At 44.2% G+C, this 144,179-nt stretch overlaps 5 protein-coding genes and 2 long non-coding RNA genes across 9 annotated transcripts; 5 read left to right on the top strand and 2 right to left on the bottom strand.

Moving 5' to 3' along the window:
• Positions 1–48,381: 48,381 nt before the first annotated feature.
• On the bottom strand, positions 48,382–53,604 carry LOC109754293 (uncharacterized). 2 transcript variants are annotated; one of them, XR_005754515.2, is made up of 5 exons: positions 53,329–53,588; positions 52,355–52,435; positions 50,827–50,928; positions 48,766–48,977; positions 48,382–48,688 (listed from the first exon to the last, which is right to left on the bottom strand). It is a non-coding gene; the product is annotated as an uncharacterized lncRNA (long non-coding RNA). The 2 variants fall into 2 exon arrangements; XR_002230648.3 differs by lacking the exon at positions 52,355–52,435 and having other exon boundaries at positions 53,329–53,604.
• Positions 49,272–51,979, top strand: LOC109754283 (INCREASED PETAL GROWTH ANISOTROPY 1-like protein 1). The gene is made up of 5 exons (XM_020313190.4): positions 49,272–50,149; positions 50,698–51,014; positions 51,102–51,213; positions 51,434–51,565; positions 51,664–51,979. The coding sequence occupies exons 1-5, from the start codon at positions 49,529–49,531 to the stop codon at positions 51,736–51,738; spliced, it is 1,257 nt and encodes a 418-aa protein (XP_020168779.1). The 5' UTR covers positions 49,272–49,528; the 3' UTR covers positions 51,739–51,979.
• Positions 53,594–64,067, top strand: LOC109754274 (6-phosphofructo-2-kinase/fructose-2,6-bisphosphatase). Of its 2 annotated transcripts, XM_020313181.4 has the most exons (23): positions 53,594–53,859; positions 53,947–54,010; positions 54,415–54,710; positions 55,799–55,990; positions 56,979–57,122; positions 57,460–57,552; positions 57,782–57,880; positions 57,972–58,001; positions 58,264–58,317; positions 58,750–58,803; positions 58,869–58,946; positions 59,600–59,691; positions 59,771–59,828; positions 59,917–59,991; positions 60,279–60,326; positions 61,327–61,424; positions 62,182–62,257; positions 62,331–62,393; positions 62,489–62,580; positions 63,114–63,182; positions 63,285–63,348; positions 63,438–63,503; positions 63,586–64,067. In XM_020313181.4, the coding sequence occupies exons 1-23, from the start codon at positions 53,713–53,715 to the stop codon at positions 63,685–63,687; spliced, it is 2,154 nt and encodes a 717-aa protein (XP_020168770.1). In that variant the 5' UTR covers positions 53,594–53,712; the 3' UTR covers positions 63,688–64,067. The 2 variants fall into 2 exon arrangements, with proteins under 2 accessions (XP_020168770.1, XP_073352806.1); XM_073496705.1 differs by lacking the exon at positions 55,799–55,990.
• A 3,820-nt stretch (positions 64,068–67,887) lies between these two features.
• LOC109754301 (uncharacterized) lies at positions 67,888–75,929 on the top strand. The gene is made up of 10 exons (XR_002230652.4): positions 67,888–68,256; positions 69,024–69,346; positions 69,453–69,545; positions 69,660–69,743; positions 70,606–70,986; positions 73,325–73,364; positions 73,586–73,710; positions 73,859–73,900; positions 74,169–74,262; positions 75,326–75,929. It is a non-coding gene; the product is annotated as an uncharacterized lncRNA (long non-coding RNA).
• A 1,155-nt stretch (positions 75,930–77,084) lies between these two features.
• Positions 77,085–78,658, top strand: LOC109754263 (uncharacterized). The gene is made up of 2 exons (XM_020313173.3): positions 77,085–78,292; positions 78,394–78,658. Exon 1 carries the CDS (start codon positions 77,590–77,592, stop codon positions 78,283–78,285), a length of 696 nt encoding a protein of 231 aa, XP_020168762.1. The 5' UTR covers positions 77,085–77,589; the 3' UTR covers positions 78,286–78,292; positions 78,394–78,658.
• A 93-nt stretch (positions 78,659–78,751) lies between these two features.
• On the top strand, positions 78,752–80,652 carry LOC109754313 (trihelix transcription factor ENAP2). The gene is made up of 2 exons (XM_020313222.3): positions 78,752–79,780; positions 80,275–80,652. The coding sequence occupies exons 1-2, from the start codon at positions 79,000–79,002 to the stop codon at positions 80,289–80,291; spliced, it is 798 nt and encodes a 265-aa protein (XP_020168811.1). The 5' UTR covers positions 78,752–78,999; the 3' UTR covers positions 80,292–80,652.
• A 56,042-nt stretch (positions 80,653–136,694) lies between these two features.
• On the bottom strand, positions 136,695–141,260 carry LOC109776038 (importin subunit beta-1). Its single transcript, XM_020334725.4, has 3 exons — positions 140,956–141,260; positions 137,500–139,919; positions 136,695–137,236 (listed from the first exon to the last, which is right to left on the bottom strand). Exons 2-3 carry the CDS (start codon positions 139,908–139,910, stop codon positions 137,038–137,040), a joined length of 2,610 nt encoding a protein of 869 aa, XP_020190314.1. The 5' UTR covers positions 139,911–139,919; positions 140,956–141,260; the 3' UTR covers positions 136,695–137,037.
• Between the last annotated feature and the right edge of the window lie 2,919 nt (positions 141,261–144,179).

The following is a 144,179-nucleotide window of genomic DNA, read 5'->3' as shown; positions in this document are numbered from 1 at the left end:
AATGTGGCATATGCAACATTCCTTTTGCCTCATGATATTTGTTGTCGAGCTCAAGGCGAGTACTTGTCACCCTTGTGTTAGCTCGACCTCTCTTCTCGAAACCATGATACAGATTCCCGAACTGGGTTAACACTTAACCCAAGTCGCATGGCCATGCTTTCCGAATCTGATCACTCGAGAGGGCCCAGAAAATATCTCTCCAAATAGGAGGGGCAAATTCCATCTTGGTCAACCATGTCTCGCGGCATGTCTCACGACTCACCTGAAAGCTACCTTTATAACTACCCAGTTACGGAGTAGCGTTTGATAGACCCTAAGTGAGTCGATCCTCATCCCGAGAACATGCGAGGACCTCAGGTCTAGGACATGGCATAGACATTGCACTTGAGACTAACATATGACTATATCTCACTGCGTCTCAAAGTGGGTCTGTCCGGCTCGGTGATCTCCATCCCCGAGCCCATACTATCGGTTTAGCATCTCCATGCACATGACTTGTGAAACATAGTAATCAACCGAGTCGTATACTAGTCAAGGATATGTGTCCGCATAACCTTATCAACTAGGGACCATTAAAACAATCATCATACAATACATAGTTCCACAAACAAGTCACATACTTATTGATACATATCATTGATGATGTTCAAGGACAATACAAAGGACTCATGAATACATATGGAAATATCATCATCACATGATTGCCTCTAGGGCATATCTCCAACAGTCTCCCACTTGCACTAGAGTCAATCATTTAGGCATCGTATGCCCATGGAGCTCATGTGCGCCTCATGCTTCGGACGTGGGAGAGGCTTCGTCAATGGATCAGCAACATTTGCATCCGTGTGTACCTTGCATATGTTTACATCACCTCTTTCGACAATGTCACGAATAAGGTTAAAACGCCTGAGTATGTGTTGGGTTTTATGATGGTTCCGTGGTTCCTTGACTTGCGCAATGGCACCACTATTATCGCAATAGAGGTCCAATGGATTAGACGCGCCCTCAACCACACCAAGATCAGAAATAAAATTCTTCACCCAAACACCTTCTTTTGCAGCTTCAGAAGGCGCAATGTACTCGGCCTATGTTGTAGAATCAGCTACCGTATCTTGCTTGGAGCTCCTCCAGCTCACTGCTCCTCCGTTCAGAATGAACACAAACCCAGATTGCGATCGACTATCATCCCTATCTGTTTGGAAACTAGCATCGGTGTAACTATTTACAACGAGCTCATCCTCACCTCCATAAACCAGGAACATATCCTTAGTCCTTCTCAAGTACTTAAGGATATTCTTAACCGCTGTCCAGTGACTCTCCCCTGGATCAGCCTGATATCTGCCCACCATGCTAAGAGCAAAACTAACATCAGGACGAGTACGTACCATAGCATACATGATGGACCCAACAGCCGAAGCATATGGAATCCCATCCATGCGTCTTCGCTCATCAGGAGTCGTAGGACTCTGAGTCTTGCTAAGACTAATGCCATGTGACATGGGCAAAAAACCTTTCTTGGCATCTTGCATGTTGAACCGCTTCAACACCTTGTCAATATACGCACTCTGGCTTAATCCAATAAGCCTTCTCGATCTATCTCTATAGATCTTGATTCCCAAAATGTAAGCTGCTTCTCCCAAGTCCTTCATAGAAAAACTATTTTTCAATGAGTCCTTGACAGATTCAAGCATTTGAACATCATTTCCAATCAATAATATGTCATCCACATATAAGATTAGAAATGCAACTGAGCTCCCACTGACCTTCTTGAATACACAATGATCATAATCATTCTTGATGAAGCCAAACTCTTTGACAGCTTCATTAAAACGAATGTTCCAATTCCGAGATGCTTGCCTTAATCCATAAATGGATCTCTGAAGCTTGCATACCATGCTAGACTTCTTTGGATCGACAAAACCCTCGGGCTATGTCATATACACATCCTCGGTTAAATTTCCATTAAGGAAAGCCGTTTTGACATCCATCTGCCATATTTCATAGTCGAAATATGCCGCTATAGCAAGAATGATCCGAATTGATTTAGGCATCGCTACTGGTGAGTAAGTCTCATTGTAGTCAAGTCCTTGAACTTGTCGATAACCTTTAGCAACAAGTCGAGCCTTATGGACTGTGACATTTCCGTCCATATCAGTTTTCTTCTTAAAGATCCACTTGCACTCAATGGCTCGAACGCCATCTGGCAGACCAACCAAGTTCCAAACTTGATTGTCATCCGTGGACTTTAATTCGGATCTCATGGCCTCAAGCCATAACTCGGAATCAGGGCTCTCCATCGCTTCCGCATACGTAGTCGGCTCGTTGTTCTCCAAGAACAACACATTTCAATCATGCAAATTGCGTAACCTTTCCGACCTCCGTGGAACCGGTGTCGACTCCACTACGGGTTCCCTGACTAACTCCGGTGTGACAGTATCACCTACCGGAACGTCCCCGTGTGGTTCTCGAATTTCTTCTAGTCGGACCGTCCTCCCACTAGCCTTCCGATTGAGAAACTCTTTCTCAAGGAAAACTCCATGTCGAGCGACAAACACTCTGCCCTCTTCACGGTTGTAGAAGTAATATCCCAAGGTTTCCCTTGGATATCCCACGAATATGCACTTGTCCGATTTGGGTGTGAGCTTATCCGACTGGAGTCCCTTGACATATGCTTCACATCCCCAAATTTTCAGAAAAGACAAATGTGACTCTTCGCAGTCCATATCTCATATGGTGTCTTATCTATGGACTTAGATGGTACCCTGTTTAGTGTGAAAGCTGCAGTTTCTAGAGCGTATCCCCAAAATGACAAGGGTAAATCCGACTGACTCATCATCGATCGGACCATGTCCAACAGGTCCGATTCCTCCGTTCTGACACACCATTTCTCTGTGGCGTACCCGGAGGAGTCAGTTGTGGAACTATTCCACGATTCTTCAGATGATCATCAAACTCCTGGCTCATATACTCACCGCCACGATCAGATCGTAGAAATTTGATTTTCTTGCCGAGTTGATTTTCCACTTCGTTCTAAAACTCCTTGAACTTTTCAAAAGTTTCTGACTTGTGCCTCATCAAGTAGACATATCCATATCTACTCAAGTCATCGGTGAAAGTCACGAAGTATTGGAAACCACCTCTGGCTGCCGTGCTCATTGGTCCACATACATCACTATGTATAAGTTCCAACAACTCGGACGCCCTCTCGCAACTCTTTGCAAAAGGAGTCTTAGTCATCTTACCTAGTAGGCAAGACTCGCATGTCTCGAATGATTCAAACTCAAATGAAGTTAGAATTCCATCATCATGGAGCTTCTTCATGCGCTTTTGACTAATGTGTCCTAGTCGACAATGCCAGATGTAAGTCGGATTTATCTCATTAGGCTTATGCCTCTTGACATTTATGTTATAGACTGATTCACCTTCAAGATCTAGGATAAATAACCATATTATTCAAGTAAATAGAACAACCATTGTCCTTAATACTGAATTCATAACCTTGTCTCATCAAACTTGAGGCAGAAATAATGTTTCGACTCAAAGCAGGAACATAATAACAATTATCAAGTTCCATTACAAATCCTGAAGGTAAATTAAGTTGCATAGTGCCGACGGCCAATGCAGCAACTCTTGCTTTATTCCCGACGCGAATGTCAACTTCTCCTCTTGCGACATTCCTAGTTCTGCTTAGCCCCTGCATCGAGTTGCATATGTGAACAACTGATCCGGTATCATATACCCAAGAGCTACTAGAAACATCAGCAAGATAAATGTCTATAACATATACAACAAGTGTACCTGAAGAAGAAGTCATACTTCCAGTCTTCTTGCCCTTCTCGGTAAGCCACTTGCTACAGTTCCTTTTCCAGTGTCCGGGTTCCTTGCAATGAAAGCAAATACTCCCTGAAGCCGTCCCTGACTTAGGCGCAGCGGCTGTAGTTGGAGTTGCCTCCTTCTCTTTGCTCTTTGACTTAGCCTTTTTCTTGGACCAGCTCTTCTTGAACTTAGCCGAGTTCTGCACCATCAACACTTGACGATGTGTACCTTTCTTAATATCCTGCTCTGCCACTTTGAGCATCCCATGCAATTCAGTGAGCTTCTTTTCCATCCCATGCATATGGTAGTTCGAGATGAACGGCCCATAGCTGTCCGGAAGAGAACCCAGAATTGTATCTGTGGACAACTCATCCCCAAGTGGGAAGCCCAACCTATCCAGAGCTTGCATGTACCCGATCATCTTGATCACATGTGGGCTCAGTGGATCACCCTCTTTCAGCTTACAATCCATCAAGGATCGCCAGACGTTGAACCTTTCGGTCCTAGCCTGCATTTGAAACATGCTCTTAAGGTTCTCGATCATATCGAAAGCCTCAATATTTTCGAACTGCTGCTGTAGATCGGGCTCCATAGAAGCCAGCATGAGACAACTGATCTCGTTTGATTCATCAACGAGTTTCTGGTAGGCATTTCTGGCTGTGGCATTAGCATTATCGGCAGGTTCCTCTGGAAGCGGATTCTCTAGAACTTGTTCCTTTTTCTCATGCCTAAGAACAATTCTCAGGTTCTATACCAGGTGGTAAAGTTTGTTCCATTCAGTTTATCCTTTTCCAGGATTGATTTCAACGCAAAAGGGGTAACTTGAGTAGGTGGTGCCATTGATCTAGAACAGAAATATGCAAAAAACTAAGACATGTATTCATGAAGAGTAATTCATATTAAACATTTTAATAAGATCATTACTCCCACTAAAATCAACATCCCTCGGTTGATACTTAGTGATTCAAGATCCAAGATCAACATGTCAACTAGTGAGCTTTTGCATCACCGCTAGAGGACAAGATCACTCGGTAAGCAACTCTTGCTAATCGTATCTCCATACGACTCTTGTTGTTGGGGACATCTCATGCCTCGCCAACTCCTATGCCTCGTAGCCCAAAACTGTTTTGATAGCCACGACAAGTCAACCAATGCTCCGCGTGTAAGTGTCCGACACAAACCCATCACTTCAAGGAGATCTAGTGGCACCCTAATTTCATAGGCCCGCCACTAAATATACTTGACATGTGAAGGTGCAGCAATTGGGGAGGCATTTGTACTTGACATTCTTTGAGGGATCACCCTATTTAAAACATCTACCATGCAAAAGGAAGGGTGCATAAAAGGGATAAACTTTCACAGGAAGTTTAAGTATGCGTGATATGGTATAGCCCCTTTATATAGCGCGTGGTGATCTCCATCTCCACGTGCGCGGTCTGCCCATGCATGGTTGTCCTCGTGGTGATCTCCATCTCCACGCCATGGTGTCAACTGCCAAGTGTTACATAAGATACTATGCTATTAAAAACTAATAGCTACTGAAAGTAAATTACATTACATGGCTTCTCATGTTGACACGCAGGTCATTAATACAATAATGGGACAACCATAAGGCTCCTGCCGGTTGCCGCACTCATGACACGCAGGTCATGAAACAATAATATACAAGCAACATACATGGGCTATACCAAATCACAGTCATTCCCTGCAAAAACGAGTCAGACGTTCTACCGCCGAAGATAAAACCTCCTGAAACTCTATCTTCCAAGCGGATTTTGGCCTAGCCAGAAGCATCGCTAATCCAACTTTTCGTTAGCTTCAGTTTGACAGGTTATGGAGCAAAATCGGAGTTCGTATGCAAAAGTTACAGCCGTTTTACCGAGACCGCTCCAACAGATTTCAGCACCGCGGAAATCACATTTCCAAGGTGTTGATCTATGTTCCGATTCGATCAATCTCATTGATCTTCGCGTGCTGCATCCGGATTTACGTTCCACTGTCTACCCTGATGGCGGACAACCGACCGGTAGGGGTAAGTCGTGTCACGACCTCTGCATCACGATCACGGAAACAAGATCACGAAACCAACCTTCAACACTGAAATGCGCGACCGATCTCATCGACCCGCACCTGAACCGATCTACATATCTCATATGCATATCATCGAATCTATTACCACACAGTGGAGGCTCTGATACCACTGTTGAAACAGGCGGTACGCTACGCTAGCGCCAAATAAAATTTTCTACCGCGCACCCAAGATCATGCTGCTGAAAATAGATCACGGGATCGGGTTTACCACTAGACGCGCAGTCACCACAGCGGAAGTAGAGTTGGTGATGCGTGTAGCCGATATCCCGGGCCGTCTCCTCCTCGCGTTGCCGATCTCCCGCGAACAGCGAAGACCCGTGAATGGTGATCTCCCGCGAACGGCACCTCACGGTTCCCTCGAACGGTTCGTCCAAGCACTGCAGATGCGATGCCTCGAAGGTATCCACACGTACGGGGAGCAGCGTCGAGCGGCGGACTGCTAGGTCCGGTCACGCGGCATGGGCGTGGGGAGTGGCGGTGGCTAACCAGGGTTCAATCCGATCCACCCTAAGTGGTGTGCCCACTCCCCTTTATATAGACCTCTGAGGTGGGCTCAACACTTGAGCCCACTAGGAGTCCACATCCATTTTCCACTCAGATCCAATCCGAATGGGCTGCAGCCCCTTAAGTGTGCGACCCTATAGGTTCACGTACACATGGACACGACCAGAGTCGATAGTTGGTAGCGGCTCCTAGCAGAACGTGCCAACTCCCATGTGGGCGTAAAGTCAACAATGTGGCATATGCAACATTCCTTTTGCCTCACGATATTTGTTGTCGAGCTCAAGGCGAGTACTTGTCACCCTTGTGTTAGCTCGACCTCTCTTCTCGAAACCATGATACAGATTCCCGAACTGGGTTAACACTTAACCCAAGTCGCATGGCCATGCTTTCCGAATCTGATCACTCGAGAGGGCCCAGAGAATATCTCTCCAAATAGGAGGGGCAAATTCCATCTTGGTCAACCATGTCTCGTGGCATGTCTCATGACTCACCTGAAAGCTACCTTTATAACTACCCAGTTACGGAGTAGCGTTTGATAGACCCTAAGTGAGTCGATCCTCATCCCGAGAACATGTGAGGACCTCAGGTCTAGGACATGGCATAGACATTGCACTTGAGACTAACAGATGACTATATCTCGCTGTGTCTCAAAGTGGGTCTGTCCGGCTCGGTGATCTCCATCCCCGAGCCCATACTATCGGTTTAGCATCTCCATGCACATGACTTGTGAAACATAGTCATCAACCGAGTCATATACTAGTCAAGGATATGTGTCCGCATAACCTTATCAACTAGGGACCATTAAAACAATCATCATACAATACATAGTTCCACAAACAAGTCACATACTTATTGATACATATCATTGATGATGTTCAAGGACAATACAAAGGACTCATGAATATATATGGAAATATCATCATCACATGATTGCCTCTAGGGCATATCTCCAACAATAAGTATAAGGGTTCCTTTTAATTACACTTGGTTTCTTTTACCTAGGTCGGTTTTCCAATTCAAAGGTTTTTTTTTCTCTCCTATTTTTTTTTTCTGTCATATTTTTTTTCCGGCATGGGCTACATGAGCTCCAAGCAGTTTACCGGACAAATTGATAAGTCTGGCATTCCCAGCCCACCAAGCAAAGCCGGTGGTTTCTTGGTCATGGAGAAACAAAAAATCTCTCATTTCCGACGCGAATAGATTTTTTTTTTATTTCGAAATAAAGGTTCTTGTCTTGTGGGGAACGATGCACAAATTTTTGGAATCCGGTAAACAATGTCGTAAAGTTCAAATATATGCTCAAGAATTCTAAAAAAACTTCACAAACAAAGAATGTTCAAGAATTTAAATGTTCAAAATTTTATGAATTCAAAAAGCGTCCACAAATTCGAAAAAAATCACGAATTCAACGAAGTTTGTGAAGTACAAAATCATTCACAGATTTAAAAAAAAGTTCATGAGTTCAAAAATTACTCACGAAATCAAATAAAGTTCATGAATTCAATTGTCGAAAAAGTTCATGAATTCTAATAATGTCCATGAAATTAAAATAAGTTCACGAATTCAAAACATGTTCACAAATTTGGAAAACGATCACAAGTTCAAGCAATGTTTGTGAATTCGAAATGGTATAAAAAGTTTTAAAAAGTCACGAATTTGACAAATAGTCATTAATTAAAAAATCAAGAACTAGAAAATTAGGAATGAAACTAGAAAAAGAATAAAAACATGAACATAAAACTGGAAAGCGAAGAAAAAACACAGAAGAAACCATGCAGGAAAAATTAAAAATTAAAAGTAAAAGGAAAAACAAACGTGAAAATGGGAAAACTAAACAAAACACAAAACTAAACGCGCTCCCATCCTGGGTCGGCCCATGTAACGCTCCAGCGAGCTCCGGTTAAGCTGCTTGTACGGGTTTTTTCCTACATTTTTCTGATGAGATGAGACTTTTCTACTAGTTTTTGTTCGTTTTTCCCTTTTTTCTCCATTATTGTTTTCTTTTTTTGAACTTTTTATAAATTAGTGAACTTTTTTATCAAATATGTGACCTTTCATCAAATTTGTGATTTTTTTTTCAAATTCATGTACCCTTTTTATTTCAAATGTACGAGGGCTTGCTATGCGTCGGCCGGCGGATCTTTTTAAAAGATCTGCCGCCTCGGCAACTGTTAGATCTGACGACATCCGACCCAACCTCGTCCTCACTATTACAACATAGGCAGTGTTGCAGAACCTTTCCCTCCGAAGGATAACACTTTGTGTTCCTCACTATTGCAACAGAGGTTGCGTTTCAGATTTTTTTCAAGCTTTTAGACATAGATGATGTCGCAGAAAAGGCTTTTGCAACACGAAGGATGTTGCAGAATTTTTTTGCAATAAGAGATGTTGATGCAGCAATACTAGCGTCGTTGTCGTCATCGTTTTGCAACTTCGTCATTGTTGCAGAAATTCATCGGCGTGCAGCTGCACGGCCTGGCGGGCACACGGCTTTCACTGCGGGAGGCTGAGCCGACGGTGTTGCGACACTGGTCCTACACCCGCTTTGCCTGCCGCCGACGGAAACCACCTGCCGGGCTCGCACCGCGGCGGAGGTGGCAGGGGGATGCGCGTAGTCCGCCAAAGATGGTTGCGTCGTTGTCGTAGTCCCTCTTGGGTTCGTTGGATGAGGTTCTTCTCTGCTGAGCGGCATCGACGGCAACCGCTCGGGCCCGGCCACCCTGGTCAGGGAGGCCACCGCCGACAGAGTTACCTTCTAGTCGGTCTCCAACATATCATTTGTTGTGGTTTGCTTTCTGAAACGGGTGACCAGTTACAGGAATGGAAGTAGGCTACATATACGCTTTTGTGGCGAGCGTTCCACGAAGATAAGGATGAAGGAGAGATGCGGTGTGTGGGTCCAATCAAGACGCGTGGCACGGGCGGACGTAAGAGAAAAGATTGGACGGTTGAATGCACAAACTTTTCCAAATCCACAAACTTTTTAAAAGTTCACGAACTTTTCTAAAATACGTAAACTTTTTCAAATTCTCGAACTTTGCTCTTTAGATTGATGAACTTTTAAAAATTTCGTGAACATTTTTTGAATTAAAAAAAATCAAGTTCAAGATTATTTTACCAAAAGTCAATGGTCAACCAGTGAACGGTCAAGCCTTCAACCGTCAACAAGAGGGCAACACGCTTATTGGGTCTGCCCAAGGAAGTGGGGCGTGTGTGCGCTAGGTTGTGAGTTGGGTGCCCAAGGCGGCTAACAGGAGGTCTTGATCTCCACGCATAGGTCCATGCTGGATATACATGTGCACAAGATGGCCCGAGCCCTTCGTAATGTTCCCCGTAAGCGGTCCAGAACTCCAATGGTTTCTTTTTTCAAACTCGAGTTAAGACATATTCAATGCTTTCACGTTTACGGAGACGCTTACGGAGAAAAAAATTCCAAACCACGAAGAGTTCACGTTACATTGCGCGGAGAGTACAGGTTGTGTCGAGGAGTACAAGTTGTACTATGCGGCAAGTAGAAGTTGTAATGTGCGGGAAGTACAAGTTGTATTGTGCAGGAAGCACAAGTTGCGCTACATATGATGCACAACCTATACTGCGTGGGAGTACACTGTACATGGGGAGTACACCTTTGTTAGTGCATGAAGCACAAGTTGCCGTGGGAAGCACAAGTCAGTTCTTGATGGAAGCACAAGTTACTTTCGAGAAAAAGTTCGTCGAAATCCATCAACATGGGATCTAACTGGAAGGCCTGTGTGAGAGAACACAACTGCAAAAATGATTTGTAATCTAGACGCTTGGTTCAAAAGATGCTTCAGTTTGAAAATCCTATGCCACAAAAAAGTCAAGTACTCTTCCATCCTCCCATGGTGGGAAAAACACACCAGAACTCCTTGGTAGTAACAGGCGGTACATACGCACAATGCCACATGTCATCACTAGAGGAGTTTACGGAGCAACTCTTACAAGGTGTACCCCTTAATTAATGATTTCATCTTTATTTATACATAATCATTATACAACTATTTTTCTGAGAAACACTATATTACGGTTATGCCTTTTAAAGGTTAGACTACTATAGATTCGAACAACACTGGCCGGCCAGATTGTATCATCACAGACGAGTTCTCGACCAGTTAGTGCCTCGGGGTCAGTGATGACTGCTAGTATATCATAGACCGGCCAGTCGACCGGTTAGTGATAAATATTTTCACAAACGAGTTCTCCATTCAGTGATAACTAGAACAATGAAGGCAAAGATATAGACCATCACTGGCTGTCGTCATTATGTGGCCGTTCAATGATGTTCATATTAAAGTCGGAAGCTTGGGACTCTTCACTATTAGCAGCATAGGAGTCTAGCTGGTTGCTAGCAATGCAGCCCCATGCTTCACAACTATACAAATACCAGCATCACAAACAAATATTTTCAATAATCCATTTCATAAGTACAAATACACAATCTTTTACATTATATTTCATTTCATGTCATATACACATACATTGAACTAGGAAGCTTAACATACAAATAATTACATATAAAGTACCTTGGCCGCTACATCATGCTTCTTCCATTCTCAATCCAGCAAACTTATATTCCATCATCCTTGTTTCAGACTGCTTTTGCACCTCCTCTGTGTCATGTACTCATTGAAGAAAATATGCCCTAGAGGCAATAATAAAATTGTTATTTATATTTCCTTATATCATGATAAATGTTTATTATTCATGCTAGAATTGTATTAACCGGAAACTTGATGCATGTGTGAATACATAGACAAAACAGAGTGTCCCTAGTATGCCTCTACTTGACTAGCTCGTTAATCAAAGATGGTTAAGTTTCCTAACCATAGACATGTGTTGTCATTTGATGAACGAGATCACATCATTAGGAGAATGATGTGATGGACAAGACCCATCCGTTAGCTTAGCATAATGTTCGTTAAGTTTTATTGCTATTGCTTTCTTCATGACTTATACATATTTCTCTGACTATGAGATTATGCAACTCCCGAATACCGGAGGAACACCTTGTGTGCTATCAAACGTCACACCGTAACTGGGTGATTATAAAGATGCTCTACAGGTGTCTCGGAAGGTGTTTGTTGGGTTGGCATAGATCGAGATTAGGATTTGTTACTCCGAGTATCGGAGAGGTATCTCTGGGCCCTCTCAGTAATGCACATCACTATAAGCCGTACAAGCAATGTGACTAATGAGTTAGTTGTGGGATGATGCATTACGGAACGAGTAAAGAGACTTGCCGGTAATGAGATTGAACTAGGTATGATGATACTGATGATCGAATCTCGGGCAAGTAACATACCGATGACAAAGGGAATAATGTATGTTGTCATTGCGGTTTGACCGATAAAGATCTTCATAGAATATGTAGGAACCAATATCAACATCCAGGTTCCGCTGTTGGTTATTGACCGGAGATGTGTCTCGGTCATGTCTACATAGTTCTCGAACCCGTAGGGTCCACACGCTTAACGTTCGATAACGATTTGTATTATGAGTTATGTGTTTTGGTGACCGAAGATTGTTCGAAGTCCCGGATGAGATCACGGACATGACGAGGAGTCTCAAAATGGTCGAGAGGTAAAGACTAATATATTGGAAGATGGTATTTATACAACGGAATGGTTTCGGAGTGATTCGGGTATTTTTCGGAGTACCGAGGGGTTACCGGAACCCCCCGGGGAAGTAATGGTCCTACATGGGCCATAGGGGAGAGGGGAGGCAGCCCACAAGGGGTGGTCACGCCCCCCTCCCATGGGGAGTCCGAATTGGACTAGGGGAGGGGGCGGGCCCCCCCTTTCCTTCTCCTCTTCCCTCTTCTTCCCCCTTTCCCCCTCCATGAGAAGGAATAAGAGGGGGGCCGAATCCCCTCTTGGCGCGCCCCCTAGGGCCGGCCTCCTCCCTCTCCCTCCTTTATATACGTGGGCAGGGCACCCCTTGGAGACACACCAATTGTTCCAAGCCGCATGCGGCGTCTCCCTCCATGGTTTACTCCTCCGGTCATAGTGTTGTAGTGCTTAGGCGAAGCCCTGCGCGGATCACATCACCATCACCGTCACCACGCCGTCGTGCTGACGAAACTCTCCTCGACCCTCTGCTAGATCAAGAGTTCAAGGGACGTCATTGAGCTGAACGTGTGCTGAACTCGGAGGTGTCGTACGTTCGTAATTGATCGGTTGGATCGCGAAGACGTTCGACTACATCAACCGCGTTAAACTAACGCTTCCGCTTTTGGTCTACGAGGGTACGTGGACACACTCTTCCCCTCTCGTTGCTATGCATCTCCTAGATAGATCTTGCGTGAGCGTAGGAATTTTTTTGAAGTTGCATGCTACGTTCCCCAACAGTGGCATCCGAGCCAGGTCTATGCATAGATGATATGCACGAGTAGAACACAAAGAGTTGTGGGCGATAATAGTCATATTACTTACCACCAATGTCTTATTTTGATTCGGCGGTATTGTTGGATAAAGCGGCTCGGACCAACCTTACATGACCACGTTCATGAGACCAAATCCACCGACAGACATGCAACTTGTTTTGCATAAAGGTGGCTGGCGGGTGTCTGTTTCTCCAACTTTAGTTGAATCGAATTTGACTACGGTCGGTCCTTGTTGAAGGTTAAAACAACACACTTGACAAAAATCGTTGTGGTTTTGATGCGTAGGTAAGAACGGTTCTTGCTAGAAGCCCGTAGCAGCCACATAAAACTTGCAACAACAAAGTAGAGGACGTCTAACTTGTTTTTGCAGGGCATGTTGTGATGTGATATGGTCAACACATGATGTGATATAAGTTACTGTATGAGATGATCATGTTTTGTAAAAGTTATCGGCAACTGGCAGGAGCCTTATGGTTGTCGCTTTATTGTATGAAATGCAATAGCCATGTAATTGCTTTACTTTATCACTATGCGGGAGCGATAGTTGTAGAAGCAATAGTTGGCGAGACGACAACGACGCTACGATGGAGATCAAGGTGTCAAGCTGTTGACGATGGAGATCATGACGGTGCTTTGGAGATGGAGATCAAAGGCACAAGATGATGATGGCCATATCATGTCACATATTTTGATTGCATGTGATGTTTATCTTTTATGCATCTTATTTTGCTTAGTACGGCGGTAGCATTATGAGATGATCCGTCACTAAATTTCAAGGTATAAGTGTTCTCCTGATTATGCACCGTTGCGACAGTTCATCGTGCCGAGACACCACATGATGATCGGGTGTGATAAGCTCTATGTTCACATACAACGGGTGCAAGACAGTTTTGCACGTGCGGAATACTCAGGTTAAACTTGACGAGCCCAGCATGTACAGACATGGGCTCGGAACACCGAGACCGAAAGGTCGAACGTGAATCATATAGTAGATATGATCAACATAGAGATGTTCACCATAGAAAACTACTTCATCTCACGTGATGATCTGATACGTCTCCAACGTATCTACTTTTCCCAATGCTTTTCCTCTTGTTTTGGACTCTAATTTGCATGATTTGAATGAAACTAACCCCGGACTGACGATGTTTTCAGCAGAACTACCATGCTGTTGTTTTGTGCAGAAATAAAAGTTCTCGGAATGGAACGAAGCTTTGCGAGGAATTTTTATATAATAAATAAGAATTTCTGGAGCCAAGACCTACCGGAGAGGGGCCCCTGGGTGGGCACAACCCACCAGGGTGCGCCCCCCTCTCCTGGCGCGCCCAGGTGGGTTGTCCCCACCTGGTGGCCCCGCAAACCCTGAAACCGACGCTATAAAATCCTTTTTTCTAGAAAAAATCAGGGAGAAAGAATTATCACGAACCATGAGACGGAGCCGCCGTTGATAACCCACAAGTATAGGGGATCAATTGTAGCCTCTTTCGATAAGTAAGAGTGTCGAACCCCAACGAGGAGCTAAAGGTAGAACAAATATTCCCTCAAGTTCTATCGACCACCGATACAACTCTACGCACGCTTAACGTTCGCTTTACCTAGAACAAGTATGAAACTAGAAGTACTTTGTAGGTGTTGTTGGGTAGGTTTGCAAGATAATAAAGAGCACGTAAATAAAAGCTAGGGGCCGTTTAGGTAAAGAAGCAATAAAGTTAGTATAGCGAGTGTAGAAAAGTGGTGGCAGGAGTTGCGAAATTGTCCCTAAGCAATTGACTACTTTACTAGACCGATAGCAAGTTTTATGTGGGAGAGGCCACAGTTAGCATGTCATCCCTGACTTGGAATTCTATGCACTTATGATTGGAACTATTAGCAAGTATCCGCAACTACTAACGTTCATTAAGGTAAAACCCAACCATAGCATTAAGATATATTGGTCCCCCTTCAATCCCGTATGCATCAATTTCTATGCTAGGTTGAAGCTTTTGTCACTCTTTCCCTCCAATACATAGTCCTATCAACATACAACTAACCCTATGGTGTGATCCACGCGCGCGCTCATATGATGGGCACCAAAGGACAGCAACATAACCACAAGCAAATTAAACCAATCATAGCAATTCACCAATTACTGATAGGACAACGAAAATCTACTCAGACATCATAGGATGGCAACACATCATTGGATAATAATATGAAGCATAAAGCACCATGTTCAAGTAGAGGGTACAGCGGGTTGCGGGAGAGTGGACCGCTGTAGATAGATGGGGGAAGGTGATGGAGATGTTGGTGAAGATGACGGAGGTGTTGGTATAGATTGCGGTGATGATGATGGCCCCGGCGGCGTTCCGGCGCCACCGGAAGCGAGGGGGAGAGAGCCCCCCTTCTTCTTCTTCTTCTTCTTCTTCTTCCTTGACCTTCTCCCGAGATGGGAGAAGGGTTTCCCCTCTGGTCCATGGTCTCCATGGCGTGGGAGGGGCGAGAGCCCCTCCGAGATTGGATCCGTCTCTCTGTCTCTCTTTGTTTCTGCGTTTTTGGATTCTGCCCTTTCACCGTTTCTTTTATAAGCGGAGATCCGTAACTCCGATTGGATTGAAATTTGAACACGATTTTTATCCGGATATTAGCTTTCTTGCGGCGAAAGAAGGGCTCCAACCGCCTTACAGGGTGTCCACGAGGGTCAGGGGCGCACCTGCCCCCCTCGGGCGTGCCCCCCTGCCTCGTGGCCCCCTCCGGCATCGTCTCGCGATGATTCCACTTCCCGAAAATCAGATATATTCCAAAAAAAAATCTCCGTCAGTTTTTATTCCGTTTGGACTCCGTTTGATATTGATTTTCTGCGAAACAAAAAACATGCAACAAACAGGAACTGGCACTGGATCAATATGTTAGTCCCAAAAATAGTATAAAAAGTTGCCAAAAGTATATGAAAGTTGTATAATATTGGCATGGAACAATAAAAAATTATAGATACGACGGAGACGTATCAGCCGTCACCTCCTGTTCTTCATCGGGAGGCCAGATCTGGAGTCCGTTTGGGGCTCCGAAGAGGGGGGTCTTCGTTCTTCGTTATCACCAACCCTTCTCCATCGCCAATTCCATGATGCTCCACATCGGGAGTGAGTAATTCCTTCGTAGTCTCGTGGTGAGGAGTTGGATGAGATTCATCATGTAATCAAGTTAGTTTTGTTAGGGCTTGATCCCTAGTATCCACTATGTTCTTAGATTGATGTTGCTATGACTTTGCCATGCTTAATGCTTGTCAGTTTGGGCCCGGGTGCCATGAACTCAGATCTGAACCGTTTATGTTATCATCATTATATCCATGTTTTAGATCCGATCTTGCAAGTTATAGTCACCTACTATGTGTTATGATCCGGCAACCCCGGAGTGACAATAGTCGGGACCACTCCCGGTGATGACCGTAGTTTGAGGAGTTCATGTATTCACTATGTGTTAATGCTTTGTTCCAGTTCTCTATTAAAAGGAGGCCATAATATCCCTTAGTTTCCAATATGGACCCGTTGCCACGGGAGGGTAGGACAAAAGATGTCATGCAAGTTCTTTCCATAAGCACGTATGACTATTTACGGAATACATGCCTACATTATATTGACGAACTGGAGGTAGTGCCGTACCGCCCTAGGTTATAACTGTCTCATGATGAATATCATCCAACAAGTCACCGATCCAATGCCTACAAATTTATCCTATATTGTTTCTGCTAAGTTACTATTGCTATCATCACTGTTACACTTGCTACAAGATTACTGCTATCACTGTTACCGTTACCGTTACTACTGTTACTATTATCAAAACTATCAAACTACTTTGCTACTGATCACTTTGCTGCAGATAATTAATCTCCAGGTGTGGTTGAATTGACAAATCAACTGCTAATACCTTCAAATATTCTTTGGCTCCCCTTGTGTCGAATCTATAAATTTGGGTTGAATACTCTACCCTCGAAAACTATTGCGACCCCCTATACTTGTGGGTCATCAAGATGATCGGACATGGTTTAGTTGATATGGATCATGTGATCATTTAGATGACTCGAGGGATGTCTATCTAAGTGGGATTTCTTTAGTAATATGATTAATTGAACGTAGATTTATCATGAACTTAGTCCTGATAGTTTTTGCATATCTATGTTGTTGTAGATCAATGGCCCGTGCTACCGTTCCCTTGAATTTTAATGCGTTCCTAGAGAAAACTAAGTTGAAAGATGATAGTAGCAACTACACGGACTGGGTCCATAACTTCAGGATTATCCTCATTGCTGCATAGAAGGATCACGTCCTTGAAGCACCGCTAGGTGCAAGCCCTGCTGCAGTAGCAACTCCAGACGTTATGAATGCCTGGCAAGCTAAATCTGATGACTACTTGATAGTTCAGTGTGCCATGCTTTACGGCTTAGAATCGAGACTTCAAAGACATTTTTGACGTCATGGAGCATATGAGATGTTCCAGGAGTTGAAGTTAATATTTCAAGCAAACGCCCGAGTTGAGAGATATGAAGTCTCCAACAAGTTCTATAGCTGCAAGATGGAGGAGAACAGTTCTATCAATGAACATATACTCAAAATGTCTGGGTATCATAATCACTTGACTCAGCTAGGAGTTAATCTTCCGGATGATAGTGTCATTGACAGAGTTCTTCAATCACTGCCACCAAGCTATAAAGGCTTCGTGATGAACTATAATATGCAAGGGATGGAAAAGAAAATTCCCAAGCTCTTCGCGATGCTTAAGGCTGTGGAGGTAGAAATCAAGAAGGAGCGTCAAGTCTTGATGGTTAACAAGACCACTAGTTTCAAGAAAAAGGGCAAAGGTAAGAAGGGGAACTTCAAAAAGAATAGCAAGCAAGTTGCTGCTCCCGGGAAGAAGCCCAAGTCCGGACCTAAGCCTGAAACTGAGTGCTTCTACTGCAAAGGGACTGGTCACTGGAAGCGGAACTGCCCCAAGTATTTGGCGGATAAGAAGGATGGCAAAGTGAAGGTATATTTGATATGCATGTTATTGATGTGTACCTTAATAATGCTCGTAGTAGTGCCTGGGTATTTGATACTGGTTTTGTTGCTCATATTTGCAACTCGAAACAGGGGCTACAGATTAAACGAAGATTGGCTAAGGACGAGGTGACGATGCGCGTCGGAAATGGTTCCAAGGTCGATGTGATCACCGTCGGCACGCTACCTCTACATCTACCTTCGGGATTAGTTTTAGACCTAAATAATTGTTATTTGGTGCCAGCGTTGAGCATGAACATTATATTTGGATCTTGTCTGATATGATACAGTTATTCATTTAAATCAGAGAATAATGATTGTTCTATTTATATGAGTAATATCTTTTATGGTCATGCACCCTCGATGAGTGGTCTATTTTTGTTGAATCTCGATCGTAGTGATACACATATTCATAATATTAAAGCCAAAAGATGCAAAGTTAATAATGATAGTGCAACATATTTGTGGCACTGCCGTTTAGGTCATATTGGTGTAAAGCGCATGAAGAAACTCCATGTTGATGGGCTTTTGGAATCACCTGATGCTTGCGAACCATGCCTCATGGGCAAGATGACTAAGATCCGTTCTCCGGAACAATGGAGCGAGCCACAGACTTATTAGAAATAATACATACTGATGTATGTGGTGCGATGAGTGTTGAAGCTCGCGGTGGGTATCATTATTTTTTGACCTTCGCAGATGATTTGAGCATATATGGGTATATCTACTTAATGAAATATAAGTCTGAAACATTTGAAAAGTTCAAAGAATTTCAGAGTGAAGTGGAAAATCATCGTCACAAGAAAATAAAGTTTCTACGATCTGATTGCGGAGGCGAATATTTGACTTACGAGTTTGGTCTTCATTTAAAACAATGTGGAATAGTTTCGCAACTCACGCCACCTGGAACACGACAGCGTAATGGTGTGTCCGAACGTCGTAACCGTACTTTATTAGATATGGTGCGATCTATGATGTCTCTTACCGATTTACCTCTATCATTTTGGGGTTATGCTTTAGAGATGGCTGCATTCACGTTAAATAGGGCACCATCTAAATCCGTTGAGACGACACCATATGAACTATGGTTTGGCAAGAAACTTAAGCTGTCATTTCTTAAAGTTTGGGGTTGCGATGCTTATGTGCAAAACTTCAACCTGATAAGCTCGAACCCAAATAGGATAAATGCGTCTTCATAGGATACCCAAAAGAAACTGTTGGGTACACCTTCTATCACAGATCCGAAGGCAAGATGTTTGTTGCTAAGAATGGATCCTTTCTAGAGAAGGAGTTTCTCTCGAAAGAAGTGGGTGGGAGGAAAGTAGAACTTGATGAGGTAGTTGTACCTTCTCTCGAATTGGAAAGTTGTTCATGATACATCTCCATCGTATCTACTTTTCCAAACACTTTTGCCCTTGTTTTGGACTCTAACTCGCATGATTTGAATGGAACTAACCCGGACTGACGCTGTTTTCAGCAGAATTGCCATGGTGTTATTTTTGTGCAGAAATAAAAGTTCTCGGAATGACCTGAAACTTCACGGAGAATATTTTTGAAATAAATAAAAAATACTGGCGAAAGAATCAAGACAAGGGGGGCCACACCCTGTCCACAAGGGTGGGGGGGCGCCTACCCCCCTGGGCGCGCCCCCTGCCTCGTGGGCCCCCTGGTGCTCCACCGACCTCAACTCCAACTCTATATATTCATGATCGGGGAGAAAAAAATCAGAGAGAAGGATTCATCGCGTTTTACGATACGGAGCCGCCGCCAAGCCTTAATCTCTCTCGGGAGGGCTGATCTGGAGTCTGTTCGGGGCTCCGGAGAGGGGAATCCGTCGCCGTCGTCATCATCAACCTTCCTCCATCACCAATTTCATGACGCTCACTGTCGTGCGTGAGTAATTCCATCGTAGGCTTGCTAGACGGTGATGGATTGGATGAGATTTATCATGTAATCGAGTTAGTTTTGTTAGGGTTTGATCCCTAGTATCCATTATGTTCTGAGATTGATGTTGATATGACTTTGCTATGCTTAATGCTTGTCACTAGGGCCCGAGTGCCATGATTTCAGATCTGAACCTATTATGTTTTCATGAATATATGTGAGTTCTTGATCCTATCTTGAAGGTCATTAGTCACCTACTATGTGTTATGATCCGGTAACCCCGAAGTGACAATAATCGGAACCACTCCCGGTGATGACCGTAGTTTGAGGAGTTCGTGTATTCACTAAGTGTTAATGCTTTGGTCCGGTACTCTATTAACAGGAGGCCTTAATATCCCTTAGTTTCCAATAGGACCCCGCCGCCACGGGAGGGTAGGACAAAAGATGTCATGCAAGTTCTTTTCCATAAGCACGTATGACTATATTCGGAATACATGCCTACGTTACATTGATGAACTAGAGCTAGTTCTGTGTCACCCTATGTTATAACTATTGCATGAGGAATCGCATCCGACATAATTATCCATCACTGATCCAATGCCTACGAGCTTTTCACATATTGATCTTTGCTTAGTTACTTTACCGTTGCTACTGTTACAATTACTACAAAACTGCTACTGTTACTTTTGCCACCGTTACCGTTACTTCCATACTACTTTGCTACTAAATACTTTGTTGCAGATATTAAGTTATCCAGGTGTGGTTGAATTGACAACTCAACTGCTAATACTTGAGAATATTCTTTGGCTCCCCTTGTGTCGAATCAATAAATTTGGGTTGAATACTCTACCCACGAAAACTGTTGCGATCCCCTATACTTATGGGTTATCAGTTCATCACAGAAATAAGTTCCAGTGATGCCTACACCAATTAGTGAGGAAGCTAATGATGATGATCATGAAACTTCAGATCAAATCACTACCGAACCTCATAGGTCAACCAGAGTACGTTCCGCACCAGAGTGGTATGGTAATCCTGTTCTAGAAGTCATGTTACTAGACCATGACGAACCTACGAACTATGAGGAAGCGATGATGAGCCCATATTTCACGATATGGCTTGAGGCCATGAAATCTGAGATGGGATCCATGTATATGCGAATAAAGTATGGACTTTAGTTGACTTGCCCGATGATCGGTAAGCCATAGAAAATAAATGGATCTTCAAGACGACGACTGACGCTGACGGTAATGTTACTATCTACAAAGCTCGACTTGTTGCGGAAGGTTTTCGACAAGTTCAAGGAGTTGACTACGATGAGACTTTCTCACCCGTAGCGATGCTTAAGTCTGTCCAAATCATGTTAGCAATTGCCGCATTTTATGATTATGAAATTTGGCAAATGGATGTCAAAACTACTTTCCTTAATGGATTTCTTAAAGAAGAGTTGTATATGATGCAACCAGAAGGTTTTGTCGATCCTAAAGGTGCTAACAAAGTGTGCAAGCTCCAGTGATCCATTTATGGACTGGTGCAAGCCTCTCGGAGTTGGAATATACGCTTTGATAGTGTGATCAAAGCATATTTTTTTATACAGACTTTTGGATAAGCATGTATTTACAAGAAAGTGAGTGGGATCTCTATAGCACTTCTAATATTATATGTGGATGACATATTGTTGATTGGAAATTATATAGAATTTCTGGATATCATAAAAGGATACTTGAATAACAATTTTTCAATGAAAGACCTCGCTGAAGCTACTTATATATTGGGCATCAAGGTCTATAGAGATAGATCAAGACGCTTAATTGGACTTTCACAAAGCACATACCTTGATCAAATTTTGAAGAAGTTCAAAATTGATTAGTCAAAAAAGGGTTCTTGCCTGTGTTACAAGGTGTGAAGTTGAGTCAGACTCAATGCCCGACCACTGCAGAAGATAGAGAGAAAATGAAAGTCATTCCCTATGCCTCAACTATAGGTTCTATCATGTATGCAATGCTGTGTACTAGACCTGATGTGTGTCTTGCTATAAGTTTAGCAGGGAGGTACCAAAGTAATCCAGGAGTGGATCACTGGACAGCGGTCAAGAACATCCTGAAATACCTGAAAAGGACTAAGGATATGTTTCTCGTTTATGGAGGTGACAAAGAGCTTGTCGCAAATGGTTACGTCGATGCTAGCTTTGACACTCGTCTGGATGACTCTAAGTCGCAAACCGGATATGTATTTATATTGAATGGTGGAGCTGTCAGTTGGTGCAGTTCCAAGCAGAGTGTCGTGGCGGGATCTACGTGTGAAGCGGAGTACATAACTGCTTCGGAAGCAGCAAATGAAGGAGTCTGGATGAAGGAGTTCATATCCGATCTAGGTGTAATACCTAGTGTTGGGTCCAATGAAAATCTTTTGTGACAATACTGGAGCAATTGCCTTAACGAAGGAATCCAGATTCACAAGAGAACCAAACACATCAAGAGATGCTTCAACTCCATCCGCGATCAAGTCCAGAAGGGAGACCTAGAGATTTACAAAATACATACGGATCTGAATGTTGCAGACCCGTTGACTAAGCCTCTTCCACAAGCAAAACATGATCAGCACCAAGACTCCATGGGTGTTAGAATCATTCCTATGTAATCTAGATTATTGACTCTAGTGCAAGTAGGAGACTGAAGGAAATATGCCCTAGAGGCAATAATAAAGTTGTTATTTATATTTCCTTATATCATGATAAATGTTTATTATTCATGCTAGAATTGTTTTAACCAGAAACTTGATGCATGTGTGAATACATAGACAAAACAGAGTGTCCCTAGTATGCCTCTACTTGACTAGCTCGTTAATCAAAGATGGTTAAGTTTCCTAACCATAGACATGTGTTTTCATTTGATGAACGGGATCACATCATTAGGAGAATGATGTGATGGACAAGACCCATCCGTTAGCTTAGCATAATGATCATTAAGTTTTATTGCTATTGCTTTCTTCATGACATATACATATTCCTCTGACTATGAGATTATGCAACTCCTGAATACCGGAGGAACACCTTGTGTGCTATCAAACGTCACACCGTAACTGGGTGGTTATAAAGATGCTCTATAGGTGTCTCTGAAGGTGTTTGTTGGGTTGGCATAGATCGAGATTAGGATTTGTCATTCCAAGTATCGGAGAGGTATCTCTGGGCCCTCTCGGTAATGCACATCACTAGAAGCCTTGCAAGCAATGTGACTAATGAGTTAGTTGCAGGATGATGCATTACGGAACGAGTAAAGAGACTTGCCGGTAATGAGATTGAACTAGGTATGATGATACCGACGATCGAATCTCGGGCAAGTAACATACCGATGACAAAGGGAATAACGTATGTTGTCATTGCAATTTGACCGATAAAGATCTTCGTAGAATATGTAGGAACCAATATGAGCATCCAGGTTCCGTTGTTGGTTATTGACCGGAGATGTGTCTCGGTCATGTCTACATAGTCTCGAACCCGTAGGGTCCGTACGCTTAACGTTCGATAACGATTTGTATTATGAGTTATGTGTTTTGGTGACCGAAGATTGTTCGGAGTCCCGGATGAGATCATGGACATGACGAGGAGTCTCGAAATTGTCGATAGGTAAAGATTGATATATTGGAAGATAGTATTTGGACACCGGAATGGTTTCGGAGTGATTCAAGTATTTTTCAGAGTATCGAGGCGTTACCGGAACCCCCCGGGGAAGTAATGGGCCTACATGGGCCATAGGGGAGAGGGGAGGAAGCCCACAAGGGGTGATCGTGCCCCCTCCCATGGGGAGTCTGAATTGGACTAGGGGAGGGGGCGGGCCCCCATTTCCTTCTCCTCTTCCCTCTCCTTCCCCCTTTTCCCCCTCCATGAGAAGGAATAAGAGGGGGGGGGGGCAAATCCTACTAGGACTCCCCCTCTTGGCGCGCCCCTAGGGCCGGCCTCCTCCCTCTCCCTCCTTTATATACATAGGCAGGGCACCCCTTGGAGACACACCAATTGTTCCAAGCCGTGTGCGGTGTCTCCCTCCACGGTTTACTCCTCCGGTCATAGTGTCGTAGTGCTTAGGCGAAGCCCTGCGCGGATCACATCACCATCACCGTCACCACGCCGTCGTGCTGACGAAACTCTCCCTCAACCCTCCGCTGGATCAAGAGTTCGAGGGACGTCATCGAGCTGAACGTGTGCTAAACTCGGAGGCGTCGTACGTTCAGTACTTGATCGGTTGGATCGTGAAGACGTTCGACTACATCAACCGCGTTAAACTAACGCTTCCGCTTTCGGTCTACGAGGGTACATGGACACACTCTTCCCCTCTCGTTGCTATGCATCTCCTAGATAGATCTTGCGTGAGCGTAGGAATTTTTTTGAAATTGCATGCTACGTTCCCCAACAGTCATGTTGAAGCTTTTGTGCTGCTTCAGTAGCTTGTACTGCCCCGGCTTAACACACTAGTTCTTTTGGGGCTTATGACTAGCTGTGCAAATAAGCTACCCCCTCCCGAGCTTACTCTAGAATTGTTGGAAATATGCCCTAGAGGCAATAATAAAATGGTTATTATTATATTTCCTTGTTCATGATAATTGTCTATTGTTCATGCTATAATTGTGTTATCCAGAAATCGTAATACATGTGTGAATACATAGACCACAACATGTCCTTAGTGAGCCTCTAGTTGACTAGCTCGTTGATCAACAGATAGTCATGGTTTCCTGACTATGGACATTGGATGTCATTGATAACGGGATCACATCATTAGGAGAATGATGTGATGGACAAGACCCAATCCTAAGCATAGCACAAGATCGTGTAGTTCGTTTGCTAGAGTTTTTCCAAATGTCAAGTATCATTTCCTTAGACCATGAGATTGTGCAACTCCCGGATACCATAGGAGTGCTTTGGGTGTGCCAAATGTCACAACGTAACTGGGTGGCTATAAAGGTGCAGTACGGGTATCTCCGAAAGTGTCTGTTGGGTTGGCACGAATCGAGACTGGGATTTGTCACTCCGTATGACGGAGAGGTATCTCTGGGCCCACTCGGTAATGCATCATCATAATGAGCTCAATGTGATCAAGTGTTTGGTCACGGGATCATGCATTACGGTACGAGTAAAGTGACTTGCCGGTAACGAGATTGAACAAGGTATTGGGATACCGACGATCGAATCTCGGGCAAGTAACGTACCGATTGACAAAGGGAATTGTATACGGGATTGATTGAATCCTCGACATCGTGGTTCATCCGATGAGATCATCGTGGAACATGTGGGAGCCAACATGGGTATCCAGATTCCGCTGTTGGTTATCGACCGGAGAGTCGTCTCGGTCATGTCTGCATGTCTCCCGAACCCGTAGGGTCTACACACTTAAGGTTCGGTGACGCTAGGGTTGTAGAGATATTAGTATGTGGAAATCTGAAAGTTGTTCGGAGTCCCGGATGAGATCCCGGACGTCACGAGTTCCGGAATGGTCCGGAGGTGAAGAATTGTATATAGGAAGTCCAGTTTCGGCCACCGGGAAAGTTTCGGGGGTCACCGGTATTGTACCGGGACCACCGAAAGGGTCCCGGGGGGTCCACCGGGTGGGGCCACCTATCCCGGAGGGCCCCATGGGCTGAAGTGGGAGGGGAACCAGCCGCTGGTGGGCTGGTGCGCCCCCCTTGGGCCTCCCCCTGCGCCTAGGGTTGGAAACCCTAGGGGTGGGGGCGCCCCACTTGGCTTGGGGGGAAGCCACCCCCTTGGCCGCCTCCCCCCTTGGAGATTGGATCTCCTAGGGCCGGCGCCCCCCAGGGGCCCTATATAAAGAGGGGGGAGGGAGGGCAGCCGCAACCCCAAGCCCCTGGCGCCTCCCTCTCCCTCCCGTGACACCTCTCCCTCTCGCTGAGCTTGGCGAAGCCCTGCCGAGATCCCCGCTGCTTCCACCACCACGCCGTCGTGCTGCTGGATCTCCATCAACCTCTCCCTCCCCCTTGCTGGATCAAGAAGGAGGAGACGTCTTCCCCAACCGTACGTGTGTTGAACGCGGAGGTGCCGTCCGTTCGGCGCTCGGTCATCGGTGATTTGGATCACGACGAGTACGACTCCATCAACCCCGTTCACTTGAACGCTTCCGCTCGCGATCTACAAGGGTATGTAGATGCACTCTTTTCCCTCTCGTTGCTAGAAGACTCCATAGATTGTTCTTGGTGATGCGTAGAATTTTTTTTAAAATTTCTGCAACGATCTCCAACAGTGGCATCATGAGCCAGGTCTATGCGTAGTTTCTATGCACGAGTAGAACACAAAGCAGTTGTGGGCGTCGATATTGTCAATTTACTTGCCGTTACTAGTCTTATCTTGATTCGGAGGCATCGTGGGATGAAGCGGCCCGGACCGACCTTACACGTACGCTTACGTGAGACAGGTTCCACCGACTGACATGCACTAGTTGCATAAGGTGGCTAGCGGGTGTCTGTCTCTCCCACTTTAGTCGGATTGGATTCGATGAAAAGGGTCCTTATGAAGGGTAAATAGAAATTGGCATATCACGTTGTGGTATTGGCGTAGGTAAGAAACGTTCTTGCTAAGAAACCTATAGCAGCCACGTAAAAAATTTGCAACAACAATTAGAGGACGTCTAACTTGTTTTTGCAGCATATGCCGTGTGATGTGATATGGCCAAAAGGATGTGATGAATGATATATGTGATGTATGAGATTGATCATGTTCTTGTAATAGGAATCACGACTTGCATGTCGATGAGTATGACAACCGGCAGGAGCCATAGGAGTTGTCTTAATTTATTTATGACCTGCGTGTCAACATATAACGTCATGTAATTACTTTACTTTATTGCTAAACTGTTAGCCATAGTAGTAGAAGTAATAAATGACGAGACAACTTCATGAAGACACGATGATGGAGATCATGGTGTCATGCCGGTGACGACGATGATCATGGCGCCCCGAAGATGGAGATCAAAAGGAGCAAAATGATATTGGCCATATCATGTCACTATTTGATTGCATGTGATGTTTATCATGTTTTACATCTTATTTGCTTAGAACGACGGTAGCTTAAATAAGATGATCCCTCGCAATAATTTCAAGAAAGTGTCCCCCCTAACTGTGCACCGTTGCAAAGGTTCGTTGTTTCGAAGCACCACGTGATGATCCGGTGTGATAGATTCTAACGTTCGAATACAACGGGTGTAAGCCAGATTTACACACGCAATACACTTAGGTTGACTTGACGAGCCTAGCATGTACAGACATGGCCTTAGAACACGAAAGACCGAAAGGTCGAGCATGAGTCGTATAGAAGATACGATCAACATGAAGATGTTCACCGATGTTGACTAGTCCGTCTCACGTGATGATCAGACACGGCCTAGTTGACTCGGATCATGTTTCACTTAGATGACTAGAGGGATGTCTATCTGAGTGGGAGTTCATTGAATAATTTGATTAGATGAACTTAATTATCATGAACTTAGTCTAAAACCTTTACAATATGTCTTGTAGATCAAATGGCCCACGCTAATGTTGCCCTCAACTTCAACGCATTCCTAGAGAAAACCAAGCTGAAAGATGATGGTAGCAACTATACGGACTGGGTCCGGAACCTGAGGATCATCCTCATAGCTGCCAAGAAAGATTACGTCCTAGAAGCACCGTAGGTGACGCACCCATCCCAGAGAACCAAGACGTTATGAACGCTTGGCAGCAGCGTGCTGATGATTACTCCCTCGTTCAGTGCGGCATGCTTTACAGCTTAGAACCGGGGCTCCAAAAGCATTTTGAGCAACACCGAGCATATGAGATGTTCGAAGAGCTGAAAATGGTTTTCCAGGCTCATGCCCGGGTCGAGAGATATGAAGTCTCCGACAAGTTCTTCAGTTGTAAGATGGAGGAAAATAGTTCTGTCAGTGAGCACATACTCAAAATGTCTGGGTTACACAACCGCTTGACTCAGCTGGGAGTTAATCTCCCGGATGACGCGGTCATTGACAAAACCCTTCAGTCGCTTCCACCGAGCTACAAGAGCTTTGTGATGAACTTCAATATGCAGGGGATGGAAAAGACCATTCCTGAGGTATATTCAATGCTGAAATCAGCGGAGGTGGAGATCAAAAAGGAACATCAAGTGTTGATGGTGAATAAAACCACTAAGTTCAAGAAAGGCAAGGGTAAGAAGAACTTCAAGAAGGACGGCAAGGGAGTTGCCGCGCCCGGTAAGCCAGTTGCCGGGAAGAAGCCAAAGAATGGACCCAAGCCTGAGACTGAGTACTTTTATTGCAAGGGAAGTGGTCACTGGAAGCGGAACTGCCCCAAGTACTTGGCGGACAAGAAGGCCAGCAATACCAAAGGTATATGTGATATACATGTTATTGATGTGTACCTTACCAGCACTCGTAGTAGCTCCTGGGTATTTGATACCGGTGCGGTTGCTCATATTTGTAACTCAAAGCAGGAGCTGCGGAATAAACGGAGACTGGCAAAGGACGAGGTGACGATGCGCGTCGGGAATGGTTCCAAGGTCGATGTGATCGCCGTCGGCACGCTACCTCTACATTTACCTATGGGATTAGTTTTAAACCTCAATAATTGTTATTTAGTGCCAGCTTTGAGCATGAACATTGTATCAGGATCTCGTTTAATTCGAGATGGCTACTCATTTAAATCCGAGAATAATGGTTGTTCTATTTATATGAGAGATATGTTTTATGGTCATGCCCCGCTGGTTAATGGTTTATTCTTAATGAATCTCGAACGTAGTGTTACACATATTCATAGTGTGAATACCAAAAGATGTAAGGTTGATAATGATAGTCCCACATACTTGTGGCACTGCCGTCTTGGTCACATTGGTGTCAAACATATGAAGAAGCTCCATGCAGATGGACTTTTGGAGTCTCTGGATTACGAATCATTTGACACGTGCGAACCATGCCTCATGGGTAAGATGACCAAGACTCCGTTCTCCGGAACAATGGAGCGAGCAACCAACTTATTGGAAATCATACATACTGATGTGTGCGGTCCAATGAGTGTTGAGGCTCGCGGTGGTTATCGTTATGTTCTCACTCTCACTGATGACTTGAGTAGATATGGGTATGTCTACCTAATGAAACACAAGTCTGAGACCTTTGAAAAGTTCAAGCAATTTTAGAGTGAGGTTGAGAATCAACGTGACAGGAAAATAAAGTTCTTACGATCAGATCGTGGAGGGGAATATTTGAGTCACGAATTTGGCACACACTTAAGGAGATGTGGAATAGTTTCACAACTCACGCCGCCTGGAACACCTCAGCGAAATGGTGTGTCCGAACGTCGTAATCGCACTCTATTGGATATGGTGCGATCTATGATGTCTCTTACAGATCTACCGCTCTCATTTTGGGGCTATGCTTTAGAGACTGCCGCATTCACTTTAAATAGGGCTTCGTCGAAATCCGTTGAGACGACACCGTATGAATTATGGTTTCGGAAGAAACCTAAGCTGTTGTTTCTAAAAGTTTGGGGATGCGATGCTTATGTCAAGAAACTTCAACCTGAAAAGCTCGAACCCAAGTCGGAGAAATGCGTCTTCATATGATACCCTAAGGAAACCATTGGGTATACCTTCTACCTCAGATCCGAAGGCAAGATCTTTGTTGCTAAGATCGGATCCTTTCTGGAGAAAGAGTTTCTCTCGAAAGAAGTAAGTGGGAGGAAGGTAGAGCTTGATGAAGTACTGCCTCTTGAAGCGGAAAGTAGCGCAGCTCAGGAAAATGTTCCTATGGTGCATGCACCGACTAGAGAGGAACTTAATGATGATGATGATCAAGGAACTTCGGATCAAGCTCCTACTGAACTTCGTAGGTCCACAAGGACACGTTCCGCGCCAGAGTGGTACAGCAACCCTGTCTTGGAAATCATGTTGTTAGACAACGGTGAACCTTCGAACTATGAAGAAGCAATGGCGGGCCCAGATTCCGACAAATGGCTAGAAGCCATGAAATCCGAGATAGGATCCATGTATGAAAACGAAGTATGGACTTTGACTGACTTGCCCGATGATCGGCGAGCCATAGAAAATAAATGGATCTTTAAGAAGAAGAGAGACGCGGATGGTAATGTGACCATCTATAAGGCTCGACTTGTCGCTAAGGGTTATCGACAAGTTCAAGGGGTTGACTACGATGAGACTTTCTCACCCGTAGCGAAGCTGAAGTCCGTCTGAATCATGTTAGCAATTGCCGCATTCTATGATTATGAGATATGGCAAATGGACGTCAAAACGGCATTCCTTAACGGCTTTCTTAAGGAAGAATTGTATATGATGCAGCCGGAAGGTTTTGTCGATCCTAAGAATGCTAACAAGGTATGCAAGCTCCAGCGCTCCATCTATGGGCTGGTGCAAGCATCTCGGAGTTGGAACATTCGATTTGATGAGATGATCAAAGCGTTTGGGTTTACACAGACTTATGGAGAGGCCTGTGTTTACAAGAAAGTGAGTGGGAGCTCTGTAGCATTTCTCATATTATATGTGGACGGCATACTGTTGATGAGAAATGATATAGAATTCTTGGGAAGAATAAAGGCCTACTTGAACAAGTGTTTTTCAATGAAGGACCTTGGAGAAGCTGCTTATATATTAGGCATCAAGATCTATAGAGATAGATCAAGACGCCTCATTGGTCTTTCACAAAGTACGTACCTTGACAAGATATTGAAGAAGTTCAATATGGATCAGTCCAAGAAGGGGTTCTTGCCTGTATTGCAAGGTGTGCAATTGAGCACGGCTCAATGCCCGACCACGGCAGAAGATAGAGAAAAGATGAGTGTCATCCCCTATGCCTCGGCCATAGGGTCTATTATGTATGCCATGCTGTGTACCAGACCTGATGTAAACCTTGCCGTAAGTTTGGTAGGAAGGTACCAAAGTAATCCCGGCATGGAACACTGGACAGCGGTCAAGAATATCCTGAAGTACCTGAAGAGGACTAAGGATATGTTTCTCGTTTATGGAGGTGACGAAGAGCTCGTCGTAAAGGGTTACGTCGATGCTAGCTTCGACATAGATCTGGATGACTCTAAGTCACAAACCGGATACGTGTATATTTTGAATGGTGGGGCAGTAAGCTGGTGCAGTTGCAAGCAAAGCGTTGTGGCGGGATCTACATGTGAAGCGGAATGGCGGCCTCAGAGGCAGCACAAGAAGCAATCTGGGTGAAGGAATTCATTACCGACCTAGGAGTTATTCCCAATGCGTCGGGCCCGATGACTCTCTTCTGTGACAACACTAGAGCTATTGCCCTTGCCAAGGAGCCCAAGTTTCACAGGAAGACCAGGCATATCAAGCGTCGCTTCAACTCCATTTGTGAAAATGTTTAAAATGGAGACATAGATATTTGTAAAGTACACACGGACCTGAATGTAGCAGATCCGTTGACTAAACCTCTCCCTAGAGCAAAACATGATCAACACCAGAACTCTATGGGTGTTCGATTCATCACAATGTAACTAGATTATTGACTCTAGTGCAAGTGGGAGACTGTTGGAAATATGCCCTAGAGGCAATAATAAAATGGTTATTATTATATTTCCTTGTTCATGATAATTGTCTATTGTTCATGCTATAATTGTGTTATCCGAAAATCGTAATACATGTGTGAATACATAGACCACAACATGTCCCTAGTGAGCCTCTAGTTGACTAGCTCGTTGATAAACAGATAGTCATGGTTTCCTGACTATGGACATTGGATGTCATTGATAACGGGATCACATCATTAGGAGAATGATGTGATGGACAAGACCCAATCCTAAGCATAGCACAAGATCGTGTAGTTCGTTTGCTAGAGTTTTTCCAAATGTCAAGTATCATTTCCTTAGACCATGAGATTGTGCAACTCCCGGATACCATAGGAGTGCTTTGGGTGTGCCAAATGTCACAACGTAACTGGGTGGCTATAAAGGTGCAGTACGGGTATCTCCGAAAGTGTCTGTTGGGTTGGCACGAATCGAGACTGGGATTTGTCACTCCGTATGACGGAGAGGTATCTCTGGGCCCACTCGGTAATGCATCATCATAATGAGCTCAATGTGATCAAGTGTTTGGTCACGGGATCATGCATTACGGTACGAGTAAAGTGACTTGCCGGTAACGAGATTGAACAAGGTATTGGGATACCGACGATCGAATCTCGGGCAAGTAACGTACCGATTGACAAAGGGAATTGTATACAGGATTGATTGAATCCTCGACATCGTGGTTCATCCGATGAGATCATCGTAGAACATGTGGGAGCTAACATGGGTATCCAGATCCCGCTGTTGGTTATTGACCGGAGAGTCGTCTCGGTCATGTCAGCATGTCTCCCGAACCCGTAGGGTCTACACACTTAAGGTTCGGTGACGCTAGGGTTGTAGAGATATTAGTATGCAGAAATCCGAAAGTTGTTTGGAGTCCCAGATGAGATCCCGGACGTCACGAGGAGTTCCGGAATGGTCCGGAGGTGAAGAATTGTATATAGGAAGTCCAGTTTCGGCCACCGGAAAAGTTTCGGGGGTCACCGGTATTGTACCGGGACCACGGGAAGGGTCCCGGGGGGTCCACCGGGTGGGGCCACCTATCCCGGAGGGCCCCATGGGCTGAAGTGGGAGGGGAACCAGCCCCTGGTGGGCTGGTGCGCCCCCCTTGGTACTCCCCCTGCGCCTAGGGTTGAAAACCCTAGGGGTGGGGGCGCCCCACTTGGCTTGGGGGGGAAGCCACCCCCTTGGCCGCCGCCCCCCCTTGGAGATTGGATCTCCTAGGGCCGGCGCCCCCCCAGGGGCCCTATATAAAGAGGGGGGAGGGAGGGCAGCCGCAACCCCAAGCCCCTGGCGCCTCCCTCTCCCTCCCGTGACACCTCTCCCTCTCGCTGAGCTTGGCGAAGCCCTGCCGAGATCCCCGCTGCTTCCACCACCACGCCGTCGTGCTGATGGATCTCCATCAACCTCTCCCTCCCCCTTGCTGGATCAAGAAGGAGGAGACGTCTTCCCCAACCGTACGTGTGTTGAACGCGGAGGTGCCGTCCGTTCGGCGCTCGGTCATCGGTGATTTGGATCACGACGAGTACGACTCCATCAACCCCGTTCACTTGAACGCTTCCGCTCGCGATCTACAAGGGTATGTAGATGCACTCTTTTCCCTCTCGTTGCTAGAAGACTCCATAGATTGTTCTTGGTGATGCGTAGAATTTTTTTTAATTTCTGCAACGATCTCCAACAAGAATCTCAACCTAAAATTTTATTTTAGAAGTCTACTAGTTAATCCTTAATCAATAGGCTTCTATTTTTTTTAGGTTGGGCTTTTAGAATAAGTTGGGGAGAGGATATCTCATTTCCACAACCACTCACGAGCCCCAAAAGAATCGGCTCAAAATCTAATTGGATTATTGAAGGAATTACCACATGCTGCATTTCATAGCCAGTTATCCGCTTAGCGGGAAGACTCCGTATATTTGTACAGTGCAACAAAAATGTCACAATAATATCTCCCTGTATGCAAAAAAAGAACAAATGGCATTATGACATAGGAATTGGCATACCAAGAAGAACATTCTTAGTTTTTAACTCACATCAGAATGACACATATACCAAACTGTAAGGATCTAGACGACTACATTATATCAAACCTATAATACACATATATCTATAATACCTAAATAGTTGATCCCCACTACTTCTAATTCTCTCAACATGCAAGCCATCCACCTCACCAAGTGTGCCACGTCAGCATCCACTAACAATATTTTTCAGCCCATGCAAACCTTATTCCATTATCACTAATTCTCTCAACATGCAAGCATCCCACCTCACAATACACTACATTTTTTTTCAGCCCATGCAAACCATACCAATATGTTTATTTTTGTCACTGGGCATATGTAGTAGAATAGATAATTATTTAATTTATTTACTTCCTAAAGATTGCGAAATGCCCTGATTTACACAAAATGCAAGTATGGAATATTTATATGTTAAAATTAGTGGCTTTTTGATTTAGATATTTTCCTTCATATATAAGTCATTTGTAATTAATCATTATATTCCCGCAGCAACGCGCGGGGAAATTACCTAGTTTGTATAAGGATGTAGTACGTAAGGAAATGTAACTGAACACATTGATAGCTTACGGATGTCACATCACAGATAAGATACTGCATGTCCTACGTCTACTTCGCCTTGCTCCTCATCCTTAGAAGAAATATTAGCAAGTTGGATAAGATCCAGTGGCAATCTTTTTTTTGTGTGTGTGTGTGTGTGCGCAGTGCAACTAAAATGTGTATTTGATTGAAAAGACTACATGTTATTTAGCCTTCATGAAGGTAAATCAATTGGAAGAACTTGATATTTGGGTATTAGACATCAATATAAAACTAGCAACACTTCTAGCTAATGCTCTTACGAAGAAGACTGCTAAGGATATTTTTTTACTGGAACTGCTAAGGATATTATCATGCATACTAACATGGATAACATAATCTTTGGTACATTGTCACATACAACCATGCATACTATATGATACTAGTAAGCTACAGATGCCTCACACGTGACAGTTTAGATAACGAAAGTACGAGTGAGTATTGATATACCATATTAGAATAAGCTAAGGTGTATATTAAGAGTCACATTTGCATTAAGAATAAGATGTAGATTTGATTCTTGTCGTCCCTCTCATCTAAAATTGAATTGTAGCTATAGAATAAGACTTCTTTTTTTAGAATAAAAGAATAAGACTCTTCATTTTAAGGTTCATAAGAGCATCTCTAGCAGATCCCTCAAACCGGGCCATCCACCAAAATAACCGTTAGTTTACGGGACGGAGGCTAATATGCCAGCCGGAACAGATCCTGTATATTCGTCCATCCATGATTTTTTTGAGGGACCCTCCAAACCGCGGCTCATTTCCTCGATATCTACGGGATTCGAGCTCTTATTTACAGGGGCCTGCAAAACATAGAAACGGTTGGCGGGAGGGAAGTTCCAGCTCCCGCCATGGTCTTCCCCAAGCACGACCTCGGCGGAACGCCTCGACGCCGGTGATCACCGGACCCTAGTTGCCACCACCCCGCTTACTAGCGCCGCTGCTCGAGCTGCGAGCTACGCGAGCTAGCTAGCTGCTGCCGCTGCCAGCACCACCGCTAGCTAGCTACTGTTGCCTGCTCCTCGTGGCCGTGGCGCCCAGTCCCCGCATAGCGCCACCATGTTGCCGCTGCTGCCGCATAGCGCGTTGGCCACGACTGCCGAGCCCGTTCGCCCAAGCGCGGAGGGGATACAACGAGGAAGATGGACCCAATTGTAATTCAGCGGGCTTTTCGGGGGGGGGGGGGGGGGTGGGGGGTTGTGCGATTTTGCCGAGACCATGAAGTATTTTTACGGGATTTGTTCTGCAGGAGCAAAAGTCATAAAAAAAATGTTTTACGGTATTCGGTAAACCGATTTTTGCGGAGCGGTGTATACCAGATCTGCTAGAGATGCTCTAATGGCATGGAATCTTCTAGATATCACACATGGCACAATGCGGTGTACTGAAGAGAATATCCAACAACCAACACCACTCGGATTTGCCATTTCACAACCATAGGATCGGCTTTATCCAACGGACAATATTAAAAGTTATTCGTACATTGTATATAGGTAGGTATATATAGATATAGATCAATTTTCTACAAAACATTCAATTCAAAAGACTAAATTGTAAAGCTCATAACGTAATTCTAACTGGATCATCCATAATATGCATAGCTTTAACGAAAATTCCTATTTTATTTAAAGGAATGGAGCTCACCACCATGGCCGGTGTCCCGACCGAAGAACAAGGCAGGGTGTACAACCACCCATGGAAGCGTGGGATACAACCCTGCAGGGTTGATCAACCTCATCACCACTGTAACCACGATGGTGCAGGACAACACTGGTGCAGCCGCTTGAGGTGGACACGGGGCCCGTCAGGACAATGCGGGTTCGATGCACGTGTAGGGGCGGCGCATCTGCGTCGGCGCCATGCGTCCGCATCGGGTGACGACGACACCGTCCACATGGATCAGTGTCGGGAGGGAGGGCGGAGGGTCTGAGTGAGGCTCACCGGATGGAAATGCGCGGAAGTGCTGGGTCGAAGGGAGTGAAACCTAAAGGGAGAGGAGCTTGGCAGCATCATTGCGAGTGTTTGAAATGGAGATGGGAAAGTGTACTTGGATTATAACGCGCGTACATCACAACGCTAGCCGACGGGAAATTTAGGGGTCATGTTTAAATGATTAACAAAGACAGGTGAAGTATAGCAACCAGTCAGTGAAAAGTTTCAGTCCATTCTTCTTATAACGTAGAACCATCACTGACCATAAAAAATTGAAATGTGTGTTTGAAGAACTTGCCATAAAAAAATCTTCGCAAATGCCATCCTCCTTGCTGGCTATTGCGGTCATTTTTTAATGAATGAAGATCCTCTTGAGCGGAATTCAAGAAAAAAAAGTAGCTTCCCTTTGAATTGGAGCACATGCAATATCTTACCGAGATCTTTGAGAACACTAGGAGTTCAATTTTTAACAGATTATAGTGAAGCAATTTCTTCCTCATCTAAGAGCATATAGACATGGCAAATTTGGGCCCCTAAACATCTCCGGACGCGCCTGGACACAACCGCGGACAGCGCCGAATGACCCCTCATATGTCCTACCGGACAGCCACACTCCTCATATCTAAACCCTCAAATCCATGCATATCCATGAATATCACAAGATCATTGAGTAGTTCACAATTCAAACATAGTTCAAACATAAAATTTATTTGAAGTGCACAATTAAAACATTAAACTCCTTGTGAAAGGATCGAGAAGAGGTGTCTAGAGGTGGGTGAATAGACCCTTAGCAAGGAAAAGTTGCAGTTTTTCATTTCTTCAAGTTAAGGTGGAGTTTTAACACAAGTTTAAACATTCACAATACATATGAAGCAAGCATAACAAGAGTATATGAGCAGCGGAAAGTAAAGCATGCTATTTGCAAGAATGTAAGGGGATGGGATTGGAGTGTGCAAACACAATTGGAGACACGAATATTTTTTCCGTGGTTCCGATAGGTGGTGCTATCGTACATCCACGTTGACGGAGACTTCAACCCACGAAGGGTAATAGTCCACGGAGGGCTCCACCCACGAAGGGTCCACGAAGAAGCAACCTTGTCTATCCCACCATGGCCATCGCCCACGAAGGACTTGCCTCACTAGGGTAGATCTTCACGACGTAGGCGATCTCCTTGCCCGTACAAACTCCTTGGTTCAACTCCACAATCTTGACGGAGGCTCCCAAGTGACACCTAACCAATCTAGGAGACACCACTCTCCAAAAGGTAATAGATGGTGTGTTGATGATGAACTCCTTGCTCTTGTGCTTCACATGATAGTCTCCCCAACACTCAACTCTCTCTCACAGATTTGGATTTGGTGGAAAGATGATTTGAGTGGAAAGCAAGTTGGAGAAGGCTAGAGATCAAGATTTATGTGGTTGGAATGGAATATCTTGACCTCAACACATGAGTAGGTGGTTCTCTCTCAGAAAATGTATGATGGAAGTGTAGGCATGTTCTGATGTCTCTCCTCACGAATGAAGAGTGGGTGGAGGGGTATATATAGCCTCCACACAAAATCTAACCGTTACACACAATTCACCAAACTCGGTGGGGCCGAATCAGAAAACTTGGTCAGAACGATTTAGTTCATAATGTGACCGTTAGGCATTTCGGTGGGACCGACGTGATCAACTCGGTAGGACCGATGTGCTAGGGTTAGGGTAAAACCTCATCTCGGTTTGACCGATTACACAAACTTGGTGGGACCGATTTTGGTAATGAGCTAACCAGAGAGTTGGTTAAGCAAACTCGGTGAGACCGATTACAAATCTTGGTTGGGCCGAAATTGTGGCAACAGGAACCAGAGAGTTTGCAAGCCCATCTCGGTGAGACCGGGATCCCATCGGTGAGACCGAATTGATTAGGGTTTCTGGCAGTGGCTATGTCAAGTAAACTCGGTGGCGCCAGATAGATCAAATCGGTGGGGCCGAGTTTGACTTTTGGTTTGGGACATATGTGGATATGAGAAAGTGGTTGAGGGATTTGGAGAATATCACTAAGCACTTTGAGCAAGCAAGCCATTAAGCAACACCTCATCCCCTTTTAATAGTATTGTCTTTCCTAAGGACTCAATGTGATCTTGGATCACTAAAATGAAAGAGTAGAGTCTTGAGCTTTTGAGCTTGAGCCAATCCTTTGTCCTTAGCATCTTGAAGGGGTTCCACATCCTCTTGTCCACGCCACTCCATCTGTCGGACTTATCTGAAATATACTAGATAAAAACATTAGTTCAACAAGAGATATGTTGACATTAATTACCAAACCACCCAGGGAGCACTTGTGCTTTCAATCTCCCCCTTTTTGGTAATTGATGACAACATACATCAAAGCTTTAGATAGAGATATAGAAAATAGCAAGTAAAGCTTTGGAAAGACATCTAACATGCATAGGCTCCCCCTACATGTATGCAATCATGTAAATAAAGAATGTAAGAGCATGTGAAGGCATAAACATGACAGAGCAAGCAATGTGTTACATGTATCTTGGCTATATGCATCAGAGCAAATGATATGAATATATGAAGTAGTAACTTCATGTTCATGATTCCTTCTTGCAAACAATATGTGCATCAGCAAGAAATCATCATGCACATGAGTGTGATGCATATACTTACCTCATGGTCTTGAGCTGGCTTAGGAAGAGATGAACCTGAGTAAACAAGGTTAGATAACATAGATACATCTACTAGACAGAGCAAACAAAAAGAGCCACAAGAGTACCAAGACGGGGATGACATGTAGAGACTAGAGAGTGAGTACTAGGTACTCTATTGGATATAGACATGTCCCCAAAGATAAAAGATATGCAATGAATTCAAGGATTTCCTTCCCTAGAAGTCTTTCTCCCCTGAATCTTATATTGGATAATGGGAGAAAATAGGGAAACAAAATCAGAGCAAACCAGATCAGAGCACAGAACATAACACAAACAAACATGTCTTTCCCCTCTTAAAGACATGTGACTTCTCTCCTCTTGAAAACCAAGCATCTGGGGCCTTTGATGATTATCTCTCTCTCTTTTATCTCTCTCCCCCTTTTTAAGTGATTAAGCTTTGATGTGACCTCTCTCTCCCCCTTTGACATCAATTTCCAAGAAGGGATCTTCTGGATTGTGAGTCAGAATAGGTTTGGTCCTTGAGTCACAGAGCAAAACAGCATATAGAATGTGATGCTGGTAGAGGACAAGAATCATTGAGTGGAGCTGGAACAAGAATGCATGATGCAAGTGGCAAATTGTCTTCTCTGCAGGGAAATCGGTAACACCGAGTTATATACTTTGGTGGCACCGAATTGGTTCGGTTTGACCGAAAGCAACAGACCGGTGTGACCGAGTTCTACACAGAGAGAACGTTTGTCACCTCATCTCACTAGGCAAATAAGATCTCACAAAGACTTACAAGGAACCAAATGAAGGATTTGCAATGAATTGGATGCAGGAAATGCAGAACAAAAACAGAAAAGAAAAAGAAATCTAGATGAGTTTTTTTGATTAAAAGGAAAGGGGACAAATATGCAAGGAACAAATGCAGGAACTAGAGAACTTCATCTAGAATTGGGTGGCGACAAAGTCACCTATGTTAGAGTATATTGACTGAGGAGTCAAGTGAGAACACTTGATGTAAGTCATACTCATCATTTAAGCTCAAAATGGGGTTACCATTTTTCGTTTAAGCATCTTGATGTATTCGCATCTTGTTGAGCTGCTTTGACCCATGACTTGGGATAAAGCTTCTCTAAGATGGAATATCATACCCTTGGTGGTGGTGTTGTACTTGATCATGTAGTCGAACTTGTGTGGGATGCTCAAGGTTGATGTAGCACATCATTGGCTTGGAGCACCTCTTGTAGTTTGAGTTCATCCACCTACATGGGTTAGTCTTGCAAGAAATAGCACTTGTGCATCCAAAATGACAATCATGAAATTGATACCAAATAAAATTTGATTAGTCAAAGGATATGTTGAAGCTTCCTTGTTTTCAACAACCTTGGTGTAGAGACTTGGTGATGTAGAGATTGCTCAAGATGTGAGTGAGTTGCAATCCCATGGATTTAGATTCACCCAAGTACCTATCAATGGTTAGCATGCAAGGGTACAAATATATCTAAGACACATGATCATTATCATAAGAGAAGAGTCAAGGATTAGTCATAGGCTCATGCCTTGCATGTATCCACATGGAGTTCCTTCTCCAAGTTTGAAGCATCAATGATGTTCAATTCACCTCTCAAACGGCAAAATACTTTCTCATCAAGCGATTTGGTGAATATATCCGCCAATTTCTTCTCGGTGCGAACATGCTTAAGATCAATATCACCTTTAGCAACATGATCTCGAACGAAATGATGACGAACTTCAATATGCTTAGTTCGAGAATGTTGCACGGGATTATGAGCCATCTTAATAGCACTCTCATTGTCACAAAGCAATGGAACATGTTTCACATTGATCCCATAATCCTTAAGAGTTTGGGTCATCCAAAGTAATTGAGCACGACATGAATCGGCGGCAATGTACTCCGCTTCGGCGGTGGATAAGGATACCGAGTTTAGTTTCTTGGAGGACCAATACACAAGAGATCTACCAAGGAATTGACAAGTACCCGAAGTGGACTTTCTATCAACCTTGTCACCGGCATAGTCCGAGTCGGAATAGCCAACAAGATCAAAAGAAGACCTCTTAGAATACCAAATGCCAAAATTTGGTGTGTGAATTAAGTATCTCACTATCCTTTTCACAGCCTTAAGATGTCATTCTTTGGGGGCCGCTTGATAACGTGCACACATGCACACACTTAGCATAATATCGGGACGGGAGGCACATAGATATAACAAAGAACCAATCATAGAGCGGTAAACCTTTTGGTCAACCGATTTGCCATCTTTGGTCAAGTCAAGATGTCCACTCGTAGGCATTGGAGTTTTCATACCTTTGCTTTCTTGCATGTTGAACTTCTTGAATAAGTCCTTGGTGTACTTTGTTTGAGAAACAAAGGTGCCTTCCTTAGTTTGCTTGATTTGCAAACCAAGAAAGAACTTGAGTTCACTCATCATAGACATCTCAAACTTCTTCGACATTAGCTTCCCAAACTTTTCACTAAAATGAGGGTTAGTCAAACCAAATATGATATCATCAACATAAATTTGGCACACAAATAATTCACCATGAACCCTTTTAGTAAAAAGAGTAGAATCAATCTTTCCAATCTCAAAGCCCTTTTCAATGAGAAACTTGGTCAAGCATTTATACCACGCTCTAGGAGCTTGTTTAAGACCATAAAGAGCTTTATGAAGTTTGTAAACATGGTCGGGTTTCTTAGGATTGACAAAACTGGGAGGTTGTTTAACATAAACTTCCTCCTCTATTTCACCATTTAGAAAAGCACTTTTAATGTCCATTTGGTACAAAGTGATATCATGGTGATTAGCATAGGCAAGTAAGATGCGGATGGACTCAAGTCTAGCAACGGGGGCATATGTCTCACCATAGTCCATACCTTTGACTTGAGTGTAGCCTTAGGCGACGAGACATGCTTTGTTGCGAACGACTTGTCCATCTTCGTCTTGCTTGTTGCGAAACACCCATTTGGTACCGATGATGTTGTGGTTGTTGTCGGGCTTCTCGACCAATGTCCACACTTGGTTTCTCTCAAAGTTGTGTAGCTCTTCATGCATGGCATTTATCCAATCTAGATCCTCCAATGTTTCTTCAACCTTTATAGGTGCAATGCTAGAGATGAATGAATAATGCTCACAAAAATTAGCCAAACGAGTTTTAGAGCGAGTGATTCTCCCAGTTTGAATATCATTGAAGATTTGCTCGACGGGATGGTCTCTTGAGACTCTTGCTCGAACTCGTGAGAGCTTTTGCTTAGGTCGGGGTGGAACATCTTCTTCATCATCTTGTCCTTCTTCTTTGCCTTCTTCATTGCTGATGTTGTCGTTCTCTTGTCGTGGTGGAGAAGGAGGTTGATGAGGTTCATCTTGGTGTGCTTCCTTATTTTCTTCATCTTGGTGTGTCCCACTTGTGGATGCTTCCATGTCAGCTCTTGGTTCACCTTGTCGTGAGGTAGAAGCTTCCACTTGGACGGACGAGGTACTCTCCTTTACCTCCGTTGGACGAATCTTGCCAATAGACAAGTCTTGGATGGCTTCCGAAGGGTCTTTGTCTCCTACATCAATTGGCAATTTCTCTACTTGCGAGCCGTTAGATTCATCAAACTTCACATCTACCGTCTCTTCAACCTTTCGGGTGAAATTATTGTAGACACGGTAGGTGTGAGAGTTTGAGCCATAACCAAGTAGGAAACCCTCATGAGATTTAGGAGCAAATTTAGAACGACGATGCTTATCAAGAATGTAACACTTTGAGCCAAATACTCGAAAGTATCCAACTTGGGGTTTGTTACCGGTGAGAAGCTCGTATGCCGTCTTGCCGAGTAGCTTGTGAAGATACAAGCGATTTGTTGCATGACAAGCTGTCTCAACCGCTTCCACCCAAAAGTGTTTTGGCGTCTTGTACTCATCAAGCATCGTTCTCGCCATCTCAATAAGAGTCCGGTTCTTCCTCTCAACAACTCCATTTTGTTGAGGCGTGTACGTAGCCGAGAACTCATGTGAAATCCCTTCTTCGTCAAGAAAGGTATCCACATTTGCGTTCTTGAACTCCGTTCCGTTGTCGCTTCGAACCTTCTTGATCTCAACTTCAAATTGATTTTGGGCCTTCCTAGCGAAGTTCTTGAATATCTTTTGGACCTGCCATTTATCATCAAGAAAGAACACCCACGTAAATCTTGAAAAATCATCGACTATGACTAGACCAAAAGAGTTACCACCAAGACTTTTGTAGGCATTGGGACCAAAGAGATCCATATGAAGTAGCTCGAGCGGTCTTCTCGTGGTCATATTGTTCTTCGCGAGGTGACTTCCTCCAACCTGTTTTCCTGCTTGACAAGCACTACACAATCTATCCTTGTCAAATATAACATCTTTCACTCCAAGGATATGATTACCTTTAATAAGCTTATCAAGATTTTGCATGCCCACATGACCTAACCTTCTATGCCACAACCAGCCTTTAGAAGATTTAGCAATAAAGCAAGTTCTAGGTTGAGCCATTTTAGTGAATTCAACAATGTAAAGATCACCTCTACGTATACCGGTAAAAACCATATTGTGGTTATCTCTACGAAACACTTGGCAATCTACTTCAGTGAATAGGACATTGAAACCAAAGTCAGCAAGTCTAGATACGGAAAGTAGATTGTAGCCAAGAGATTCAACGGGCATAACATTTTGTATGGAGCTATCATGTGAGATGGCCACCTTACCAAGGCCAACCACCTTACCCTCTGAGTTATCACCAAAAGTGACATACTTTCGGGGACCGTCGTTTTCAGCAAGCTCACGGAACATATCCTTATCTCCGGTCATGTGATCGGTACATCCACTATCAAGGACCCATTCCTTTCCTCCAGCCATGTAGTCGCGAAGATTGGCCATAAGACCAAAGTGTCTCATAGACTCAGAAGTCACTATCATCATCCTCATCATAGTATCCATGTTCAACATCGTCTTGTGATGGGTCAATTCCTACAGAGAGTGATTCATTAGATTTATGACCATGACAATGTGCATCTTTATGGATTCTAATGACTTCGGAGATGGTACTGCTAATGATTCCAAGATCTCCTTTGGCACGCATAAGGTTAGTAAGCTCAAATAGACAATCACCGAACTTAGGATCATTGGAATCCATCTTACTCAAAGCAATAGACTTATGGAGAATATCATCTAAGTTTTTCAAGGAATAGTTTGGAAATCGTTCCTCAAGAAATCTCCATATGGTGTAGGCACAATCAAGAGTAGGCAAGCTAGTAATCAAGTTTCTAGGTAAACCTCTAGTGATAAGATTGACAGCTCTAAGATTGCGAATCATGTCAAGATCCTCATCGGGAGTAGGATGCAAGGGATCACTAAGACGCGCACAAGGGGTAGTAATGTACTTGCTCAATTGATATTCATTGAAAATCACAAGCATCTCATTTTTCCACTCATGAAAGTACTCTCCATCAAGAATAGGCACTCTATGTCTAAGACTCCCCAACGTAGACTCATCCATCTTCCTCCAAAGGTGTTTAACCAAAGCAATGGAGACCAATGCTCTGATACCAATTGAAAAGATCGAGAAGAGGTGTCTAGAGGGGGTGAATAGACCCTTAGCAAGGAAAGGTTGCAGTTTTTAATTTCTTCAAGTTAAGGTGGATTTTTAACACAAGTTTAAACATTCACAATACATATCAAGCAAGCATGACAAGAGTATATGAGCAGCGGAAAGTAAAGCATGCAATTTGCAAGAATGTAAGGGGATGGGATTGGAGTGTGCAAACGTGATTAGAGACACGAAGATTTTTTCCGTGGTTCCGATAGGTGGTGCTATCGTACATCCACGTTGATGGAGACTTCAATCCATGAAGGGTAACGGTTGCGCGAGTCCACGGAGGGCTCCACCCACGAAGGGTCCACGAAGAAGCAACCTTGTCTATCCCACCATGGCCATCACCCACGAAGGACTTGCCTCACTAGGGTAGATCTTCACGAAGTAGGCGATCTCCTTGCCCGTACAAACTCCTTGGTTCAACTCCACAATCTTGACGGAGGCTCCCAAGTGACACCTAACCAATCTAGGAGACACCACTCTCCAAAAGGTAATAGATGGTGTGTTGATGATGAACTCCTTGCTCTTGTGCTTCAAACGATAGTCTCCCCAACACTCAACTCTCTCTCACAGATTTGGATTTGGTGGAAAGATGATTTGAGTGGAAAGCAAGTTGGAGAAGGCTATAGATCAATATTTATGTGGTTGGAATGGAATATCCTGACCTCAACACATGAGTAGGTGGTTCTCTCTCAGAAAATGTATGCTGGAAGTGTAGGCATGTTCTGATGTCTCTCCTCACGAATGAAGAGTGGGTGGAGGGGTATATATAGCCTCCACACAAAATCTAACTGTTACACACAATTCACCAAACTCGGTGGGACCGAATCAGAAAACTCGGTCAAACCGATTTAGTTCATAATGTGACCGTTAGGCATTTCGGTGGGACCGACATGATCAACTCGGTAGGACCGATGTGCTAGGGTTAGGGTAAAACCTCATCTCGGTTTTACTGATTACACAAACTTGGTGGGACCGATTTTGGTATTGAGCTAACCAGAGAGTTGGTCAAGCAAAATCGGTGAGACCGATTACAAATCTCGGTTGGGCCGAAATTATTGCAACAGGAACCAGAGAGTTTGCAAGCCCATCTCGCTGAGAGCGGGATCCCATCCGTGAGACCGAATTGATTAGGGTTTCTGGCAGTGGCTATGTCAAGTAAACTCGGTGGCGCCGGATAGATCAAATCGACGGGGCCGAGTTTGACTTTTGGTTTGGGACATATGTGGATATGAGAAAGTGGTTGAGGGCTTTGGAGCATATCACTAAGCACTTTAAGCAAGCAAGCCATTAAGCAACACCTCATCCCCTTTTAATAGTATTGGCTTTCCTAAGGACTCAATGTGATCTTGGATCACTAAAATGAAAGAGTAGAGTCTTGAGCTTTTGAGCTTGAGCCAATCCTTTGTCCTTGGCATCTTGAAGGGGTTCCACATCCTCTTGTCCACGCCACTCCATCTGTTGGACTTATCTGAAATATAATAGATAAAAACATTAGTCCAACAAGAGATATGTTGACATTAATTACGAAAACCACCCAGGGAGCACTTGTGCTTTCACCTTGGTTCCTCGTTGGTTTTCATTGTGGATCCACATATGCTCCACAAGATTATTGAGTAGTTGCAAGTGCACCTGTTGATCTCAAAGATTCTGATGCATCTACAGAAACTTCGTAATATGTTTGCATCTTGTTTCAGGATGTGGACTTGTTCTCCAGGCTTCTCAAAATCATGGGTTCGGTCTACCCTTCACCCTCGTTCCACACAATCATATTGTGCAAATGACACAACATGTCATCAGCTGCCACAAAGTCTCTGATTCACACATCATTGCAGCTTTGTGAACAATTTCCTAACGAGCTTGGAGCACTCCCAATGCTCTCTCCACATCCTTCCTAGCCGAGTGGCCTTTTTTGTTGCCATGGGGATCGGATATGGTCTTCACAAACACTGCCCACTGAGGATAAATACCATCGGCACCACATGTTGTAGCCGTGCCCATTAACAATGTAGCTGCATGGCGGCACTTCCCCATTACAAAGTTTCCTGAACAGAGGAGATCGCTAGAGCACATTGATGTCGTTGTGATAATCAGGCATGCCAAATCCAAGTCCTTCGATGCCACTGCTTCGAGTATGATGGTGACCTCTTTGATGTGACCTTGGTACACCCCGCGCAAATCTTTGGGGGAGTTCTTCCATTGTCAGTGCATGTAATTAGCAGAACCGAGCATATCTGAAAAACCTCTTGCCTCTTCAATAGCCATGAACCTTTCTGTATCTTGCACATTTGGTTCTCTCAAATACTTTGCTCCAAAAACCTGCACCATGGCACGGACAAATCTCACAGTTGCCTCTAGGCATGTGCTCCCACCATCCGAACCATCTCACCAATGACATCGGTGACAGTACCTAGTGCAAGCATCCTCATAGCAACCGTGCATTTCTGCTTAGCAGAGAAAGAGAGTTGTCCTTAACAATCCCTGGTGAGCCTGAAGTACGGATCATGTGCCTGCACTCCCTCCACCACGCGCAAGAAGAAGGGTTTGCACATGCCGAAGCGTCGACGAAACCATCTATCAGGGAGTGTTGGCCCGAATTGGAGTAGTCCTTGTAGAGCAGCCATGCTCCAGTGACCCTATCTCGGTTCAAAACTTCCCCCCTTTGACTAAACCCTTGAAGCTCGGAATGTGCTCCACCTCCCTGTCCATTTCCTTCTGGACGCTCATGATCATCATCATCTCGGCATCTTTGTCCGACTACAGGGAATTGAAGAACTCCTTTTGCACTAATTTATCAAGCTTTATGTTTCCATACTCCTCATCCTATGAACCATCAGAATCCATCGTTTTGCCTACAAAAGATTCACAAAAAATTGCACAGATAATTTGTCGAACACATAGAGTGCAGGGTGCAGTTTGAGAATAGCCGGGCATACCGTGGCGGCGTCCGAGGCGGCGAGACAGTCGTGGATGAGTTTTGTGGCGGTGGTGGCGGCGTTGAGGGGTCGGTACGACGCCGAAGCTAGGGTGGCGCGGAGCTAGGGGAGGGTCAGGTGGACGAGGGAGAAGAGAGGAGAAGAAAATGACTGGTTCGGCAAGATCAGGCTCATTTGGTGGAATTTGTGGTGGGTCTTGTCTGTTGGATCCGACACGGTGGACACGCCCGAGCACGTCCTAGCCTACTCATATCCGCCCTAGATATGAGTTGGATATGGAGGGTGTCGGTCAACCCAGAGCATATGACCGGTTTGAGAAACCTGACTAGGTCATGATTTTGTGATCAGTCACTGACCGGACCGTCCGCCCAGACATATAGGGGACGTTTGAGAAGTCTGGCTATAGATGCTCTAAACCATTTTCTTAATCAAGTTTGGGTTGCTTACCCCATGTACCACGTGGTACCTAAACCATTTTCTTCAACTTCCTAGTCGAGTGATGGAAAGGATAACTACGATCTCTCGTGATCAGTTGTAAAAAAAAAACACTCCCGTGAGCTGAAATCGTGTGATGGGATGACTCACCGGGACAAGCAGGTGCGCCGACACCATCCAGATTCAAGGCCGTCAGTTTCCGTGAAGAAATCTGGTCTATTTTCTGTACTCTGACAACGATCCACTGTCCAGTAGGGCAGTAGTCTAGTACAAACGTCGGGTCAGGCAAGCACCGCCCAAACTTCACCAGAAAAAGCCTGACGCCGATGGCTGCACTGCCAAGATTTCTTTCTTTCTTTCTACACGCCCGCTATACCAAGACCCAAGTACTCGTACTACTACAATCCAACAGGCAACGCCAAACGGCTGGAGTGGGACTCACTTTCACCCTAGCAACCGGCGAGTATCAAGTTGCCTTTCACTGATACTGTAATAACTACTTCCTCCGTAAAGAAATATAAGAACGTTTAAAGCACTAAAGTAGTGGTTAGGAAAAAATACATTTGTTGATTTCAGATGAACTTAACAGAGGGTATGTGAATCATTAAGTATCAATGCCTTTTAGGTTGGCATTGCACATTAGCACAGCTTACCTGGGGATTATCCGGCATATATGATCTCCATATTTGCCAAGTTTGTCGTCCACCTTCTGTAGCTTATACAGTATGAATAATTGAAAATAATCACTACTCAGTCCCAGACACTCCTTACATTTATGAGTGCAATTGTTGGTACATCATTAGGCGTAACGAGTCACAGGGGGTCCATGCAAAGCATCTCTCGCAGTTGATGCACCGCACTGCATATATGTATGCAGTACTTCCACCAACCAGGTACTGAGATCGCATTCTACACAAATCGCACCCAATCCGAGCATGGAAACTGACGCAGCGACATCAATGAACTCCTTAAACATGGCCTCAGTTCCCTACGGATCAGGGACGTTACAATGGTACCTGTATCTCAGAGTACACAGAGTAACCTTTGATGCCAGCTTAATCTGCTGTCATCCTGTAACAGTTTATTTCTACATTTTCTTTATAACATTGCCAGAATCTTTCTTTGTAGGGACTCCTTTTTCTAAACCTACTGATATGTCGTTTTTGGGGTTCTGCTACCGCCTATATTTGGTGGCATAAACAGATGCCCAATGCTGTTCAGATACAGGTAGGAAAGGCTTCACCAGAAACCTTCAGCAATCAAAACACATGGGTGAGGAATAGGATTGTTACAGTAGGAGCTACAGTTCCAAGGAGAGTAACAATACCTGTGTGTTTTGAAAGATAAACACATTCAGATCTGCTTTTCCCCTTCTTTTGCTTGGCTTTATTTTGTTTCTTCTTGTCCCTCTACTTTTCAAAATATTCACTTGGTCTTATTAGCCAAAGGTGTCCAGGGCTGGTAAAGGAGTTCCATCTGAGTTCCTTTTACACAGCTTGAGGCAGAAGAAAGCTTGTATTCAGGCTTTTGCTGTCACAACTTCACAAAAAGGACAAAAGCGCAATCAGAAGAAACCAAGCATGAAGGAAAATGACATATTTTTCAGAGAAAGAAGAATGATAAAAAACCTTTACCTCTTGGTTGGTGTAAAATAGCACACCGACAGCTCAAGGTAAATCTAAAAAATATACCAGCCAAGTGAACTGAACATAGACGGCGGTAAATTATGTGTGATAGAATTGGAAAATAGTCGTACACAAAAGGAAAAGAGAAACACGTAAGCTTGTACGACTGAATTTCTTTAGTGAAGTTACACAAAGAAGATAGGTACTGCATAGCAATCACTTGAAGGACAAGTAATTAGCCTAGCAGCAGCACCTATCCTACCTAACTTTATGTTCCACCAGTTCTTCCCTGCACATATGTAAGTTCCTCTTGGCTAGACACAACAGAATTGTACAGAAGCTCACTTACATCTCCTTTAGTGCTCCACAGAATTATATGAGTGATGAAGTAGGAGACAAATATAGATTATACGAGAGGAATCAGTACAACCATACAGAGAGATCATCTCCTCTGGCAAAGAAGAGATGATGAGGGAGGGTGATGCATGTGTTGCACTTCTGAGAAGCAAGCTCCATGGCCTGATCGAGAGGAACCACACTCTGGAAGAGGAGAACAAGCAACTGAAGCATCAAGTCAGCCGTCTAAAAGGCCAAGTCTCCTCACTTGAAGGGCAGGATACTGATAGAAAGATAATCTGGAAGAAGCCGGAGAATTCTGCCACCAGCAACAACTACTTCAAGGAAAAACAGTTTGTTCACAACAATGATGATGTGAAGGAAGCCATGGATCTCAACAGCTCGGCATGTTACAACAGGCAGCAATTTTCTAGGACACCGTCAGTGAAATCAAGAGCACCAAGGGTTCCAAATCCACCACCAAGTCCGACGTGCATCCAACCGATCATCAAGGCAAAAAAGGAAGGATCCATGGGTCCTCCTCCTCCACCGCCACCTCCCCTACCTTCCAAATTACTGAAGAGCACCAAGGGAGTCCAAAGGGTGCCAGAGGTAGTTGAGTTGTACCGGTTGTTAGTAAGAAGAGAAGGCAAAAGCGATGCGAAGTCTGGATCTGTGGGAATTCCAGTAGCTACTAACAGCCGAGACATGATCGGGGAGATAGAGAACAGATCAGCTTATGTTATAGCTGTAAGTACATATGATTTTCTATCTAATTTTAGATGTGCATATGATATATAGTTTACTTAGCTGCCAATTCCTTTCTTAGTTCAATTTTTCTTTTCTTTTTGAACCAACATAAGCAACAAGAGTATGAGTACTATGTCAATTGCACAATATTTCCTCCCGCATGACAGTTACCAGTTCGTTGTTGTATTAAAGACAATATCTCAACAGATAGACTATTCTTTAAACATCTCTCCCATTTCATAAATAGTAACTTTTTATTGTGTAAATTTTCCACTCATCTTTAAAACCTTACGAATACACCACAATATAGTATATCTTTTCTTTATGCATCAAAAAGCAATGCCATGTGTTAGTTTAAGAGCATGCGACATGTTCTTCTGATTTTTCTGTTTCCCTCCTGCAGTTGATAATGTTATATAACTCTTTTTTTTATAGTACGAATAATCTTTTAATGTACATCCGAGCCATGTTTTCTCCCTATTATTCTGTACAGATCAATAATTCCCTCACCAATCCAAAAAAATTCCCTTATGATTGTGTTCCAACAGATTAAATCAGATGTAGAAAATCAGGGTGAATTCATTAGCTTCCTGGCAAGGGAAGTTCAGAATGCAGCATACAAGGAAATAGCTGATGTTGAAGAGTTTGTGAAGTGGCTAGATGGGGAACTATCATACCTGATAGACGAACGGGCAGTGCTCAAGCACTTCCCTAACTGGCCTGAGAAGAAAGCAGATGCCATGAGAGAAGCAGCATTCACCTACCGGGATCTGAAGAACCTGGAAGCAGAAGCATCATCATTTCACGACGACAGGAGAGTGGCTACACCTATGGCTTTGAAGCGCATGCAAGCTCTACAGGATAAGTGAGTAGACGAACTGCATGCATTTAGTAAGGCTGTTGCATTGTCAAACTTTCAACAATATGACATGATTCATACTTCCCCTTGTAGAATTGAACAAGGTATTCACAATACTGAAAAAATAAGGGACAGTGCAAGTGGAAGATACAAGGATCTCATGATCCCATGGGATTGGATGCTTGATTCTGGAATCATAAGCCAAGTATGTACCATGTACTCCCAAACTTCTAATATCCATCTTTTTCATCAGTTTGATATAGTAGAGAAGAGATAGTTAAGTGCATTTTACAAACTCGTCTTCAACTCCAAACCAACTTATGAGTTATGTGGTACAAATTGGAATAATCTCACTACCCTTTTAGCTATAAATTCATGTCTAATAGACATATAATATATGAAGTATCCTCTTGCTGCCTTAACAGCTAAAGGCCGCTTCATTGAAGCTTGCAAAAGAATACATGAACCGCATTATGAATGCACTGAAGTCAGATCCATTTGTAAATGATGAGGAACTGCTCCTGCAAGGTGTCCGCTTTGCCTTCCGAATACATCAGGTAATTCTACCACAATCATGAATTACTTTTGGATGGCATTATGAGTTGCTACCTACAAACTAACTAACCAAGGTAACTGCAACAAACCAAATTTGCAGCTCGCGGGTGGCTTTGATGAAGGTTGCCGGAAAGCGTTCCAAGAACTCAAGACGTACGCAAGCAAGTCAGAGTGATCTGATGGATCATATATGGGTTCAAATAAGCATCATCGGATGCAACGGACATAATTAAGTTTTGCCGAGGTTGGCTCCAGGTCGACTCCACTAGTCTCCAGGATAATTCCATGAACAATTTTCTTAACTTATTATTTTGCATCTAAGATGCGGACCTCTGGGATGCAATTTGAAGCCTGAGAATCTAAGTACATCCACTCACAACTCTTAATTTAAGTACACCTTTTGGGAACATTCTAAAATTTCATTAGAGGCTTGTAAATAAAAGAAAACAAGAGCCAACCCTTTGATTCTTAGGTGGTCGTACCATGAAGTATGAAGTAAGAATCTGGAAATGGCATAATTTACGGATACAGACAGGACGACAGTATGTGCCCTTCATTCCTAAGGAGTGAGGTTCACATTTGTTAGGGCACACTGAATACGATTTTTTCTTGTTAGAATTTGTCTGAGGTTTGCTAAAGAGCAAATTGGCTGTAAATGCTCAAAAAACTAGATGAGTGCTCCAAGTATTCAAACCTGCACAGCATTTATGCGACAACTGACAAGAGTATCAGATACATCCAGTTTACCCATAAAAAAAGCAGACAAGTCCACTTTTACCTAGGGCGCTTACCTTTTCAGATTCCGCTGTTAGAGGGTGTTCAAGTGCACGTTGAATCAACAACATCCTCTACTTCTCAGGAGCTCTAATTGTCTGTAGCAATAAAAATACCACCTAAGCACCATAAGTCCGACATTTCCCACAATCCACCAATGCTGGATAGCCCTATTATACAGAGGACGGCAGTATAATCCTATTATACAGATAGGACGACAGTATAATCCTACTATACAGATAGGACGACAGTATGTGCCCTAAAATTCATAAAGAGTAAGATCCACAACTGTTAGTGCACACAAGGTTTTTATTGTTAGAATTTGTCTGAGGTTTGCTCAAGAGCAAATTGGCTGTAAATGCTTCCCATTAAGTAATAACTGCCAAACCACACCTCTCCTTTGGCTTCAGATTAAGCATAAATGTGACGCGGATGGTCTAACAATAAGCTACAGAAAATCTTAAGAAGTACTATATTCTCAAATCGTGTTTTGGATCGAAGGCAGCAGGATCATGCGGTTTGGCAAAATGTGCAAGTGTTCCCGGTGCCAAAGATCCACAAACCAGAGGAAATCTACAAGGTTGCTGTCAAAAAAAGAAAAAAAAAAACACAGGCACCAATCAACTTCGCTCTACGGCGCCTACCATTTCAGATTCTGCTGTTAACTGCTGCATTGTTTCGCTCAAAATGTGTTCAAGTGTATGTTGAATCAACAACGTCATTTACTTCTTTAGCAGCTAATATTGTCCGTAAGCAATAAGAATACCACCTATATATAACCCTCAAAAAGAAAAACCACCTAAGCACCATAAGCCAAAATATTTTGCACAATCCACCAATGGTGGAAAGAATTTGCGAGATTACTCAACTACCCAAACAGAGATGCGCGAGCAAGCCAAGCACGAATGCATGGAGCTGGCAGGCTGCTGCAAAATCTACAAGAGCATCACACAGACGGGAAAGGAAGGAATCAGGCACCCCCCAAAAATACCTGGATCGTGTAGCCCTTGCTGGTGCGGCGGAAACAACCGGCGGCGGCGGGCCGGTCCATATGACGGCGTCTCCCCGCCGCACCGCCTACTTCCCGCGTATCTCTCTCCCTCTCTCTAGGCTGCTCGCCCCCTTTCTCCGCGCTGAGACGCTTCGTCCGCCGTCGCCGGCCGGCGGTAGCGCTGTTGCCATCGGACATTCTTAGGCTGGCTGGTGGGCCAGGTACGTTTCCGGCCCCACCTGCTGTTGCGGATTACGAAGGGATCTACCACCATCGCACCTCCCCTCGTGGCCCCACTTGACAGTAGCACGAAAAGACGATACCGACGCGCTCGCTTTTCTTCCTTCCGGCACCTTCCAAGTCCCCCTTCTGGCCTCCCCGGCGATGGCGACGGCGGCGAGCTCCGGCGGACCATCGGACCATCAGTATGTCTCGGTGAAGTTGGAGAGCCCCCGCCTGGCGGCGCTCGACCTCGCCCCTCACCTCTTCGGCTCCCACCCCGCCGCTGGCTCGTGGGACCCTTCCAAAGCCGTAAGCGTCGCATCCATCCCCTCTTGTTCGCGAGTGTGTTTCCCGTGCGGAGATTGATCGAATTTTTTTTCCTGGTGGTGTTCGCAGCTGCCGATGGAGCGGGCGGCGGCCGCCATTTGGGAGCTCAGCTGCGTCCTCCCTTCTCGACACGGTGAGTTGGTTCATTTTATCATGCTGTTCAACAACTCCATGTGGGTTTGAGATCCCTTCTGAGGAGATTTGCGCTATGATGAGCTATCTTGCTGTGTCATGCTGCTGGGATGCTCTGGTTTGAGTTGTTGGCTTGGGCTTTAATTGTTTATTGGGGCTGTCTCCTGTCTGTTTAATGTGTGTACATATTTTGTCATGAACTAGTGATTTGTCATTGCTGAGTATAACAATGTAGTACATGAAGTTGGGCCTTCGAAATGAAATAAAGTGATTCTTGAGCTGATCATTTGCTATGCTCTGGTTAACTGAGTTGTTTACTTACTACATATACAGGGAGTTATATTTTCTTCAGTTTTTTTAGCATCCTGACTAGTTTTATGCTTTCTATTTGCTATGTTTTGTTAGAAACACTGGATTTCAAGTTACTATTGAAGCCAAAAGCCGATAGCTCAGAGTGCATTGTTGAGGAGGGACCGAACCGACCGCTAGGTTGCGGGAGCAATCAAGTGGAAATGACGGATGCAGTCTTTAAACTCGCTGAGAAAGATTCACTTGAGTGTAAGGTTTGGGTTGAGACAGAGATGTTGTCCCCATTTGACCTAGCCGCAAGCTGGAAGGCTCATCAGGAGAATCTTCAGCCTTCAAGGGTGCGAGGGACCTATGATGTCGTTATGAACACTGAGACTGAAGCCAGGGACGAGGTTTGACTTCTTTTAAATGCTTTATCTTACTTCTGTATTATGGTGCTGCCGAATGTAATTAGGAAATTGTAAACCTAACCCTCCAATAATCTTTTAATGGATAGTATATATGCTTATTTTGCAAAAACCTGGTTTCTTTTAAAGTAGTGTTTGACTGTTTGTAGCATCTAGTTTCCAGCCAATGCTTTGTTGTTAACAGTCCGATACCTTAGAGGGTGCTATGTGATAGGTTGACTGTTTGAGGCAGCTTGCCACTCGGTTGTGGACCTGGACCTCATGTCTGGTTCCTAGCAAAACCCACTTGTTTCAACACGTTCCCATTTCCCTGCTATTAATTGGTGTAATGAAGTGATGTGTTCACTCAAGAGGGTGTGAAACTGACCAAGTACCCAGCAGATTTCAGAACCATGACTGACAGTACATCTTACATATTACTTTGATGTTTCAGCTCTTGTGTTCTTGTGAATGTAACCTACTCTCTCCGGTCATCATGGTGTTTGAGATGCTTGGCCATTAGTTTCCGTCACAGATATTTAAAGTTCGTAATATTATGGAAGTATTTCACAATGAGTTGCCGTTTTACTCTAGTGGTCAAATGTCAAAAAGTTCAGTGGCATGCTTCCAATGGTCACAAGAAGTTGTGACCAGTGGAAGTATTGGAGTAATGCCTTTAAAACCCCAGAATGGTGACAGATTTTACCTTTAGGAGAACTGCAAGCATTTAAAATATATCAAACCAAGCAGAAAATCAAATGGTAAAAAACGTCCCAGTGTAGGACTGCGGGAAAAGACCAAATTGCATTTAACATAAGGTACTTATGTAACCTAAAAGTTAGTTGCCCTAACTAATTTAGACAGCCCCACTCATGTCCAAAGCTGTCTTTATGCGAAGTGTGACACCCAGATTTGGCAAAATATATTAGTGTAAAGAAGTAGGTTCAAGGGTCTTTCCGAAAGCAGGAGCAGTGTTTGTTACTGTGTACTTAAAAAAAAAGTTCTTCCCACAAAGCTGTTGCCTGTGTTTCTATTGCACTATAGGTGGTGCTTCCTTTTCTGTTCTGCCAATTTTGTCTTTTTCCTTCAAGCAGAATGACTTCGCTTCTGGTTTGGAGCTTGATTTAGAGAAGTATGTAGTTCCAACAACACCCAACATGGGCTCAGGTGTTGTTTATGCAGCTAACTTGACTGAGAATCCCCGCTCTTTATTGGACACCGGTATCTCACCAAACAATTTGATCAAAGGTGACGCACCCCTGAATCATTATGCTAACACAAAGAAGGTATGACTTAGTTTTCTCTGCTCTATTCAGAATTGACTGTTAGCTTTAAATCATGTAGCATCGACATTTATTCATTTATACAATCCATTATAGAATGGTAGTTGCTGCCCTTTTTAGTAAACTATGTGCAAATTTGGGCAGCTTTAATAGAAGCCACTTTGTTCAATAGTGTCATCTGTTCGTTCTTTAGATATCCAAACAAATGAGCTACTTTCTCCTATGTCTTTTGTTCATTCAGTAAAGAAAGGAGAGGTTGAATTGATTTAAGTGAAATGAGATTATGAGCCAGGAAAAGTTTCTGTTATTATGTTATATATGTTACGAAATGTGACTCGTTACGAATGACGTGCTTGGAGTTTTTTCTTGTGGTCATGGATCTACCAAATTTTCTTTACTTGTTTGAACTTATGCCTTATCAAAAGTTTCTGCGTTATGTAAGTCAACAGATAATGGATGTTCATCTTATGGATGGACTTATCTGTATGTGTTAGAGACTGAAACTCGTTTAATATGCACATGTACCATACAGTTGGTTCGCTTTCTATGTCTATGAACTGAAACATTGCAATTATTTTCTGTAGCAACTGAAGAAGCTTTTGTTTATCATTAAATATATATATTTCTGATTTAGGCCTGATGGGAGGATTAAAATGTAACTAGTGCTAATAAGACTAGGATAGTATAGGAGAACTAAACATGCATTTGTCAGGTTTCCCAAAGCCGACGCTCAGGGGGCATGCCTGGGTTTGTTCCAGACTTCAGGCCATAGCTGCTTCCACAAAGCCGCCTTGGCTGAACCCCTGTTGCATATACCACTGTTTATGTGGCTGTTATCATTGTCATTTGGTCAACAGCTAAAGGAGAAGAACACATCCCATTCAGATTAGAACAAACTTTTTGAAATATATATGTCTACATGTTCCTACATTTGGATAGAGGAGCTCCTGTTAATATCAACACTAGGAATGATTTATAACTTATGCCTCAGGATGTAGATGGAAGACATACTCCGTCACAGGAAGAACAAAAGGCAGTCTTTGTAGATAGAGGTGTTGGTTCACCAAGGTTTGCTAGACCAACAAACGAAACCGTTTCAACGAGCAACATCAAGCAGGATTCTGAAACAAAGTTGGTATGTATTGTTGAGCTATTTGATATGTGCTAAATAGGCATTGAGCTTTAACTCATTGAAACTTCCATAACTTCTTCGTTATTGCAATTCATGCAGGACTTAGTTCTCTCGAGTCTTAAACTACAGTAACTGTGTAGAAATATTTATGATGTATAAACTCATCAGTTTATTTGTTTCAAGCTATCATATATCACATAGGAACTTCACCCTTTGGTTTATTCTTTAAAAATAAAAATTCATCCCCTATGATAAGTCCTGTACTATGAAGTTTCTGAATCTGTCAAAAATACATGTTTTCAAATCTGTCATCTGAAGTTCTTTCAGCTTTGGCTATCAGGGTATGCCAGCAGCAGAAGGAGCTGTTGCAGCAGCAGCTGTAGCTGATCAGATGTACGGACCAAAAGAGGACCGCAAGTTGGTCATTGTGCTGGTAATTTTCATGCCACTTATGTATTCAACAAATATTTTAACAACAAAGAATGCGCAGCACTACCTCAGGGTTTTCTTTGTGTTGATAATCGCTCAGTTATATATTTATGGTTGATAAGATATGAATATAGTTAAATATGGTTATACTCATTCCTCTGAACTCCTTGAAGCATTTTCTGTTGTTTCAACTACCTTGTCTGTCCTTCTGTAATCATGTGCTGACATTGTAGGTTGGGCTGCCAGCTCGTGGTAAGACCTTTACAGCAGCTAAGCTTACAAGATATCTCCGATGGTTAGGTCATGAAACAAAACACTTCAATGTTGGAAAGGTGAACATTTTGCTTAAGCTAGTTTTGCAGATAACTGCACATATTTATGGTAATCACTAACCCTGTGTATTTTCTGATGTTTCAAATGTAGTACCGTCGGCTCAAGCATGGCACTAATCAGGTACTTGCATTTTTATGTGCCTAATCACTGTTACTAGCATTGGAGTATTTTAACAATGCTCAGGTGCTACTGACAACTGGCTAATTTTCTGGTGGTTTTCATGGGAAATGACGAACTTGTAATTTCCATTTCCGTTGAGTCCCGCATGGGATTTTATTCACTCATGAAGTATTTTGAATCTGAATGGACTTTGAAGTTGTGATCCTATTTATGAGTTTTGTTAAGGAAGAGTTCTCTAATTGCATCATTTTCTTTTGCGCAGACTGCTGATTTCTTTCGTGGAGACAACAAGGAGGGTGTGGAGGCACGTAATGAGGTTGGTGCATTGCTACTATCACTATGTTGAAAGTCAAAAGTAACAGGGAAATTGTAAGTATTTATGTTGAATCTAGAGCATGGGCAATGCTACTCCCTCTAATTCCAAATGTGTGTTATTTTTGATAATGACATGGTCTAGTGCACTATTTTGACTACTAACTTGTGTCCAGTATGCTGTTACAATTATGAAAGTATGTTCATGATGAAATAGGTAATACCGCTTCCAAGTGGATAATCTAGAGCTCAAATTCCTTCTATATATGTTAATGTTGGTTATCAGACCCAAAAATGTTTTCTTAAGGGAATATTTTACTTTCTGCGAATCTAGTTTGCATGCATTTTCATACATAACAAAGTAACAAACCTATATGCTTTCCATGAAACACATATTTCTTGCATTTTATGCTAAACTATTTTATGCATATTTTAGGTGGCAGCATTAGCAATGGAAGATATGCTATCATGGATGGAGGAAGGTGGCCAGGTAAGGCAATTTTTTCTTGTCTTATTCTCTTTTTTTAACAACTGATTATTTCTGCTGGTCTGCAGGTTGGTATTTGTGATGCCACAAACAGCACAAGAAGTCGAAGGAACATGCTGATGAAAATGGCTGAAGGAAAATGTAAGGTACAAATTAAATCGGCGGTAGCTCTTGAGTGTCTTCTCAGTTGGAACCATTTGGATCCATCGGTGATACTTGTCACTCCTACACTTTTCAGTGTAACTGGCCACTTCCCCTGCATTTCTAAAAATAACACCTGAAACCATTTATCATGGGTATATGTTCCAGATAAATTCCAGAGGCAAATACTGTTCCATGTGAACATTTCTGTTTGTGTTGGCCTAAGTAATTGGTGTGTGTGCACGCTTAGTGAATGCATTCACATTCTGAAGGACAAATTTCTAAAAGCATGATCTCTAAAATTTAATCAGGAGCAAGTAACAAAATTTACTCAAAAGTTCTTACACATATCCTAGTAATTACAATTATTATCTGGAAGACTAGAATAATCACTATTTTACAGAATAAATTGACGTCACACCAGCTATTTTGAGCTGAGTTGCACCAAATGCTAGGTCCAAGTGACATGTTTAATAAAATACCACTCACTTTGACATTGTTTTGCACATTAACATTGCCCTTCATATTCTGATTTGAGTCGCATAAAACACCATGTAGACCAAATGCGCCACAACACATGTTAAATATGCCGAGTTACTGTACAGTTTGTGACCTAATTATCTGCTCTTTAATATTGGCCATTTGTTCTACTTTCTAGATCATCTTTGTGGAAACAATATGTAATGATCAGGATGTTCTTGAGAGAAATATTCGCCTGAAAGTTCAACAAAGTCCTGATTATGCGGAGCAGTGAGAAACATCTTGCCTACTCACTTGTCAACATCATACCAATGCATTTCTTGTGTCATTGATGTTGTTTGTATTACAGAACGGATTTTGAAGCGGGTGTGCGAGATTTCAAAGAGCGACTGGCATATTATGAAAAGGTCCATAGCTGCTGAATTGTGTTATTTGGGGAAAAATTGTACGTGGAATTTGGAATAGCTATACCCAAATAATTTGAAATTTCTGCAGGTGTATGAACCAGTAGATGAAGGGTCATACATAAAAATGATCGATATGGTTAGTGGGAACGGGGGCCAATTGCAGGTATGTATGAGCAGTCAATCTGAGATATGTTAAATAGAGCAAAAGTTCATCCGGTTTGATCCTATTGTGGACATTGTTTGAAATTTGACGTTTCTTTCTATTTTGTGATAACTGTACACTTATTAACTATACAATCTAAGAGTTGGTTCTCTTCGTGTTTGCTATACAAAACCAAATATGTGGACTAGATGCAAATATATACTGCTGTGGTGAAGACGATATTATTGACTTGCAATCTTTGCAACTAGTTTCAAAGATCCTAATCTGTCTGTTACTTTTTCATGCAGATCAACAATATAAGTGGTTACTTGCCTGGACGGATTGTCTTCTTCTTGGTATATATCCAAAATATCTGAACCTTTTCTTATCACACCTTAAGATTAACTGATGGCTTTGAAGTTCATTATGATTATACTCCCTCCGTCCGGGTTTATTATGCCCATGAGCCAATTGCTAAGACCAAGAAGATGCACACAGAGAAAATAAATCTCCTTAATTTACTTCATAACCACCCTATTAAATAGGCCTAGTAACAAACCAGGCGCATGCAGTGGCCGGTGGGCACATGCATCCTGCATGCATGGCCAGTCAGCCAAGTCCATGCGCCAGCTCCAATGCAGCAACGCAAAAGAAGAGAGCGATTCTTGGGAAAAAGCGAGTAGTTAGTGCAGCGGGCCTTATAAACACGAACAGCCATCGATGGCTCAAGGGCCCAATAAACCCGGACGGAGGGAGTAATTTCCAATTCATCCAATGTTAGATCAAATTGCAATATGAGTTTCGTTTAGTGATTCAATGATACAAGCATCTATCTTGGGTCTCTCTAATTTTACCCACTGTTCTCTGCATATTTGAAAATTGAAATTATATCTTTCCTTGTTCTGCTCAGTACTTTACAATTGATGTTGTATAAGATCCAGGGAGACTTCCATGGGACCATGTTTCATTTGGGGTAGGGGTACCTTTCAGGCGATTGATTACTACCCCACTTTAGGGTCGATAGGGACAATGCTTGCCATGTTAACCTAGTTTTCAAATTGATATTGAATGCATAATACTGACAGCAGTCCTAAATCTTGCTTATGGCTTATGTTATTACTCCCTCCGTCCCAAAATTCTTGTCTTACATTTGTCTAAATACGGATGTATGAAGTCACGTTTTAGTATTAGATACATCCGTATCTAGAAAAATCTAAGAATTTTGGGACGGAGGGAGTACTATATTGGGCGCGTTCCATTTATTTCTGATAGTAGCGGATGCAATTATGTGGCACACTGCTGTTTTGGTTCTAATGCTACTTGTTTTGTTAACTGATACATTTATTTTTGTTACAGGTGAACTGTCATCTTACACCTCGCCCTATCCTGTTAACTAGGCATGGGGAAAGTTTAGATAATGTCAGAGGAAGAATCGGTGGAGATTCATCTTTGAGGTCTTTAATTTCTTTGTCCTACAGTCTTGTTATTTAGCCTTTGCTGCCATACTGAGTTCCATTTGGGTACTACACTAAGGAACAATACATCGGAAGTTCTAAATGGTTATTAGTCTTTCGTGCTTGCAATAAAACCATCCGCCCGCTAAGGGGACAACATTTACAGATCCAAATTATAAAATTTGAGTTGACCAATCCTTTTCTTGCTAGCTAATCTAAGTTTTCTTTTGCCTTTTTCTTGTTCTTGAACGGCTTTTGCTCTTTCTAGTTGAGTGCCTTTCTTATCCAAATTATAAAATTTGAGTTGACCAATCCTTTTCTTGCTAGCTAATCTAAGTTTTCTTTTGCCTTTTTCTTGTTCTTGAACGGCTTTTGCTCTTTCTAGTTGAGTGCCTTTCTTAGACTTTATCCATATGGCACCTCCGGAGTGTGCGTGGTTATTCAAACTGGACATGTGATTATCTAATTTTACATACCAGTAACCTCTATTGTCTATAGCAAGGTTCGGACAATTATCTTCTCTGTTTACATTAAATGGAAAAGGAAAAAGAGGAAAGGGAAAAGGAAAGGGCGATTATAGCATGCCCTGATGGAAGGATAGCAGTAACTACGTGCATAATGATATACCAATCAACAACCTGGTCATTACATGCCTGGGCACAGTAGTTTTCATCTTTCTTTTTGTCAGTCCCCTGTGCATGCTATATTTGAAAACCTTTGCTTTGGCTTCACCTGACTGAAAATAAATGGTATTCAGTGAGGTCGGGGAGGTTTATTCAAGGAAACTTGCAAGCTTTGTAGAGAAGCGACTGAAGTCTGAGAGAACCGCCTCCGTAAGTATGCCTTTTGTTACTACCGTTGAGAAAGAAACCTACTTGCTAAATATATGTGCAACATCCGATTCAGATATGGACTAGCACACTCCAGAGGACAATATTAACTGCACAGCCAATCATCGGATTTCCAAAGGTAGGTTGTCATTAATAATTAACAAAGTTCAGCAAAATTTATCTGCCCCTAATTGTAGCTGGGAAAACTAAATGGTTTTCCAACATTTCTTGTAGATACAATGGCGTGCTCTTGATGAGATAAATGCTGGTGTTTGTGATGGGATGACATATGATGAAGTAAAGAAAAATAAACCTGAAGAATATGAGTATGTAAATTCACTGATTTCATTGCTTCTTCTCTTCCCTGGAAACAAAGGCATGTCACAGGATATTGATTGATGCTCCTATAATTTTAGCAACTCCATATCCCGCCAAGTAAAACAAATCCTACCATGCCAAGCTTGCACAATTATGAAACATACACTAGTAAACCAAGCTTGCACCTATTATTAATACTTCAAGAGGCTCAGTGATTTGTAGTAACAATCTGATCAACTTCAAGCTACGGATTGTTCTTTTAATCATGCAATATGATTCGAGCATCATGCTTCTTATTATGGATGGATTGTTCTATACAATATTTTTGCTTGTAATGTTGCGCATAAGTCTGTTATGAAGTTGGGAAATTTAGTGAAATGGTTAACAACATACCATGATATATGGACACAGCATCTGTCAACCTATACAACCAGCAGTCCAGGAGTATGCACGTCCTGTTCCTGTGAATCTCTTGTCTTGAGTTTTTACTGTTCCTGATTTTCTTGAAGAAGATTTCATTTGCCTGTATGTGTCTGTTTAGATCACGTCGTAAAGACAAGCTGAGGTACCGTTATCCTAGAGGAGAATCCTACCTCGATGTCATCCAGAGGTTAATCCTTGTTACTTAATACTATTACAGGCTCTTCACATGATTCAACTAGTGTAATTCTTGTCCGTGCCTCTCTTAGTCTTGACAATTTTCTGTGTGCAGATTAGAACCTGTAATAATTGAGCTTGAAAGGCAACGTGCCCCAGTGGTAGTCATAGCTCACCAGGTAAGCGTGTCCAGCTTTTGCATTTTTCTAAACCTTTTTTTTTTACCGAAGTATGTATTATGGATGTATGAGGGGAGAAACTCTTGTAGGCTGTGTTGAGATCACTATATGCGTATTTCGCGGACAAACCACTGGAGGAAGTTCCTAAGATTGAAGTAAGCACGTGTGCAACATCTTATAGTGTCATCCTGGCTGAAATCATTTGTTCGTCATGACTGAAATCATTTGTTCCTCTAGATACCTCTTCATACAATCATTGAGATAAAAATGGGCGTCACTGGTGTTGAAGAGAAGAGATACAAACTCATGGACGCAGTGAACCCAACTGCAGAGGTCTGAGGCATGGCACATGGAGACTGTCCTCTCAATTCAGACAGCACAAATAAAATTTCGGATGATAGTTTTTATTTACCGAAGTATGTAGATGTAGATGATACCCAAACGTATCACTACATTTCATTTGTTTGTGAAGTCTGGCTCATAGATGATCCTAGTTTTGAATTTTGGCTGGCGATGTAAAGGTTCGCTTGGGGCAATCCAGATGGATTCATTCATGTTCAGCTCAACTTGTTCATTCAAGATTTACATGTAACACCACAGATTCACTTTATACGGCCAGGATTTGGGATCGATCCAAGTAACCGCGTGGGCGTGGAGACGCTGCCTAGTCTGAATTTCAGCTTTGTGAAATATAAACTGGCTATATGTGTTGCCGCGTATTTCGGCGTGTATCATATGTATCTATCTACTACTAAGCTCCCTAGGGCAAAATCGCTTAGGAGCAACCCACTGTATCAGATTTTGGATTTGGCCAGTAATTTTGACTCGGTCAGCCCATGGTCGAGGGCGTTTTTCTATCCGGGCCTACTTACCAGTACGCGTGGCCTTCCTTGCCAGGGTGGAGCCGTCCCTTCCTTGGCGCCACTCCAAAGATCCGGCGGATCTCCACAGTCGATGGCGTGTTGCCGTTGCTGCTCCCTCCGTGCCGACGAGAGGCCGCCAGATGAGCGCTCAGCTCCCTCCGTACCTCGTTGGCAGCTGGACGCGGGTGGCTGGGGTTTCTGTCTTGCTGCGATGTGCGTTCGTGCGTACACGAACTGCCGCGCGGATTGGCTGTGTTCGTTCGCCGGCGACGTCTGGGTGGATTCCACACTCAGGTTTCCTTTCCCCACCAAAGATGCAACCCCTCCTGGCCCTATGATCAAATCCCTGCAACTCTTTTGTTTTGCGTGTTTGTGTGGGTGAACTCTTTGTTTCCATCTGCAAGATTAGTTTATGATTCCTTTTTGTTTTGCTCCGTTCCTGCGGATTGATATCTGTGTACAAACGGTCATAGGCTGTCCTTGCAAGCTAAAGTAATGTTGTTCGTCTGATGGGATTTCTCCATCCCCTATATAAATGAGTCAATCTTGGTGATTGTCAAGATTAATTTCGCTGTGAATTGGTCACATTGACCAAACTTTAGATACCACACTAGGCCACATATTCGGACATCCATTCTAACTGAACCGCTTACACTTGCATGAGCACTACAGCAGACCAAGTTTTACAAAACCATCGTGTATTGCCTTATGCAGAGTGAAAAGAAGCATCAGCATGTAAATGACTCATGGTAACTGACAAACTGATTGTTCACCCTTCAGGTTTCAGTTGGTTGCATGTACAACTTTCTTCAGTCCAGAGTTCAGAATTCAAATGCACTAAACTTTTGCTTCCAGCGAGGTTTGCACGCACTGAAGTTGCTCTCAACATTTTTTGCAGGTGAGGCAAAGAGATATGCTCCTATATGCATCAATGTCTCTCTCTGTTTCTAATCATCGCCAAACAAGACCATCAGGTGAGGCAATTATTTAGCTATTCTAGACTGAGCGTCCACAAGTACGAGAGTTGCAGACCTTCAGAGGATTATTGTTTTTTGTTTGACTGTTTTTATTTGAGCACTATGAGGTTGCATCTACTCTGGAAACATGTGATTTGTATAAGAGTGGAGCTATCTTACCCCTCTATATATACCATAGTTGTGCCCATCAGTAAAGAAGTTGCTGCTAAAATATGTTGTACAAGCTTATCATAAATGCCAGGCTGATGCATAGTATGCAACGTATTTTCATCCGGTTTGTGGGATGGATGCGAGTTTTGTTTCTATTCTCAATCCACACGAATTGTGCTGTTGCTTATTTTTTTAGTCAATTCCTTTGTTTTTTTTTTTTACCATTTAGACTTGTTGGATGGTTGTAAACTTCGCAATGATTAACTGAGGGTTGGGTGCACCTGTCAATGCAGAGGTCGGACGTTTAACTCTCTTTTTTGAAGAAAAAGTTCAATGCACTACAAGGAAATACTATATCATTTGCCACCAGATATTTTGTCACCAAGCGGTTTGGTAGCTGAACATGTACGAATTGCAACCAGCTAATTAGTTCCTTGGTCACCATAGGCTTATGTGTTGTGCACTCACGAGTTTGTATCCAGTGGAGAAATAGCAACCAAGGACTAATATGAAAAAGGCAAGTCACCGTACGATTCCTAGCGTCTCCCTCAAATCCCCCAAATCAAGTCATCCTTGGCGGCGGCCGACGCGTTGCTTGCGGTGGCGCCAGCAGGCTGAGAGCATCTTCAGCCGCGCCCCCAACAGGACCCCCAGATCATTTCTTAGCGCCGGCGTCGAAAAATCAGCCTAGTCGCGCTCCCAGGACTTTGTTTATCGCCGGTTTGAGCTGAAATAACAACCGGCGAATCCGAGCCGAACCCAAGCCCCCAGGGGCCGCCTGGGGCGCCGGCTGAAGCAAAAAGGCGCGTGGGTCCGCTCTGTCGGCGAGAGATGGCACTTTTTGCGGTCGATACCCCGCTTTTCCCCTCCATTTTCCCTCCATTTCCCCCTTCTGCTCTCTTCTCCCGCCATTCTCCTCCCTCTCCCCGCCATCCGGCTGCCATTCCGCCATGCCGCCGAAGAAGTATACGGCCCCTCGCGCTGCTGCCATTGCCGATGCCACCCAGCCGGAGCAGAGGAAGCCGAGGGCGTCACCGGCAAAACCACCGGGCATGTCGAACGCCGACTGGAAGGCGGAGGTTCAGCGCCGGGATGCTGTCACCACCGACCCACGGAACAGGCTCAACGCAAGAGGGCCCGGGACAGGGCGGCGGCGGCGGAGCAGGCAGAGGCGGCGTCTCGCGCGGGGATGATGAATCCACCTTGCGGCCACGGCCCGCAAGCTGCCTGGAGTCAGCAGAGCGTCGGGTCGCCGACCAGCTTCTTGCCGTCGCTGCAACCCTGGGGGTGCGCACCCTCGCCTAGCTACACCGACGGCGACGCGCACGGCGGATTCAACCCCAACATCACCTTTCCACATGGCCAGCGCACCTCACCCTCCGGTCTGAACCCCGACCAGCGCACGCCCTTGCCCGCGTTCGCCGCGCGTCCAGTACCCCCGTACACCTACTCACCGCCGGCTTACGCCGCCTCCCGACGCCGCCTCTGCGTCGTGGCGCCCTGCACTTCTCGCAAGCCTCGTCGTCGCACTTCGGCAACACCGACTGACTGAAGCCGACATGGACGAGATCATCACGAGCGGCTCGGCCGCCGCCGCCTCCCCCGGGTTCCAGGCGCAAGACGATACAATGGACCTCGCCGGTGACATGGACGACGAGCTCGACTACGGCGAGGAGGAGGAGGAAAGGGAAAAAGAAGAAGCGGGGGGCCAGGACCGGCGAGCCGCGCGTCAAGTGGACGTCCAAAGAAGACGAGTGCCTCGCCGAAGCATGGAAGACCGTCTGCCTCGACCCGATCACCGGCACGAACCAGAGCGCCGACACGTAGTGGGAGCGCATCAAGTCAGAGTTCGACGAGCACAAGTTGGTCGACCCCTACTTCGCCACCATCCACATGAAGCGCGGCTCGAAGGCCATGGCGAACCATTGGGCGCTCATCCAAACGCCCTGCAACAAATGTCATGGGATCGTCGAGGAGATCGCTGCTCGCCCGGAAAGCGGTGCCAACATCGAGGGCCATGTATGCGTAGACGCCTGCTCTCGCTTCTTTTCGCCGTGTGCGTCACCGACACTTATTCTTCGGTGCAGATGGTTTGGATGTTTGCCATGTACCGCCAGGACAGCAGCACCGACCAAGAGTTCAAGTACCTCCACGTGTTCTCCCGGATCGAGAAGTGCGACAAGTGGGCGGATATCTGGCGCACCCTCCCCAAGGCCAAGGAAACGTACAAGCCGGACGCGCCGACGCCGGGGGTGGCGGATGGGCGCCCTGACGGCAACAAACGAGCCAAGACGGCGAAGGAGATCGCCGCTCGCCCGGAAAGCCGCGCCAACGAAGACCAGCCCGAGCACGCCGACTCCCGCCAGTCCGACGCCGGAAGAGCACGCCGCTGTTTGATGCATTGCCTACGTGTCCTTCCTTTTGAACGCCGAACTTTCGAGTATGATTGATCGCCGAACTTTGTGGCATTGATCGCCGAACTTGTGGCGTCTTTTTGGGTAGCGGGAAATGTCACGTTTGAATTTATAGGCCTTTTGGGGCCGAACCTGGGGGGTGACTGGAACTAGATCGCCTCGAGGGCCAAAAGAAAATGCGCCGGCCGAAGCGCCAAACCACAATCGCCGGGTGCGCCTGGGGGTTCCTTGCGGCGGCAGCGGCGGGCGTGCTCCTCGCGGCGGCAGCGGCAGCGGCGGGCGTGTCCCTTGCGGCGGTGGTGGCAGCGCGGCTGCGTGGGGGAGGGGAAGCAGCAGGGGCCGCGTGGTCGAAGGGAAGCAGCTGCGGTAGCAGAGGGTCGCAAGGTCTGCTGCCGCAACAGACGCCTAGGGTTCCTCCTTCCCCAACCCCAACCAGCTCTGCAGCAACCCAGCTCGCCAACGAGATCTCGCTCTCACTGTCAACACCAGCAAAGGCTTCAACCCGTAAGAATGATCTCCCCTCTGTCCTTGCATCCTTCCCTGTGTCTCTCCATTAATTTGCTTGGAGTACTTGATGGCTAGATGATGTACTTCAAGTGTTTGTGTAAATGTGGAAGTAAAATATACATGTAGCATTCGGTTTGTGATTTGAAAATTGGCTTGGCCTACGATCTAGAGTTCGGTTTTGTGATGTGAATATAATATGCATGTAGTAAAATATACAGTATAATGTTACTGCATATTGATACTTGCAGCATCAGGACTTGTAATATATTTTAGTAGTACAATGTTTTCCAAGAATATACAGTTCTGTGATGACTATCTTCAAATACTGTTCTATGAAGACTGTCTTTGTATAATTTGTAGTATAATGTTTGAAGACCGTCTTTGTATACAATTCTAGTACAACATTATACAGTTCCTTTGGACTGCTGCTGCTGTGATATTATATTTTAGTATAATGTTACTGCGAATAAAATAATTACATATGCAAGCTGCGGGTTTAGTTTGATAAAGTGCAAGTTTTCTTTTGAAAATACAGTGGCAATGTGACATATATATGGGGTACTGTAGGATTATTATTCTGATTTAACCGAAATTGAGTAGATCAATTAGTTTATCATGTCGGGTGGACTGGCTGAAAATGATTGATGTAGCCAGCTTGATTCCTTTCGTGATTGAGGTGTTTACCGGCAGATATAATGATTTGTAGCTAATGTGGTTATGTTGTTGTATTTTACATTTCTAGTACTATTTTGGTTCACTTGTAGGGAAAATAACTGGGCTGAAGATACACGACTACCATATTCTTCTTCAGAGAATACTCCCGATTGGAATGCGAGGGTTTCTGCACAAAGATATCTGGTGATGCACTTCTGCAACTGGGTAGATTTTTTCGCCAATTATGCTCTAAGACATTGAAGCTGGATATCTTGGATAAGTTGGAACAACAAATAGTAATTGTGTCGTGCAAACTAGAAATGATTCTCCCAACTGCATTCTTTGATATCAGTGTGCACTTAGCAGTACATCTACCACAACAAGCAAGGCTTGGAGGTCCTGTACAATACAGATGGATGTTCTTCATTGAAAGGTAGCTTGTTCTTCATCACATCAGTCCTTCCACCTTTCTACAGTTCTGCATCTATCTTTACCACTCAACACTGCCTTATTTGTTCACAAAAAACTACCATATGTAGAAATGGTCCACAATTGGGAAGGCTAACCGCTCAAACCAACCTTATGTTCACAAGAAGGGAACAAAGTCATTTGTAGCTGTTCAACATGAATTAGTAAGTCACTATTACTTATCTTTATCTTGTGTCATAATTGTGGTGAAAGCAGAATATCGAAACTCGTCGCTCTCTTATATTCATGTCTTCTGACTTTAAATCTTGTATTATCAGAATTGTGGCGATATCAGACTATACAAGGAGTGTTACTCTAGGGATAAGAAGGGATGGGCATCAGAAGATGCCAGGAATAAACATGTAAGTACCATGTAACAACGGAGTATCTATGCTATGGAAGTGTTTCGCTGCCCCCCCCCCCCCCCCCCCCCCTGTTTACTTTCAGTTTGCATTTGTTAAAAATCACGGGCCTTATATTTCCTTTATTTAGCTCACCAAATTAATTTCTGTTGAGAAATATTAAGCAGTGAGAATACTAGATACAAATGAGAACTAGATAGCAAGAAATGGGAGAAATGACCACATTATTATGTTGCTGCAGTTCACTGTACTGGGGGTGGACGTGGAAGTGTTTTTTCATCAGAATTACGAAACGTTTATGGACCGAATGACTAAGCAAGTTGGTCGTGAGATACTTTACAGAGATTAAATTAAATGCGTACCTCTATGGCCCTAGCTATAGTTAATGGCCCTAGATTAATTAGTGTGTCCTTAATTATACAGTTACACTTATTATTTTGCTCGGCCAACGCATGTGCCGGATGATTTTCTTTACATCACAAGCCTGCACTGTGTTGGCGAGAACACATTTCTTCAGGGGAATGCTGATGAGGGTGCTTCACTGGAAAATCACGTGTTGAGACTTGAAACGAAAGAATACATTTGCATGCACTGAATTGATCCACATAACAGACAAATGCGGGGTCGTCTGGTTTACCAGCAGACGAACATTGTTAGCACTTAGCAGGCTGCAGAGTAGACCTGTAGGGAACCAAACATTGATCTTGATTTTTTTTCTGTGCTGGTACAGTGAACTGCAGGTTTTCTTTGAAATGGGAGAAATGAATGCTAGATACAGTGAATTTGGATGCTTTTAAATACATTATTATCTTGCTGCAATTAAGAATGTAAATTCCTTTCATTTCTTGTATTATTAATGCAGGAAGAAATGTTGCAGAAGCAAAAAGAACCTATAGAGGAGGGCGAACACCTTTAACAGAGCAACAGATTGGTGAGCAGGTGCTTAGTAAGGCATATGGTTACATCAGAGGTCTGGGTCATGGACCAAAACCAAATAGAAGGGCCAAGCAAGCGCATCAAGCTCAACTCAGCATGTAGTGGAAGAATTGGCCTCTACAAAGGAGATTGTTGCTACGCAACAAACTCAAATTGGCTCAACAAAAGAAGATCGATTGGCTACAGAGTGTCGTGTCTAACTTGGTTGGCATTTCACCTCCTATGGACGGCACTAGTGTGATAGGGCTTCGTTTCACAACTGATGGATCTGTTTTGAAGTCAGGCTACAGATCTGTTTCTTCTGATGGTATGATCAGTATAACTCTCATAGTCAGTACAACTCTTTTGTCTCAACTCTTTGCAATACGGTTTAGAGTAGTGATGCCCTGAATCAAGCGCAACATCCATGCAGTACTCCATGCATTGATCTGCTTCTAGTACTCCATGCATTGAATCAAGTGATGCCCTAAATCAAGCGCAATATCCATGCAGTACTCCATGCATTGAATCAAGTGATGCCCTGAATCAAACGCAATATCCATGCAGTACTCCATGCATTGTAGGTTGCACTGTCTGCTGCACGTTCAGTAGAAACAATCAAGTGCAGTACTCGCATGTCCAACTGCCTTTTTTATGTAATAGAATCTTCTCATAAATGTAAGTACATCAGTTTGTTGAGTGCATGCTTTATAAGGCACTTCATTGCCACAAGGCGAAGCATCTCCCTGCTCAAGCCGTCGTCAAGCGCAACCACCACCCTCCCTAAACACCAAGCTGCCCAGTCCGCCGATCGGCTGTTCGTCGGACATGACCAGCCGCAAAACTGGCCCGGGCGCTGGAGCGACGGCGAGATGTCGGCCCTCGTTGAGGCATGGGGGCAGATTTATCTCCGCCGCAACCGCAGCTCCCTCCGCATGGACGACTGGCTCACTGTGTGCAGAGCTGTCAATGTTCACCGCGGCGACCTCAACCGCACCTTTACTTAGTGCCGGGTGCGCCTCTGTACGCTCAAGAAGAAGTACAAGGAGGAGGTCGCCAAGGGGCGGCTGGCGTTGGGGTCTCCCCACTTCGCCCGACTCCAGGGCTTCCTGGCCGACTCCAAGTTCTCCAACGGCCCGCCTCCCGGCTTCAACGGTAAGACTCCGGCGGCTGCCGTCAAGATGGAGAAAGAGGAGAAGGAGGAGGTGGAGGAGGAGGAGGATGCGGGCGGATGCGTGGGTGGATCGGCCGGCAGGATTGAGGTCCCGGTGAAGCGCCAGCGCCACTTTTCCAGCCTACGGGACATCCTGGAGCGATCAGGCGACCCGTCCGTGGCAAAGACGCCGGCGACCGTCGGCTGCGGCTGTGAGTTGGTTGGGGGTTCGGCGTCTTTGCCAGGGACGGGTCGCCTGATCGCTCCAGGATGTCCCGTAGGCTGGAAAAGTGGCGCTGGCGCTTCACTGGGACCTCAATCCTGCCGGCCGATCCACCCACGCATCCGCTCGCCTCCTCCTTCCCCACCTCCTCCTCCTCCTCTTTCTTCATCTTGACAGCAGCCGCCGGAGTCTTACCGTCGAAGCCGGGAGGCGGGCCGTTGGAGAACTTGGAGTCGGCCAGGAAGCCCTGGAGTCGGGCGAAGTGGGGAGACCCCAACGCCGGCCGCCCCTTGGCGACCTCCTCCTTGTACTTCTTCTTGAGCGTACAGAGGCGTGCCCGGCACTGAGTAAAGGTGCGGTTGAGGTTGCCGCGGTGAGCATTGACAGCTCTGCACACAGTGAGCCAGTCGTGGCGGAGATGAGGAAGCTGGCGGAGGTGCACGAGCGCGTGGAGATGGAGAGGCACAAGTTCAAGAAGGAGATGCTCAAGATGAAGGAGGAGATGGAGCTGAAGGACGTGAGGCTGGAGCACAAGAAGGTGAAGGAGAATCCGAAAGAAGCCGACGGCAAGTAGCATCCCATTGTCAGTTAACAGCTGCTGATGAACACTTTCAGTTTCGTCAGTCGTAGGTGTAGTTCTCTGTCAGTTTCGACAGAATGTTTTCTTCTTCAGTTAGCAAATAAGCTGAGCTGTGACTCGGCCGTAGTTTGTTAGGATATTCCGCGGCCCTGACCCGATCGTGGGATGGCACGAAGTAGACGGTCATGGCCGCATCGCGGGCGACGCGCGGGGAGCGCTGGGATGGCAGCGCTCATGACCCGGACGTGGCCTTGTTTTTCGTTTTCAGTTAGGCGTTGTAATCGCTGAATAAGAAGAGAAAGAGAGAGCAGAAAAGCTGCGAAGTTGAACACGGCACAAAATTCCATCGTCTTCCTCTCGCGTGAGCTCGAGTCCTAAATTGCAAAAGTACAGCTACAAGTCCAAACCTGAACATTTTCAGAACCTGAAGTTTTTCAGTTAGTAGCTCAAAACTGTTTTAAACAATTTTAGAACCTGGACATTTTCAAAACTGTTTTCAAGACCCTGTATTCTTTATTGCCATTTTATGCTTAACTAGAAACCAACTTACATTAATCTATTTATGAACTGCATGGTGTGAACTTCCTCCATGCTGATTTGTTAGTTAGTATGCTGATTTCAAAAGTACAGCTACAAGTCCAAGACTGTTTTCAAACCTGAACATTTTCAGTTAGTATGCTGATTTGTTGGTGTGAACTTCCTCCATGCAGAGAGAAGATACTCCAGCCTGGGACTGATTTTGATGTAGAGGTGATGGAACAAATGAGTTTTTATTTATGAATTGCATGGCACCTGTTGTGCGCAAGCTTCACAATATTCAAATCAGAACAAAGATTTCTAATTAGATTTCCCCTTGATCAATTAACTTTGCAGCTCACCAGCTAACTTCCAAAAAAGATGATCTCTAACTAGAAACCAGCTTACTGAATTAACACAATTTTTGTTTGGCGGTCTTGTATTGAATTTTGTAGTCTTCCTCACTGTCTTCACGAACATGCTCAAAGCTGCACAGATGGTGAGCCACACGGGGAGATAGCCAGCGGCACCGAGCAGCATTTAGAAGCATTGCTACTCACCGAGGAAACCACATGGAAAGGTACATGTACTGCTCCATTGCTACTCATCGGTTTCTACTCAAAGGAGTACTTGATCTGATTCCCCACTCGCCCGCCCCCTCTCGCATTTTCCCTCTAGTCATCGAAATACTTTGTCACATCGATTGTTGGCTTGTGTTAATGATGCAGTTATTGGACAGCACTCAAACTGAACCTGGAACCTTCAAGCAGGTAAAGTATATTCCTAAGTTTTGGTACTAATTCTTCCCTAGTTAGTTATTACCACTTGATCTCTCTGGGTGTCTGCTGACTGCACTATATGTTGATTTGTAGCTCTCTGGACTTTCCATTTTTAAGCAATGCATTAGTATCTCTCTGATTTTAGTTCCAAAGTGGTCATTCATTATATCTGCTGTGTACATGTGTTAAGTTACCAATCTCTAGTGTTATGCTGCTTTTTTTTTCTTTCGGAAAAAGATAAGGAGTCTTCATTAATCAGATACATATATCGCAAAGGAGTCTGAATTTGGGGGCGAGGTCAAGGACAAAACTTTCTTTTGTTGCCTTCCGAGTCCAGTACAACCAGTGAAAAGGTTTGTCTCTGAGTTACATTTATTATTTGTACAAGATATTACATTAATCTATTTCTATTCACTTTGAGTTGACAAGGTTCAACCGAGTTTTCTAAAAGGGCCACTAGATGGGCACAAATGGATCTTCTGTCATGCTTGTTCATGTTGTTATTATTATCTAATAATATGTTGTGTGCACAAGAATAGCAAATTATTATTGTCCAATTGCAAAAAAATTCCTGATACAAGTCTGCTGCTATCATATTGTATAAACAAATCAAACTAGTACTATGACATAGAGTTGGCTAATATTGCACAACTAGTAAATAATTTATGTAAGAAACTTTGACTGGTTGTCTTTGTTAGTCCCTTAATATTTGAAAGTTGTGTTCATTGGGTTGCCGCCAACTTAAACTTTTAGGAAAGAAAATTACTTTTTGTCCTCCATTTTTCATGGGAGTTCCACTTTTCAGGTACACAACTTTAGTTACGGTATTTATCTTTTCTGAAGTGATAAAAGAAGCAGAGTCACACTCAAACAGAAAGGGTAAAAATGCCTGACTAAGAACACTCGCACTCGTACTAGTTGATTGGTCTTTACCTGAGTGCAAATGATAACTAGGTCAGGTTCATTATTTGGCCTTTACCTGATGTCATCTATACAACTAGGTCTGGTTCGTACTAGTTGTAGCTACTTCTGAGTGCAAATTATTTGGCATTTACCTGATGTCAATCTACACAACTAGGTCCGATTCGTTATAATGGGCAATTTTTGCTGCTCGGAGTATAAGATTTACAGGCGTTTTGATTTGAATCCGTCACATAACTCTGGATATGTTCACAGCCACATACTGTTCACAGTCACATAACTCTATGTATATGTTCATTCATACTGGAGGTTAATTCACAGCCACATAACTCTTTGTATGTCCCCTGGAAAGCATGGTAACTAAAATGTAAATTAGCAATCCCAAATCACAGTATGACTTCAGAGTTGTGTTGCTATGCAACATTGCAACCTTCCCTTATACATGATCAACTGTAGTATACTGACCAATAATACACATGCCTCTGCTTTTTTCAGCTAGCAGTTAACCAACACACAAATGAAGTTCAATTTCATCCAAGGTCATGTTCAGCTAGCAGAAACTGTGTTTGGCACACATCGGAGGTCATGTACTGCATATGTTCAAATTACAGAACAAGCAAGGAGTATCATCCAATTGGATGATCCGATGACAGTTTCAATTTCAGTAACTGAAACTGAAATTGATGATCTGCACCACCAAAATGCTGGAGCCAAGAGGCTGGTCGCGCGCCAGCAGCTCAGGCGTTAATGCTCACCGTGGACGCAGCACTCACCGCGGTAGCGGCAGCGTGGCAAGCGGTCGATCGGGCGTCCATGGCGTCTCGGTGAGCTCGTAGTGACATGGTAGTGTTGCTAGTGGCAAGACGGATTGCTGCTTTCACAGGAAGATCTTGTTTGTTCTGTGTTGGGTTGTTTGGCGATGCATTGTTCAGATGTAGTCTTCCTAACGTTATCAATGTAGACCGTGCTATCATTATTTGGAGAAACTTGTATCCTCTATTCACGCATAGCCTGTTGGTCTGATGACAAGTTCTTGGTTCTGGATTACCGGAAGTCTCTAACTGAGCCATATGAACTACAGTGCTTTTCTTGAGTTTCTGATGCTTTGCTTCCCATTATGCAACATGGCATGTGTCCCAAAAGTTAATGTACCAGCAGAAAAAAAATTGTCTTCAAAAGATCGTCATTTTCACAGATTATTTGCATGTGTTGATATGTGTTTTGGGCATTTGACATGAATGACAGGAAAATGATAAATTATATAGAACGATGTATATTTCAGCAGAAAGCTTTCGTAGCTTGCTTGGTTAGAGCACCTGTTTAGTAAGCGTGCGGTCTTAAGTTCAACTCTAAATAAATGAAATCAATTTATTTTGTTTAATTATTATGCAGTTTTGTTCTTCAGTGTAGTGCAGTTTAATTCTGTATAAACTATGGGCGGGGGTATTTGCAAAACTGCAGCGACGACCGGCTCAGCCAGCGTGGCGCCACTTGTCGCGTTGTGATTGGCTTTGTACCAAAACATCATATGAGTTGCAAGTTGTGGGAGGGCTGAGTTCAGTTTTTAAGTTTTGGACCAAAACATTACATTCCCTGCAAGTTTTAGGATCTGGAGTGCTATTACCTCTTGTTTTATTTATTACTCTTAGCGGTAGAGTACCTTAGCTAAACAAGAATTGGGGGGCACTGTACGGCACGATGCGAAAAAAAAGGCAGTGTATGGTAAGTATCGGCCGGTGTTTGTGTGGAAAGAATTAGCCGACCTTTTATTTACTCTTATTAGTTGTTTTATTTACTGCCTGGGTACTTTAGCTCATTCTTGTTAATTACTGTACTTGGTGACAAGAATGTTTATGTGTGTCACTCAGCGTAAATTATATGTATTTTAAATCAGTAAGTATCCAGTGTTTGTACATGTGCCGCGCGTGAGGGTGAGGCCATGATATTGACGAGCCCCCGTTGTGTCTCCAATCAAGGAATTGGCCGACCGCTGAGAGCTGGCAATGCAAAGCGAAGATCGACCCCCAAAATTCCCAACCACGAGACCGATTTAGTAGTAGTTTGAAATGAACCAACGCACAGCCCCGCCGGCCGATCCAACCAACGCCGCTCATGGACGCAGTGAGCCCCACCTGCAGAGGACATGGCGTATGGTATGGAGTTTCTCCTTTCAAAGCAAACTGCACAAATAAATCTACCCATGATATTTTTTGTTTACTGAAGTATGTAGATGAAACTCAAACGTATCACTATATTTATTTTTTACCAGCAAGCCTGGGGGCTTTTTATATTCCTTATCAAATATCGTTACATCGTTTATAAGCGTTTGCATTAGAAATGTAGGGGGTTCATCGACCCAGGTACAAAAATCTGAATAAAACAAAAATGATCTCGGGTAGACCTCCGGTCAGGCAAAAATTCTTGAGGATGACAACCAAACAGCCCCATAGCACTTGTCCACCACGTCCAAAAAAAGAAGAAGACAAAGTGCTACTCAACTCACAGGTGATCTTCACGCCATGAAAAGGATGATTTATGTACAACATTCTCTCCTCATCAATTTACTTATTTACCGTCGTTGAGTACGCGGCTGGTTCAGTACGCCGCTGCTTTATAAGAGCAAAGCAGGCTCCGCTGCTTAACTGAACACCACAAACACTACGTGAAACAGTAGCTCAAATCGCTCGCAACCACCCTGCACTCTCAGACTCTCAGTCCAGTTCCCAGTCCCACGCCGGCCGGCCGTTCGTTCGTCCGACATGCACTGGAGCGACGAGGAGACGTCCGTTCTCGTGGACGCTTGGGGCCCGCTGTACCTCGGCCGCAATCGAGGCCCCCTCAGCATGGAGGACTGGGACTCCGTGTGCAGCGCCGTCGACGCACACCACGCCGCCGCCGGGCTCGACTTCAGCCGCAACCCCGCCGGTTGCAGGAGGCGCATCTCTACACTCAAGGCTCGGTACACGGAGGAGGCCGCCAAGGGGCAGCCGACGTCGGCGTGGCGCCACTTTGCCCACCTCCGCGCCTTCCTGGCCGATCCCAGCGGCGGGCCTCCGGGCTTCGCCGCCAAGAAGCCGGGGGCGTCCGTGAAGCAGGAGAAAAAGAAGGTGGAGGAGGCGAGTGGATCGGTCGGCACGACGAAGGTCCCGGCGAAGCGTCAGTTTTCGAGCCTACGGGACATCCTGGCAAAGACGCCGGCGACCGTCAAGGAGGAGGAGGAGACCGTGAAGGGCTGCGGGTGTGAGTTGGTTGGGGGTTCGGCGGCGGGGGTGACGAAGCTGGTGGCGGAGATGACGAGGCTGGCGGAGGTGCACGAGCGCGTGGAGATGGAGAGGCACAGGTTCAGGAAGGAGATGCTCAAGATGAAGATGAAGGAGGAGATGGAGACGGAGGACGTGAAGCTGGAGCGCAAGAAGGTGAAGGCGGAGAATGAGGAACAAGTCCGCGGCAACTAAAATCATGGTAAAAACTAAACGATCTCTATCCCATTCCCAGTCCTATCAGCGGCAATACAGTTTGTTTTCTTCTTCTTACGTTTGGTTTCTACTGTATTTTGTGTGCAGAGGGACGGGGGATTTGGTCTGCAGGCTGATGCGTGTAGGCTGAAAATCCAGTGGAATAGAGAAGTAGTGTTTGTGCTTCACTGTATCTTGTTTTACACCTAGTGTTGTTTACTGCATTTGTGGTTGTACTCCGCACTTACCATGTACCGTAGCTAGTACTAGTAATTAGCAAGCAAGAATCACCCCTAGATTACATATCAATGTAATGTACGCATTTTAAATCAGTAGTATAATCCAGCGTTTGTGTCTCGATCGAGTTGAATCATGATGGATCCCCAAAATTCCTAATCCTAAGCAGGAGAGGAGACCTCTTGTTTGAAATCAAGCCGCAGCACACACAGCAGGCACGGTTCAGTTGGACCAAACCTCCCCCCTCCCCTCCCCTTCCCTGCGAGGCTGCGACGCACCGCTCTGGGCTCCGTAGGACGGTAGGAGTCGCCGACGCAGGTACGGCACCACCGCGAGACGCGCCTATATATATAAGACGCAGCGCAGGGCCTCCGGGGTCCGACCCCGAGGGGCACCCCCGTCGCTCGCATTGATCCATCAGGCTCAGACGGCAGGCACGCACACCCACGCCACGCCTCCCTCCCAAAGCCAGCGCCGATGTCCGCCATCGCCCACCGCCGCCGCCGCCCCGCGCCGGCCCCGCCCGCGTGGACCCCCGAGCCCTGGAGCGACGGCGAGACGGCCGCGCTGCTCGAGGCCTGGGGCCCGCGCCACCTCCGCGCCGGCGGCGGCCCCCTCCGCACCTCCGACTGGCGCGCCTGCGCCGCGGCCGTCACCGCGCGCCGCGCCGCCGACGGCCGCGCGCCGCGCACCGTCGACCAGTGCAAGAACCGCATGGACTACCTCAAGAAGCGCCTCAGGGCCGACCGCTCCAGGCCCTCGCCGCCGCCGCCGCTCTCCGGCTCCCTCCGCCGCCTCGCCAAGCTCCTCCGCCAGGCCCCCTCGGTCCCGCACCGCCTCGCGCCCAAGGTTCAGCGGGAGGACCGCCAGGACCACGAGGAGGAGACTCCCCTGTACCGCGACTGGCCGCCGGTGCCCAAGCGGCGGAGGACGACCGTCTCGCTGTCGCCGCTGAGCTCCTCCGCGGAGCATCACCACGGGAACGGAGGGGCGGCCTGCACGGAGGTTGCGGCTGCTCTGGATAGGCTGGCGGGGACGTACGAGCGGGTTGAGGCGGCCAAGCAGATGGAGGCGACACGGCTGGAGGACCGCCGCCTGGAGGCCATGCGGGACCTAGAGATCGAGCGCATGCGGGTTCTCGCCGACGTCGCCATCTCCACCTCGGACGATACACAAACCCCAGCCACCTCCGCCGCCATCTCCACCTCCGCCGATACACACACCTCAGTCGCTGCCGCAGCCAGCGGCGGCCTAGTCGGTGAGTTTTCTCTTGTTGCCTGAGCCCATCTGCGTATTATCCATGGTTAATGATTGTTGATTAGCGTTTGAATTTGGACGCAACATGTCTGCAAATCTGCAATTGCTGAGAGCTCCAGCTTATGCATCATCATGAGTAATGAGATCATTAAATTTGGTGAGACATTCATTATTGCTAGAAAACAGTGTGCCCCAGCCTCAAATTAGCCTCGAGTGATTCATTCATAAGATAATACTAAGATGCGATGCTATTATTTCTAATCAGACTACTCATGTGCGACAGTGCAAGGTTGCTTTCTGCTTATGCTCTGTACTCTGTTCCATCTCCAGTAGAACACCAACTGCAAGATTTTAGAGAGATGGGCACTGAATACTGTTAACAAGTAGCAGTAATCTGTTCATCATGTGCATGATTATGTTGCTTTGAACAATTAGGAATCGTCTGTTCAGGATCACGCCTCTCTGACATTCTGTCTGTCTTGTGCTTTTTGACAGAGGAACTAGTACAGTAGACTGGGCATGGTAGAGCCCTCCGGATTCCAGATCATCTTTTCAGGAGATCATTGCAGCGTGGAGAAGCCAACTGACGTGATGATGCCCTTACCAGAAGTTACATGGGTTTAGGTTACAGGAAAAGCTTAGCCAGATATAGGATAGCACATGATGAGACTTTTTTTAGTTCAATGATTGCGGGTTTTACAGCGGTGCAGGACGAGGGAGGGACTCGATTGCCTGAATGCATCGTTCTGTTCTTTGCGACTCGGCCAGTCATGTGGGCACACGGTAATTTACTGCTGTAATCCCCCTGTGTTTCCAGCTGACGAACCATTCGGCTGTGAAACATTATCGGTAAATATGATGTTTTGGATACTACTTCTACGAGTTCCAGAAGACTGCTCTACTTCTGTTATGTGTTTGCTTGCTGCTGGTGTGTGCAATCTGCTGCGGCTTTGTGCGTGTGTGCCTTTCCTCGCACATTGCTGTAGCATAATTGATAAATCTTTGTCAGGCAAGCGAGCAAAAGTTCCTCGCCTCTCTTAACCTGGAAAATGCACAGCAGCAAGCTGGAAACGGGAATGATTTGGGCCAATAATTTGAATGTTTCAGAAGCACCTGCACTTTTTCTTGGCGGGGTAGAAGCTCTGGCACTTTGTTACTGAGCCATCCACCGCCGACTTGACTTTGCGGGGTAGAAGCACCGGCACTTTGCCATTTGGTGGGTGCTTTTGATATATATTTTCCGAAAAATAATATGTGGAAAGTTTCTCTGGTTTGAGATAAAAGCTTTAAAACTTTCAAATTTCGGGTAATCTTTGCCGGATGTTAGCTATATTCATAAACTTGTGCTTTTTTTTTCTTTTTCTTTTACGAAAAAAACTTCCAATCTATTTATTTTCAATCATGGTAGTACAACAAAAATAAAAAATAATAAAAATTACATCCAGACCCATAGATCACCTAGCGACGACTACGAGCATTCAAGCGAACCGAAGGCGTGCCGTCGTCATCGCCCCTTCCTCGCCTGAGCCGGACAGATCTTGTAAGCATTACGTTTGTGACAAGTAGACCGTTAAACTTACTGACGCCTACTACTATTACTCCATCCCAAGACCACTATCCAGCATGCATCTGAAGAATTACGTCATGACAAGTAGAGTAATGCTTTAAGTAAGATGACATAATGTCGACATAATATCATGCAATATGTTCAAAATCCATCGTTTTATCCTTAGTAGCAACAATACAATACGTGCCTTGCAACCTCTCCAGTCACAGAGTAAGGACACCGCAAGATTGAACATACTACTATGCATCATTCCCTCTAAAGATCTAATCATTAACTTGGCTAAAGAAAACTCATAGATCAGAAAGCAAACATAGCTATAAAATTACACATAAATAAATCTCCAAGAAGACTAAAATACTTTCAATGAATAATCTGATCATAAACCCACAATTCATCGGATCCCAACAAAACACACCACAAAAGTTTACATCGGATTGATCTCGAGATCATTGTATTGAAGATCAAGAGAGAGAGAGAGAGAGAGAGAGAGAGAGAGAGTCATCTAGCTACTGCTATGGACCCATAGGTCATGTGGGAACTACTCACAAATCATCGAGGAGGCAACAATATTGATGAAAGTAGCCTCCACAATGGTTTCCCCCTCCGGCAGAAAAAATTATATAAAATATATAATATGATAGTAAAAATATGTATGAATGATATATAGTAGCATGAAACAAAAAAAATTATAGAAACATTTGAGAAGTATCAAAACCATTCTCCTAGGGGGACAAGTAAGAAGGAAAAGGAGGGAGGTTAAAAGGATCGATATAGTTGACTAGAGGGGGGGGGGGGGTGAATAGGCAACTACCAATTTTTAGCTTTTCTTTACCAATTTAAACTTTGCAACAAAGTAGGTTGTCTAGATATGCAACTAGGTGGGCAACCTATATGATGCAACAACAACAAGCACACAAGCAAGCAAGGGATATAACACAAATAAGTTTGCACAAGTAAAGGCACGAGATAACCAAGAGTGGAGCCGGTGAAGACGAGGATGTGTTACCGAAGTTCCTTCCTTTTGAGGGGAAGTGCGTCTCCGTTGGAGCGGTGTGGAGGCACAATGCTCCCCAAGAAGCCACTAGGGCCACCGTATTCTCCTCACGCCCTCACACAATGCGAGATGCCGTGATTCCACTATTGATGCCCTTGAAGGCGGCAACCGGACCTTTACAAACAAGGTTGGGGCTCTCTCCACAACTTAATTGGAGGCTCCCAACGAAACCCGGAGCTTCACCACAATGGAATGTGGCTCCAAAGTGACCTCTTACGTCTAGGGCGCCCAAGCACCCAAGAGTAACAAAATCCACACAAGAAAGTATGGGGGAATCAAATATCCTTTGTTGGAAGTGTAGATCTAAGTCTCCTCCTTTAATCCCTAGCAAATCAACGAGTTTGAGTGGCTAGAGAGAGAGATAGGGCAAGAGAGCTTTAATGGCAGTAATGGAGGAGAGAGAGAGGCAAGAGGTAGGTGGGAGGTAGGAGAAGCATCTCCTTAAATAGGCCCCCCATAGATCCAACCGTTATGTGCAGAAACGCATAGGAGCAGTACTTCCGCAATAGACACCGGTACAACCGGTGAATGCGGGAAACCCCTGCTAGGGCACCAGGGCTGTACTTCCGGTGGCGCACCTGGTAGTACCGGTTTATCGAAACAAACCGGAACTACCGCTCAACCACCGCTCAACTACCGGGCCATATACAGAAAGTAAACCCCTCAGGCCGGTAGTTGGAGGGGAGGTTGGGCCAGAACTACCGCTGGGCTAGCATTCCCTGGGTGGTGGGGTCTGAGGCGGTACTACCGCCCTGAACACCGGTAGTACCGGTTTGTCAAGACAAACCGGAACTACCGTTCCACCACCGTACCCGGTACAGAAGGGAGTCACCCCTGAGCGGTACTTGGAGCGGTGGTGAGACCGGAACTACCGGCCAGCGGTACAACCGCTCAAGGGAGCGGTACAACCACCATGAGCAGAACTGCACAGGACAGAGGACGGGGAACCTCTCTCTCCTCGAACAGTGGGTATATGGTGGGTGCAGAGAATGTGTACGTGAAGTGATTCACCCAATACCTTCCGATGTGGATTCCCTCTTAATAGTACGGATATCCTACGACCAAAGGAATAAAAACGTCGGAAACTCCGTCTTTGATCTTTTCCGCATAGAGGGAAATCCTAACCGTCTTGCGCCACACAATGTGTACCTGAGAAAACTATGGCGCACGATTCGTCCACACGTGTGTTGTCATCATCACCAAAACCCGAAGGTAGAAGATGCCCTTACAATCTCCTCCTTTTTGGTGGATGATGACAACCACACGATTAGTCCGAGAGTTCTAGAAAATAAAGAAGGGGCTCCCCCGGAGTGTGAGCACTATTTAGAGTTTGCTTTTCGAATGCAAAGTGCGCACACTAAGATCAATGCTCCCCCTGGATTTTATAAACCAACCGGAGACAGCAAAACAACCGCAATAAAACATAAAGCAGTAGAGACAAGGATAAGGGCACTGATGACCCACAAGTATAGGGGATCTATCGTAGTCCTTTAGATAAGTAAGAGTGTCGAACCCAACGAGGAGCAGAAGGAAATGATAAGCGGTTTCCAGCAAGGTATTCTCTGCAAGCACTGGAATTATAGGTAACAGATAGTTTTGTGATAAGATAAATTGTAACGAGTAACAAGTAACAAGTGTAAATAAAATGCAGCAAGATGGCCCAATCCTTTTTGTAGCAAAGGACAAGCCTGGACAATTTCTTATATGAAGGAAAACGCTCCCGAGGACACATGGGAATTATCGTCAAGCTAGTTTTCATCACGTTCATATGATTCGCGTTCGGTACTTTGATAATTTGATATGTGGGTGGACCGGTGCTTGGGTGATGTCCTTACTTGGACAAGCATCCCACTTATGATTAACTCCTATTGCAAGCATCCGCAACTACAAAAGAAGTATTAAGGTAAACCTAACCATAGCATGAAACATATGGATCCAAATCAGCCCCTTACGAAGCAACGCATAAACTGGAGTTTAAGCTTCTGTCACTCTAGCAACCCATCATCTACTTATTACTTCCCAATGCCTTCCTCTAGGCCCAAACAATGGTGAAGTGTCATGTAGTCGACGTTCACATAACACCACTAGAGGAGAGACAACATACATCTCATCAAAATATCGAACGAATACCAAATTCACATGACTACTAATAGCAAGACTTCTCCCATGTCCTCAGGAACAAACGTAACTACTCACAAATCATATGGAGGGGTGTTAATATGCATATAGGATCTGAACATATGATCTTCCACCAAATAAACCAGCAAGCATCAACTACAAGGAGTAATCAACACTACTAGCAACCTACAAGTACCAATCTGAGGCTTTGGGACAAAGATTGAATACAAGAGATGAACTAGGGTTTTAGAGGAGATGGTGCTGGTGAAGATGTTGATGGAGATTGGCCCCCTCCCGATGAGAGGATCGTTGGTGATGATGATGACGATGATTTCCCCCTCCCAGAGGGAAGTGTCCCCGGCAGAACAGCCCCGCCAGAGCCCTAGATTGGTTCCGCCAAGGTTCCGCCTCGTGGCAGCGGAGTCTCGTCCCGAAAGCTTGCTTATGATTTTTTCTCGGACGAAAGACTTCATATAGCAGAAGATGGGCACCGGAGGGCCACCAGGGGGCCCACGAGGCAGGGGGCGCGCCCAGGGGGTAGGAAGCGCCCCCACCCTCGTGGCCAGGGTGTGGGCCCCCTCTAGTATTTTCTTCGCTCAGTATTTTTTATTATTTCCAAAAATAACTTCCGTGGAGTTTCAGGACTTTTGGAGTTGTGCAGAATAGGTCTATAATATTTGCTCCTTTTCCAGCCTAGAACTCCAGCTGCCGGCATTCTCCCTCTTTATGTAAACCTTGTAAAATAAGAGAGAATAGGCATAAGTATTGTGACATAATGTGTAATAACAACCCATAATGCAATAAATATCGATATAAAGGCATGATGCAAAATGGACGTATCAGGCACCAACAACACATAAGCTCTACTGATAGATGAGTGCATAGATAAATAGAAAGACGCATGTCTTACACCATGCACGAGATCACAACACAGAATAAGTCCACAAGACACTAGAAAGAGCAAGCAAATAAATTCTCAAGACCAACTGCAAATAAACCACCCATGCAACTCCCGTGACCTAATGGAGCTCTCTCCCCCTTTGGCATCAAGACACCAAAAAAGGAAAAGAGCGAAGCTAACGCCCCGGGGCTCAGTGGATCTCCTCGCCAGTTGTTGCAGAGCTGTCAGAAGCATCATCATCAACATCATCGTCAGGCTCCTCAGCCTCCTCAGACTCCTCAGACCTCACAGTAGCCGCCTCAGGAACACGAACAGAGGAAGAAGCAGGCGCTTCATCAGACCACTGACAGTTCTCCAAGCACCATGTATCCTCAGGAGTGATGGTCTTCTCGGAGCCACTCTTCACATCCGGCACATTGAGGTGCCTCATCAACTGAATCTGCCTGCGACGCGCCATCTTCTCAGCAACATGGGCCTCGTAGAGCTTCTTCTAAATATGAGTCTGTAGGCAAAAGGTCTTCTTGATCTTGGAAGTCAGCTTCTCAACCCACGAGGGCTGGACCCCAGGCTCTAGCTCAAAGTCCTCGTTGTCCGAGGTAGCAAACACATCCTCCTGATTACCTGAAGCAAAGCGAGGGGTCTTATGCTTCTTTTTCCTTAGCTCCTTAACCTCATGCTCCGTGAGGTTGGCAGGGTGGTGAGAGGCTCTCCTGGCCTACGGACTGCCCAAACGGTGCTCAGAAACTGCATCACAAAAGGAGCATAGATCGGTACCTTGCGATACAACACCATATTGTACATCTCCTCCCACAGCCACTTGGAGACATCAAACGTGGCACCAGATCCCCTCTTGGTCTTCATGGCCACAAGCAAATCAACCAGATAACCATAGATATCATCTTGATTCCCAACCTTGGGAAGTAGCACACAGCGGAACACACGATGCATAATGTCATGGACTGGCAGAAGATCATTGGACTTGCCCACAATACCATGTCAAGGGATGTATAGAGGGGCAAGCTTCACCTTGTCCATGGGGTGAGCTCGGTCGTGAGGACGGATGCCACCTTGACCCTCCACCCCGGTATCCTCATAACCAAGAGCATTGCAGAAAGCTCTCCACATGACATGAAAGAACTCATCACGGCACATAAAGGAGAGGTGGCTAAGGGAGTCCTGGATTAGGGGGTCCTCGGACGGCCGGACTATATACTTCAGCCGGACTGTTGGACTATGAAGATGCAAGACTCAAGACTTCGTCCCGTGTCTGGATGGGACTCTCCTTGGCGTGGAGGGCAAGCTTGGCAATACGGATATGTAGATCTCCTCCCTTGTAACCGACTCTGTGTAACCCTAGCCCCCTCCGGTGTCTATATAAACCGGAGGGTTTAGTCTGTAGAACAACAATAATCATACCATAGGCTAGCTTCTAGGGTTTAGCCTCTACGATCTCGTGGTAGATCAACTCTTATAATACTCATATCATCAAGATCAATCAAGCAGGAAGTAGGGTATTACCTCCATTGAGAGGGCCCGAACCTGGGTAAACATCGTGTCCCCTATCTCCTGTTACCATCTGCCTTAGACGCACAGTTCGGGACCCCCTACCCGAGATCCGCCGGTTTTGACACCGACATTGGTGCTTTCATTGAGAGTTCCACTGTGCCGTCATCATAAGGCTGTATGGCTCGCCTCGTTGTCAAGGACAACATCACCTCTGGGGGAGCCCTGGCTGTAGGCCAAACTCTCCGACTATGCGGTTTCGTCATGACCGCCTGTTCGGCCGCTGCGCCAACGATGACTTCTCGGGTCATCGAAAACAGCCTCCTCGTCGGCCCGGAACTCGCCGAGCAGTTGGATCCAATAGAGCTCTCTTCCTTGAACGAGCTCTTGGATCGCATCGCCGCCTTGGGAGTCGCTACGGACTATGATCAGATCGGGCTTAAACCCGACCAAAGGGAGATTAACTCCCCGCCGGTCACCCATCAGACGGTGGTGGAGGAGTAATGCGGCAATTCTTCCTCTATCTTGAGGACAAACTATGTCCGGATTCCCGAGCTCTCCGAGCCGGATACCCGTCTACGGGAGGACATCGCCCAAACCCTGAACCTAGAATCAGGCAGCGGGCCAGACCTATTGGGCAACATCTCGGAGCCCGAACTTCCAAAATCGGAAACTCCTCCGCCCCTGGGTCTCAGATGGGGTCAAGGTTCGGACTTAAATCCGCCCACCCACCCAGATGTAAGCGATCTTTCCCACATTAGACAAGAGCCCCAGGAGACAGTACACCACTATTGGGCCAGATTCCTCCTTGTAATGAACAAGGTCAAGGACTGTCGCGAGGAGGACACAATTTCATTCTTTTGCAATAATTGCACGGACAAGGGAATCCTCAACGCCATAAGTCGCCGTGACATAGCACACTTCGCTGACTTGGCGGCCATAGTACAGAAGTACTGTGCGATGGAAAGTGCCTGGAAAACCCAAACAAAATTCTGGGATCCTCCGGCTCTCACTAAAACCCCCGTCCGAATTAAAAGGGTGTACTCTCATAAATCACCCGATCCAATTACAAAGAAACAAAAGCCCACTACAGGGCGAGGAACCGTACTGGAGGGATGGCTCAACGGGCCATGCAAAATTCACAGTACAGCGGATACCATACCAACACACAGCCTTAGAGCATGTTGGGTACTCCGGCAGGTGGCCAAGAGCGGTGAGGATATCCTCATCAACAATACCGCAGAGCACCATACCGTGGAGAACAACAATACAGTATTGACAGTCTTCGAGACCTTCGCCTCAAATAATAGGCGTAAGCGAGCACTCCGCAGCCTTGCCGAAGTCTGCCACGTAGTAGCAATAAATCCATGGAACGACACGGCTATCACCTTCAATGCCAGTGGCGAACCTAAATTCCAAACAGCCCGAGCACCAGCCGCCTTGGTCCTTAGTCCAATTGTGGATAGCTTCCGGCTTACTAAAGTGCTCATGGATGGCGGCAGCGGACTAAACCTCATCTATGAGGAGACCCTTCGAAAATTGGAAATAGACAGAAGCCGCATTGAGCAAAGCAGCACGACCTTCAGAGGAATCATCCCTAGTCGGGAGGCACGATGTGCTGGCAAAATCACACTAGATGTGGTATTCGGCACACAGGAGAATTATAGGTCCGAAGAAATCACATTCCAAGTGGCCCCGTTCAATAGCGGATACCACGCCCTTCTAGGGCGGGAGGCATTCATGATCTTCCAAGCTATACCACATTACGGGTACATGAAGCTCAAAATTCCCGGACCCAATGGAATCATCACTCTAGCTAGTGATCCGGACATAGCACTCCGCGCCGAAAATAAAACAGCCGCACTAGCCCTCGAGGCGTTATCCGAAGCACTCGCGGCTGAGGAATTAACTGCGCTGCGCTCCACAGTGGACAGGGACGACGTGATACTCGATAAAAGATCCAAGTCCACCTCTTTTAAACCAGCGGATGAAATAGTCAAATTCCAAGTCCATGCAACGGACCCTACAAAAACAGCATCCATCGGGGCACAGTTAAACCCCACAGTAGACGCCGCACTACGGGATTTCTTGCGCGAGAATTGGGACATATTCGCCTGGCACCCTTCAGACATGCCAGGAATCCCACGCAGGCTGGCCGAGCATAGCCTTAACATTCTAAAGGGGTTCAAGCCGGTCAAGCAGACTCTTCAGCGTTTCTCTGAACCTAAGCGACAAGCCATGGGAGAGGAGCTAGCCAAGTTACTGGAGGCCGGATTCATTAGAGAAATAAAACACCCGGACTGGCTAGCAAACCTGGTGATGGTACCAAAGAAGGACAAATCCTGGCGCCTATGCGTCGACTTTAAGGACCTTAACAAGGCCTGCCCAAAGGATCCCTTCCCCCTCCCTCGCATCGATCAAATTATCGACGCTACCGCAGGACACGACTCATTGTGTTTCCTCGACGCATACTCCGGATACCACCAAATTAAGATGGCGGAGTCCGATCAAGCCGCAACGACATTTATCACTCCATACGGCCCCTTCTGTTTTAACACCATGCCTTTCGGGCTCAAAAACGCCGGTGCAACCTATCAACGCATGATTCAGACATGCTTGGAGACACAGATTGGCAAAACAGTGGAGGCATACGTAGACGATGTGGTCATTAAAACCAGACACGTCGAATCCTTAATAGACGACTTGAGGCTCACGTTCGATAATCCCCGAACATACGACATCAAGCTCAATCCAGAAAAATGCGTCTTCGGCGTGCCCGCCGGAAAGCTCTTAGGCTTCATCGTCTCTAATAGAGGAATCGAAGCAAACCCGGCTAAAATCCGAGCTCTGTCGCAGTTGGCTATCCCAACAGACCTCAAGCAAATCCAGAAACTAACGGGATGCATGGCTGCTTTAAGCCGCTTTATCTCCCGATTAGGAGAAAAGGCACTACCCCTTTATCGCCTCCTGCGACGCACCGAACACTTCGAGTGGACGGATGCGGCCACGGCCGGATTAGAAGAAATAAAAGCCGTTTTGGCCACGAACCCAATCTTGGCCGCACCTAACGTTGGCGAACCAATGCTGCTATATATAGCGGCAACACACCAAGTTGCAAGCGCAGTACTCGTTGTCGAACGAGAGATGGACGGGCATAAGTTCCCGCTTCAAAAGCCGGTATACTATGTATCAACTGTCCTCACTCCATGCAAATCACGGTACCCACATTATCAAAAGATAGCATATGCGGTCTTCATGGCATCCCGGAAACTACGACACTACTTTCAAGAGCGTTCAATTACGGTGGCCTCTGAAGTGCCACTCAACGACATAATAAACAACCGCGAGGCCATGGGCCGGATTGCTAAATAGGCTATTGAGATCCTCCCGTTCGACATAATATACAAACCACGACGAGCCATTAAGTCACAAGTCCTGGCTGATTTCGTCGCCGAATGGACAGAAGCCGAACTCCCTATAGAGTACGGCACGCACTCCAACTGGATTATGCACTTTGACGGCTCTAAAATGCTGGCTGGTCTGGGGGCCGGCGTCGTCCCGATGTCCCTGACCGGAGATACGGTCCAATACGTACTCCAAATACTATACACAGACTCCAATAACGTGGCAGAATACGAGGCCCTGTTACATGGTCTCCGGATGGCAGTCTCCATGGGCATTCAACGCCTGGAGGTGCGTGGGGACTCGAACCTCGCAATATCTCAAATAAATGGAGACTTCGACGCCAAGGATCCAAAAATGGCGGCTTATCACAACGCCGTCCTCAAAATGTCAGCTCAATTCGAGGGGCTCGAATTCCACCATGTGGCTCGGGAAAACAATCAGGCAGCGGATGTCCTCGCCCGCATCGGCGCTAAGCGCGACCCCGTCCCACCTAGTATCTTCTTGGAAAGGCTGTTTCAGCCATCCATGGTATGGGAAGGGGAGACTGGTAATAATAGTCCGGACCCGGCCACAACGACAGATACCGAATACTCTAACATAATTGGAGGCTCTGCCACCGAAATAACACATTCCGCCCACGTAATAATGGCTGTCATCGCCCCGTGGACAGAACCATTCCTGGCCTACCTAACTAGGCAGGAACTACCCGAAGACCCAAACGAGGCGCGCTGCATTGTGCGACGGTCTAAAGCCTATAAGGTCCACGAGGGAGAGCTTTATAAGAAAAGCGCTACCGGAGTCCTTCGAAGGTGCATCTCCGAAGAAGAAGGGCGGTAACTTTTGGCAGAAATTCATGCTGGACTCGGCGGTCACCACGCCGCAGCTCGGGCCCTTGTAAGCAAGGCCTTCCGTACAGGTTTCTACTGGCCGACGGCCCGAGCAGACGCACAGGACCTCGTCCAACGTTGCGTCGGTTGCCAGCTTTTTGCAAACCAAAGCCATATGCCGCCTACCGCTCTCCAAACAATCCCCATTACTTGGCCCTTTGTGGTCTGGGGGCTTGATATGGTCGGACCCCTCAAAGGGGGAAGCCATAAGAAAAAATACTTACTGGTCATGGTGGATAAATTCACCAAATGGATAGAAGCCAAACCTGTTAAAACGGCCAAATCCGGACCAGTGATAGACTTCATATCCGGGGTCATACACCGTTATGGCGTCCCCGACAGCATCATCACCGATAACGGCTCGAACTTTACAGCCGACGAGGTAAAACTTTGGTACATCTACATGGGCATCAAGCTCGATTATGCTTCTGTCTATCACCCGCAAACTAACGGTCAAGTCGAACGAGCAAATGATCTTATCATGAGAGGCATTAAACCCAGATTAGTGCGATCCTTGAAGGAATCCGATACGCATTGGGTAGAAGAGCTCGACTCCGTACTATGGGGGCTGCGGACCACGCCGAATCACACTACCGGATACACACCGTTTTTTATGGTGTATGACGCAGAGGCGGTACTGCCCTACGACATAATTCATGACTCACCTCGAGTGCGCATGTATGAAGAGAAAGAAGCCGAGCTTGATCGGCAGGACAGTTTGGACGCCCTGGAGGAGGAGCGTGACGTAGCAAAAGCCCGTTCCGCATTCTATCAGCAACAGGCTCAAAGGTATCAAAGCAGAGAAGTACGGGCCAAAACTTATAACGTTGGCGAACTCATTCTACGCCTACCGGAGAAGAAAAAGAACAAGCTCAAGCCCAAATGGGAAGGTCCCTTCATTATTGACCAAGTTCTGACCGGTGGAGCGTACCGTCTGCGGGATGCATCGGACAATCGACTCGAGCCAAACCCATGGAACGCAGCCAGACTCCGAAGGTTCTACGCCTAGTACCGGACTCTATGTTCGTCTCCTTACCTCCGTCCATTTTTTATATATCCATTATCTGTCTTTTATTTATTTCTTTCTTTCTTCCCTTTTTCTTCAAGGCCTTAAAAGGCTAAAATGTGTCTTGACTACACAATCTTGACGCGCTAGCCGCGCTCATTATACCTGGGGGCTTCTTATACATAAGCTTAATATAACTATTTTCCAGGCTATATGCCCCACACATGTGTTATTCTTCCGCATGTACCTTTTTCACCATTATATGCATCGATATGACTTAAGTTTTGGCCAAGATGGGTTGCCTGGCTCTTGTGTTTATGCCCTACATTCCCGTTAATTCGGCTAGGGCATAAGGGGAGCACCTCTGCGATTGTTACTGCCGGGTCAGCCGGATGTGTACCTCAGACTGGGTGAAGCTAAAAGCTAGCGTTCTTAAGGGAATACTCGGTCGGTGAACAAAAGATGACCTTTACTTATTGTAAATACATGCCCCCAGATGTTTATATCCTGCGTCTCGTTTCGCAAGCTCGGACATGCACATTAGGGCATGCGTACCCAGGGAAAGGAACCCTTAGCGGAACTATTCTCCCTGGAAGATGTTTCTTACTATCCATGTAATATAACATAGCTAGTTGGGTACTTGTCTGTTCAAGCACTTATGACCCCTACGCCTAGTTTCCATGCATACCCCGGTTTTTACATAACTGAGCGGGTACTCGGATACACTCCGGACCGTCGGATCCGGAGGTCGAAGCGAAAAGGTCCGCCATGACAAATGATTTACAATACGGCTAGGGACAATACATGTCACTTGAAGTACACAGTCACTTAGACTGACTAAATTCTTCTTCTATACCATCCAACAGGCTGTCTAGCCTACAATCTTGTTGGGAATACTTTGCGGCTAATTCTACTTGGTCATACACCAAACTGACGGGGATCTCTTTCCCATCACGCCCCACAGGTCTGACCTCGGCCCTCTGGTTCGGGTTAGCCTTGGTGTATCGCGTCTTCACCATGGCCCAGGCTTCCCTCGCACCTTGTCGGCAGGCCGATATCTTCCATAATCGGAAGCGCCACTGCGCTCCCTTGAGCTTCTCTATAAGCTCCCCCATGCCTCCTGGCGAGGAGGCGGACGACCACAAGGCTTGGGCAATACCCTGCATCACCTGCCGAACTTGTTCGTGCAGTTGGGAGAGCTCTGGCAGAAGATCACCCGTAGACCCGGGCATCTCCTCTGCGGGACGACCCGTCAGCATACCTGCAAACATAATCTGTTAGCCGGCTTCCTCGCCGAACTCTCTAAAAGTTCGTTCAAGCACTTACTAAAAATGCCGCGTCGAAGCCGCTTATTCTCCTTCACGGAGTCAGCAAGCTGGGCTCGAACATCTTTTAGTTCCACGCCCAGCTGGATATTGGCGTCTTGGAGATCGTTTTTCTCCCGCCTAACTTGTGTAAGCACGCGCTCGCCAGCCTTTAGCTGTCGTAGAGCATGTTGCTCATCCGGATTCACTCTGGGACAATCTGCACAATCTACTGTTAGATTTGCACGCATGCCGCATACCACCTGGCACATGACATTCTTTGCAATGAAAACAAGTGTTACCAGATGGGGCCTTCTCGGACTCCTGCACCGCGGCAACTGCGGCCTGTAGCTGGGCCTTGCACTCCTCCAGCTCTAGAGACAAATGGGTATTCTTCTCCGTAAGAACCTATGCAAACAATGATCCTTAAATTAGTTGTGCCAACTGCTTCAAGTCTTAGGGGCTACTGATATACATAATTATTAGATTTCCTTACCCGTATATCTTTCACATACTGGTCCGTGGCTCTGGCAAGACCATTTTGAGCAGCTCGGATGTACGCGTCTCCTGAGTTGAAGGCATCGAACGCCTCTTGGGAGAAACAAGCGTCACGGAGTACGGCCCGGCGACGGCTATGATTCATGGGGCTCTCCACTTTGGAATTTGTAGCGGATAGCCTATCCGCATCCTCTGTAGGAGGAACACCCAGCGTTGGCCCCATGTTAGCGTCTGCCTCTATGTCCGGCTCTGGAGCTCGACGGGTGGACGCGTGACCGGCAACCTCTCTGGATATAGTCCGGCGAGCGTTTTTCCTACCGGTAAACATGGGCGTTATTATATTTTAAAAGACGACCACCACGGAGCGGGGTTCTCTTTCGTACCTCTGCGACGGCATCTCAGTCCTGTCCGCCTTCCTTTTAAGCCTACCCTGCTTCGGTGCCCCTTGTTGGCGAGTCACTGCGGGTTTGGCATGGCATCCCGAGGGCCTTCCCTGTAAAACACCATATGTGTGCGGTAGGTGAAGTGCAGAAAAAGGGATCCTTCTTGGAAGTTAGGGCTCCGGTTTTACTTACATGCGATACGGGGAGCAGTCCAGGATAATCGGCTATGATAGCCACCAAGGTACCATCACAGCTCAACTGATAGAACGTTCTGTCGATGAGCTCCACGAATGTGTCCGGATCTTCTTCGAGTCCGGGGTCGAGGGCCCGGTCAGGGTCCTCTGGGTGTTGAGACGGGCTGTGGACCTCCCTCATGGATTTTCGCAGTTCCTGTTATGAAATAACAAGGTAACTACTTATGACAAAGAATGCGGAAAGGACTGGAGTAGAAGGTAGCAGCTCACCCAGCTTGGGGGGTTGTACATGGAGAATCCATCCCGTGGCTTGATATGGGCGAACTCCTCTTCTTCTCCTTTATACAAATCGGACAGTATCTTCGCTAAGGCAGCGACGGAGTCCGGACCTTTACGACCGCAGCGGGTGGCGTCGTCTTCCCCATTGAAGTGCCACATGGGTTGTCCCCGATATTGAAGTGGCTGCACCCCCCGCATTATACATATGGACATAACCTCGGTTATTGTCAATCCTGATTTAGCCAGCATATCTATCCGGCCCATCAGGTAAAGGACTTCCCTGTTATCTTCCTCTTGGGGGCTCCGAGGGCACCAGCTGCGGCGTTTCTTCAAAGGGGCGTTGTCGAACTCAGGAAGGCCCATCCGAATAGGATCTGGAAGGGGGACGTCCTCCATATAAAACCACTCCGAAGGCCAGTCTTCGGACGTCTTCTTCGGTGTACCGGACAGGTATCCGGTACCGGCGATGCGCCGTATTTCGGCTCCGTCCACTTGATATAGTGACCCCTTCTGTGTACGGGGCACGAGGCAGAATAGCCTCCGCCATAGCTCAAAATGAGCTTCGCAGCCCAGAAACAACCCGCAAAGGGCGACGTAGCCAGTGATGTGTAGGATGGAAGCGGGGGTAAAGTTATGCAACTGGAGGCCGTAGAACTCCAGGAGCCCGCGGAGGAACGGATGGATTGGGAATCCAAGTCCCCTTAGTAAATAAGGAACAAGGTATACCCACTCCCCCTTGGATGGGTTGGGGGAGCTCTCCGCTTGCTCCCCGCCATTATAGGTGGCGAGCCCGGCTCGAACGGGAACCATATACGCTGGAGGGAGAAATCCCTGGGTCTGTAACTCTACTAATTGGCTGTGAGGGACGGAACACCTCTTCCAATCGCCGGGCTTAAGGCTACGGGAGCGAGAGGAGGAGCTGCGATGGCCGGCCATGTTGGAATGGATTTTGCCAGGCGCACTCCGATGGATACTCGCTGTGGGAGGATGGTGTGATATGGATCTAAGAATCCCCGTCTCTTTAATAGACGGTTTACTCACATGGCTAGGGTGGCAAATGTAAAAATGCCCTGGCTTCTCGCATTCGCTCAACACGTGGAAGATGGCCATTATTAGGCACGGAAGCCAAGGAGTGCAACATTTATGGGAAGCCGAACACTACTCAACAGGTACTCAGAATTTGGAGAAGAACCCGCCTTGCAATGTCGAAGACAGTCTGCGCGCCGGACTCATGTCATTGAAGCCTGGTTCAGGGGCTACTGAGGGAGTCCTGGATTAGGGGGTCCTCGGACGGCCGGACTATATACTTTAGCTGGACTGTTGGACTATGAAGATGCAAGACTCAAGACTTCGTCCCGTGTCCGGATGGGACTCTCCTTGGCGTGGAGGGAAAGCTTGGCAATACGGATATGTAGATCTCCTCCCTTGTAACCGACTCTGTGTAACCCTAGCCCCCTCCGGTGTCTATATAAACCAGAGGGTTTAGTCTGTAGAACAACAATAATCATACCATAGGCTAGCTTCTAGGGTTTAGCCTATACGATCTCGTGGTAGATCAACTCTTGTAATAATCATATCATCAAGATCAATCAAGCAGGAAGTAGGGTATTACCTCCATCGAGAGGGCCCAAACCTGGGTAAACATCGTGTCCCCTGTCTCCTGTTACCATCCGCCTTAGACGCACAGTTCGGGAGCCCCTACCCGAGATTCGCCGGTTTTGACACCGACAGTGGCGCTCCTCATCAGAGCCAAAGTGGACTGTAGCATAGAACTGATGGATGAGCTGCACATCAAAGTCACAATTCACGGTCATGAGCTTGATCAAATCAAACTCCTCACAGATCGCCAGAGCTTCTCCAAAGTAATCAAGGTTGTTCCTCCAATGATCAACGTCAATGGACCACATCCGGGTGAACTTGTTCTTGTGATGCTCGAAAACTTCTGACACAATCCTCATATGTAACTCATTCCGGAACTAAGGGTTGTTCCAACGAGGATTCGGTGCTACAGTGTAGGGATCCTGGAAATGAAACCTTTGCCAGTCCGGCATCTTCCATTTGTGCATTGGCACCGCAACATGTTGCTTGGCAGCAGCAGACTTCTCCCGACGAGTGGCCTTGGTAGGAATCACCAACTCATGAGAGTCCTCATTGTCATCCGAAGGTTTGCCCCTACGGGCCCTCTTCTTGGTGTTGTGAGGCTTCCGAGCAGCACGAGAACTAGAACCACCTGCAGACGCACACAGAGAGCACACAGAAACCCCAGCAAAGATGAGAGGAATGTACACAAGATCAGAGGAATATGTCTCATGTATGTAAGTAGAAGAGAAACAGTGCATATAGGTTCAGAGGAGCCGGTTGTTCTGGTTGTTCCACCGGTACAACCGCTCGAGCGGTAGTACCGCTCGCAAGGAGTGGTAGTACCGCTGAGAGCGGATCTGCTGAGTGGAAGAACGGGTACCGCCCTATCTTGAATCTAGATGCAATATTCCTACCTCTACTAACGCACAGGAAATTAAAGGAGGCTATACGGATCTTTCCCACCAAACATTTGGCCAAAAATGTGGGAGTACCAGCAATGCCCTATAGAGAGGATTCAACAAGGGAACCCTAAGAACGAGAAGAAACAGGGCATTACCGGTATCCATGGGAGTAGATCAAAGAGGAGGCGACCTCCACAGAGCGGATCCGACGAAGGGCCGACCGATCCGGAGGGCCTGAGGGCGCTCCGGGGCGATGGACGAAGCAACCGGCGGCTAGGGATTAGAGGAGGGATGATGACCCACAAGTATAGGGGATCTACCGTAGTCCTTTCGAGAAGTAAGAGTGTCGAACCCAATGAGGACCAGAAGGAAATGATAAGCGGTTTTCAGCAAGGTATTCTCTGCAAGCACTGAAATAATCGGTAACAAATAGTTTTGTGACAAGATAATTTGTTACGGGTAACAAGTAACAAGTGTAAATAAAATGCAGCAAGATGGCCCAATCCTTTTTGTAGCAAAGGAAAAGCCTGGACAATTTCTTATATAGAGAAAAGCGCTCCCGAGGACACATGGGAATTATCGTCAAGCTAGTTTTCATCACGTTCATATGATTCGCGTTCGGTACTTTGATAATTTGATATGTGGGTGGACCGGTGCTTGGGTGCTGTCCTTACTTGGACAAGCATCCCACTTATGATTAACTCCTATTGTAAGCGTCCGCAACTACAAAAGAAGTATTCAGGTAAACCTAACCATAGCATGAAACATATGGATCCAAATCAGCCCCTTACGAAGCAACGCATAAACTAGGGTTTAAGCTTCTGTCACTCTAGCAACCCATCATCTACTTATTACTTCCCGATGCCTTCCTCTAGGCCCAAACAATGGCGAAGTGTCATGTAGTCGACGTTCACATAACACCACTAGAGGAAAGACAACATACATCTCATCAAAATATCGAATGAATACCAAATTCACATGACTACTTATAGCAAGACTTCTTCCATGTCCTCAGGAACAAACGTAACTACTCACAAAGCATATTCATGTTCATAATCAGAGGGGTATTAATATGCATAATGGATCTGAACATATGATCTTCCACCAAATAAACCAACTAGCATCAACTACAAGGAGTAATCAACACTACTAGCAACCCACAGGTACCAATCTGAGGCTTTGGGACAAAGATTGGATACAAGAGATGAACTAGGGTTTGAGAGGAGATGGTGCTGGTGAAGATGTTGATGGAGATTGACCCCCTCCCAATGAGAGGATCGTTGGTGATGACGATGGCGATGATTTCCCCCTCCCGGAGGGAAGTTTCCCCGGCAGAACAGCTCTGCCAGAGCCCTAGATTGGTTCCGCCAAGGTTTCGCCTCGTGGCGGCGGAGTTTCTTCCCGAAAGCTTGCTTATGATTTTTTCTCGGACGAAAGACTTCATATAGTAGAAGATGGGCACCGGAGGCCTGCCAGGGGGCCCACGAGGCAGGGGGCGCGCCCAGGGGGTAGGGCGCGCCTCCCACCCTCGTGGCCAGGGTGTGGCCCCCCTCTGGTAGTTTCTTTGCTCAATATTTTTTATTAATTTCAAAAATGACTTCCGTGAAGTTTCAGGACTTTTGGAGCTGTGCAGAATAGGTCTCTAATATTTGCTCCTTTTCTAGCCCGGAATTCCAGCTGCCGGCATTCTCCCTCTTCATGTAAACCTTGTAAAATAAGAGAGAATAGGCATAAGTATTGTGACATAATGTGTAATAACAACCCATAATGCAATAAATATCGATATAAAAGCATGATGCAAAATGGACGTATCAACTCCCCCAAGCTTAGACCTCGCTTGTCCTCAAGCGAAAGCCAATAATGATAAATATGTCCACATGTTTAGAGATAGAGGTGTCGATAAAATAAAATACGGACATGAGGGCATCATGATCATTCTCATAACAGCAACATATATGGATATTGTCATATGATTTCTTATGCTCAAGTAATAATCTATTCACAATGTCAAGTATGAATCAGAAACTTCATTGAGAACTAACAAACTATAATCACAGTCATTGAGGCAATTGCAATTTATCATAACATCAGAAAGAGTCAACATAAGAGCTTTTCAGCAAGTCCACATACTCAACTATCATTTAGTCTTTCACAATTGCTAACACTCATGCAATACTTGTGGTTATGGAGTTTTAATCAGACACAGAGAAAGATAGGGGCTTATAGTTTTGCCTCCCAACCTTTTACCTCGAGGGCAATGTCAACAATAATAATTCATGCTAACTTACATCCAATTGGATATATATATTAGGATCTTTCCAACACAATGTGCTTGCCAAAGGATAAAATGTAAAAAGGAAAGGTGAAGATCATCATGACTCTTGCATAAAGGTAGAAGATAAAAGTAAAAGATAGGCCCTTCGCAGAGGGGAGCAGAGGTTGTCATGTGCTTTTGGTTGGATGCACAAAATCTTAATGTGAAAGAACGTCACCTTATATTGCCACTTGTGATGTGGACCTTTATTATGCAGTCCGTCGCTTTTGTTTCTTCCACATCACAAGATCGTATAAAGCCTATTTTCTCCACACTAATAAGCCATACATATTTAGAGAGCAATTTTTATTGCATGCAACGATGACAACTTACTTGAAGGATGTTACTCAATCCATAGGTAGGTATGGTGGACTCTCATGGCAAAACTGGGTTTAAGGGTATTCAGAAGCACCAGTAGTATCTCTACTTGGTGCAAAGAATTGGCTAGCATGAGGGAGAAAGGCAAGCTCAACATGTTGGATGATCCATGACAATATACTTTATTTCAGATGCAAGAAAACACAACCCATTACGTTGTCTTCCTTGTCCAACATCAACTCTTTAGCATGTCATATTTTAATGAGTACTCACAATCATAAAAGATGTCCAAGATAGTATATTTATATGCGAGAACCTCTCTTTCTTATTACTTCCTCTTAATCGCAATGATGACCAAAACTATGTTTGTTAACCCTCAATAACTTTTAATCATCATACTCTTTATATGTGGAGTCATTACTCTCCATAAGATCAATATGATCTCTTTATTTCTCTTTATTCCTTCTTTTTCTTTTATTCCCTCAAGATCATAGAAAGATAATCAAGCCCTTGACTCAACACTAATCTTTATTATATATAGCTCACGGACTCGATTACATAGAGGGATCATAAGGCAAAACTCAAAACTAAATCATACTAAAATTTATTCTACTAGATCAAGATATTACCAAAAGGATCGAACTAAGAAAAATGGTAAAGATAGGAGTGTGATGGTGATACGATACCGGGGCACCTCCCCCAAGCTTGGCAGTTGCCAAGGGGAGTGCCCATACCCATGTGATTATTGCTCTTTCTTTGGAGGTGGTGATGTAATATTCTTGGCTATGATACCCCTCAAGATACGATTCTCCTCCTTGAGCTTGTTGACTTGCCACTTAAGATCCATTATTTCCTTATGGAGCTTACCCGTGACGGTTAAAGCTCCTTGCACCCATGGATGTTGCATAGCTGCGGGAGAACAAGTAACACTCCTTTTCATATTTTCATAAGAGAGAAATTTAACATTGGAGGGGATGACCGAGTTTGGGATAGCTGAGCTTTGTAGTTCCCCCATCGTGAATCCTGCCCGGAAACGAGAAGTAACTTCTTGATCCTCTTACATGGCATCTATTCTTTTCAAGTCAGCTTTCATCTCTTCCTCCGTTGAGGGCCCAAAGTGATAGGCATCGCTGTTTGCCCCTGGACTGGGTGTCGGATGAGACACCCGACTCTCCCCGACTGATTCTTGAGAAGACATCTTGCTCTAATCTGCAGCAGAAACAGCTCGAAACAAAAACAAAGGATATTTGCGTGGTACGGTGGTCAAAACCTTTGGGAGATTATATAATGAATTTTTACCAATGGAAAGAAGTACCGTGCAAGAAAACAAAGTCCGGAGAGCGCACGAGGTGCCCACGAGGCAGGGGGCGCGCCCAGGGGGTAGGGCGCGCCCTCCACCCTCATGGAAGCCTCGTGTCCTTCCCGGACTGCTTCTTATTTTCCTATTTTCTTGAATATTCCAAAACGGAGAAAATTGCCATTAGAACTGTTTTGGAGTCGGTTTACTTACCGTACCACATACCTATTCCTTTCCGGAGTCTGAAACATTCTGGAAAGTGTCTCTTATGTATTCCTCCGGGGTTACGGTTTCAATAATATTGGTTTCAACATTTATGGGATTACCTGAGATATAATGTTTGATTCTTTGACCGTTCACCACCTTCGTATTTGTGCCTTCGAAGTTGTTGATTTTTATGGCACCGGAACGATAGACCTCCTTGATAACGTAAGGACCTTCCCATTTAGAGAGAAGCTTTCCTGCAAAAAATCTTAAACGAGAGTTGAATAGCAACACATAATCACCTACATTAAACTCACGCTTTTGTATCCTTTTGTCATGCCATCTTTTAACTTTTTCTTTAAACAATTTGGCATTCTCATAGGCTTGGGTTCTCCATTCATCAAGTGAGCTAATGTCAAATAACCTCTTCTCACTGGCAAGTTTGAAATCATAATTGAGCTCTTTAATGGCCCAATATGCCTTATGTTCTAGCTCGAGAGGTTACTGACATGCTTTTCCGTAAACCATTTTATACGGGGACATACCCATCAGATTTTTATATGCAGTTATATAGGCCCATAATGCATCAACAAGTTTCTTGGACCAATTCTTTCTAGATCTATTAACGGTCTTTTGCAAAATTAATTTGAGCTCTCTATTACTCAATTCTACTTGACCACTAGAGTGCGGGTGATACGGAGATGCAATTCTATGATTAACATCATACTTAGCAAGCATTTTACGAAAGGCACCATGAATAAAATGTGAACCACCATCAGTCATTAAATATCTAGGGACTCCAAACCTCGAATAAATAACTTCTTTAAGCATCTTAATAGATGTGTTATGATCAGTACTACTAGTTGGGATAGCTTCTACCCACTTAGTAACGTAATCAACAGCAACTAAAATATGTGTATACCCATTAGAGGAAGGAAACGGTCCCATGTAATCAAAGCCCCAAACATCAAATGGCTCAATAACAAGTGAACAATTCATAGGCATTTCTTGACGTCTACTAATATTACCAATTCTTTGACATTCATCACAAGATAAGACAAACTTACGAGCATCCTTGAAGAGAGTAGGCCAATAAAAACCGGATTGCAGTACCTTATGTGCAGTTCTATCTCCAGCGTGGTGTCCTCCATAAGCCTCGGAGTGACACTTGCGTAGGATCTGTTCCTGTTCATGCTCATGTATACAACGTCTAATAACACCATCTACTCCTTCTTTATAAAGATGTGGGTCATCCCAGAAGTAATGTCTTAAATCATAGAAAACCTTTTTCTTTTGCTGGTATGTGAAACTAGGTGGTATAAATTTAGCAACAATGTAATTAGCATAATCAGCATACCATGGAGCAGTACGAGAAGCATTTATGACATTTAATTGTTCATCAGGAAAGCTGTCATCAATAGGTAGTGGGTCATCAAGAACATTTTCTAACCTAGACAAGTTGTCTGCAACGGGGTTCTCAGCTCCCTTTCTATCAATAATATGCAAATCAAATTCTTGTAGCAAGAGAACCCATCTAATAAGTCTAGGTTTAGCATCTCTTCTTTTCCGTAAGATATTTAATAGCAGCATGATCAGTGTGGATAGTTGCTTTAGAATCAACAATATAAGGTCTGAACTTATCACGAGAAAATACAACTGCTAAAAATTCTTTTTCAGTAGTAGCATAATTTCTCTGGGCACTATCTAGAGTTTTACTAGCATATTGGATAACATTCAGCTTCTTATCAACTCTTTGTCCTAGAACGGCACCTACAGCATAATCGCTAGCATCACACATAATTTCAAAGGGTAAATTCCAATCAGGTGGATGAACGATAGGTGCAGAAATCAAAGCTTTCTTAAGTATTTCAAATGCTTCTACACAATCATCATCAAAGACAAAAGGTATATCTTTTTGTAATAGATTAGTCAGAAGCCGAGAAATTTTTGAAAAGTCCTTAATGAACCTCCTATAAAAACCGGAATGACCAATGAAACTTATTATACCTTTGATGTCCTTGGGACATGGCATCTTTTCAATAGCATCAACTTTAGCTTTATCAACTTCAATACCTCTTTCAGAAATTTTATGCCCCAAGACAATACCTTCATTAACCATAAAGTGGCATTTCTCCCAATTCAAAACAAGATTAGTTTCTTCACATCTCTGCAAAACTTGATCAAGGTTGCTCAAGCAATCATCAAAAGACGATCCATAAACGGAGAAATCGTCCATGAAAACCTCACAAATCTTTTCACAAAAGTCAGAGAATATAGCCATCATGCATCTTTGAAAGGTAGCAGGTGTATTACATAAACCAAAAGGCATACGTCTATAAGCAAAAGTACCAAAAGGGCAAGTAAAAGTATTCTTTTCTTGATCCTCAGCTGACACAGGTATTTGAGAGAAACTAGAGTAACCATCTAGAAAGCAAAAATGTGTATGTTTGGATAATCTTTCTAGCATTTGATCAATGAAAGGCAAAGGGTAATGATCTTTTTAGTAGCTTTATTTAATTTGCGGAAATCAATTACCATCCTATAACCTGTAATAATTCTTTGTGGAATCAATTCATCTTTATCATTAGGAACGACAGTAATGCCTCCCTTCTTAGGGACACAATGGACAAGACTTACCCACTGACTATCAGCAACGGGATAAATTATACCTGCCTCAAGGAGCTTTAATATTTCCTTTCTTACCACTTCTTTCATCTTAGGATTCAGCCGTCGTTGGTGATCAATCACTGGTTTGGCGTCTTTCTCCAAATTTATTTTGTGTTGACATAGAGTGGGACTAATGCCCTTTAGATCATCAAGAGTATATCCAATAGCAGCGCAACGCTTCTTCAGAGTTTTCAATAATTTCTCTTCCTCCTTCTCTGAAAGGTTAGCACTAATAATAACAGGATATATCTTCTTTTCATCAAGATAAGCATATTTGAGAGTATCAGGTAACGGTTTAAGCTCAAACACGGGATCACCCTTGGGTGGAGGAGGATCCCCTAGGATTTCAACAGGCAAATTGTGTTTCAGAATGGGTCCCTGTTTAAAGAATACTTCATCTATTTCCCTTCTTTCATTCATAAACATATCATTTTCATGGTCTAGCAAATATTGTTCTAAAGGATCAGTAGGAGGCACGACAATAGAAGCAAGACCAATAATTTCATCTTTACTAGGTAATTCCTCATCACGGGGTTGTCTACGAAATTTAGAAATATTAAATTCATGAGACATATCTCCCAAACCAATAGTAACAACATCCTTTTCGCAGTCTATCCTAGCATTAACAGTATTCAAGAAGGGTCTACCAAATATATTGGGACAAAAGCTATCTTGTGGGGAACCAAGAACAAGACAATCAGCAGGATATTTAACCTTTCCACACAAGACTTCAACATCTCTAACAATCCCAATCGGTGAAATAGTATCTCTATTGGCAAGCTTAATGGTAACATCGGTATCTTCTATCTCAGCAGGTGCAATGTCGTGCATAATTTCTTCGTATAAAGAATGAGGTATCGCACTAGCACTAGCACCCATATCACATAAGCCATGATAACAATGATCCCCTATTTTAACAGAAATAACCGGTATGCCTACAACAGGTCTATGTTTATCTTTAGCACCAAGTTTAGCAATTCTAGCAGTTTCCTCACAGAAATAAATAACATGCCCATCTATATTATCTGGCAAGAGATCTTTATCCATTGCAATATTAGGTTCAACTTTAACTTGCTCAGGGGGTTTGTGTGTCCTAATATTACTTTTGTTGACAACAGTTGAAGCTTTAGCATGATTCTTTATTCTAAGAGGGAAAGGTGGTTTCTCAACATAAGCAGTAGGAACAACAGGATCATCATAAGTGATAGTCTTTTCTTCAACTTTAATAGCTGCAACTACCTTTAGTTCAATGGGAGGATTGTATTTAAACCACTTCTCCTTAGGGAGATCAACATGAGCAGCAAAAGATTCACAAAAAGAAGCTACTATCTCAGAGTCAAGTCCATATTTAGTGCTAAATTCACGGAAAGCTCGGTATCCATAAAGGATTTAACACAATCAAACTTAGGTGTTATACCTGAATCTTTACCTTCGTCGAGGTCCCAATCTTCAGAGTTGTGTTTAATTCTTTCCAATAAATCCCATTTGAATTCAATAGTCTTCACCAAAAAGGAGCCGGTACAAGAAGTATCGAGCATGGATTGATTATTACGAGAAAGCCGAGCATAAAAATTCTGAATAATCATTTCTCTTGAGAGCTCATGATTGGGGCATGAATATAACATCGACTTAAGCCTCCCCCAAGCTTGAGCGATGCTTTCCCCTTCGCGAGGCCAAACATTATATATATAATTACGATCACGATGAACAAGGTGCATAGGATAAAACTTCTGATGAAACTCCAATTTCAATCGTTTGTAGTTCCATCATCCCATATCATCACATAGCCTATACCATGTCAATGCATCTCCCTTCAAAGATAAAGGGAAGACCTTCTTGTTGATAACATCATCGGGCATACCTGCAAGCTTAAATAATCCACAAACTTCATCCACATAGATTAAGTGTAAATCGGGATGCAATGTTCCATCTCCTGTAAAAGGATTAGCTAGCAGTTTCTCTATCATACCCGAAGGAATTTCAAAGTAGACATTTTCAATAGGTTCAGTAGGTTGAGGAGCAACTATTTTCTCTACTGGTCGGGGTGAAGATACCCCAAACAAGTCCCTCAAAGGATTACTTTCCATAGTAACAAGTGACAGTAAATGTCAGCACACTATATAAATTTTTCCTTACCAAATTCCACTTACCAAAGGCACTTCACTCCCCGGCAACGGCGCCAGAAAAGAGTCTTGATGACCCACAAGTATAGGGGATCTATCGTAGTCCTTTCGATAAGTAAGAGTGTCGAACCCAACGAGGAGCAGAAGGAAATGATGAGCGGTTTTCAGCAAGGTATCCTCTGCAAGCACTGAAATTATCAGTAACAGATAGTTTTGTGACAAGATAATTTAACAAGTAACAAGTGTAAATAAAATGCAGCAAGATGGCCCAATCCTTTTTGTAGCAAAGGACAAGCCTGGACAATTTCTTATATATAGAAAAGCGCTCCCGAGGACACATGGGAATTATCGTCAAGCTAGTTTTCATCACGTTCATATGATTCGCGTTCGGTACTTTGATAATTTGATATGTGGGTGGACCGGTGCTTGGGTGCTGTCCTTACTTGGACAAGCATCCCACTTATGATTAACTCCTATTGCAAGCGTCTGCAACTACAAAAGAAGTATTAAGGTAAACCTAACCATAGCATGAAACATATGGATCCAAATCAGCCCCTTACGAAGCAACGCATAAACTAGGGTTTAAGCTTTTGTCACTCTAGCAACCCATCATCTACTTATTACTTCCCAATGCCTTCCTCTAGGCCCAAACAATGGTGAAGTGTCATGTAGTCGACATTCACATAACACCACTAGAGGAAAGACAACATACATCTCATCAAAATATTAAACGAATACCAAATTCACATGACTACTTATAGCAAGACTTCTCCCACGTCCTCAGGAACAAACGTAACTACTCACAAAGCATATTCATGTTCATAATCAGAGGGGTATTAATATGCATAATGGATCTGAACATATGATCTTCCACCAAATAAACCAACTAGAATCAACTACAAGGAGTAATCAACACTACTAGCAACCCACAGGTACCAATCTGAGGCCTTGGGACAAAGATTGGATACAAGAGATGAACTAGGGTTTGAGAGGAGATGGTGCTGGTGAAGATGTTGATGGAGATTGACCCCCTCCCGATGAGAGGATCGTTGGTGATGACGATGGTGATGATTTCCCCCTCCCGGAGGGAAGTTTCCCCGGCGGAACAGCTCTGCCGGAGCCCTAGATTGGTTCCGCCAAGGTTCCGCCTCGTGGCGGCGGAGTTTCTTCCCGAAAGCTTGCTTATGATTTTTTTCTCGGACGAAAGACTTCATATAGCAGAAGATGGGCACCTGAGGCCTGCCAGGGGGGCCATGAGGCAGGGGGCGCGCCCAGGGGGTAGGGCGCGCCTCCCACCCTCGTGGCCAGGGTGTGGCCCCCCTCTGGTAGTTTCTTCGCTCAATATTTTTTATTAATTCCAAAAATGACTTCTGTGAAGTTTCAGGACTTTTGGAGCTGTGCAGAACAGGTCTCTAATATTTGCTCCTTTTCCAGCCCAGAATTCCAGCTGCCGGCATTCTCCCTCTTCATGTAAACCTTGTAAAATAAGAGAGAATAGGCATAAGTATTGTGACATAATGTGTAATAACAACCCATAATGCAATAAATATCGATATAAAAGCATGATGCAAAATGGACGTATCAAGGGACGAGCGCGAAGGGGAAAAAGAAAACCCCTTCAGCCCGCGCCCCTTATATAAGCCTCAGATGTCAGCCGGTAGTACCGCTCCGAGGAGCGGTAGTACTGGTCCTGTAACTAGCCGGTGTTTGAGAGCGGTACTTCCACTCCAGAAGCAGGGGTAGTACCGCTTCCAAATACCGGTTGTACCGGCCAGAGGTACTGGTACAGGCAGGAGCGGTAGAACCACTCGTGCAGGACCTGAAGTACCGCTGGGACTATCAACATAGTGGAAGACCGGTAGAACCACTCTGACCACCGGTTGTACCGCCAAGTTGCAACAGCCCAAGCACAAAAAGGAGATCAAACTTGTGTACATTTGGAAAAGATGGCTTGGGATGAGAAGGCTTAGGATGGAATCAAGTCACTATAATATGATGAGGAAGACTCTCAAGAGTGCAAGAAGCAAACAAGAAAAATCACTCTTTAGAGAATTCAAACATCTAGGAGAACTAAAGGAGACAGGCAAAAGGAAACACACAACAAGGAAAAACACCTAAGCACAAGGGCAGTGGCCGGAGCCACCTATGTTTGAGTTAAGAGGGTATGGCACCACGGAGAATTATCCGTGGGCCCATGACCAAAACTCGTCTTTGAAGCACAAGTACCATCAACAATGGCTAATGTGAAAGAATTGATCAATTTATGCATAATGGGGGGGGGGGAGAGTTCATTGAGAGAACAATACTCCCCCTATGTCCATGCCTACACCTAGAGCAAGACATCATGATGAGTATGGTGGGGTGTGCAAAGTTTCAAGCCACATTGCTCGAATCAATGATATTTAGCTCATGCCTTAACTCGCGAAATCTTGCTTCATCCAAGGGCTTCGTGAAAATATCTGCAAGGTTATCATGAGTGTTGACATAGTTGAGCTCGATCTCCCCTCGCCGAATATGATCCCGGATAAAGTGATACCGGATCTCAATATGCTTTGTCTTGAAATGTTGCACCGGGTTGAGAGAAATCTTGATGGCACTTTCATTGTCACACCAAAGAGGCACTTTGTCACAAATGACACCATAATCCTTTAAAGTTTGCCTCATCCACAGAAGTTGTGCACAACAACTACCGGTTGCCACATACTCCGCTTCGGTGGACGAGAGAGACACACAACTTTGCTTCTTGGAAGACCAACTCACCAAAGAGCAACCAAGGAATTGGCACCCTCCGGAAGTGGACTTCCTATCCACTTTGTCTCCCACCCAATCGGAGTCTGAATAGCCCATATGGTTGAAGTTAGATCCTCTTGGGTACCATAAGCCAAAGTTTGGGGTATGAGCCAAATATCAAAAGATTCGCTTGACCGCCACAAAGTGTCTTTCCTTAGGTGCGGCTTGAAAACATGCACAAATTCCCACACTCAACATGATATCCGGTCTAGATGCACAAAGGTAAAGCAAGGAGCCAATCATGGAGCGATATACCTTTTGATCCACCGCTTTACCATTGGGATCTATGTCAAGTTGGCATTTGATGGGCATTGGAGTGGAAGCCGGCTTGACATCACTTAGCTTGAATCTCTTGAGCATGTCTTGAGTGTATTTGGCTTGATTAATGAAGGTCCCTTCTCTTCGTTGCTTGACTTCGAACCGGAGAAAGAACTTCAACTCTCCCATAATGGACATCTTGAACTTGGAGGTCATGAGTGCGGCAAATTCCTCATTGAAAGCTTTGTTAGGGGAACCAAAGATAATATCATCAACATATAGTTGGCACACAAACAACTTCCCTTTGACCTTCTTAGTAAAAAGAGTGGGGTCGATTTTCCCAATTTCAAAACCGCGATCTTGCAACAACTCGGTAAGGTGGTCATACCATGCACGTGGGGCTTGCTTAAGGCCATAGAGTGCCTTATCGAGTTGGTACACATGATCGGGAAAATAGGGATCCTCGAACCCGGGGGGTTGCTTGACATACACCAACTCATTAATAAGACCATTAAGACAAGCACTCTTCACATCCATTTGTTGCAACTTAAAGTTATGATGAGAAGCATAGGCAATCAACAAACGAATGGATTCAAGGCGAGCAACGGGAGCAGAGGTTTCACCGTAATCGATACCATCGACTTGGGAGTAGCCTTGTGCTACCAAACGAGCCTTGTTGCGAATGATAATTCCATGTACATCTTGCTTGTTCTTGAATATCCACTTGGTTCCAATGACATTATGGTTCCCCTTTGGCCTTGGCACCAATCTCCACACCTTGTTGTGCTCGAAGTTGTTGAGTTCTTCATGCATGGCATTAAGCCAATCCGGATCCTCGAGCGCCTCATAGACCTTTTGGGATTCAACACAAGAGACAAACGCGTGATGTTCACAATAGTTTGCTAATTGTCTACGAGTGCTTACCCCCTTTCTTAAGCTTCCAAGCACATTTGTCATGGGATGATCTTTGGTGGATAGCTTGGATGCAATTTTAGCGTCACGACGCTCCAATTCCTCCTCAGGAGTGAGTTGAGGAGAGGAAACTTGATCATCTTGAGCATCGTCTTGAGCTTGTTCTTGATCTCGAACTAGCTCGAATGGGAGAACTTGATCTTGGGCATCACTTGGTGATTCACCACCATCTTGTGGTTGATCTTGCCCTTGATCTTGTTCATTTGGTTGAGGGCCTTCACTTTGTTCTTCGGAAGCGTGTGGGTCTTGAGTTGGTGATGGTTCCACTTGAGTGGAACATTGTCCTTCTCCTTCGGCCACAAGGGGTTCCTCAATGGGTAGGATAAAGCCAACACCCATTCTTCTTATGGCTTGGGGAGGAATTTCATCACCTACATCACAAGTACCACTTTGCTCCACTTGGGAGCCATTTTTCTCATCAAACTCCACGTTACATGTCTCCTCAATAAGTCCTGTGGACTTATTGAGGACACGGTAAGCATGAGAGTTTGTAGCATAACCAACAAATATGCCCTCATAAGCTCTAGCCTCAAATTTAGACAACCGAACACCTTTCTTGAGAATGAAACACTTACACCCGAACACTCGGGAGTACTTGAGGTTGGGCTTGTTACCGGTGAGAATCTCATATGGAGTCTTGTTCAAGCCTTTGCGGAGATAGAGCCGATTGGATGCATGACACACGGTGTTGATGGCTTCGGCCCAAAAGTTGTAAGGAGACTTGAACTCCGCCATCATGGTCCTTGCCGCATCCATCAACGTCCGGTTCTTCCTCTCCGCTACACCATTTTGTTGAGGGGTGTATGGTGCGGAATATTGATGCTTGATTCCCTCATCACTAAGAAACTCATCCAAGGTGTTGTTCTTGAACTCGGTGCCATTGTCACTTCTTATTGTCAAGATCTTTGCATTGTGTCGATGTTGGGCTTCATTTGCAAAGTCAATGACGGTTTGTTGGGTCTCGCTCTTCCTCTTGAAGAAATATACCCAAGTGTATCTTGAATAATCATCCACAATCACCAAGCAATACTTTCTACCCCCAAGACTATCAAAAGGATGGAGGCCCAAAGAGATCCAAGTGAAGGAGCTCCAAAGGCCTCTTCGAGTAAATGATAGTCGTGGGAGGGTGAGCCTTTTCATGTAGCTTTCCTTCGATACAAGCACTGCAAGCACGATCTTTAGCAAAACTAACATTTGTTAGTCCACGGACATGGTCCCCCTTGAGAAGACTTTGCAAAGATCTCATATTGACATGGGCTAAACGGTGATGCCAAAGCCATCCCACGTCAACTTTAGCCATTAGGCATGTCACGGTCTTAGTGGGTCGCTCCGAAAAGTTAATCACACAGAGACCGTTCTCGACATGCCCAACAAAGGCTACTTTAAGAGTCTTGCTCCACAAGAGGGCCACGGTATCAATATCAAAGAAAGTGGCAAAACCCATGAGTGCAAGTTGACGAACGGAAAGTAAATTGTATGAAAGGGACTCAACAAGCATGACCTTCTCGATCGTGAGATCATGAGAAATGACAACCTTGCCAAGTCCCAATACCTTAGAGGACGAGGCATCACCCCACTCGACATTGGTGGGCATAGATGGAATCTTGTGTACGTCCACCACCAAGTCCTTGCTTCCGGTCATATGATTTGTGGCTCCACTATCGAGCAACCATGATCCTCCACCGGAAGCAAACGCCTACAAGAGATCAATGCTTGGTTTTAGGTACCCATTTTGTAATGGGTCCTTTGATGTTAGTGACAAGGGTCTTAGGAACCCAAATAGACCATTCAATGTACTCATAAGGAGAACCAACAAATTTGGCATAAACATGTCCATCACTAGCACGGCATATCACATAAGAAGGGTTAAAGTCGCCGGCTTTGTTGGGAGGGGTACCATTGCCCTCATCACTAGCACGACATATCACATAAGAAGGGTTAAAGTCGTCGGCTTTGTTGGGAGGGGTACCATTTCCCTTCTTGGCATCACTACCCTTCACATTGTTCTTCTTCTTCTCCTTAGAAGCGCCCTCTCCCTCCTTCACAAAGGTTTGCTTGAGAGGAGGAGGTCGTTTGGCCTTGTCATTCTTCTTCTTGTTCTTGGACTTGGGTGCGTACCCAATCCCTTCCTTGGCCACAACTTCCTTTTGATTGCTCAAAAGGTCGTTGAGATTCTTCTCGCCTTGTATGCAAGACACAAGGCCTTTCTCAAGTTGCTCCTTCAACTTTGCATTCTCCTCAACAAGATGCACATGCTCACAACACGGGTTAGTAGCATTTGCATTATCAATTAAGACCATATGAGGAAAAGTGGCTTTCTCCTTGGTTAGTTTTACTCGGAGTTGATCATGAGACTATTTGAGGCTAGCATGAGCACCCTTCAAGACCTTGTGAGCCTTGTCAAGTAAGTCAACTCCTCTTTGAGTCTAGCAAGATCAACCCCAAGCTTGGCCTTCTCGGAGTTTAGCACACGAGATACAACAAGAGCATGATCAAGATCTTTCTTTAATTTAGCATGGTCATCGTTGTATGACTCCTCAAGAGCCAAACGAAGACCTCGCTCTTCCTCAAGAGCATTGGAAAGATCCGAAATCTCATCGGCATAGTCACGACTATGCCCCTCCATCTTAGAGATGGTATCTTCGTGAGCCTCGATCATGTCATTGGCTTCACCAAGTTGTTCCAAGAGTGCAACGAAGTGCTTCTTAGATTTACCCTTGAGTTTACTCATAAAAGACTCAAATTCATTCTCCTCCACATTAGACCCCTCATCTCCATCAATGCAATCCGTCAAAGAAGGATTATCAATGATGGTAGTTTTGATGTTGGGGGTTACCTTGTTGGTGGCTTTAGCCATGAGGCACTTGGCGGTGATGTTCTCATTGGGTGAGTCGAAGAGAGACACCCGTGGAGTTGTCGCAATGGCCACAGAGGCCATGGCAACCGACTCACCGTCTTCATCATCATCCTCATTGTACTCTTCTTGAACCACCAACCCCTTGGGAGGAGTCTTCTTGGTGAAGTTGCTTTTGTTGGGGAAGGACTTGGCCTTGTCTTTTTGGATGAGCTTGCCACCATTGTCTTCCCTCTTCTCATAAGGGCATTCCGCAACAAAGTGGCTCACATTGCCCCAATTATAGCACGTCCTCACTCGTTGCTTGACCTTCGCGCACCTTGAGTTGTTCTTGTTGAAGTTGGGCCTTGTGTTCTTATTGCTCCAAAATTGCCTTGAAGCAAGAGCCATGTGTTCATGATAAGCATACTTTGTATCTTCGGGATTGCTCTCCTCTTCTTCCTCTTCGTCCTCTTCTTCCACACTAACCTTGGCCTTCAAGGCAAGGTTGGGCTTCTTTGCTCTTTGAGAACGTAACACCGCATTGTCGGCGGTCTTGTCCAAGATACTCATAGCCACAAACTCATCCAACACTTCACTTGAGGACAAGGTGTGTAAATCTGGCCTTTGACGAATGACAGAGGACATGGCCTTTTGGTAAGGCATCATGGCCTTGAGGAATTTGCGCTTGATCCAATTGTCATCCGTATCCTTGCTCCCATGATCTCGAAGTGAGACCGCGAGAGTAGTTAATCTCCGATAAAGCTCACGAGGTTCTTCATCTTCTTTCATTGCAAACTCATCGGCTTCATCTTGCACCACTTCATAGTTGGAGCGTTGAATGCTTGTGCTTCCCCTGTAGAGGGAAACAACATGGCGCCATGCATCCTTGGCCACGGTGAAGGGACGGAGATGAGCAAGATCTTCGGGTGGAATTGCATCTTGGATGATGAAGAGAGCATTCTCATTGAATTGATTACCCGCGGCTTCTCTAGGGGTGAAGTTGCTTCGGTCACGCGGATAAAAACCTTCTTCAATGATTCTCCAAAGATTAGTATTAACATGGTTTAAATGACGCTTAAAGCGATAAACCCAGGAACCAAAGTCCTCATTTTTCACAATCTTAGGGGGAGGACCAGCATGATTCAAATGAGTGGAAGGAATCGGTCCACCATAAGTAAGCGGAGGTTCCACATGGGCAAAGATGTCGTTGCCATTTTTGCCACTAGAAAAAGGAGCCTTTTCACTAGTAGCTTCCCCCTTTTCGGAGTTAGCATCTGTCACCTTGTTAGTGGGATCACCCACTTTCATCGGTGCGGTGGATAATTTAAGCCCTTCTAAGAATTTGTTAAACATGCTTTCAACCTCGGTCGTCATGGAGGTTTTCAATCTGTCCAAAGCCACATTGAATTCCTCACGAGAGACTGCGGTTCCCCCATCGGCCGTAGACGAGACCGGATTCACACCGGAGTGCTCCTCCGCACCATCTACGGTGTCAACCATACTCTTCGGACGGCAAAGTCCTTAATAAAGAGACGAGGCTCTGATACCAATTGAAAGGATCGATATAGTTGACTAGAGGCAACTACCAATTTTTAGCTTTTCTTTACCAATTTAAACTTTGCAACAAAGTCGGTTGTCTAGATATGCAACTAGGTGGGAAACCTATATGATGCAACAACAACAAGCACACAAGCAAGCAAGGGATATAACACAAATAGGCTTGCACAACTAAAGGCACAAGATAACCAAGAGTCACCGAAGTTCCTTCCTTTTGAGGGGAAGTACGTCTCTGTTGGAGCGGTGTGGAGGCACAATGCTCCCCAAGAAGCCACTAGCTCCACCGTATTCTCCTCACGCCCTCACACAATGCGAGATGCCGTGATTCCACTATTGGTGTCCTTGAAGGCGGCAACCGGACCTTTACAAACAAGGTTGGGGCTCTCTCCACAACTTAATTGGAGGCTCCCAACGAAACCCCGGAGCTTCACCACAATGGAATGTGGCTCCGAAGTGACCTCTTCCGTCTAGGGCGCCCAAGCACCCAAGAGTAACAAAATCCACACAAGAAAGTATGGGGGAATCAAATATCCTTTGGTGGAAGTGTAGATCTAGGTCTCCTCCTTCAATCCCTAGCAAATCAATGAGTTTGAGTGGCTAGAGAGAGAGATCGGGCAAGAGAGCTTTAATGGCAGTAATGGAGGAGAGAGAGAGGCAAGAGGTAGGTGGGAGGTAGGAGAAGCATCTCCTTAAATAGGCCCCCCACAGATCCAACCGTTATGTGCAGAAACGCATAGGAGCAGTACTTCCGCAATAGACACAGGTACAACCGCTGAATGCGGGAAACCCCTGCTAGGGCACCAGGGCGGTACTTCCGGTGGCGCACCTGGTAGTACCGGTTTATCGGAACAAACCGGAACTACCGCACAACCACCGCTCAACTACCGGGCCATATACAGAAAGTAAACCCCTCAAGCCGGTAGTGATAACCCACAAGTATAGGGGATCGCAACAGTTTTCGAGGGTAGAGTATTCAACCCAAATTTATTGATTCGACACAAGGGGAGCCAAAGAATATTCTCAAGTATTAGCAGTTGAGTTGTCAATTCAACCACACCTGGATAACTTAGTATCTGCAGCAAAGTATTTAGTAGCAAAGTAGTATGGAAGTAATGGTAACGGTAGCGAAAGTAATATTTTTGGGTTTTGTAGTGATTGTAACAGTAGCAACGGAAAAGTAAATAAGTGAAGAACAATATGTGAAAAGCTCATAGGCATTGGATCAGTGATGGAGAATTATGCCGGATGCGGTTCATCATGTAACAATCATAACATAGGGTGACACAGAACTAGCTCCAATTCATCAATGTAATGTAGGCATGTATTCTGAATATAGTCATACGTGCTTATGGAAAAGAACTTGCATGACATCTTTTGTCCTACCCTCCCGTGGCAGCGGGGTCCTAGCGGAAACTAAGGGATATTAAGGCCTCCTTTTAATAGAGTACCGGACCAAAGCATTAACACATAGTGAATACATGAACTCCTCAAACTATGGTCATCACCGGGAGTGGTCCCGATTATCGTCACCTCGGGGTTGCCGGATCATAACACATAGTAGGTGACTATAGACTTGCAAGATAGGATCAAGAACTCACATATATTCATGAAAACATAATAGGTTCAGATCTGAAATCATGGCACTCGGGCCCTAGTGACAAGCATTAAGCATAGCAAAGTCATAGCAACATCAATCTCAAAACATAGTGGATACTAGGGATCAAACCCTAACAAAACTAACTCGATTACATGATAAATCTCATCCAACCCATCACCGTCCAGCAAGCCTACGATGGAATTACTCACGCACGGCGGTGAGCATCATGAAATTGGTGATGGAGGATGGTTGATGATGACGACGGCGACGGATTCCCCTCTCGGGAGCCCCGAACGGACTCCAGATCAGCCCTCCCGGGAGGGTTTAGGGCATGGCGGCGGCTCCATATCGTAAAACGCGATGAATCTTTCTCTCTGATTTTTTTCTCCCCGAACACGAATATATGGAGTTGGAGTTGAGGTCGATGGAGCACCAGGGGGCCCACGAGGTAGGGGGCGTGCCCCCACCCTCGTGGACAGGGTGTGGGCCCCCTGGCCTTGATTCTTTCACCAATATTTTCAATATTTTCCAAAAATAAGTTCCGTAGAGTTTCAGGTCATTCCGAGAACTTTTGTTTCTGCACATAAATAACACCATGGCAATTCTGCTGAAAACAGCGTCAGTCCGGGTTAGTTCCATTCAAATCATGCAAGTTAGAGTCCAAAACAAGGGCAAAAGTGTTTGGAAAAGTAGATACGACGGAGACGTATCAACTCCCCCAAGCTTAAACCTTTGCTTGTCCTAGAGCAATTCAGTTGATAAACTGAAAGTGATAAAGAGAAACTTTTACAAACTCTGTTTGCTCTTGTTGTTGTAAATATGTAAAGCCAGCATTCAAGTTTTCAGCAAAGATTATGACTAACCATATTCACAATAACTCTTAGGTCTCACGTTTACTCATATCAATGGCATAATCAACTAGCGAGCAATAATAATAAATCTCGGATGACAACACTTTCTCAAAACAATCATGATATGATATAACAAGATGGTATCTCGCTAGCCCTTTCTGAGACCGCAAAACATAAATGCAGAGCACCTTTAAAGATCAAGGACTGACTAAACATTGTAATTCATGGTAAAAGAGATCCAGTCGTAGTCATACCCAATATAAATTAATAGTAATGGATGCAAATGACAGCGGTGCTCTCCAGCTGGTGCTTTTTAATAAGAGGGTGATGACTCAACATAAAAGTAAATAGATAGGCCCTTCGCAGAGGGAAGCAGGGATTTGTAGAGGTGCCAGAGCTCGATTTTAAAGCAGAGATAAATAATATTTTGAGCGGCATACTTTCATTGTCAACATAACAACCAAGAGATGGTGATATCTTCCATGCTACACACATTATAGGCGGTTCCCAAACAGAATGGTAAAGTTTATACTCCCCCTCCACCAACAAGCATCAATCCATGGCTTGCTCGAAACAACGAGTGCCTCCAACTAACAACTGTCCCGGGGGAGTTTTGTTTGCAATTATTTTGATTTGATTTGCATAAAGCATGGGACTGGGCATCCCGGTGACCAGCCATTTTCTCATGAGTGAGGAGCGGAGTCCACTCCTCTTGAGAATAACCCACCTAGCATGGAAGATACGGACAGCCCTAGTTGATACATGAGCTATTCGAGCATACAAAACAGAATTTCGTTTGAAGGTTTAGAGTTTGGCACATACAAATTTACTTGGAACGGCAGGTAGATACCGCATATAGGAAGGTATGGTGGACTCATATGGAATAACTTTGGTGTTTAAGGGATTGGATGCACAAGCAGTATTCCCGCTTAGTACAAGTGAAGGCTAGAAAAAGACTGGGAAGCGACCAACTAGAGAGCGACAACAGTCATGAACATGCATTAAAATTAATAAACATTGAGTGCAAGCATGAGTAGGATATAATCCACCATGAACATAAATATCATGAAGGCTATGTTGATTTGTTTCAACTACATGTGTGAACATGTGCCAAGTCAAGTCACTTGAATCATTCAAAGGAGGATACCACCCTATCATACCACATCACAACCATTTTAATAGCATGTTGGCACGCAAGGTAAACCATTATAAGCTCCTAGCTAATTAAGCATGGCATAAGCAACTATAATCTCTAATTTTCATTGCAAACATGTTTATTCATAATAAGCTAAATCAGGAATGATGAACTAATCATATTTACAAAAACAAGAGAGGTCGAGTTCATACCAGCTTCTCTCATCTCAATCAGTCCATCATATATCGTCATAATTGCCTTTCACTTGCACGACCGAATGATGTGAAAAATAATAATAGTGCACGTGCATTGGACTAAGCTGGAATCTGCGAGCATTCAATAAACAGGAGAAGACAAGGCAATATGGGCTCTTGGTTAAATCAACAATAATGCATAAAAGATCCACTTCAACAATTTAATCATGGTCTTCTCCTATCGACCCCCAAAGGAAAGAAAAGAAATAAAACTATTTACACAGGAAAGCTCCCAACAAGCAAAAGAAGATCAGGAAATCTTTTTGGGTTTTCTTTTTAATTACTACTACTACAGCAAGAAAGTAAACTAGCTGAAAGCTACAACTATTTATTTTGGTTTTTCTTAAAGTTTTTCAAACACACAAGAAGAGAGCAAGAAAAAGGAAAATAAACTAGCATGGATATTACAGTCAAAGAGTATGAGCACCGACAACTAGCAATGAGTGTGTAAACATAAATGTAATGTCGGTGAGAGATACGTACTCCCCCAAGCTTAGGCTTTTGGCCTAAGTTGGTCTATTGCCACGGCTAGCCTGGCGGATATCCAAAGTTATAGTTGGGGTCGTACTGAGAAGAAGAAGCCTCTGATTGCCACTAGTTGGCAATCATCTCCGAATCCCACTGGTAATTAGACTGTCGTGGAGGATCAAATTGTGGTTCCGGCTCTGGCTCTGTGGCTGATGTAGGGTTCCGGTAGGCGTGAATGGCCGCTAGCGGAACTAGATACTGGCCTGCAGATAAATCAAACAAGGAAGGAGCAGGTAAGGTAATAGTCTCAGGGTGATGTTTATCAAAGAACAATTTGTATTTAAGCTCCCTTTCCCTATTCTTAACAATAAAATCATGCGCTACCATACTCTTATAGTCTAAATAAACAGTAGGCAACAATTTTTTTCACAGTGCCTAATAGGTATGTTATAGTATGCAGCAAGGCGTGAAGCATAGACACCTCCAAAGATGGGGCCCTTTGTATGGTTCAGACTTAACCGTTTGGCAATAATACCGCCCATACTAACAGAGTCATCACAGAATAAACCATGGAACAAAATAATAATATCAGGAACACTAAAGTTTCCACAGTTTCCGCGACCAATTAAGCAACGACTAGCAAATATTGCAAAGTAGCGTAGAACAGGAAAATGTATGCTAGTGATTCTTGCATCAGAAACCTTCCTAGTTTCCCCTACAGTAAAAGTATCAATAAACCCGTCCACATCTTTACGATGTGGTTCCTCTAAGCTACCCTCGGAAGGTATTTTGCAAACCCTGCAAAATTTATATAGTGACATCTTCTTAACCACATCATATAAATGAAACTCTACTGAAGGAGGTGATTCCTTAGGATAATAGTAGAAGTTTTGCACAAAAGTATTGGTGAGTAAGAGATACTGTTCGCGTTGGTCGCGGAGGAAGTCGGTGAGGCCTGCATTCTCAGCCAATTCATAAAAATCATCATAAATCCCGGCTGCTCTCAAGAAATCATTGGAAGGCCATTCACACGGCCGAACCTCCGCGGTGCGAGGCAGATTATATTTGGGCCTCTCTGCTTCTTCACTTTGCTTTTCCTTCGAGCTTCGGCTCGATGAGCCCCTCAAAAATCTCTTCATTATTTTCTGAAAATTTCTGAAATTTTTAGTAACTTCAAATAAAAGTGAACCAAGCTCAACAAAATTGATAGCAACTACTCCTACAAGTGCCTAGAGACTATATCATGCATTAGAACTACTTGGAACCATATAAATTTGACATGCAAGCTCAAGAACATGGTCACCTAGGCAGCACAAATTTGCAATGAATAAAGCACTAGAACAAAAACTAATTGGACCAATGGAGGAGTCACATACCAAGGAACAATCCCCTAAAGCAGTTTTGTGAGAGGTGCTTTGAGCAAGGAGATCGAAAATCGCAGCAAAATGAGCTAGAACTCGTGCTTGAGCTGGATGGTGATTTTTTTTTGGGACGAAGAGGAAGTGTGTGGGTGCAGGAATAAGTGGAGGGGAGCCACCGTGGGCCCACGAGGCAGGGGCGCGCCCAGGGGTGGGCGCGCCCTGGACCCTCGTGGCCAGGTGCTTGCTCCCCCTGCTGTGTTCTCTGTGCCAGATATTCTCAAATATTCCAGAAAAAATCATATTAAATTGGCAGGGCATTTGGAGAACTTTTATTTTCGGGGTATTTTTATATTGCACGGATAATTCAGAAAACAGACAGAAAATATTAATTTTGCTTTATTTCAACTAAATAACAGAAAGTAAAAGAAGGGTACAGAAGGTTGTGCTTTCTAACTTCATCCATCTCATGCTCATCAAAAGGAATCCACTAACAAGGTTGATCAGGTCTTGTTAACAAACTCATTCCGAATCGCATGGAACCGGAGAAATTTCGAATAACACTACGTTACCTCAACGGGGATATGCACATCCCCAATAATAAGAATATCATATTTCTTCTTGACAGTAGGAAGAGGAAATTCAAAACCTCCAAAAATAATCGATGGAATTTTTCCAATAGAGTTGATACTGTGGACTTGGGGTTGTTTCCTCGGAAAGTGTACCGTATGCTCATTACCATTAACATGAAAAGTGACATTGCCTTTGTTGCAATCAATAACAGCCCCTGCAGTATTCAAAAAGGTTCTTCCAAGAATAATAGACATACTATCGTCCTCGGGAATATCAAGAATAACAAAGTCTGTTAAAATAGTAACATTTGCAACCACAACAGGCACATCCTCACAAATACCAACAGGTATATCGGTTGATTTATCGGCCATTTGCAAAGAGATTTCAGTCGGTGTCAACTTATTCAAATCAAGTCTACGATATAAAGAGAGAGGCATAACACTAACACTGGCTCCAAGATCACACAAAGCAGTTTTAACATAATTTCTTTTAATGGAGCATGGTATAGTGGGTACTCCTGGATCTCCAAGTTTCTTTGGTATTCCACCCTTAAAAGTGTAATTAGCAAGCATGGTGGAAATTTCAGCTTCCGGTATCTTTCTTTTATTAGTTACAATATCTTTCATGTACTTAGCATAGGGATTCATTTTGAGCATATCAGTTAATCGCATACGCAAAAAGATAGGTCTAATCATTTCAGCAAAGCGCTCAAAATCCTCATCATCCTTTTTCTTGGATGGTTTGGGAGGAAAAGGCATGGGTTTCTGAACCCATGGTTCTCTTTCTTTACCATGTTTTCTAGCAACAAAGTCTCTCTTATCATAACGTTGATTCTTTGATTGTGGGTTATCAAGATCAACATCAGGTTCAATTCCTACATCATTATCATTACTAGGTTGAGCATCATCATGAACATCTTCATTAACATTTTCACTAGTTTCATGTTCATTACCAGATTGTGTTTCAGCATCAGACATATAAATATCATTGGGATTCTCAGGTGTGTCTACAACAGGTTCACTAGAAGCATGCAAAGTCCTATCATTTTTCTTTTTCTTCTTTTTAGAGGGACTAGGTGCATCAATATTATTTCTCTGAGAATCTTGCTCAATTCTCTTAGGATGGCCTTCAGGATACAAAGGTTCCTGAGTCATTTTACCAGTTCTAGTAGCCACTCTAACAGCATAGTCATTATTCTTATTATTCAATTCATTGAGCAAATCATTTTGAGCCATAAGTACTTGTTCTACTTGAGTGGTAACCATAGAAGCATGTTTACTAATGAGTTTAAGTTCACCTTTAACTCTAGACATATAATCACCCAAGTGTTCAATCATATAAGCATTTTGTTTTAATTGTCTACCAAAATAAGCATTGAAGTCTTCTTGCTTAACCATAAAGTTATCAAATTCATCCAAACATTGGCTAGCAAACTTAGTAGGAGGGATTTCAGATTTATCATATCTATAGAGAGAATTTACCTTTACTACCTGTGTCGAGTTATCAAGACCATGAGTTTCTTCAATAGGCAATGGATTAGGATCATATATTTCTTCAACAGGCGGTAAATTAAGACCATGTATTTCTTCAATAGGAGGTAAATTCTTAACATCTTCAGCTTTAATACCCTTTTCTTTCATAGATTTCTTTGCCTCTTGCATATCTTCAGGACTGAGAAATAGAACACCCCTTTTCTTCGGAGTTGGTTTAGGAATAGGCTCAGGAGTTGGCTCAGGAAGTGTCCAATTATTTTCATTAGTTAACATATTATTCAATAGAATTTTAGCTTCATCCGGTGTTCTTTCCCTGAAAACAGAACCAGCACAACTATCCAGGTAATCTCTGGAAGCATCGGTTAGTCCATTATAAAAGATATCAAGTATTTCATTTTTCTTAAGAGGATGATCAGGCAAAGCATTAAGTAATTGGAGAAGCCTCCCCCAAGCTTGTGGGAGACTCTCTTCTTCAATTTGCACAAAATTATATATATCCCTTAAAGCAGCTTGTTTCTTATGAGCAGGGAAATATTTAGCAGACAAGTAATAAATCATATCCTGGGGACTACGCACACAACCAGGATCAAGAGAATTGAACCATATCTTAGCATCACCCTTTAATGAGAATGGAAATATTTTAAGGATATAAAAGTAGTGAGTGCTCTCATCATTAGTGAACAGGGTGGCTATATCATTTAATTTAGTAAGATGTGCCACAACACTTTCAGATTCATAGCCATAGAAAGGATCAGATTCAACCAAAGTAATTATATTAGGATCAACAGAGAATTCATAATCCTTATCAGTAACAAAGATATGTGAAGTAGCATAAGCAGGATCATATTTCATTCTAGCATTCAGAGTTTTTGTTTCAACTTAGCTAATAATTTCTTCAGATCACTTCTATCATTGCAAGCAACAAAGTCTCTTTTAGTTTCTTCATCCATAACATAGCCCTCAGGCACAACATGCAATTCATATTTATTAGGAGAGCCTTCATCATCACCTTCATCAATATTATTAGTTTCAATAATTTCATTCTCTCTGACCCTAGCAAGTTGTTCATCAAGAAATTCACCAAGTGGCACAGTAGTATCAAGCATAGAAGTAGTTTCATCATAAGTATCATGCATAGCAGAAGTGGCATCATCAATAACATGCGACATATCAGAATTAATATCAGAAGCAGGTTTAGGTGTCGCAAGCTTACTCAAAACAGAAGGTGAATCAAGTGCAGAGCTAGATGGCAGTTCCTTACCTCCCCTCGTAGTTGAGGGACAAATTTTTGTTTTCTCGTCTTCCAAGTTCCTCATATTGACCAGCAGATATAAATCCCAAGTGACTCAAAGAATAGAGCTATGCTCCCCGGCAACGGCGCCAGAAAATAGTCTTGATAACCCACAAGTATAGGGGATCGCAACAGTTTTCGAGGGTAGAGTATTCAACCCAAATTTATTGATTCGACACAAGGGGAGCCAAAGAATATTCTCAAGTATTACCAGTTGAGTTGTCAATTCAACCACACCTGGATAACTTAGTATCTGCAGCAAATTATTTAGTAGCAAAGTAGTATGGAAGTAATGGTAACGGTAGCGAAAGTAATATTTTTGGGTTTTGTAGTGATTGTAATAGTAGCAACGGAAAAGTAAATAAGCGAAGAATAATATGTGAAAAGCTCGTAGGCATTGGATCAGTGATGGAGAATTATGCCGGATGCGGTTCATCATGTAACAATCATAACATAGGGTGACACAGAACTAGCTCCAATTCATCAATGTAATGTAGGCATGTATTCCGAATATAGTCATACGCGCTTATGGAAAAGAACTTGCATGTCATCTTTTGTCCTACCCTCCCGTGGCAGCGGGGTCCTAGCGGAAACTAAGGTATATTAAGGCCTCCTTTTAATAGAGTACCGGACCAAAGCATTAACACATAGTGAATACATGAACTCCTCAAACTATGGTCATCACCGGGAGTGGTCCCGATTATTGTCACTTCGGGGTTGCCGGATCATAACACATAGTAGGTGACTATAGACTTGCAAGATAGGATCAAGAACTCACATATATTCATGAAAACATAATAGGTTCAGATCTGAAATCATGGCACTCGGGCCCTAGTGACAAGCATTAAGCATAGCAAAGTCATAGCAACATCAATCTCAGAACATACTGAATACTAGGGATCAAACCCTAACAAAACTAACTCGATTACATGATAAATCTCATCCAACCCATCACTGTCCAGCAAGCCTACGATGGAATTACTCACGCACGGCGGTGAGCATCATGAAATTGGTGATGGAGGATGGTTGATGATGACGACGGCGACAGATTCCCCTCTCCGGAGCCCCGAACGGACTCCAGATCAGCCCTCCCGAGAGGGTTTAGGGCTTGGTAGTGGCTCCGTATCATAAAACGCGATGAATATTTCTCTCTAATTTTTTTCTCCCCGAACATGAATATATGGAGTTGGAGTTGAGGTCGGTGGAGCACCGGGGGGCCCACGAGGCAGGGGGGCGCGCCCAGGGGGGCAGGCGCGCCTCCCACCCTCGTGGATAGGGTGTGGGCCCCCTGGCCTTGATTCTTTCGCCAATATTTTTAATATTTTCCAAAAATAAGTTCCGTGGAGTTTCAGGTCATTCCGAGAACTTTTGTTTCTGCACATAAATAACACCATGGCAATTCTGCTGAAAACAGCGTCAGTCCGGGTTAGTTCCATTCAAATCATGCAAGTTAGAGTCCAAAACAAGGGCAAAAGTGTTTGGAAAAGTAGATACGACGGAGACGTATCAGGTGGTTGGAGCGGAGGTTGGGCCGGAACTACCGCTAGGCTAGCATTCCCTGGGTGGTGGGGTCCGAGGCGGTACTACCGCCCTGAACACCGGTAGTACCGGTTTGTCAAGACAACCCGGAACTACTGTTCCACCACCGGTCTACCACCGTACCCGGTACAGAAGGGAGTCACCCCTGAGCGGTACTTGGAGCGGTGGTGAGACCGGAACTACCGGCCAGCGCTACAACCGCTCAAGGGAGCGGTACAACCGCCATGAGCAGAACTGCGCAGGACAGAGGACGGGGAACCTCTCTCTCCTCGAACGGAGGGTATATGGTGGGTGCAGAGAATGTGTACGTGAAGTGATTCACCCAATACCTTCCGATGCGGATTCCCTCTTAATAGTATGGATATCCTACGACCAAAGGAATAAAAACGTCGGAAACTCCATCTTCGATCTTTATCGCATAGAGGGAAATCCTAACCGTCTTGCGCCACACAATGTGTACCTGAGAAAACTATGGCGCACGATTAGTCCACACGTGTGTTGTCATCATCACCAAAACCCGAAGGAAGAATATGCCCTTACAGATGCTCTCTCTCCCCTCTCTTCCGGTGGCGCCGGAATGCAGCTGTGGGAACCGTCATCATCACCATCGTCTCCAATAACACTTTCATCACCATGGCCACCAACATCCCCTTCATCATCACCATCATACTCCTCTCCTCCATTTGCGGGTAATCTCTTGTTGGCACATGGGTGGGTCTGATCCGGGTGATGAAACATCATGTAATAGTGTTAATATTGATGTAGTATTAACATCTGGTGTTTGAGAATTACTGTTGCTCTGACTTTGTTGTGACCAATGCCTATTACTAGGGCCCGAGTAATAATTTTATATCTGAACCATGTTTGTCTTTTGCGTGTTCTTGTTCATGATCGTACCTGCAAGTTTATGCACCTATTATAGTTTTTAATTAGCAACCTCAAAGGTGACAGACCGGGGTATCGAAGGGATGGCTATTATCTTAGGATCACATGTATTCATGGAGTGTTAATGCATTGTTCCGGTTGACCCGCAAGGTCGCCTTAATAACCCTTAGTTTCCTTAGGGACACTGAAGCAAGGGGTTGGACTATAGATGAGAGACAAGTTCCTTTTGAGCATGTTTCTCAATTTAAGAAATGCATGCCTACGTTGTTTGAGATAATCTTGGAGTCACACTGTTAATGCAGTAGTATTGATTATTCTGTCTCGACAATATCCACTACATGCCTACATTTTCCATCACCGCTTGCTCTCTATAAAAATACTTGATACCTGGCAATTGCTAGGTATTTGTTGCTTGTTACCATGCTCTATGTTACTCTATTGCAAATGACACCAAGAAATCAACTTGTTTACTTAGTAAGGTAAACACTAAAAGTGCAAACATAGTTTTGTGAGTAACACACAAAACTTGAAATGGTAGGAAACCTACCTTTAGCTCAAACGGTGTACGATACTCAATACTTCCACATCCACATTGGAAAGTGATACAATAATTCCCTACGCTTGGGGATTTTCACCATTCTTCACCATGCAGTATTTAGAATCTCTCTGGGCTAGAGATCTTCAGTGTGTAGATGCAAAAGATGTGGCAAAGATGTATGAGCAATGGTGTAGTCAAGGACATGTTTCAATGGTAAGACATGAAACATTGGATGAATAAGGTTGTTGGGTGGCAAGTCCAACTTATAGGTTGCTGGTCTAATATGTTTCACAATCTTATAAGGACCATAGAACTTGAATGCCAGTTGAGTACATGGCATGTTGACCAAAGAGCTTTGTGCATAATGTTAATGTTTGAAAAAATAGAACACCCAATAGTGAATTCCCTTTGTGACCTATGTCTGGCTATATAAGGCTTCATTTTGAGCTAAGCTCAGTCCAAATGTTGCTGCAAATATTGAGAGTACGCATGCCTCTGCTTAGGCCTGGGCGTTCGGTAGAAACCGAAACTTCGCTTTCTGCTGTTCGGTTTTTTGGCAATTTGGTTAGTGAAATGTCTCCAATGTATCTATAATTTTTTATTGTTCCATGCTGTTATATTATCATTCTTGGATGTTTTACAATCATTTTATAGCAACTTTATATCATTTTTTTGGGACTAACCTATTAACATAATGCCCAGTGCCAATTGTTGTTTTTCGCTTGTTTTTTACTTCGCATAATATCCCTATCAAACGGAGTCCAAACGTAGCGAAACTTTTTGGAGATTTTTTTGGACCAGAAGACAACTTGGGAGCCAAGGAAGGACCAGAAGGGAGGCCCATGGGGCCCACGGGACACCAAGGTGCGCCGGGAGGCCCAGGCACGCCCTGATGGGTTGTGGGGCCCACGGGGGTCTCCTCCATCGCCTCTCAGCTCTATAAATACCCAAATATTCCAGAAACCCTATGGGAGTTGACGAAACACAATTCCAGCCGTCGCAAGTTCTAGAACACGAGATCCAATCTAGAGCCCTTTCCAGCACTCTGCTAGAGAGGACACGGTCATGGAGGAGTTCATCGTACTCATTGGTGCTCCTCCGATGATGCGTGAGTAGTTCACCATAGACCTACAGGTCCGTAGCTAGGCAGTAACCAAATGGCTTCTTCTCTCTTTTTGATTCTCAATACAATAGTCTCTTGGAGATCTATTTTGATGTAATGACTTTTTGCGGTGTGTTCGTTGGGATCCGATGAAGTTCGAGTTTATGATCAGATCTATATCCATGAATGTTATTGGAGTCTTCTTGGATCTCTTTTATGCATGATTATTTATAGCCTCGTATTTCTTCTCCGAAACTTTGGTTTGGTTTGGCCAACTAGATTGATTTTTCTTGCAATGGGAAGGTGTGCTTTGAGATGGGTTCGATCTTGCGGTGTCCTCACCCAGTGATAGAAGGGGTAGCGAGGCACGTATGTATCGTTGCTATTAAGGATTAAAAGATGGGGTATATTCCAACATGAATAGATCTTGTCTACATCATGTCATCGTTCTTATTGCATTACTCCGTTTTTCCATGAACATAATACACTAGATGCGTGCTGGATAGCGGTCGGTGTGTGGAGTAATAGTAGTAGATGCAGGCAGGAATCAGTCTACTAATCTTGGACGTGATGCCCATATTCATGATCATTGCCTTGGATATCGTCATAATTATTTGTTCTTCTAACAATGCCCAACAGTAATTTGTTTACCCAACGAATGCTATTTTTCTTGAGAGAAGCCACTAGTGAAATCTACGCCCCCTGGATCTATCTTTTATCATATTGCTTTCAGATCTATCTTTCTTCGTATTTGTTTTTAGATCTATTAATCCAAAAACCCAAAAATACCTTGTTGCACTTTTTATTTACTTATTTTATTTCGTGTTTTATTCACATCTATTTATCCAATCTCATACAAACCAATCTATCTTTTTTACCGTGGAGGGATTGACAACCCCTCTTACGCGTCAGGTTGCAAGTATTTGTTCTTTGTGTGCACGTACCGTTTACATAGTGTTGCTTGGTTCTCCTACTGGATTGATAACTTGGTTTCATAACTGAGGGAAATACTTACCGTCATTGTGCTGCATCATCCCTTCCTCTTTGGGGAAATACCGACACAGTCTAAGCCACGTCAAAGGAATTTCTGGCGCCGTTGTTGGGGAGACATCATCAACATCTATCAGGTTCCTAATCACAAATCTCATCTCCTTAAAATTTACATTATTTGCCATTCGCCTCTCGTTTTCATCCCTCCCCCACTTCACAAAAATTTGCCTTTTTATTCGCCTTCTTTTTCGTTTGCCTTTTTCTCGTTCCATCTTTTGTTTGCTTGAACTAATCATCATGAGTGACTTTGGTATGGCAGAAACAGATGATGGCCGAACTCCTAAAATTGGACTATCTAGCAATCTGGATGCTAAAACTTTTTTTTGGGGACAAGGGAACGTTATAGGAAAAGAAATTATCCAAGAATTTTTCAATTGTGTTGGAACTTTAACTAGTGATGATGCTCCTATACTTAAAAGAACTAAAACTTATGTGAAAACTTATCTGAAACTTGAGAATAGATTTATCCGAACTCATCCTACTATGTAGAGATTGTTTTATGAGCTACCAGTTATAAATGATCCAAAGCTAAAAACTTAGCCACCCTTGTTCTCATGAATGAATTTGATCACATATTACGGGAATATAGGGAAATTTTGCATTTTTACGGCATGAACCGTGAAAGTGCAACTATCCCTGGGTGGTTTTGGTAATTCCTAACAACATATAGCTCATTGAGCTAATGCTATTTCAAGATAAATATTTCAGGAAAGCTCAATGATTGGCATGGCATGGATTAGAAAGTGGACCCCTCAAAATGCTAAGGACAAAAGATTGGCTCAAGCTCAAAGCACATGACTCTACATTTTCATTTTAGTGATCCAAGATCACATTGAGTCCATAGGAAAAGCCAATACTATCAAGAGGGGGTGAGGTGTTGCTTAATGAGTTTCTTGCTCAAAGTGCTTAGTGATATGCTCCAAAACCCTCAACTACTTTCTCACATCCACATATGTCCCAAACCAAAAGTCAAACTCGGCCCCACCGAATCTTTCTATCCGGCGCCACCGAGTTCAGTTGACATAGCCACTGCCAGAAACCCTAGTCTTTTCGGTCTCACCGAGATGGGATTGTAATCACTCTATTTCCCTTCGTAACGTTTCGGTCAAACCAAGATGAGCGATCGGTCCCATCGAGATTGCAATGCAAACTCTCTGTTTCCCTTTTGTAACGTTTTGTTCCAACCGAAATGAGCAAATCGGTCCCACCGAGTTCTCCTGACCAACTCTCTGTTATTCTATTACCAAAATCGGTCTCACCGAGTTTGTGTAATCGGTCTCACCGAGATTACGTTATGCCCTAACCCTAACGAAATCGGTCCCACCGAGTTGACATGTCGGTCCCACCGAAATGCCTAACGGTCACATTATGAACTAAATCGGTCCGACCGAGTTTCATGATTCGGTCCCACCGAGTTTGGTGATTTGTGTGTAACGGTTAGATTTGTGTGGAGGCTATATATACCGCTCCAGCCACTCTTCATTCGTGGAGAGAGCCATCAGAACATGCCTACACTTCCAACATACATTTTCTGAGAGAGAACCACCTACACTTGTGTTGAGGTCAAGATATTCCATTCCAACCACATAAATCTTGATCTCTAGCCTTTCCCAAGTTGCTTTCCACTCAAATCGTCTTTCTACCAAATCCAATCCTATGAGAGAGAGTTGAGTGTTGGGGAGACTATCATTTGAAGCACAAGAGCAAGGAGTTCATCATCAACACACCATTTGTTACCTCTTGGAGAGTGGTGTCTCCTAGATTGGCTAGGTGTCACTTGGGAGCCTCGTCAAGATTGTGGAGTTGAACCAAGGAGTTTGTAAGGGCAAGGAGATCGCCTACTTCGTGAAGATCTACCCGAGTGACGCAAGTCCTTCGTGGGCGACGGCCATGGTGGGATAGGCAAGGTTGCTTCTTTGTGGACCCTTCGTGGGTGGAGCCCTCCGTGGACTCGCGCAACCGTTACACTTCGTGGGTTGAAGTCTCCATCAACGTGGATGTACGATAGCACCACCTGTCGGAACCACGGATAAAAAATCTCCGTGTCATCATTGTGTTTGCTCCCTCAAACTCCTCCCTTTACCTTCATATGAAATTGTTTTACATTCCGCTGCTATACTCTTAGAATTGTATGTGTAGGTTGATTGCTTGACTTATGCAAAGTTGCTAAAATCTGCCAAGAACTAAAATTGGGAAAATGCTAGTTTTTTTATTTGGTCAAGTGGTCTAATCACCCCCCCTCTAGACATACTTTCAATCCTACAAACCGTGAAAACCAGTAATAGATGAGATCCTGTATAATAGGAGTGAGACGTTTTGGTCCCAGGATCATCTGCACCCGCGCTCAATAAAAAAATCAAAACAAATACAAGGGAAATTCAAAAAAATCCAATTTTTTGGCATGGTAGATAATTTTGTGCGTGATGTCCGCTCCAAATTTCAAATCATTTGGACATGTGAGTAGCTCTCGGCAAAAAAGACAAATTTGGGGTCTGTTAAATAGTGTATTGCTCATATACAGTTCTGGCCCAATTTGTCTTTTTTGCTGAGAGCTACTCAAATGTTCAAATGCTCTGAAATTTGGAGCGCACCTCACGCACCAAATTATCTATCTTCTACAAAAAATTTGGATTTTTTTTTTATTTTTTTGAAAAAAATTTGAATTTTTTCTTGAGCGGGTGCAGATGAGCCCGGGCTCAGAATTGAATACTCGTTATAATAGTGACTATATGTTAAGACATTTGCTTGGAAATAATCAAAATTTTGATCTGAACCATAAAAAGGAAATCCCAGTTTTAGATGTGATCCAACAAGTTTTTAATGATGTTAATCAACAATACTCTTGGACTGTAGTCGGGAATCAAAGGGGATACAAAGATGGACAACTTGATAATGCTAAAATTTCTATGAATAATGTGTTCCAAGTTATATTTGCAAAACCTCCTGACAAAAACACATCTATGGAAAATAAAAAGAAAGATGACAATACTTGAATCTTTGCATTATGCCTAGCTAGGGCCATAAAACGATAGCGCTTGTTGGGAGGCAACCCAATTGATAAAATTTATTTTTGCCTTTTTATTTCTGTTCTTGAGTGTTTGCACAATTATGCTACTGTTATGATTGTGTTTTTTATGTTTTAGTCAGTGTTTGTGCCAAGTAAAGCCTTTGGGATCATGTTGGGTGATAGTTGTTTTGATCCTGTTGGAAAACAGAAACTTTTGCGTCCAGTAGAATAATTGATGTGCTCTGCTGGAGCGGCGAAAAATTCTGAATTTTTTACACAAGATTGATAGAAAATATGCCTACGTTTCCTATTTTTTCAGAATTTTTGGAGTTACAAAAGTACGGACAAAGTCCAAATTACTACAGACTATTATGTTTTTAACAAATTCGGTTTTCGTTGCATTGTGTGCTTATTTTGATGAATCTATGGATTGTATCGGGGGGTATAAGCCATGGTAAAGTTAGAATACCTTAGATATAATGCAATAATAAAATATGAATGGGTTTTCAATAGTACTTAGAGTAGTGATTTGCTTTATTATACTAACGGATCTCACGAAGGTTTTGTTAAGTTTTGTGTGATTGAAATTTTCAAGTTTTGGGTGAGAGCACGATGGATGAAGGAATAAGGAGTGAAAAGATCCTAAGCTTGGGGATGCCCATGGCACCCCAAGTTAATATTCAAGGAGAACCAAGCAACTAAGCTTGGGGAAGCCCCGGAAGGCATCATCTCTTTCTTCTAACGACCATCGGTAGTTTTACTTGGAGCTATATTTTTTTCGTCACATATCATGAGTTTTGCTTGGAGCGTCTTGTATTATATGAGTCTTTGCTTGTTTTGCTCTTTTGTTTGTCACAAGTATTCTTGCTGTACACACCTATTTGAGAGAGCTAAAATTATGCTATGATTTGTTAGAATTGCTCTTTATGCTTCACTTAAATTTTTTGAGCTTTCGAACTGCTCTAGTGCTTCACTTATATCTTTTTTAGCACGGTGTGCTTTAATTTTTGAAGAAATGCTCTCATGCTTCACTTAGATTTATTTGAGAGTTAGTAAATTTTTAAAGAAATTCTCTCATACTTCACTTATATTATTTTGAGAGATGAAAATCTTTTTGCTCATGTTCTTCACTTAAATTTGTTTGAGCTTGTCAAAAGCAATTGCAATATATGAAATTAGTCCCAAAGTGATAGATATCCAAGAGGGATATAATCAAAACTTTCATGAAGATCATTTGACAGAATAAACTTGATTCTTTGTAATAGTTTTGAGATATGATGATAGTAATATGTGAGCTATGTTGGTGAGTAATTATGCTTTAGTAAGAATATTGGTGTTAAGGTTTGTGATTTCCCATGCAAGCACGAAAGTCAATAATTATGCAATGAAATTACATCCTACTTGTGGTGCATTATTCGGTGTTAGTTATGCACAATGCTCTTTTATGTGAATTTTCGTTTATTGGTTGGTTGCTTCTCAATCTTTTTGCTAGCCTCCACTTGTACTAAGTAGAAATACTACTTGTGCATCCAAAATCCTTAAACCCAGTTTTGCCATATGAGTCCATCATACCTACCTATATGCGGTATTTCTGTGCCGTTCCAAGTAAATTTGTATGTGCCATCTCTAATTTTCAATCTGAATGCCTTTTTCTTTTTGTGTGCCCGTGCCGTTCCAAGCAAGTTATGTTTCTGAAGAATAAAGGATCGGGATTCATAATTTCACTAGTGGAATCTCTCCAAATAGCATAGGCATGGTAAAGAAATTACAATTATGTATCGATTAACTGCAGACTCCACTTCAATACCGAAATCTATCATGCATGTGAAAGTATTAAGTAATAAAAAAAGCATTGCATTAAGCTAGGTGACATAATATTGACTATATATTCTCTTTACCTTCAGTGCATCACCAAGACAACTATGCAACTATCCTTCTATCCTTAGTGGCAATAACAAACTACAAGGCTTTTTATCTTTCTATCACTAAGATAGGTTAGTTGCAAGATTAAACCCAACCAATATACACAACTACCTGTTGGAGATCATTAATCTAAACATGGCGAGTGCAAGAGCAATAGATCCATAACAATAGCTATATGACATATACCCAGCATGTTATTCAATACATCAAATGAGTTGCCTAACAGGATTTTGATCAATTCGATGTCATTCACGGTGTGTTTATTGTGGTGTGATGAATTTTCATTTCTTGATCATATTATATATGAATTTTTATTTGGTTTGTACTAGTTGTTTGCTACATGATTTACATATGTACATGCTTTCTAATCTATTAGTCTTGAATTAGCCATGTTTAGATTAATGGTCTCCAAGACAAAGTTATGTATGCTGATTGGGTTTAACCTTGCAAGTTATCTATCCGGTGGCAGAAAAAGAAAAAGGTGTGTAGTGTGTTATTGTCATAAGGATAAAAGGATAGTTTCCTAGTTGTCTCGATGATGAACTGGAAGTAAAGAGCACATACTATCAGCATTATGTCACCTTGCTTAATGCACTACTCTGTTGTACTTAATACTTAGAGATGCATGCTTATGAGCGGTCTTAGAATATTAGCTATAGATGCATGATGGATAGCAGACATAAGGATGTAATGCCTATATGCAATCATGACATGTATGACCAAACACAAACACTGCAATTTAATCGATACACCACTGTAATTTGTTTACCATACCTATGCTATTTGGAGAGATATCACTAGTGAAATTGTGGATCCCGATCCTCTATTCTTCATAAACACAACCTGTTTAATGATTTACTGTTCTTTTCTGAAATATTTTTACACACTTAAATAAATATTTATCTGCACACACATGAAACATTAATCTGTGAAATTAGCAAAGTTATGAGGTTGGCACCCTCACTAGACTAAGTTGGGGACCAAGATAAGTTTCTTGGTTAAGTGCAAGGTTGATCATTCGCGCGTACGAGAACTATGCGGATTGATACCTTGGTAACTAAGGGAGGATTCTTTTGATACTACAAGCCCATGCTCTTTAGGGCCAAACATATATTCTCATTTGGACTGCATTATAAGCCAATGATACGAGGAAAGGATGAACACTATAAATAGATGAAATGAAAAATCAAAGCTCAAGATATGTACTAGTATTTAACCCATTAACATAGCATGGTATGTCTAGTGGTATCGCATTACATAAAACACCATAGTCAAGTATCCTGAGGGGGCTGGACAGTGGCACGACTTAACTGTCTCGACGCCTTAGCTCCACCAAAACTTGTCGACCTGTCAATAATTACCAAGTAAATATACCAATGCCACTCAAGCCACTAACGAGACTCCCCATTTATCCTTTTAGATGAAAGAAAGCCAATAGAGTCAAGTGTTCATAAACTACACCGAGCACTTTTATATAAGGTAAAGGATCTATTTCACATTTGGAAATAAATAAAGTACTAGGCCATTTTAAAACAAATTGCCAAATACCAAATCCTACAAACTCAAGATCCTTAGTTGTTTCTCTGCTTAAGGAATTCTTATATCTGCTGCAAGCCTAAACCTTTGGATTTCAACCCATTATTAAGTCTACCATAACGTGTCTATATCATAACAAGGGCAGTCATGTCTACTCTCCAACAAATATAACTAAGCACGAAGAGTAATAATAAATTCATCAACAATTTACTCTAAGGATATAAGTGAAGCTCGGGGAGCAAATTAAATGTAGTAGTGATGCAAGTTTCCCATTTCATAAGTGTCCTCTAGCTGTCATGATAATCTTATTGAAAACAAAATACAATTGAAGCTCCAAGAATTTGCAAATAAGATGAAGATAAATAAATAAAAACATAGGTTGAAAAAGATCTTAGTAAGATCATTGAAGTAAAGGGGGATGCGTCGACATACCTAAACTTAGAGCTTTTGACCTCCATGGAAGAAGTGGTGATGCATTGGCATCCCCAAGCTTGAGATTTTGCTTGGTCCATCTTTTCATCTAATCATCATGTCCCTCTTTAAGTCTTATTTTTTATCCTCACAGAGCTTTAGGGAGGCAAGGTGTTTAGTCCACAAAATAATTATAATGTAAGCATGTATATATGTGATGTAGAAAAAACATAATAAATGATTTATCATTAGTACAGTATATGCTAACATAATTGGGTCCTTATGATCCAATATGAATTTGAAAATAAAGTTCATTGTATCTAAAAGCAAGTAAAGCACAATTCTGTTCAGATTTTAGCTTGGGACTTAGACTCCACCGGAAATTCCGAAAATATTTGCACATACATATGACTCATCATTGCATAATGTGTATAACAATTAAAGAAATTTAGCATGTTCTAGCAGAGCGCAATAAATGCCAGAAGGTCAGCAAAACTGCTGAATACATACACGAGTGGTTTTTTTATGTGAATGTGAGTGAATTTAGAATAAGAACTTAAGAGGGAAACGGACTCTCAGCCTCCATCAGCAATTTGGGCCTACCTCACCGGACCTTTTTACTTGCAAAGAAATGTATTGATGCTAAACATGTAATATCATTTTGTGTGTATCATGACTATAATCTTTATTATCACGAATGAGTATATACTTTCAATTCTGAATTCCTCTCACGGCGAGAAGAAATCCCTAATAAAAAATAGTTCAAAGGTACGCAGAATCCTTTTGAGGGCTCAGTATGGATCCCCAAAGCGGGACTTTTATATCTATCCTACAGAACCAGAGCTAGTTCATGATATTAACAGTGGTACTATCAAACCCAATATGTGATCAGCTGGAGTGGCTGCGCGTGGACTTCCGCACAAACAAGATAAAAAAACATAGGTATATCCACTAATCACCACTGGAATGAAGCAATACGCGAAGTGTAACAGTTCCACGCCATCGGCGACAACTTTACTGATGAGCAATGGTGCCAACAAGACACAATTGCTGCAATTACAATCGACTCACATGGACACCTGAACAAAATGCAACAGGAACCCAACCCACTTTAGACAATGGCAAGCCGCTGCCACTAGTACGAACTTGACAACCATAGATGATCTCATCCAACCTTGTTCCACTTTTGCAACATGATAACAGGACATATATGCAGCACATTTCTCAAAAATATTTCATCTGGCAAGAGAAATAGTTTGCCCAGAGAACCATCGACAACACTGAGTGACCCGGATAAAGAACCTGCAGCTCTGCCGGAGAAGCTTTCCCTCATGAAACCAGCACACGTGAGATCACACCCTGGACCCAGGATGCGGTCTCCCTTAGCTGTTCGTCGTCAGACTGGGAACAGCGCCCAAGGAGCTCCGAGTGGAAGTTGGAATTCTTGAGCAGCAGTTTGATGGAAGGTCCTAGCGCATCCGCCAGGTCCCCGACCAAGGCAACTCCAGCTTTCGTCAGACCCTCGTCCCTACAAGGAATTTGAACAATAATATCACCACATTGATCCAGTCCTTTGGCAGAGTATCAGGCTTCTTTTATACAGGCCACCGTTATACAAGTTGAATGCATACTATTACAGCTTTAGAGATGGAAAGTTATCTGCATATCGTTATTATGAAGTTCATGTTTCCTATCATTTACTTTGGTGTTCTAGTTGAGAATATGTAAAACGAAAATGATTGATACATTGACTATGCATTCCGTGTCAAAGGACAGAGATTGTGAACTCACCTTGATGTCTCTCGCAAGACCAGTTCAGCGAACTGGAAAATATGGCTGGCATAAGGAACCATTAGCTCTGATTTTGAATTTTTGACTCCCTGAAGTATACCTGAATAGGCCTCGAAGATGCTTCGCCTGAGTTCATTTTTATACTCTGTACTGTCATCATCAGGAAGGTCCATGCGAGAACAAAGCTCTGCAGCTCCTTGCAACATAGGCACAGTGTATGGAACATATTTCTCAAAATGCTCACCAATTGTAAGTGCAATATCTCCTATGCATGACAAAATTGGCGGTTTCACAGAACGGTGAAGCTCTGGGCTTGAAAGGTCCTTGAGAAGGGCGGACATGATAGCATCACAGTAAGGGAGTACCTCGTCATCCAGAGCACGACAGATGTCCGCAACCACACCAACAGAAACACAGCATACTTGATATGCACCAAAATTTTGTAAGCCCATTTCAAGGTACTTGTGAAACTCTGGCATGTATTTCACAAATTCCGGTCCAGTAGCATAAGCAAGAGCACCAATAGCAAGCATTGCTTCTTCATGCACATTAGAACTATCGCATGAAAAAACCCGGAGAAATAACACCATTATTTGGTCAGCAAACTGAATGATTACTGACTTATCATCACAGTTGCTGAACTTCTGAAGGATTACTTGAACAACACCACACAGCAAGGCTTGAAGATCACTTTGCTTTTCCTTGTCCTCAGAGGATGTGATCTGAAACTCAAAGGTCTGGTTTAATCTCTTCAAGATCTCTTGCAATAATAACACAATCATGTTCAGAGTGTCTGCAATGCTGCTGCATCTCACAATCTCATTAAGTGTTTCATATGCAGATGCACAAAGCCTGGAGTTGTTGGAATCAGATCGATCAGCAGTGGCAAGGAGAGCTGATACTAATTGACCAAAGTAGGGTGACAGCACTGATGACATAGACCCTGCATTCTCATAGCCGAGAGCAAGAAAATACAGGGCACCACAGATCTTCTCAGCAACATTAGGGGAGTCTTTGATACTTGTTAACATAATTTCTATAACATGAGGAAGGTTTGCATTTGTCACTACAGAAACACCACTGGTTGGTGAATGTAGAAACTCAAATGCCCTCGAAAGTGCCCATGCAGTAGTCTCCCTGACATGGTTATTTTGATCCTTGGTTGCATTTAGCAGGAAATCAAAGCCAGCATGAACCAGTGGTGCAAGCTTTTCAACTGAAGGACCTTCAAGAATGGAGCCAAATGCAAATGTAGCAGCTTCCCTGCTGTGCCAGTCAGGCTTTGTTATATTGCCTTCTATAAATGGCATCACAAGAGGCACAATGGCATCCTTGACAGCCGTTGCAACAAGCCCAAGGCAGGTGCCCCCCGCCATTGATATATTCCAGATTCCATCATCTTCATCTTGATCCTCCTCTTGCTTCAGAAGTGTTTCTAAAAGCATAGGGACAAGCAAAGGAAGGGCCTTTTCAATAAAATGGAAATGACATGCAGAACTAACATCACCAGATTCTTCAGCGTCTTCTTGAATTGCAACTTCTTCATCACAGATTGTGCTCCAGAACTCAATAGCTTGAAGTGCTACCTGTTCTTCATCTGCCCTGGCAGCATTTGCTGTCAACTCAAATAATGTCTGCATGTAGGGCTCTAGAAGATCATAGTATGTTGATGCTATGGAGACCAAACACTCAAATGCAGCCTTCCTAATATCAGCCTCTTTAGAAATGGCAGTCTCACAAACTACCTTCATTATGTAGTTCCTCTCTGATTCATTCTGAAAATTTGTCTCAGCAAAATCAAGAGCATTGTACAATGCTTTAACAGCAGCAAGTCGGACCCCTGAACTATTCTCCACGTGGTTCATACCCTGGACCACAGCAGTAAGAACAGCATTAACTTGATCCTGCTCCAGATCCTTAGGGGATATCTCCTCACAGACATATCCAATGGCATCCAGGGTAGCCTGCTTCAGAGAAGGGGGTGCATCTGGCTTTGTCATGTTACCTAGCAAGCTTATTATGAGTTCTGGCCATCCTTGGAGAGGGATCTCAATGGAAGCAATCTTTGCAATGACTTGTGAAGAACTGCGGTGAGCGTCAGATACTGGTGATCCAAGGGTCATCAACAGGGAACCTTTAACCTGTGACTTGATTGCAGGGTCCACACTTCTCCATCGTTGTGTGCATTTTTCTTTCCTCACTAAATCATTTGCATCCAAGGAATTTTTAAGAAGAATACCAGCAAGCCTTCGAGATACAGGAGGTTTGCTATCATTTGATAGCTCAGCAGATAATGCTTGCAGAAACTGTGGAAAACTCTGCTCCTCAAATTGCTTGATATTCCCTTCTGCAACATTTCGTATCTGACCATCATGGGACTGCGTAGCTAGCAGAACCTCAGTGATATCCATTAGCTGAACCTGCAGTACAAAGATCACCCAGGAAAGCATATAAGATACTAAGATCTCAAGGTCAAAAAAAGAAAAATAAGGCAGGCTCCACCTTGGTTCAAAGAAAGTCTGGCATTATTCCAGTTTGCTTAATGGAAATACAAATAATCTAGTTTGCTCTAACAGCACATATTGTTCACATTGATACAGTGCAAAAATAAAAGATAAAAGACAAAAGTAGAACTCAAGCCTCCAATACAGTGGGGTCACTTTTGGAAAGTGTAGGGAGGGTGCAACAGCTTGCGAGAGATTCAATGCATATGTTACTCCACCTGAGCTGTCACCAATTACCAGGTCATTTAGTTTCTGAATAGTTATTATTTTCCTGAAGGGGGGGTTTCTGAATCGTTATTATTTTCCCAAAAGGGAGGTTTCTTAATTACAGTCCAAGTATACTTATAAACTATGGAGCACGACTGTTACTATACAACGTAAATCTCAGCTATCAACATAACGTTTGACTGACCGTGAACCACGCCTCTCCATGATCTAATGATGTTTTTCATTCAAAAAGCTCAATAGTTCAACAGGGCGTCAAATAATCTCCATGATCTAAAACAAATAATCTCTAAGATCAGGTGCTAGGATCTAACCCACGACAGGCATCTAGAAAAATCTAAGTTATTCAACAGGGCGTCATGCTATAATTACACTATGACGGACAGAAAAAGCACAAAACAATTCCTACACGCGTGTTTGTGGAAACTCTGGGATCGTTCAAAAAATTAAGATCGAAGTGACTAGAGAGCGACCTGATCAGACCAGAACTAAAGTATATCAGGTAAGACAAGCCAAATCAACATCTCCTGAGCAGAATCAACCGCAACATCGCACGATTCAAGGACGAAAACCAAAGCGACCACGCGGTCTAAACCCCCCCCGCCCCCACGGATCTGCACACGAAGGAACTAAGGAAACCCGCCGCCAACCAAACATCAACTTGGATACAGGAGCGTCATCAGATCGGGAAACCAAAATGATACTGGGACCGAGCACCGGATACTACCTTCGACGGCGAGCGCCGCTCCTCTCCGACGGCTGCCCCCTGCCCCGCGCAACCTCTCGGCGGCGATCGGGAGGCGGTTCCGATCACGGGGTGGGGAGATCGGTGTGGATTTCGGACGGGGACGGGGATGGTGGTTGCGGTGGGAGGGGGAGGAGGGGTTTTGGGGTTGGAGAGAAATTTGAATTCGTGGGGGAGAGAGACGATGGGGAGCGGGGTGGTGCGGTTGGGGCTGACGCTGGGTAGAAAAAGGGGGCGCGGCTGCGCAGGGCAGTGCGAATACGTGCGAGTTTGCGACGCGGCGGCTGAGGACGCGCTGGACCAAACCCTAGGGTGCTAAGCCGTTGGTGCGTTTGGGCCTTGGTGATGGGCCGGTACACAAACCTCACTTCTTTCTGCTGCGCTCCATCTAAGCCTGAGCTTTGCTCAAAAAAAAAATCTAAGAATTCTCAACAAAAAAAAAAATCTAAGACTGAGCGCTGATCCTAGTGATCCAACACCTTTTTGTTATCTCGGAAAAAAAATAAAACACCTTTTTGTTATTGCGAAAACAAATCCAACGTCTTTTTATTTCTATCTACTAATTACAATCATGGTGAATGAAGGAAAGATCAACCAGACAAGTCTTTTATGCACCCGAGTATATTTGGACATTAACCAACCTTTGGCGAGGTTTGTCCCGATTACGTTAAAAGATCGTAAGAAGTACTCGATCTTCCATGAAAAGTTGCCGATTTTTTTGCTATTTCTATGGACGTTTGGGTCACGTGGTGGAGGGTGGCGATGGGGTCCATGCTCCGAGAGAATGTGAATGGGGAGATTAGCTCCTATGGAATTTTGAACCAGCTACAGTTTGAAGAACTAGTGGTGGAGAAGGAGTTCCAGATATGGGTGGCAGAGGGAGGTGAGGAGATAGAGGAGATAGGGGTAGAGGAGCAGGAGGTAGAGGTTGTAGGGGTGACGCTTTGGCAGGGGTTAGGGAGAGGCTTCGGTGAATGGAATGATAATGAAACCAAGGATATGGATATCTCCCTGAGCAAAGTATTAGAATGGTTGGACAAGTACAAAGGTGCCCGCAAGAGACTTGTTACGGAGAGTGGTACTATTAACATCTAAGGTCAATCTTTACCTAATATAGTTGGCAAAGTTGCCGGTACGTCTTGTTAGAGAATGGATGGGCTACAGTTGTGGCTGATTCATGCAAAAAAGAGGAAGGTTCTTACAAATTGTACCTCTGGGAATTTGCTGATGACGGGGAACCGAACTACACGGCATATTAGTAAGCAAAGGATTCCCAATGCCAACAGGGTATGGTGTTGGACAAGTAACTAAAGGAGAGACGGGAGAAGACGATGCAGAGCAACAGGTTGACAATGCAGTTCATCCGATCATGGCCAAGCAACAACAGTTGGATGGCCTTGGCAGCAATGAGGAGATCAAAGAGCTTGCGAAGATAATGGGCAAGATCGTTATGCTCTGTAGGACGATTGGCTTTGTATTTGTAGCATACGTGGCACTCATGACACATTCAGTCTAGATGGCTCTACTGAAGGAAATATGCCCTAGAGGCAATAATAAAGTTGTTATTTATATTTCCTTATATCATGATAAGTGTTTATTATTCATGCTAGAATTGTATTAACCGGAAACTTAGTACATGTGTGAATACATAGACAAACAGAGTGTCCCTAGTATGCCTCTACTTGACTAGCTCGTTAATCAAAGATGGTTAAGTTTCCTAACCATAGACATGTGTTGTCATTTGATGAACGGGATCACATCATTAGAGAATGATGTGATGGACAAGACCCATCCGTTAGCTTAGCATTATGATCGTTTAGTTTTACTACTATTGCTTTCTTCATGACTTATACATGTTTCTCTGACTATGAGATTATGCAACTCCCGAATATCGGAGGAACACCTTGTGTGCTATCAAACGTCACAACGTAACTGGGTGATTATAAAGATGTTTTATAGGTGTCTCTGAAGGTGTTTGTTGAGTTGGCATAGATCGAGATTAGGATTTGTCACTCTGTGTATCGGAGAGGTATCTCTGGGCCCTCTCGGTAATGCACATCACTATAAGCCTTGCAAGCAATGTGACTAATGAGTTAGTTACAGGATGATGCATTACGAAACGAGTAAAGAGACTTGCTGGTAACAAGATTGAACTAGGTATGATGATACCGACGATCGAATCTCGGGTAAGTAACATACCGATGACAAAGGGAATAACGTATGTTGTTATGCGATTTGACCGATAAAGATCTCCGTAGAATATGTAGGAGCCAATATGAGCATCCAGGTTCCGCTATTGGTTATTGACCGGAGATGTGTCTCGGTCATGTCTACATAGTTCTCAAACCCATAGGGTCCGCACGCTTAACGTTCGATGCCGATTTGTATTATGAGTTATGTGTTTTGGTGACCAAAGTTTGTTCGGAGTCCCAGATGAGATCACAGACACGACGAGGAGTCTCGAAATGGTCGAGAGGTAAAGATTGATATATTGGACGAAGACACCGGAAAAGTTTCGGAACGTTTCAGATATTTATCGGGGAACCGAGGGGTTACCGGAACCCCCCGGGGAAGTTATGGGCCTTAATGGGCCATAAGGGAGTAGGAGAGGGCAGCCCACAGGGTGGCGCGCGCCCCCCAAGGGCAGTCCGAATTGGACTAGGGGGAGGGGGCGCGGCCCCCTCTTTCCTCTCCCTCTCCCTCTCCTTCCCTCCTTCCCCCTCTTGGAATAGGAAAGGGAGTACAACTAGGATTGGGAATTCTAGTTGGGCTCCCCCTTGGCGCGCCCCCTCATGGCCGCCGGCCTCCTCCCTCTCCTCCTTTATATACGTGTCCAGGGGGCACCCCAAAGGCACAACGGTTGTTTCTTAGCCGTGTGCGGTGCCCCCCTCCACAGTTTGCCACCTCGGTCATGTTGTCGTAGTGCTTAGGCGAAGCCCTTGCGGATCACATCACCAACACCGTCACCACGCTGTCGTGCTGACGGAACTCTCCCTCGACCCTCCACTGGATCAAGAGCTCGAGGGACGTCATCGTGCTGAACGTGTGCTGAACACGGAGGTGCCGTACGTTCGGTACTTGGATCGGTTGGACCGTGAAGACGTTCGACTACATCAACCGCGTTACTAAACGCTTCCCCTTTCGGTCTATGAGGGTACGTGGACACACTCTCCCCTCTCGTTGCTATGCATCTCCTAGATAGATCT

This window comes from Aegilops tauschii, chromosome 4 (assembly GCF_002575655.3).
Source record: "Aegilops tauschii subsp. strangulata cultivar AL8/78 chromosome 4, Aet v6.0, whole genome shotgun sequence".
Classification (NCBI taxonomy): Eukaryota; Viridiplantae; Streptophyta; class Magnoliopsida; order Poales; family Poaceae; genus Aegilops; species Aegilops tauschii.
The sequence above is the reverse complement of the archived record's forward strand: the minus strand, read 5'-3'. Positions and strand labels throughout refer to the sequence as shown.

Bases quoted from the DNA above. Each gene is read 5' to 3' on its own strand.
- LOC109754263 (XM_020313173.3), top strand. From the start codon at position 77,590: ATGCACTGGAGCGACGAGGAGACGTCCGTTCTCGTGGACGCTTGGGGC.
- LOC109776038 (XM_020334725.4), bottom strand. From the start codon at position 139,910: ATGGATATCACTGAGGTTCTGCTAGCTACGCAGTCCCATGATGGTCAG. The intron at 137,237-137,499 runs GTGAGTTCACAA...AATTCCTTGTAG, and splicing joins GTCTTGCGAGAGACATCAAG to GGACGAGGGTCTGACGAAAG.
- LOC109754313 (XM_020313222.3), top strand. From the start codon at position 79,000: ATGTCCGCCATCGCCCACCGCCGCCGCCGCCCCGCGCCGGCCCCGCCC.
- LOC109754283 (XM_020313190.4), top strand. From the start codon at position 49,529: ATGATGAGGGAGGGTGATGCATGTGTTGCACTTCTGAGAAGCAAGCTC. The intron at 50,150-50,697 runs GTAAGTACATAT...GTGTTCCAACAG, and splicing joins GATCAGCTTATGTTATAGCT to ATTAAATCAGATGTAGAAAA. The intron at 51,015-51,101 runs GTGAGTAGACGA...TTCCCCTTGTAG, and splicing joins ATGCAAGCTCTACAGGATAA to AATTGAACAAGGTATTCACA.
- LOC109754274 (XM_020313181.4), top strand. From the start codon at position 53,713: ATGGCGACGGCGGCGAGCTCCGGCGGACCATCGGACCATCAGTATGTC. The intron at 62,581-63,113 runs GTATGTAAATTC...GTGTCTGTTTAG, and splicing joins AATAAACCTGAAGAATATGA to ATCACGTCGTAAAGACAAGC. The intron at 63,349-63,437 runs GTAAGCGTGTCC...AAACTCTTGTAG, and splicing joins TGGTAGTCATAGCTCACCAG to GCTGTGTTGAGATCACTATA.